The sequence below is a fragment of the Pleurodeles waltl genome, chromosome 1_2, assembly GCF_031143425.1.
Source record: "Pleurodeles waltl isolate 20211129_DDA chromosome 1_2, aPleWal1.hap1.20221129, whole genome shotgun sequence".
In the NCBI taxonomy this organism is placed as follows: domain Eukaryota; kingdom Metazoa; phylum Chordata; class Amphibia; order Caudata; family Salamandridae; genus Pleurodeles; species Pleurodeles waltl.
In genome coordinates, this window is record NC_090437.1 from 883,999,924 (window position 1) to 884,102,584 (window position 102,661).

The following is a 102,661-nucleotide window of genomic DNA, read 5'->3' on the forward strand; positions in this document are numbered from 1 at the left end:
GAATGGCGTTAGCCGGCGCAAATTTTTTGGGCGCAAAACTGCGTTAGCGCAGTTTTGCGTCAAAAAGTATAAATATGGCCCAATTGTATTTTGCAAGTTTGCGCCGCTTTTGCGTCACAAAGTGACGCAAATGCGGCGCTAAAAAAGTATAAATACGGGCCGTAGTACTTCGCTGTCTTCATAGTTGGGTTGGATAAGGGCTGCTAGGGAGGTGCCTGGGTGCTCGTCCTCGCCATAAGTTCTAGCTGTCATGTATCTGCCCAGATGTTTGACTTTGCTCTGAGCCAGCTGGTTGTATTCATCTAGTTTGGCTCTAGTATCACCAAGTAGTTTCTGCTCTGCCGATTCCCTATGTGAGTGCTCTAGCTCAGCCCAATCCACCCCACCCACGCCATGCCCCCCAACAGCCAGCATGGCAATACAACTCACACCCCAGACCCACCTGATCCCACAAACAAAGAGCCCCAAAAGAAGCAGTGTGGTATGCACATGGAGACAGAGATTGCCCGCCGAGCACCCCTGCAAATTAATGTTGCAGGAGGGCCACATCAGGGATATAAATCACACCAATCATGCCACAATCAAGCACATATGCAAGACTTTACACCTCTGCCATTTGCAGGTATCCCTGTGTGTGCGCTGTGTATCAATGCGGGCCAAGTCATTTCCACTAAGCCCCTTCCCGGCCCTAAGGAAAGCAATCTTGGCAAGACATGGGGGAGTCTTGCAACCAAAAACCGCATCTGCCATGCATCAAGCTCACACACCAGAACAAGTATGTCAACTTTTGTTTACAACCACCATACCAACAATGAAGAAGTAGCAGCAATTTCACATATAACATTGTATAAAGTGAGCTTAGCAATATGAGATGTGAGTGAGACAGCGGGTATTTCAGCATCAATCTAGTCCCTCTAAGTCCTGAGAAGCCCCTGGTTCACCGTCATCTGATCTCGGTGACCTTGGCCTTCCATTCTCCCACTCCAGTTGTTTCAGAAACTGCAGCACGGTTTTAGGGTCACTGAAAATCTTGGTTTTTCCATTGATAGTTACTCCTGGCATAGTCAAGATTAAATTCCTGCAATTTGCATTTGGCAGGTCAGAACTGTCTCTGTTCTTCCTGTACATATGGTGTAAAGTCTGGGAAAATGGAGAGTTCTGTACCATCATAACAAAGAGTCTGTAGTTCCTGGGAGCATCAGAGCGCCTCATCTCGACAGTTGAGCAGTCTTGCAATAATTGGGTGAGTCCTAGCCCCTGGTACATGTCAGAGAAAGTATCTCACCCTCGCAAGTCCATAAGGAGCTGTTACACTAAAGTCTCCATATTTCTGACATTTGTTGACTTTGCCTTTCTGACTATGCATTGATTATTCTGCCTGGCTCATGCTTACAGGTTCTTGGCTTTGGCTTGCAGCTTCGATAGGGTCTTCTCCAGCTGTTTTTGCACCCCCGCTGTCAACACCTGCTCATCCTTAGCTTCTGACATTCGTCGTTCTACCATAGAAGAGCTCTGCATGCTTGTCAAGGTGCTCCAACATTCTATCCATCCGATATGAGAGTGCATTAATCTTACTGTCAATTTTGGTGAGGCTAAGCTGCATGAAGGTCAACATTTGGCATAGTTCACCTCCTAGCCCAGCCCAGAAGTTTCATGCCCCTCCTCAGGTGCCCCAGTTCCCTCTTCACGCAGCAGCAGAGTTTTCCACTGTTAGACTTGCATCTTAGGCTGTGTTTTGTCAGGTTTGCCTATTGCGTTTAATATTGTCCCAACCACAACAGTCGCACAGTCTGAGTGTATCACACTTGGAGTTGCAGATTGGTGCTAAGGGGCAACTGATGTCACTGCAAGATGCCCCGTTTGGAGATCCTTGTTGGGGGGTGTAGCTCACCAGTGCAGTAGTAGTGGGAAGCAGTCACTATGCCAAGGGTCACCGCTGTCATCGTGGTCCCTCAGACTGCGGCACAAGTAACAGTTCCAGTAGGGATCAACACCTACATTATCAGGTGCAGCCAGCAGTGCAACCAGTCAATGGCACATAGACATTAAGTTCCAGGTGAGGAGAGCATGCAGTGGAATGGCAGATGGGTGTTTAATCATTTTAGTTTATCCTAGCAGTCTTCGTGTGCCAGAGCAACAGTGTCCGGCCCAGAGTACCATATGTCCCAAAGTCCAGTCCAGGTCCACCTCAAGCGCGCGGCCGCTCCTGGCCACCAGCACATGATTCCTGGGGCCCTCATGTGTCCACGTGCCTCTTACTGCAGATTAGCCTTGTGGTTCGACCACTCCCCACAGTTTTTGAATGGCAGGAGCACCAGCTAGGTCGACCGGGTGCCCTAAGTCACGAGGGGCCCAACCCAGGGCAAGGCTTGCTGTTCATGAGGGTACCCTCTTTGGTACCCTCTGGGGCACTGAGGGGCACAATGATGCAGTGGACCCTCCTCCAGGCACTGGGGGCTTCAGTGGCTTGCTGTTTGGGATCTCTGGTGTGTTGGGGCCAGCGACACATCCCCGGCTCCATGAGCAGAATATCCACAGCCCGCGCTTCAGCATGTGGTGGCATTGTCTCTGCAGTAGATATCTCTGGGGCCTCTCAGTGCTTTTCGTCAGTGGTTCATCGCAACAGGGGAGGCTAAGGGATAGGGTGCATTCTCCTTATCGGCACAGGACAGAGAGCAGGCTCCCTCTGCCACAAAGAGCCGGGCCTGTGACCGAGTACACCAGTGCACCTGGCAGTTGAGGAGCACCGGCAAGCTGACCTCCCATCTGGGTCACATAGCACTGTTGCAGAGCCACTGCAGGCACTAGGGCCTCCATTTGTGTGCAGAAAGAAGCAACAGCCAGTCAGTACTCTGCTCTGGCCACACAGAATGAGGCCCGGCCCCCTGGCAGGCCACAGTAGGTCCCGGTACAGCCCTGGGCACTGCTGTCCACAAGACATGCCCAGAGCGGTGTGGGTGCCGATTTGAAGAAGGCAGCGGGTAGGATGCTATCTGTGGTGCGATGGCGCAGAATAGTGTAGGATTTTAGATGCGGCTGGAGAAGCTCACCTAGTTGGCAGCCATCTTCAGACCAGACAAGCTCCACCTCCATGTGTGAGTGGAGGAGAAAACTTGCTTCAGTTTGACAAGAGCTTGCTCTGCTTCCCTGGTCCAATATAAGGACTCTAGTGTGTCTTTCTTTATGAAATCTTGGAGAGGTTTATGCATAAAATCAAAGCCAGTGATGCATTGCCTACAACAGCCCACTATTCCCAATAAAGTGCATATTTGAAAGATGGTGACTGGTCAGGTTAACTTACATATGGCTTCAATTCGGTCTACAGATAAGTGCTTGTCCCCTGCCAAGATATTGTGACCTACACAGTGAACACAGGGCAACCTTAAGCCCCTGTAAGAAAAAGGAGGAGGAAGATTCAGGGTATCTACCTAGTCGCCCCATCAGCTCTGCCTGCCTAGATTGCACTTGATCCACCTGAAAACAAAAAAAAGATAAAACATTAGAAAGAGGTGAAGGGAAACAGAGAACAAATCCAGAAACAAAAAGAGAATTTCTTATTTTTCTACAGGAGACAGAACAAGAAGTAGAAGATAAAGGAGGAAGTCAGGCAACGAGACGAGGAGATAGAAGGGTGAGATAAGAAGAGAGAAGTGGCAAGAAAAACGACAAGACAAGGAGTGTAAATTCCCTGCAGAAAGCCCCAAGGACAAGTTTGCCGCAACAGAAGAGAGAACAACCCTCGCCGGGAGGCGACATCTTCAGCCGCAGTGCCTTCCAGAGAGATGAAGGACCGTAGAAGCACCCAGCTCCAGCCACGCTCACCAGGGAGAACGGCTCAGGGTTCGCGTACAGGAGTGGAGAAAAAAACAGAGCATAGTGGGGAGGGGCATCAAAGGGGCTTAGAGTATTTTTTTTTTTATGGGTTGGGAAATTAGGCTTTGAACAATCTTGAAATTGACTGGAAAAAGGCCAGTGGCTGAGTGAACAAACTGGTATCGATTTTGTTACGTATTAACGTATGTTATGGATGACAGATTCACAGGGGATACCAAGGGCAGAGAGAGTATGCAAGGATCTTGTAGAGAGGACTTGTTTTTCTTTTGTGTAGTTTGCTCTCAGTTTGTTTTCTCTGCTGAAAAGTATGAGAAAGGCCATAGTTGTAAGTTGAAATAAAATAGATAGGAATAAGAGAAGCTGATAGATAAACCAAAGCGAGAAAAAAAGAAAAAGAAGAAAGAAAAGAGATAATAGGAATAGCAATATCAGAATATCAGGAATAGCAAAGAAGTTTATTTTCTCGTTGTACCCCTGGTCTTCACAGAAGTGAACTCCAGCGACAAGGAAAGGATAAGAGGTTAACTGAGGTATAGAACATGAACATAAAAAAACGATATCTGTAACAACACATGCTGATTTTCTATTACAAAAAGCTCAAGAAAGTAGCAGAAAGAGACGAACACGTGAAGTAGGAGGCCTCTATGATAACAGAAAGAGCGACTTGTTACAGCCCTTTTTAGCCAACTCATGGAGGAGCTACAGTGAATGGTCTAGAGAATCAGTTGCAATCAACAGATCAGCTACATAGTGAACGAAAGTAGATCTACCAGGGAATTCAAGAATGTCCAAATCCTTCTTCAAAGTTTGAAGGATGGATGGTGATTTAGTAAACCCCTCTAGGAGTTAACACCATGCTAATTTTCGCCCCAAAAATGAGAAGGTAAATGACTAATGACCGTCTTCATGTACAGGGGTAGAGAAGAAGACAGAGCACAACAGTAAACCATTTGGCAGCGGCTGAAATAAATTACAGTTTGGTTGCAGAGTTAGGCACAGCAGGAAAAGTGGACATTACAAAAGCATTAAGAGCACTGAGATCTTGCTTAAAATCTGTACCCGTCCTTAATAGGCTTTCTTATTGGCAAATGAGAGTATTAAACCCAAACAAAGGATCAAAATCACTAGGACCCTTTGCAAGGATACCACATCAAAGTCCTGCTTTCTTCTCCGGGCGCAAAGGGTATCGGAGAAAGTAGGGCAGTTTCTTGATTGGATCTGGTTTAATCTTTACCAGCTCTGCTGAAAGGAACATCACTACCACATTCACATCATAAAGTTGAACACACTTGGTCAAGTATGTCAGAAACAGATTGAGGTACATCCGCCTTACATTTTAAATCATCCTTATGATCAGTATTTTTTTTAAAACAGGTAAAACTTAATTGTCATTGACTTTTGCTAGGTTCTAATAAACACCACTATTGCAGTAGTACTTAGTACAATTCAACTTACATAGAAGGTCTCTTCCCAAGAGATTCACAGGGAAGGTAGGGCTCACAAGAATGCATGCTGATCGGAAATGGGAACTGAGGTAATGGAGACGGATCAGTCATATCAGGTGGGACTCCTGTATTTGAAATGCCAACTGCATTAGCGGACAAGCCTAAGATACGTAGTAAAGGGAATTCAGGGCTGATTGACTAGCGCCAGGGTTGGCGTGAGGTAGGTTTTGTGTTCATCCTACATTTCAAATAGGGGTCTGTTTGGTCTACAGGGATCAGTGTATTTACAGAGCAGTCAGCATCCCTCAGGCTGTTCTTATAGATAGGCTAATGGCTCTGAGGAAGATGAGGAATCTCTGGTTGATCAGTTTGCACAAGAATTTAGTTTGGAACAATTCCATTTCTAGTGGCCCAACTATCCAATTCTAAAATATGAACCTTCGAAAGGGATAAATGTCCCAGAAGCAATCCCAAGTTTCACCCTACTCTTCCTCATCCTTGAGTAATCCTCTTGTTCGATCTACTCATTCCTTCCTTACCCCCTCTCTTTTACAGTTTGTTAGAAAAAATGCACTTTTAAGGATGTTAATCTACATTTGTTTGGCCTCTTTTTCCATGTCTGCACTACAAAGCAGTGGCTAGCAACAGAGACCGATTTAGCTAATTCCTCACTGACACTCGATACAAATGGTTCAAAGATGTTCCTAGACTTTGGGCAAATGAACCTGCATAAAGGCAGGGAGTACAGCTTCCTGAGCATTCTCAGGGAGATGGTAAATTCCAGAATATATTTCAAACATATTGTTTAATTGACCTAAATAATCAGTAGGAGATTCTTCTTGGTTTCATTTACAATTTGAAAATGGAATCCAACCTGTCTTGACTGGACATACCTCCAGGACAGTATTTAACAAAACATTGGTTGCAGCTGTAACAGCAACAGTCTCATCCTGATCATGGTGAGGTCAACTATTCGTTTTCATCAGTCAGTCTCTAACTTCACTCAGTACATGCCACAAGTTGCAACAGTTGTTTCACATCAACCCAAGTAGGTTTATAGCATTCGAACACGATTTAAAACTCTTTCCAGGAACATCATGGGATTTTCACAGATAACAGGAAATTGCTTCTAAATGATGAGGTATGCAGGGGAACGGGGAACTTTGTCTAACTGCACCTTAGCAGGAATCTAAGTCTGTTGTAATGATGTCATGTCTCTTATAATATTGCCCGCTGAGACTTAGGGATTTATATTCCTTGTAAAAATGGCCCTGGGCATGCCTATGGCAATGATAGCTTCAGAGACTTACTGGTCTCAGGTCAGTCATGCACAAGTAATTCCTTTTAGGATTATACCTCTGAGACTAGAATGTGGCGGGCTCTCACCATCACAATGTTTCTGTGTGAGTGGATGCAGTACTGTGAGACCTTCACAGCTCGCAAGAACAGTGGTCATCTTGAGCACGGCCCAGTATTTAAGCCATCTCCACCTCCGAACTCCAATTTTGTTGTTTATTAGGGAAACCCGCCGGGAAGGACCTCCGCTCTGGCTCCAGCGCCAACTGCTCTTCGCCTGGATTCCGTGAAAGTCTTCCGTTCTGTAGCCTTGTAGGACTTCATGAAGTCTGAAAAAGTATAGCATTTTAGAAGCAGAGAAATACTACACCTTGATGATACAATAATGTGCAGATGTGCATAACATTTAGAGTTTACCTGAGGTAATGCATGATACTTCAGTGAATCCCTGCCTTCATTTATTGAAATTAGCTGTAACCAAGATATTGCGCATTAGACTTTGTTTTAAAATCCCTTTGAGGAGCATGACTCAAAAGAGCCAATATCAGACAAACGGGCATAAATGAGCATGAACTCACAGTAAAAGTTTGAAAGTGCAGACTAACAAGGTGCTCAGTGACTGTTTTGATCCTACTGGTTGTTATTGTTTTGAAGTTACTTTTTTACATCAAAGTTGCCTGGAACGTGTCATTTATTTGTTTTCTTTTAGATGAGGGAGTTCATAGAAAGGTATGCTAACATCTTCTAACAGATGCATAATGAATAATGGTAGTTGTTGATATCTACACCATTTTACAGGTGTGCAGATATTGAATAAACCAACGCAGACCAAAACCTTAGCCTGAAGTGGAAAGAGAGAATTCAAGGTGATAATAAGAAAATAAGGCCCTAAGTGTTTGATGAACATAATTATATTAAGAAGGTCTAAATCCAGCAAATTATCTAGAAATGTATCCTGCTCATCTGAATTATTACTATTGTCGCTATGATTCTCTTCTCTTTCTCAAGTTTAATCTTGTCATTTCCATATTTGGTTTATTTTATCTGCTCCATTGACAATTGCAGGAAACATACCCAATCCCAACACTCCATGCCTCTGTCGGCATTCTCCATTTTGAATCTAACCAATGCTTATGGCATTCCTTGTCAGACTCCTCATTTTCTTTTGCTGTTTTTAATTGCTGCATGATCCCATTAATTTAGGTCTAGTCTGTGGTTTTCTTTCAAGCATCACTTACCTCAAATTCTCAAGATATTTCACATTAAAAATACCCTCCAACATAAATGTCATGTTCTTGTCACCAGATGTGATCTAATTTCATTCTTTTAATTACAAACATATATGTGGTCCTATAAATTAATCACACGTAAACGCACTACACATAAAACAAACAGACAAACAAATAAACCTATACTAACAAAATTCCTTGTCTGCTTTACTTAAGAATGAAGGAAAAAAAGAGGTCAGTCTCAGTTCTCACTAAGGCACCATCAAATGCACAGGTTCTCTATCAGTGGTAACCCAACCCTATTGGCACATTTATTAATGTGAACCAAAGAACAAACAATCACAAATTCGGATAAGAAGGAATCGACAACTAGGCCTTTAATAACTCATGAAAATACTCGATTCTGGTGTGAATGTGGCACCTTACAATGCAAACCTCCACTTAGCAGACAATTTCAAAAATATGAATATACCTCGAGATCTTGGACGAATCCGATTACCAAACAGAAATTCCAACAATAATAACAATAATCACATTAATTAAATATGTTGGATGCATTTGATGCCTAAATTCCATGACATTTTCCCTGCAATATCCAAATAGATACAATAGTGAACACCACCAATCTAACTCAATAATATGATAAAAGTATCAAAACCACAATTACTAAAAGTCCTAATAATCAACAAATCAAAACTGCATAAGCAAAAGCTTGCATACACCATAATTCATGGCACTACAATAATCTGCATGCTTAAACTACAAGTACAGCAATGCACTCTGTCAATGCCAAAATCTATTGCAATTCCTTTGCCCTAATAATACGAATACTCCCTTGTTCGAGGACTGCTTTAGGAACACAGGAACTCTGCCATAATGAAAATGTTCCTAGCTTTATTAATGGAAAGTTTCAGTTTTATTAAGGATGCAGAGGTAATAATTATACTCTTCTTTCTCAACTTTATTAGGTCAGCAGCCATAACATTGCTTAACAGAGAAAACAATACCTTTCCCAAAAACCAAAGGAAAGGACTACAAAACAATAACTAATCAGATTACGAGTCCAGTGTACAAAGTCCTTCTACTCTGTTCACTGCTCACGCCCCCTCTTTCTTCGCGCAAATCCATCCTTGAACTGGACCTTTTCCATGTTCAGTCTTGTTTGGAAACATCATTCCCTACAGGAAACAGGAGTAATAGTAAATCCACCATTCAGAGCCCTCAAAGAAATACCAGTAGTAATAAACCTAACCAAAAAGCAATGAAACAAGACAGAAATAAACTTCCACCAGTATCAGCAATCTTTTGAAATACAAAATAACTGTACAAGTATAAATACGCCATACAAAATCGTTATCAACACTCTTATCTTAGAATCCTTAGGGGGGAGGTTGAAGCCCAGCTGTGGGTGGGAATAATCCTCACCTCCATGTCCTTAATAGAATTTAAACTTTCCGTTTCTAAAGCTAGAACATTTTTAATTCTATGCCAGGACCAAAGGCAAGAATTATGCTTTTTCAAAGCTTATTGAGAACATATGTGGCCATATGAGTCCACGTTTTAAAATAAAAGTATTTAAACATTGACTGTGAATACCAATCGTCCGCCTTTAAAACGCCTTCAAGTGAAGCACCTGAAGAGTAAGAATTTGAATCCATGGTCCCCCCTTGCTGAATGGGCCCCAAATATGGATTTATCATTACCAGGTTCTTACATAATAAATTGCGCCCATCTACAAATGGTGGGGGAAGAAACTGCCTTATATGGCCTACATAGAGAAATGAGGAGTTGTCTTTCTCCAGCTGGCCGCATTTCTTCTGTGATGGCCTCATAGGCCTTAATAAATTCTACCACACACAGTTTTAGCTCGTTTTGAAAAGCAGGATATTAAATCACCATCACATTAGATTTAGTACTTCTTGAGACATGGAAAGTAATCCCTTCTGGGGTAAATACTCTACCTGTAATGTCTAATGCTCGTACAGCCAAAGCTCGTTTACAGGATATAAGGCATAACAACATGGCCAATTTCTCCATCAACTGCTTCCTGGAGAGGTACATATATTGTGGCCATGAAAGAAACAAGTTGAGCACCTTATTTAAATCCCCGGGGAGGAATATCAGGGAGTCGGAGAACGGAAAGTCTGATACCCGTTAAGGAGGTTCTCCTACTGGGGAACCATCCACCAGGTAATGTCTGGCTAAAATGGCATAATGAAAGGTGTTAACTGAACAATAGGCCAACTCTTTGGACACCAGAGCCGGCAGGAAGTTCAGAATGTGAACAATATCAGATTCCACTGGATCCTCTTCCCTCTGAAGACACCAACTAAGCCATCATCCCCAAGTGGATCATTACCTCTTATTTATGCTGTCAACCCTAGCTCTTGACAGGAGTTGCTCAGCTTCTTCCAAAAGGCATCTGACAGCCCATCCACTCCGGTAATCCTCTAGGCCATGAAACAGAGTGATTTGTCCAGAATCATCTGGTGAGGATTCCTCTGATTGTCACAGAGAAGATCGTTCCTGTGATTGGAGAATCCAAGGAAAGCTCCATCATCACTGGAAACCATACTTGAGACTTACAAAAAGGCATTATCACTACAATTTCTGCCTTCTGCCTCCTGACCTGAATTGACAGACGCATGAACATGAGGAACAGGGCAAATGCATACTGTCTCCAGGCTCCAGTCCTGCAGGAACTCATCCATTGCCACCGCCAGAGGGTCCTGCCTCCAACTGGAGATTCTGTCCACCTGATGGTTCAAGCGGGATGCAAACACGTCCACCGAGGATGGTCCCTAGACCTTCTCCAGCTTCCAAAAAATCTTGGAGTGCAATTGCCAAGCGATGAGATCCCTCAGGTGTCTATAATGGCTATCCACCACTCCGTTGGATGTTCCCGGAAGATATTCCACCGTCACTGAAATCTGAAGATCCAGACAATACTGCCAAAATTCCTTTGCTAAGTCTGCCTGCGTCTTGGAACGTGGGCCTCCCAGTCGATTAATGCAGCGGACTGCTGAGATGTTTTCCATCTTCAGAAGTACGCAGCAGCTCACCCTGTCCTTGGTCCAACACCAGACTGTGAACAAGCCCGCTGACAGCCCCAGGCAGTTGATGTGCATAGCACTTTCCTCTGAAGACCACTTTCTGCCTGTGGAAATATTGCCACATCTGGTGCCTAAGCCTGATTTGCTGGCGTTGGACTCCTTGACAATGTCCAGAACTACCTTCAGACATTGTAGTGCCCTGTTTTGGAGAGGGCATGGGAAAATCGCCTGGATGGAGGCTGCCAGCAAGCCCACCAGTCTGGCCAGTTGTATGAGTGATGTACACTGTCTTGCCAACATTTTCCGAAGTTTGTGCCGAATTTCAGCCATCTTCTTGGCTGGCAGGTTCAGGATAGAATCTTCAGACTTTGTGACAAATCCCAGAAAGGTTGTACATTGTGTGGGAACAGGAGTGACTTCTTCTTGTAGATGACGAAGCCCAACTGCTCCAACGGATCCATCCACATTTGTATCTGAGATGACAGCGCTCGTGGGCGTTGATTTATTGGGGGTATTTCATCCAGATAGACGATCAAGCATGCTCCTTGTCCCCAAAGATGTTCTATCACAGGTTTGAGCATCTTCTTAAAACACCAGGTAGCCGACGACAGAAACTCAAACACCTGGTGGATCCATTCAAACTGCAGGAATCTGCGGTGTGGAGGGAAAATGAGGATGGTCAAATAGGTGTCCTTGAGATCCAGTCTTGCTAGCTAATCCACTGGCCTAAGCAGGTCACGTAACAAATTAATTCCCTCCATCTTGAAGTGGCGATACACTAGCCACTAGTTGAATTCTCAGAGGTTTATGATCGGGCGAAGTCTGCCATCTCATTTGAGAACAGATTGCTCAGGAAACCCCTGGGATGAAGAGTCGCCGGCAAGATAGCCCTTTTGGACAACAGTTCCCTGATCTTCCACTTTATGACAGCCACCTCTTCTCAGGAAAACCAAAGGGGGTGTGGTCTTGAATCTTGCACTGGGCTGCCCAAGACCTCTATGTGGAAAACTTGTACTATTTTTTGTACAAAAGCGTCAGATGTGAGAGCCCTCCAGCTCTCCAGAATCTGTGCCAACCTCCCTCCTACTTTTATTTGGGAAGAAAGGAGTGTCCTTACCATGGAAAGATCCTGCAGAGCCCCTGCCACAATCTCTGGCACCTCTGCTGTGTTGAAAATGCCTAGAAGGGTAGAAGTTGCCATACTTACTGTGATCCTGCCACTGGCCTACCGAGGAGACTTGGTCGCTCTGAGGGGCATTGGTAGTAAAGAAGCTAGACAATCGCCCCTGCCATGTCTGGCCCCTCCAAAAACCTTTGCCAAAAAGTTATTTTTATTAGAGGACTGGGCCTTGTCTAAGGAATTGAATGTGGCAACAAACTTTCAGAGCTCTTTAATAAAAAGCATGCCAAATAAACCTCCCTGAGCAGAGGGACCTGCCTCAGAGGAGGCTAAGGCTCCTAAATTGGGGTCTACTTTAATCAATAAAGAACAGCGACGTTCTGCTGAAAGGGCACAATTCATGATTCTGAGGAAGATGATCGCTCGTTGCACCTAGCCAGACAGAACCTCTGAGGAGGTAAAAGGCAAAATGTCTGGCGTAAAACCACCCGAAGGATGCCAGGTCTAACAGATAGAAACAATGGTGTTTTTATAAAAGATGAAAATCATAGAAGGCAAATCATTCTAAGTCCTAATCATGAGATAGACTAGCATGGGCCTGCTCTCTGAAAATCAACAATGTACTTATGATTCACAACCAAAACAAGCCCTCTTTAGAGGCCATTTCACTACAAACATCATGCAGTTAGCATGCGGTGAGCTACCTGACACATAGGCTCAGCAACTCACAACATAGAATAAAAGGCAACAGTATCTAATATCATCCCCTAAATGAATGACAATTAGTCTCCAGTTACCCTAATGTCATTGGGTGTGACAATGCAAATCTTGGTACACGTAAAACTATGACATACTTATGAAGTAAATAGGCCCACTGAGTTTCAGGCAAGAAGAACTGGAAGAGCCTTGAACAGTTAAATTTTAGAGGTAAGCTTCCTCTAGAGCTCACAAAGGACAAAGTCTTATTATGACAGAATCACAGTACATGATATTTCAGTGCACATTTCTCGGTCTGGAGATAATAAGAATGAAAACATGGTCATGGTTTAAAAATTCAAGAAGGAGTCGAGGCCTAGTGTAGTCAATCTAAAGGACATACAGTTCTGAAGAAGTGCAATAAATCTGCTCTTTCGTCTGTCTTCTTACTAAATTAATACTTAGAGGCTTAGAGACTTTTCTGGGACTTTTTGAGTATGACTCCATGAAGCATCGCTTTTTGACACTATACGTATAGATTTTACAGGACTTGTCCTTGCTTTAAACTGTGTAGACTTCATATCTGTCTTCCAGCCGTATGCTAATTCTCACTAATGTGCATTTTGAAATTACTGATTTGACCTAACTATTTTTGCCTTCTGTAATCATTTGATTCTTAAATACACCTTCATGGTTTGTACTTGAATAGTATGTCGTGTGGGTTTTCCTGTGTGGATTTATTGAAGTCTAAGTCGAAGATAAGGTGCACCCTTGTGGTAGTTAGGGAACTAGCATCAAACTTTTTGATGCTAGTTTGGAGCTTTGCAGGGTTAACGTCAAAAATGTTGACGCTAATCCTACAAAGCCCATTGAGGCCCATTGCGAATAATGGTGTGCCTCCTTTTAACGCCTGCTCTGAGCAGACATTAAAAGTGCCGAAACAAATGACAGAAAGAAATCTCTTAGATTTCTCTGTGCCATTTTTCCAGCCTAACAAGGTAACGTCCTCTTTGCATATATTATGCATGGTGCATGCATGATGTAACGCAAAGGGTTACAAAGTGGCACAATGCATGCATTGCACCACTTTGTAATTCTGGCGTGGTGTTTTTGGCCATCTAACACCACATAAGCGTAAAAAAATGACACTAATGTGCTGTTAGATGGTGCAAAGGACTCTTAAATCTTCCCCTTAGTGCCTTGGAGCACTCATCCGGCACAGCCTGATCCATCTTATCAGCGTTGACATCTCATCTACTTAAAATCATAAACTCAATTGTCATTCTCTGAGCGTAACTTTCAAACGGAAACAATATTAACAGTAAACTAATTCACTGGAGCTGTTCACCGTCCCCCACATTAGTCATGTGGCACCCAGCGTTCCCCCAAGTCTCCCGATAAAAATGGCACCTAGGAAAACCTAGCAAACCTGCGCATTTTTTAAAACTAGAAACGTAGGGTAATACAAGATGGGGTGACTTGTGAGGCTGTCACCAGGTTCTGTTACCCAGAATCCTTTGCAAACCTCAAAATTTGGCTAAAAGAAAACTTTTTCCTCACATTTCGGTGACAGAAAGTTCTGGAATCTGAGAGGAGGCACACATTTCCTTACACCCAGCGTTCCCCTAAGTCTCCCGATAAAAATGGTACCTCACTTGTGTGGGTAGGCCTAGGTCCCGCAACAGAAATGCCCCAAAACACAATGTGGACACATCACATTTTCCCAAAGAAAATAGACCTGTTTTTTGCAAAGTGCCTAGCTGTGGATTTTGGCTTCTAGCTCAGACGGCACCTAGGGAAACCGACCAAACCTGTGCATTTTTTTAAACTAGACACCTAGGGGAATCCAAGATGGGGTGACTTGTGGGGCTCTCACCAGGTTCTATTACCCAGAATCCTTTGCAAACCTCAAAATTTGGTCAAAAAACACATTTTCCTCACAGTTTGATGACAGAAAGTTCTGGAATCTGAGAGAAGCCACAAATTTCCTTCCACCCAGCATTCCCCCAAGTCTCCCGATAAAAATGGTACCTCACTTGTGTGGGTAGGCCTAGTGCCCACGCCAGGAAACGTCCCAAAACACTATGAGGACACATCAAAATTATCAAATACAAAACTAACTGTTTTTGCTGGGCCACCTGCGTTTTTGTCCTGGGCTCAGCAGCCATATAGGGAAATCTACCAAACCCAGACATTTCTGAAAACTAGACACCCAGTGGAGTCCAGGGAGGTGTGACGTGCGTGGATCCTCCAATGTTTTCTGATCCAGAATCCTCAGAAAAGCTCAAATTTAGCTAATCCACTGGCCTAAGCAGGTCACGTAACAAATTAATTCCCTCCATCTTGAAGTGGCGATACACTAGCCACTAGTTGAATTCTCAGAGGTTTATGATCGGGCGAAGTCTGCCATCTCATTTGAGAACAGATTGCTCAGGAAACCCCTGGGATGAAGAGTCGCCGGCAAGATAGCCCTTTTGGACAACAGTTCCCTGATCTTCCACTTTATGACAGCCACCTCTTCTCAGGAAAACCAAAGGGGGTGTGGTCTTGAATCTTGCACTGGGCTGCCCAAGACCTCTATGTGGAAAACTTGTACTATTTTTTGTACAAAAGCGTCAGATGTGAGAGCCCTCCAGCTCTCCAGAATCTGTGCCAACCTCCCTCCTACTTTTATTTGGGAAGAAAGGAGTGTCCTTACCATGGAAAGATCCTGCAGAGCCCCTGCCACAATCTCTGGCACCTCTGCTGTGTTGAAAATGCCTAGAAGGGTAGAAGTTGCCATACTTACTGTGATCCTGCCACTGGCCTACCGAGGAGACTTGGTCGCTCTGAGGGGCATTGGTAGTAAAGAAGCTAGACAATCGCCCCTGCCATGTCTGGCCCCTCCAAAAACCTTTGCCAAAAAGTTATTTTTATTAGAGGACTGGGCCTTGTCTAAGGAATTGAATGTGGCAACAAACTTTCAGAGCTCTTTAATAAAAAGCATGCCAAATAAACCTCCCTGAGCAGAGGGACCTGCCTCAGAGGAGGCTAAGGCTCCTAAATTGGGGTCTACTTTAATCAATAAAGAACAGCGACGTTCTGCTGAAAGGGCACAATTCATGATTCTGAGGAAGATGATCGCTCGTTGCACCTAGCCAGACAGAACCTCTGAGGAGGTAAAAGGCAAAATGTCTGGCGTAAAACCACCCGAAGGATGCCAGGTCTAACAGATAGAAACAATGGTGTTTTTATAAAAGATGAAAATCATAGAAGGCAAATCATTCTAAGTCCTAATCATGAGATAGACTAGCATGGGCCTGCTCTCTGAAAATCAACAATGTACTTATGATTCACAACCAAAACAAGCCCTCTTTAGAGGCCATTTCACTACAAACATCATGCAGTTAGCATGCGGTGAGCTACCTGACACATAGGCTCAGCAACTCACAACATAGAATAAAAGGCAACAGTATCTAATATCATCCCCTAAATGAATGACAATTAGTCTCCAGTTACCCTAATGTCATTGGGTGTGACAATGCAAATCTTGGTACACGTAAAACTATGACATACTTATGAAGTAAATAGGCCCACTGAGTTTCAGGCAAGAAGAACTGGAAGAGCCTTGAACAGTTAAATTTTAGAGGTAAGCTTCCTCTAGAGCTCACAAAGGACAAAGTCTTATTATGACAGAATCACAGTACATGATATTTCAGTGCACATTTCTCGGTCTGGAGATAATAAGAATGAAAACATGGTCATGGTTTAAAAATTCAAGAAGGAGTCGAGGCCTAGTGTAGTCAATCTAAAGGACATACAGTTCTGAAGAAGTGCAATAAATCTGCTCTTTCGTCTGTCTTCTTACTAAATTAATACTTAGAGGCTTAGAGACTTTTCTGGGACTTTTTGAGTATGACTCCATGAAGCATCGCTTTTTGACACTATACGTATAGATTTTACAGGACTTGTCCTTGCTTTAAACTGTGTAGACTTCATATCTGTCTTCCAGCCGTATGCTAATTCTCACTAATGTGCATTTTGAAATTACTGATTTGACCTAACTATTTTTGCCTTCTGTAATCATTTGATTCTTAAATACACCTTCATGGTTTGTACTTGAATAGTATGTCGTGTGGGTTTTCCTGTGTGGATTTATTGAAGTCTAAGTCGAAGATAAGGTGCACCCTTGTGGTAGTTAGGGAACTAGCATCAAACTTTTTGATGCTAGTTTGGAGCTTTGCAGGGTTAACGTCAAAAATGTTGACGCTAATCCTACAAAGCCCATTGAGGCCCATTGCGAATAATGGTGTGCCTCCTTTTAACGCCTGCTCTGAGCAGACATTAAAAGTGCCGAAACAAATGACAGAAAGAAATCTCTTAGATTTCTCTGTGCCATTTTTCCAGCCTAACAAGGTAACGTCCTCTTTGCATATATTATGCATGGTGCATGCATGATGTAACGCAAAGGGTTACAAAGTGGCACAATGCATGCATTGCACCACTTTGTAATTCTGGCGTGGTGTTTTTGGCCATCTAACACCACATAAGCGTAAAAAAATGACACTAATGTGCTGTTAGATGGTGCAAAGGACTCTTAAATCTTCCCCTTAGTGCCTTGGAGCACTCATCCGGCACAGCCTGATCCATCTTATCAGCGTTGACATCTCATCTACTTAAAATCATAAACTCAATTGTCATTCTCTGAGCGTAACTTTCAAACGGAAACAATATTAACAGTAAACTAATTCACTGGAGCTGTTCACCGTCCCCCACATTAGTCATGTGGCACCCAGCGTTCCCCCAAGTCTCCCGATAAAAATGGCACCTAGGAAAACCTAGCAAACCTGCGCATTTTTTAAAACTAGAAACGTAGGGTAATACAAGATGGGGTGACTTGTGAGGCTGTCACCAGGTTCTGTTACCCAGAATCCTTTGCAAACCTCAAAATTTGGCTAAAAGAAAACTTTTTCCTCACATTTCGGTGACAGAAAGTTCTGGAATCTGAGAGGAGGCACACATTTCCTTACACCCAGCGTTCCCCTAAGTCTCCCGATAAAAATGGTACCTCACTTGTGTGGGTAGGCCTAGCTCCCGCAACAGAAATGCCCCAAAACACAATGTGGACACATCACATTTTCCCAAAGAAAATAGACCTGTTTTTTGCAAAGTGCCTAGCTGTGGATTTTGGCTTCTAGCTCAGACGGCACCTAGGGAAACCGACCAAACCTGTGCATTTTTTAAAACTAGACACCTAGGGGAATCCAAGATGGGGTGACTTGTGGGGCTCTCACCAGGTTCTATTACCCAGAATCCTTTGCAAACCTCAAAATTTGGTCAAAAAACACATTTTCCTCACAGTTTGATGACAGAAAGTTCTGGAATCTGAGAGAAGCCACAAATTTCCTTCCACCCAGCATTCCCCCAAGTCTCCCGATAAAAATGGTACCTCACTTGTGTGGGTAGGCCTAGTGCCCACGCCAGGAAACGTCCCAAAAAACTATGAGGACACATCAAAATTATCAAATACAAAACTAACTGTTTTTGCGGGGCCACCTGCGTTTTTGTCCTGGGCTCAGCAGCCATATAGGGAAATCTACCAAACCCAGACATTTCTGAAAACTAGACACCCAGTGGAGTCCAGGGAGGTGTGACGTGCGTGGATCCTCCAATGTTTTCTGATCCAGAATCCTCAGCAAACCTCAAATTTAGCTAACAAATCACACTTTTCCTACATTTCTGTGTGGGATCACCCCACCAGGACATATTTTCCTACCACCCATCAGTCTTCCGGTAAAAATGATATCTCACTTGTGATAGGGAAGAGCCAAAAACATGTCGAAATTGAAGGGGAACTAAAGCGGGTCCAAAAGGGCAGTTTGAAAAAAAATATTTCTAGGCTGACAAGTGGGGCAGAATTTTTATCGGTATAGATGCGACAATGCTGGGTGGTAGGAATTTTGTGAATTCCTGCAGATTCCGGAAGTTTCCATCACACAAATGCGGGTAAAATGTGTGATTTCCAGCAAAGTTGGAGGTTTGCAGGGCATAGTGGATAAGAAAATGGTGCGGGGTGCATGTGAAGCACACCACCCTGGAATCACCCAGATGTTTAGTTTTCAGATGTGTCTAGGTCTTGTGGATTTTTCTACATGGTAGCGTCCCAAAGTCCATAAAGTGCAGCCCTCACCATTCCAAGTGGGACGATTTTGAGAGTTAGCCAAGCTCTCATGGCCCAAATGTAAAACCAAAACCCACAATAATCAAATGTCCTCTTGCTTGCCGTGGGATAAGATGCTTTAGTGTGTCGGGGAAGAGTTGAAAGACTGTTACCCCCTTCAGTTGGGGTGGGGGCATAACCAGGCCCATCCTGATTGGTAGCCATCACCCCACTATTTTTTTTTTTAATTCCCTGGCATCTAGTAGACTTTCTGCTCCCCCGGGTGTTGATCGGGGGTAATTGCCCCATCTGCCCACTGGTGGGCAGAACATCTTTGCCCCATTTATTTAGGGTGGGGGTATGGCCATACCCCCACCCACCTATTTTGAAAAAAAATCTTCCCTGGTCTGTGGTGGGCTTTCTGCCCCCATGCGGGCAGATGGGCCTTCCAAAAATAGGCCAATCTATTTGGCCAACAGTAATGTGCCCCCATGGGGAGCGACCCTTGACCAAGGGGCTGCTCCCGCCAACAAAACACACACAAACACACACACCAATCCCTGGTGGCTAAGTGGTTTCTACTCCCCCCCGGGGGCAGATCAGTCTAATAGAAATAGGCAGAAATGGCCTAAAATAAATTTGCCCACCCAGGGGAGCGATCCTTGCCTAAGGGGTCACTCCCCTTGCGTAAAATTGACGCAAAAAAATTAAGCCTTTATTTATACTTTTTTAGCGCCGCATTTGAGTCATTTTCTGAAGCAAAAGCGGCACAAACTTGCAAAATACAATTGTATTTTGTAAGTTTGTGCAGTTTTTGCGTCAAAAAGCGGTGCAAATGCAGTGTTAAAAAACTATAAATATGGACCTAAAGATCCCTGATGTCTAGTGGTTTCTGCCCCCCTTGGGAGCAGATCTGCCTAATAATAATAGGCCAATATGCCCACGGGGGGGCAGAAATGGCCTAAAATAAATGTGCCTCCCTGCCTAAGGGGTCACTCCCCTTGCGTGAAATTTGCCTTAAAAAAAGAAACTCCCTGTGTCTAGTGGTGTCTGGCCCCCCTTGGGGGCAGATTGGCCCCATAATAATAGGCCGATCTACCACCAAGGGGGGCAGAAATGGCCTAACTATAATTTGACCCCTAGGGAGCGGCCCACCTCTAAAAAACAAAAAAACAAAACAAAAATGATCCCTGGTGCCAAGAGGTTTCTGCCCCCACTGGGGGAAGATCAGCCTAATAACAATAGGCCGATCTGCCCCCAGGAGAGGCAGACATGGCCTAAAATATATTTGCCACCCAGGGAGTAACCCTTGCCTAAGGGGTTGCTCCCCTTGCATGAAATTCACCTTAAAAAAAGACCTCCCTGGTGTCTAATGGTCTCTGCCCCCCTTTGGGGCAGATTGGCCTCATAAAAATAGACCTATCTGCCCCCAAGGGGGCAGAAATGGCCTAAATATAATTTGCCCCCTAGGGCGCGACCATTATGAACTCGATCAGCCGTATTAGATCGCTGGTCACACTTGACATTGGTGAATGCTTTACGAAAACAGAACTCCTCAAAGCGACATCATCTTTGGGTCCCCACACTAGGTTAGTGGGTACCCCAAAATAATAACCCCTCCCACCGTTTAGTGCCTGTTTAGTCTTTCTTGTGGCTGGAACTTTTGTTTTACAGCTGACAGGTTGTGTTTTAAGAGTTTTGTTTGTAATATCATTGCTATAGGCCTGTTAGCCCTGAATATGTGTAATGTACTATGTCCTATAGGGGCTAAATATATGGTTGCATTGCATTACTTTCTGCCATTTCTTTTGTGTCGTTATGTCCTCTATGGGCTAACTATACAGTTACATGACCATGTTTCTTACAAATGCTATTTTCATTGTGGAGTCCTCTGGAGGCTGTTCTAAGCATTATAGTCATATCAACATAGTAAAATATTCATGGCACGAAAACATGTCCCATAGTGCTTTGCAGAGCATTATTTTTTCAAAACATTTTTGCTCATAACTCAGCCTGTGGTGGTCTTGGGACAATGGGACCACCTTCAAAACATTCACCAGAATGTGCTCTTTCTGTCTACATCATCACTGGGATCCCACACTATCCTAATAGGGACTACAAAATAATAACCCCACCACCATTCGTTTTCTTTTAAAGCTTTTTAATGGCTGAAACTTTTGTTTTAGGCCTGAGAGGAATTATGTTTAATAGGCCTAGTTTATAACATCATTGTAATAGTTCTGTTAGTCTTGAAAATGTGTAATGCACTATGTTTTCTTGAGGCTAAATATATAGTTATACTGCATTACTTTCTCCAATTTCTTTCATGTGGTTATGCTCTCTAAAGGCTGATAGCATGGTTGTGTGACCCTGCTGCTTCCGAATGCTATTTTTATTGCGGTGTTCTCTAGAGGCTGTTCTGAGCATTGCAGTCAACATACTATAATATTTGCAGCCCAAAAACCTGTCCCATAATGCATTGCAGGGCATTACTTTTACAAAACATTTTTGCTTATAACTCAGGCTGTGGTGGCCCTAGGACAATGGGACCACCTTCAAAACGCTCTTTCTCTCTACATTATCTCTGTGTCCCCACACTAGGTTAGTGGGGACCCCAAAATAATAATCCCTCCCACCATTCACTGTCTTTTAAGCTTTCTCTTGGCTACAATTTTTGTTTTTCGGCTGAGAAACATTTTGTTTAAAGGCCTTGTTTGTAATATCATTGCAGTAGGCCTATTATGGGCTAAGTATATGGTTACACTGCATTACTTTCTCCTGTATTTTTTCATGGGGTTATTTCCTCTTGAAGTTAACAATGTGGTTACAACCAATGTTTCTTACAAGTTATATTTTTCTTATGGTGCCCTCCATGGGCTGTTTTGAGCATTACAGTCTAATGCCAAAAGTTTATTTCTGGTAAAGGTTTATATGATAATTGTATATGTTTAATAATCTCTCTTTATTACAATTATGACCATAATTCAGGCCAATTTAACACCTTTCTTACACTATGACTCTTTGAACACTCTTGATATTTTTGGATGACCCTTCTAGTTTATTTCTCCCATTGCTCCTCTGTGGCTATCTTGTGTCTGTTTTTTGGGGAATTGTGTTAGCCAGCCAGCAGTGCTGATGGTAGGGTGGTGAAAGTGATATTCTATTGGAATTAGCATGGCAGACTTAAGTTAGGATGCTAAATGGCAACATTTTCATTTTTTGCTGCAGATAGAGGAAGTAGGTAAATGGAAGTGCTTGAGTTATATGCAGGCCCACTGGAATTATATAGCAGGAAAAGACTAAATTATGAAGCATGGTTGACCAGTTTATGTGGCAAGAAAAGTCCAGTTGGGAATTTACAATGCCAATAGCTCTAACTCAAGCAAATTTGAGACCTATTGTATTGCAAATGCTTGGTCTATACTGGTTGTGCATCGTATGGACGGGAGCTAATTTTGCTGAGAGTTGCTCTTGTTTTTACTTCTTTATCCCCTCCCACTCACCATTTCTTCATTTACAAACAGGAAACCATCAAGGTATTGTCCAGCCTTATGCTGCAGCTCATCTCATGTGGGTGGTGGGTAGAAGGAAAAAAAGGGGTGGGTGGGACTAACAGTTCTTTTCTATTCTCATGGAGGAAGGTAGGAGAGTTACTTTTACCGTTGTCTGCTGACTACTTTGATTTAAAATGTTCTGATCATTTCCCATGGAGCCTTGCTGAGATCCAGACCGGCTAACTCTCTGCTCGTCACTTAGTCACACATTCATCCACTAGGGTGTGTGCTAGGGTCCTGGCACTCCTGCTTGTCTTCCTAATCCTTCCATTCTAGAGCTCTCAGCTCTGCACCATGGATTGCATTTGTACCTCCGGCTCCTCATATCCTGGGGCTCCCCCCTTCCCTACCCAAACCGGTTTAACATGTCATCGCCTACCCAGATAACAATCTGGAACTTCTTCAAAAACACAACAAATAAACATTACTGTACATGAATAAGCAGACTTCACACAGTTCGTAAGGATTTAAACAGATTAACGCTGCGGGACCAGAAGGACGGGTGGAGCGCTTGGCCACTCTCCACCCAAGAATCTCTTGGAGACTCTCGCCTTACCTTCAGTGCCTGGGGTCATTGTGTGGAGTCCAGTCTAGGTCCAGTTTCTGACTTCTGCTGAGCACAGGCGCTCCCAGTCAAAGCACCAATCTGTGGAAGGGAAATAGGTTATTGTGCCTTCCTGAAGCCTGAACACATTTATTGAAGACAAAAATCAATAGTCTGCAAATCAAAGTTACTATGGTTAATGTAGACTTAACATTGCTATTAATCACAGTAGTGCTGTGTCAAATCTAAAAACCTTCAGAGCACCTATTGGCATATTCATTCATTCATTCATTCATTCATGCAAGCATGCATTCACCCTGATTCCATTTCCCTCCATCCCTCACCCGTTTTTCTCTGAGTCCAAGAACCAGCCTACTCTTGCATCGAGTCACCTGCTCCTACCCTCCTGTCCAACTTACTATTATTCTACAATTTGCTGTAAGGCCAAGTATCACAATGCTACAAACATCACCCAAATTAAAAAGCGTCACACAACCACTCAATCAGTAATATGTAGAAAGGAAAGTCACAAGCACCCAACACACCTCTAAAATGCTATGATTTTCAACTATCAGCCACCCAGAAGTACATCTCATCCACAAATCCTCACTTAGCAAGACCATTCGAACCCCAGCAAAGTTACCCTACTCTTTCTTCTTTCTGAAGCTGGTAAACTGAGTAAAATTAAATTGGGTTATAGTAATACCTGTTAATTACAATGTTTAGATCCCACAGAAGTGAAGTATGAGATGCTAAATAAGAACAATTTTGCTTTGTTTAGCTTTTTTTACCTACCATACACAATACAATTGTTTGTGAAGGTTTTCTAAGAAATTGTGCTAGATTTCACCAATTACATAACAACTGTACTGGACTTATCTATTATTAGCAGAGCAGGTGAAGTGGCAGCAGAGCTCATGGCCACAAGCATCCCACTGGGTCCTAGTTTAGGTTGTCTTGTACTGCAAAACCAGAGGAAGAGGGACACATTCCTTGCTTTTTGCTGGGGTCCTTGGCACCAGTTGCATGCCAGAATATTGCATACCAAACGTTTAGTTGACAAAAATATCCTGCCCTAAATATTGTTCACAAAATTATCATCCCATTGGGCGTGGATTTTCTATTATTAACACTGATGGGAAGGAAAAGTCCTTGCGTGGTGGTGGACCTGTTGCTCTGCCCCAGCTGCAAAGATATCTGGATCCTTTGTCGCTGTGGGTGAATACGGATCATGCCTGTACACCATGATATAAGCCTGACTCATGGATTACGTCTTGTTGGACTGGGGGTGCCCAAAGTGCTACCCTCATAATGGTGAAGGGCTACTGCATTTACCAGGAGTTAGTAGCACGAGCGCAGTGTGACACTCTGTAGTGATCAGTAGGAGTGAACAGATATTTTTACCAGTGTCACTGGAGTGAGGCCTACAGGCCCACTCATGTAAAGTACTGCTGCTGTGTGCTTAACCTACCCTTAGCCGACATTAAGGTAGTATGTAGCACTATGCAGCACATGTGGGTTTGCATGCATGTGCTGGGAGTACGTGTGCCTGTGAGTGGTATAATACATGAAAGATTCTAGGTTCCATTTTGGGAGACCCTAGGCTTGATGGAGAAGCATGAGGAGGTATAGGATCCCCCCAGACAGATTTGTGGGTTGCTGCATTACTGTGAGCTGGGTGGGACACACACTAGAGGAAGGAAAAGGCATGGTCTTCAGTACTCTTCAAAGGTTGCTCTTTGTTTCAGAGAGAGGTCACTGGGAAGAGGCCTGGTCACATCTTAGAGAAGAGATGGGGCTGATGAGCGAATCATAAAGAGTAGGGATAACCCTTTAATGCACATACCACTGTGGCAGACAGGTGTGAACCTCTGGTCACTCCCATGGCTTATGTGTGTGGCTATCAGATTTGGGACATTCCTGCTGTGATAGACTGCTTTCTGGAGGAAGGCGAGGGGAGAGAAGTGGGCACTGCAAAAGTAAGCAGATCCTCAACACAAACTTCAAAGACTCAGACACTAAATCATATTTTGTGTCTGGAAATGGACTATAGGAAGGAGAGCCCGAGGCCCCCAAAATTGGCAACTGCCAGGTAGCCAGTCAGGCAGTGTGAGGAGCAGAAGCTCTGCAAGACAAGACTTCTGCCTGTGACCAGGAGTGGATGCTAAAGTTTAAGGGGGCATCACTGTAGGAGGGTGGACTGGCTTGTAGTGAGTACCAAGGGGTACTTGCACCTTGCACCAGGCCCAGTTATCCCTTATTAGTGTATAGGGTGTCTAGCAGCTTAGGCTGATAGATAATGGTAGCTTAGCAGAGCAGCTTAGGCTGAACTAGGAGACGTGTGAAGCTACTACAGTACCACTTAGTGTCATATGCACAATATCATAAGAAAACACAATACACAGTTATACTAAAAATAAAGGTACTTTATTTTTATGACAATATGCCAAAGTATCTTAGAGTGTACCCTCAGTGAGAGGATAGGAAATATACACAAGATATATATACACAATAGCAAAAATATGCAGTATAGTCTTAGAAAGCAGTGCAAACAATGTATAGTTACAATAGGATGCAATGGGGAAACATAGGGATAGGGGCAACACAAACCATATACTCCAAAAGTGGAATGCGAACCACGAATGGACCCCAAACCTATGTGACCTTGTAGAGGGTCGCTGGGACTATTAGAAAATAGTGAGAGTTAGAAAAATAACCCTCCCCAAGACCCTGAAAAGTGAGTGCAAAGTGCACTAAAGTTCCCCTAAGGACAAAGAAGTCGTGTTAGAGGAATAATGCAGGAAAGACACAAACCAACAATGCAACAACTGTGGATTTCCAATCTAGGGTACCTGTGGAACAAGGGGACCAAGTCCAAAAGTCACAAGCAAGTCGGAGATGGGCAGATGCCCAGGAAATGCCAGCTGCGGGTGCAAAGAAGCTTCTACTGGACAGAAGAAGCTGAGGTTTCTGCAGGAACGAAAAGGGCTAGAGACTTCCCCTTTGGTGGACGGATCCCTCTCGCCGTGGAAAGTCGTGCAGAAGTATTTTCCCGCCGAAAGAACGCCAACAAGCCTTGCTAGCTGCAAATCGTGTGGTTAGCGTTTTTGGACGCTGCTTTGGCCCTGGAGGGGCCAGGAGGTGGCAAATTGGACCAGGAGAGAGAGGGGACGTCGAGCAAGACAAGGAGCCCTCTCAGCAGCAGGTAGCACCCAGAGAAGTGCCAGAAACAGGCACTACGAGGATGCGTGAAACGGTGCTCACCCAAAGTCGCACAAAGAAGTCCCACGTCGCCGGAGAACAACTTAGGAGGTCGTGCAATGCAGGTTAGGATGCCGTGGACCCAGGCTGGACTGTGCACAAAGGATTTCTGCCGGAAGTGCACGGAGGCCGGAGTAGCTGCACGGTTCCCAGCAATGCAGTCTAGCGAGGTGAGGCAAGGACTTACCTCCACCAAACTTGGACTGAAGAGTCACTGGACTGTGGGGGCCACTTGGACTGAGCTGCTGGATTCGAGGGACCTCGCTCGTCATGCTGAGAGGAGACCCAAGGGACCGGTAATGCAGCTTTTTGGTGCCTGCGGTTGCAGGGGGAAGATTCCGTCGACCCACGGGAGATTTCTTCGGAGCTTCTGGTGCAGAGAGGAGGCAGACTACCCCCACAGCATGCACAAACAGGAAAACAGTCGAGAAGGCGGCAGGATCAGCGTTACAGAGTTGCAGTAGTCGTCTTTGCTACTTTGTTGCAGTGTTGCAGGCTTCCAGCGCGGTCAGCAGTCGATTCCTTGGCAGAAGGTGAAGAGAGAGATGCAGAGGAAATCGGCTGAGCTCTTGCATTCGTTATCTGAAGTTTCCCCAGAGACAGAGACCCTAAATAGCCAGAAAATAGGGTTTGGCTACCTAGGAGAGAGGATAGGCTAGCAACACCTGAAGGAGCCTATCACAAGGAGTCTCTGACGTCACCTGGTGGCACTGGCCACTCAGAGCAGTCCAGTGTGCCAGCAGCACCTCTGTTTCCAAGATGGCAGAGGTCTGGAGCACACTGGAGGAGCTCTGGACACCTCCCAGGGGAGGTGCAGGTCAGGGGTGTGGTCACTCCCCTTTCCTTTGTCCAGTTTCGCGCCAGAGCAGGGCTAAGGGGTCCCCTGAACCGGTGTAGACTGGCTTATGCAGAATTGGGCACATCTGTGCCCAACAAAGCATTTCCAGAGGCTGGGGGAGGCTACTCCTCCCCTGCCTTCACACCATTTTCCAAAGGGAGAGGGTGTAACACCCTCTCTCAGAGGAAGTTCTTTGTTCTGCCATCCTGGGCCAGGCCTGGCTGGACCCCAGGAGGGCAGATGCCTGTCTGAGGGGTTGGCAGCAGCAGCAGCTGCAGTGGAACCCCAGGAAGGGCAGTTTGGCAGTACCAGGGTCTGTGCTACAGACCACTGGGATCATGGGATTGTGCCAACTATGCCAGGATGGCATAGAGGGGGCAATTCCATGATCATAGACATGTTACATGGCCATATTCGGAGTTACCATTGTTAAGCTACATATAGGTAGTGACCTATATGTAGTGCACGCGTGTAATGGTGTCCCCGCACTCACAAAGTTCAGGGAATTGGCTCTGAACAATGTGGGGGCACCTTGGCTAGTGCCAGGGTGCCCTCACACTAAGAAACTTTGCACCTAACCTTTACCAGGTAAAGGTTAGACATATAGGTGACTTATAAGTTACTTAAGTGCAGTGTAAAATGGCTGTGAAATAACGTGGACGTTATTTCACTCAGGCTGCAGTGGCAGGCCTGTGTAAGAATTGTCAGAGCTCCCTATGGGTGGCAAAAGAAATGCTGCAGCCCATAGGGATCTCCTGGAACCCCAATACCCTGGGTACCTCAGTACCATATACTAGGGAATTATAAGGGTGTTCCAGTAAGCCAATGTAAATTGGTAAAATGGTCACTAGCCTGTTAGTGACAATTTAGAAAGAAATGAGAGAGCATAACCACTGAGGTTCTGATTAGCAGAGCCTCAGTGAGACAGTTAGTCACTACACAGGTAACACATTCAGGCACACTTATGAGCACTGGGGCCCTGGGTTACCAGGGTCCCAGTGACACATACAACTAAAACAACATATATACAGTGAAAAATGGGGGTAACATGCCAGGCAAGATGGTACTTTCCTACAATCACCCAGGGAAATCCAAGACCACCTGCCCCGGAGCCTGGAGCAACAGCACCTGCTTGCTTGTCAAGAACAGTGTGCCCTTTGAGGAAGAGGAGAGTGCCTGGAGCGAGCAAGGTCCAGTGGCAGATCCTGGCAAGTGTGATGAAGTGGCTGCTGCACTGATCAGGACGTCGCCACGTGTAGACTAAAGTCCGTGGCGCATATGCCAAAGGGGGCCATCGTGAAACTAGCCGCTGCTGCATCGATCATGCTGTCACCTGTATGCAACATAAGGTGACTACCCCGTATGATAGAGGAGGACACCAAGAAGGTTGCATTACTGCTGTGCCGATCAGGCCATCTCCTGTGTGCAGAGTAAAGTCGGCAACCCCATGTGCCAGAGGGGGCCGCCATGAAGCTTGCATTACAGCTGTGCCAACTGGCTATCACACGTGCGGTGAAAAGTCTGTGACCCCATATGCCAGAGGGGCTGCTTTGAAGGTTGCATTACTGCCATGCTGGTTGGGCCATCGTCTGTGTATGGAGTAAAGTCAGCGACCCCATTTTCAGAGGGGACTGCCATTAAGACTGCAACACTGACATGCCAATCGGGCCATCACCCGAGTGCGGAGCAAAGTCGGAGAGCCTATATGCCAGTTGGGGCCACCCTGAAGAGCAAAAATTGTTTTCTTTTTTTTTTATGCCAAGGAGGGACAATGTGGTAACCTGTGAGTGCCTGAGCCCTGATTGAAGCATTGTAGGTAAAAGACTTTAGGCATGATTCATGAAAAACGGTGGTAAATCCGCACCCACTTAGTCATTCCCTCCTTTTGTTGCAGATTCACAATCTTTGAAAATGTACAAACTTTCCAGAAGTATGCTTGATAAGTTGTATCAGTAGAAGTTCATCTTGCACTTTTGGAAAACAATTGTGAAATCCTTTTTTTCACCGATGCGGAGGCCTGTACTCGGGTACAACAGCACACTATCGTGAGCCAACACTGCCCGAGTAAAATGAAACAAGGGTGAAGGTTACCGTTTGTGAATTTCTTGCAATCAAACCAATCCATTAGTATGAGTAAGTCACACTTACATGCACAAATGGCTCCGGTACGCAGCTGCTTTGTGTATTTTTGTGTATAACCCACACTAATGAAACCCACTAAGAAGGAAACACGCCCATCTTGAAACTGACCTTGACTGATGGTTTGGCTATTGACAGCATTCTGAACCCGTGAAACCGACATAACAGGTATTGGCTAAAAGTGCAAACACAGCACGGTTTGTGTTCAGCATTAGGGAACACGGCTAAGGAAATATTACGGCAACTGCATCCACCTTCGCTTTTTTTCTTTGTCCAAAAAGGCAGTACATTTTGCCGCACTAAAGCTCGTACTATTTTTTCCATGCCTATGCAGCCAGTCTGTCTGCTGTACAATACTTACAGCCCCCTCTTCTGCCGTGCAGGGTTCCTAAGTGTTTAATATGTAAATAAAGGTCAAAGGATCATGATGAAGAGAAAAAAGGGGGACTAGTACGTAAAGACGTGACAAAGTGCATACCTGTGGTTCAAAGCAGGAAATAATGCACAGCGTGTAACAATTACAAAGGGAAGCTTATGAAAAGTTTAAAATATCACGGGCACCTTTAAGTCAAACGTAAACTACAAGTTTCCTCATTCACTCTGCCCTCTTTGAGAACATTTCAAACAATGTCTGGCATTTGCTGATGTAGAACATCCATGACTGAAGTGGTTTTTGTGTATAATGAATTGTGTAATAGTTAAATAGTTCAGATGCAGGATGTCTGTAATTGCCGCACCAGCAGCCAGAGAATCACGTTTCCGCATTTACTTAGGCCTAGACCAGAAGGTCAAATTGAGTCAGGGATATTTAAATATTTTGAACCTCACCTGCTAAGAAAACAGAGCAAGTATTAACAATGCAGATGGGTCTATGCTAACCGGTTTATGCTGAGAATGACAAGGATCTTCATACACGGTGGCAGGCAGGCAGACTCCCTAGGGCAGTGCTGTGTGCGTTTGGTGCTGGGGGGAGTGATGGGCAGGGCAGGACTCTGGTTGTGCGGTCGTGATAATGTGTCATTTGTGGTCAATACTGCAGTGGTGTGAGGACTGAAGTGGAATGGTGGCGTGGCAGTATCGTTGTGTGGAGTGGAAGTGCGGTGGTGGAGGGGCCGTGTGGTGCCACGGTTTGTAAGGCAGTGATGGGCCCTGCAGGTGCAGAACTAAAGGGTGGTTGTGTGGAGCTGTTGTTGGTGTGGTGTGTGGGTGTTGCTGTAGCTATGGGACTAGTCCCTGTTCATCCTGTGCCTAGCCCCAGTATGACCGGTGTACTGGACACAGGCTTGATCTATAAATTGGATACACACGTGGGGCAAGATCCATCCAAACAATGAGAAATTTGTGATGCTGGCCGCCCATATCACTCAACTAAAGGCAACCGAAGGGGTTAAAGAGTGACTTTCATAGGGGCCAAACACATTTAGCAGCAGAAATGGTGCATGTTGGGCCACATTTCCACAGATATATAGCAAAATGTGGTGTGCTGTGGTGATGTCATACTGAGCTAGCACTTGCTCCATCAAAATGCCCTCTTGGTGACACAAAATCTCTAGAAGCAGCCATTGTCCTTGTAATTCAGCTGCGACTGAGAAAGTGTGAGGGCTTACTCGATTTCAGAACTTATGATAATGTGTGTTTTGAAGACAAACCTAGGGAGCCGTGATTCTAAACATGTATGGTCATTGTGTTAAGCCAGAGGTTCTGAACCTTTTGACTTTTGTGGTCCCCCACTGAACCACTGCTGGAATCGGGGACCCCTACTAAGTCATTATTAAAAGTTTGGGACCATCAGCGAAAGTAATTTCTATGGGGAACTACAAAACAGTACACTAAAAAAACAAAAACAAGCAGCCTCTAAATAAATGCTCAAATATTGAAATATTGTGTTTAATTCACAATCAAGTATATGAAAGGTTTTCACATTTTCGGTTTTGCTTCGTTATTTGTATAGACTTTATGCATGACAAAATTACAGGTTTACAAATGTTAGAACTCTGAATGCATAGCACATCGCAAAAATAATTCAACACATTCCAGAATGAATGTAACATATTTCAAAACCATTACAATACATGGTAGAATGAATATTGCATGTAGCAAAACAAACAATACACACAGCAGAATGAATACATTACTTAGTGAATGATACGAATAACACATATAATAAATTGAATAAAACATATACTAAGATAGCCGTCAACCATACGGAATTGAATTTGGCCCTCACTGAAAGGAACATAGCAAGCACTGAAAGAATATGACTTCCATTAAAAACGATGACACTCTCTGAAGTGACTGACGTGTTAAGAAGAACATGACACACGCTGAACTGAATATGATGCAATTTGAACAATGCAACAAGGCAGTTTTTAGATGTTCAGCTAAGTTACGCTCTAAACCCGTGTCCGCAATGATTAACATTTATAAAGCTGGATGTATTTCCACCCTCACATGCGGTGCAGGTGTTTGGGGAATGTGTGACCCATTGCCTGTTTAGAAATCAGAGAACATTTAATTAAAACGTTTCTTAGCAGTGCCTGTTAGTACCTCTGCAGTCTTTTGCCGTGCTGGATTGGGAGTGTCTTATCTACAAGACTGCATTAGCCTCTTCCCCTCTTAATATAAATGACAATATGGAACAAAAAAGAGACTCCCTTTGTCCGCAGTGTTACCTTAGACTGTCGGAGACATGACCTTGCACTTAGAATTCCCTGGCTGTCTTACCTTAAGAACACTTTTTCCATGTTAGTCAAGCCGAAGCTTTTCAACAACCCCGAATATATTAGGCCCACCACCAAAGATGTTGTTTAAAAAATATTCCTTAGTAAATGTGTCCTGGGCAGACAGTGAATGGAAGTTACAAAAAATAGGGTTAGGGAGACACTCTCTACCACTGAGTCTATGGAGCCATCACTACAGCTTGTTCCTTCCATCCATCACAGGTTCCTGTTGGCACTTTAGAATAAATAGCGCACATTTGTAGTCAGCTTCCCAAAGGATGCATTCATAAATGCTCATCTCGCTCTGTGCCTATGTGATTCAGCAGCAACTCAATCCACTTTACATCTCTTCCCCTTTTATAAATTATACGAAAAAGCGAGGAAGTAGTTTTTAGTACCTGTTCTAGAGATGGTAGATATTGGGCAATGTGGAGTGGCACTTTTTTACCTTCAATGCTTCCCATATAAACTTGTTGATCTTGGTGTCTGTAAATGTATGCATGCTGCTTCTAGCCTAAGGAGGCAGGCAGGGCCCTAGTCATTGTTTTACAATGCTTGGTCTTCTCCTTTATTGCATTTTTGTAATGTATTTTTGTATTGTTTTTGTATATGTATTTTTATGTTGGCATTTTCCCAATTTCCGCATCAAACAGCAGCAATATCTATTAAATCTAGAGGAGGCATTCAGCAATATCTGCAACACTATTCATATTATGGTGGCATACTCTAATATGGGTTGTCGGTACAAGGAGCTCAGCTTGCTTTTTGCGATGATTTTTTAAAATTAATATGCATTTTGTTTTCTTTTGTATGCTTTGTAAATGTAGATGTTACATTTTTTAAAACATTTGATTTAAAATTGTATGTATTGTAGACCGGTATTGTAATTGTGGTATAACATGGTTTATATGTTGTAAGCATCATCTTTTATGTTTTTTTATATAAACCGAATAAAGATGTATTGTCTGACTGAATATAACCTTTGAAATGAATATGGCACATGTTAAAATAAATATATTTTATTTTGAAATGAATGTATTGAAATTATATGAAACACTTAAAAAATAAATATTATAATTGCCAAATTCAATATGATCTATGCTTAAATCAGTACGACATACTTTGAAATGAATAGTATTCTTAAAAACTATGAAATAAAAAATATTCTGATACCAGAATATCGTATCAAAAATATAATCACCTCAAAATATTGTGGGGCTGAATATGGAAGATTCTTAGTTATATAATATTGTTTTTCAAATATCATAGTATATAATGTTGTTCATTGTAATATACTTGTAATAAATATTGTTTTTTAATTAATTTAGTCTCTATTAGCTACAATATTATTATTAGGTATTTATATTATCATAAGAATATTTTTAGCATAGTTTGTAAGATGTTTAATGTGTAATTAAATTTTGTAAAATGTAATTCAGATTTTTTTAATTTAGTAGTGGGTTGTTGGGTTTGTAGGGGGTTAGGGTTGGAAGCAATGTTCCCTCTAATTTGTTTCCTTTCTACGGGGCAGTGTAACATCTCTGTGTACTGCAGCCAAGTCTATGTGCACCAAAGAAAAATGTATCATGCACGTAATTTCAGTGCTCCGCTACATAAATCTGTGGCAAATGCCACTCCAAACCATTTTTGACAACAACAGGGAAAACAGGTGTGTTTCACACATACAGCTCCATCTAATAGGGGCTTGTGACAATTTTGCAATGCAGATACACACGATCATGACATCATGTGTTTACTCTAGTGGCACCTACACTCCAGGTTTAGCAGAAACAGGACTCAGATGTTTGTATGACTAAAAGATTTTACTAAAAGTAAAGTGTTGTCATGGTGACAATGACCTGAAAGGGGTAGAGCTGATTAATGCAGCCTTTATGGCCCCGGAATAGGGGGCTTTAGGTGGTAATATTAGCTCCAGGACCATGCAAATATAAAACAACCTCTAAAGTGAGCCTAATGGCGAATAAGTCATAAGAGACTAAGGAAGGGTGGGGGTCGGTCATCTTACCTGGAAGAGTATGAGCCTCTTCTTCTTGAAGTTCTGGATCATCAAGGTAGTCGTAGCCTGGGAGGAATATGGGCTCTTCGCATGGTGTTTTTCTTCCACTTCTTTCTGGCCTTGCTCCCTCCGAGCCTGGTCCTCTTAAACCTCCACATCCTTCTTCCCAGTCTCTCCTTAACAGAATCCAGGACCTCCATGGGTGATAGGTCTGATGATCTTGAACTCCACATTATCCACTTTCTATTAAATCTCTCTAATAACACTATCAGTGTCCCCTCCCTCCGGGACAGACCTGCTGTCGGCTGATTCCCCGAGAAGCTAAGACCGCAGGTAAAAGTATTTGTCTCATCATACTGGTGAGTCACAGATAGGGAACAGCATAACTGTAATTGTTGAACAATTTTGGGAACTGCTTGGCATGGGCCGTCGGAGTCGAGGTTAAAAGCGTACTGGCCTCAGGCTGTGAGATTTTGCTTGGAATCCTTGAACCTAAATATTGTGTGTTTTTTATTTTTAAATCTGCCTAAGTTGCCTCTTGTGACTTGACTGTGTGGTAAAAATTCACAAGGAGGCGGCTGGGTAAAAGGGGATATGCAGTAATTTTAAATTGAACATTACAGTGGATGAACTCATTGTGTTCCACTACTCACCATCTCTTTGGGGTTGATAACATGAATACAAAGAAACTGGGATGCTGGCTCCCAACTTCCATAACTACAATGTTAAGTGTGTCACATTTCACTCGGTTTGCCCTATCACATAGACAATATTACTTGTTACATACACTTACATATGTTTTGTTCTGTGTGCAGGCCTAACAGTTAAAAACATACATTAATACAGACCGGTCTAGTTGTTGTATGTGGGTTCTGTCACCTCCAGCCAGCACTTTATATGCTGGGTGTTGGACCTGGCTTTTTGACAGGGTCATCCCCAAACTTTTTGCCTCCTTCCTCCTATTTTTTCTGACCTGTTGTTGTTGGCTTTTGACCTCTGGGCACTTTACCACTGCTAACCAGTGCTAAAGTGCATATGCTCTCTGTGTAAATGGTACTATTGATTGGTTTATCCATGATTGGCTATTTAATTTACTTATAAGTCCCTAGTAGAGTGCACTATATGTGCCTAGGGCCTGTAGATTAAATGCTGCTAGTGGGCCTGCAGCACTGGTTGTGCCACCCACTTCAGTAGCCCCTTAACCCTGTCTCAGGCCTGCCATTGCAAGGCCTGTGTGTGCAGTTTCACTGCCACTTCGACTTGGCATTTAAAAGTACTTGCCAAACCTAGAACTCCCCTTTTTCTACATACTGTATAAGTCATCCCTAAATGTGTGCCCTAGGTAACCCCTAGAGCAGGGTGCTGTGTAGGTAAAAGGCAGGACATGTACCTGTGTAGTTATATGTCCTGGTAGTGTAAAACTCCTAAATTCGTTTTTACACTACTGTGAGGCCTGCTCCCTTCATAGGCTAACATTGGGGCTGCCCTCATACACTGTTGAAGTGGCAGCTGCTGATCTGAAAGGAGCAGGAAGGTCATATTTAGTATGGCCAGAATGGTAATATAAAGTCCTGCTGACTGGTGAAGTCGGATTTAATATTACTATTCTAGAAATGCCACTTTTAGAAAGTGAGCATTTCTTTGCACTAAAATCTTGTTGTGCCCTTCAATCCACGTCTGGCTAGGTTTAGTTGACAGCTCCTTGTGCATTCACTCAGACACCCCCCAAACACAGGGTACTCAGCCTCACTTGCATACATCTGCATTTTGAATGGGTCTTCCTGGGCTGGGAGGGTGGAGGGCCTGCCCTCACACAAAGGACTGCCACACCCCCTACTGGGACTCCGGCAGACAGGATTGAACTGAAAGGGGGCTTGCTGCATTTCTTAGACACTCTTTGAAGTCACCCCCACTTCAAAGGCACAACTTAGTATAAAACAGGGCCTCTGGCCTACCTCATCAGACACTTGCTGGAGAAGAAACCTGAACCAGAAACTACATCCTGCCAAGAAGAACTGCCTGGCTGCTCAAAGGACTCACCTGCCTGCTTTCTACAAAGGACTGCTGCCTTGCTGTTGCCCTGCTGCCTTGCTGAACTCTTGTCTGGCTGTAAAAGTGCTCTCCAAGGGCTTGGATAGAGCTTGCCTCCTGTTCCCTGAAGTCTCAGGACCAAAAAGACTTCTCTCTTCCACTTGGACGCTCCGTGCGGCAAAATTTTCGACGCACAGCTTGTTCCGCGGCAAGAAAAACGCCGCACACCGACGCTGATCGACGCGACACCCTCGGGAGGACCGAAACTTTGACGCACGGCCTCCCAAGGACAACGCCGCCCGAGTTCCCAGGAGAAATCGACACGACGCCTGCCATGAGATCGAAACTTTGACGCACGGCCTCGCAAGGACAACGCCGCCCGACTTCCCAGGAGAAATCGACGCGACGCCTGCCGTGAGATCAAAACTTTGACGCACGGCCTCGCAAGGACAACGGCGCCCGACTCCCCAGGAGAAATCGGCGCGACGCCTGCCGTGAGATCGAAACTTCGACACGCAGCCCCGCAGAACGACGCGCAGCCGGAAAACAAGCAGGAAAATCCACGCACAAACCCGGGACATCTGGTACACCCAGCGAACCACAGAAAGAGACTGTCCACGCGACGGAAAATGACGCACGACTCCCCGCGTGGAAAATAACGACGCAAGTCCGTGTGTGTTGAGGAGAAATCGACGCACACACCAGTTTTCCACGTATCTCTTCTCCTGTGGCCCTCTGAGGAGATTTTCCACCAGAAACCAGGTACTTTGTGTTTGAAAGAGACTTTGTTTGCTTTCTAAAGACTTAAGACACTTTATATCACTTTTCAGTGATATCTTTACAAATTCATATTGCAACTTTGATCGTTTTGACCTCAAAATACCCAGATAAATATTATATATTTTTCTAAACACTGTGTGGTGTATTTTTGTGGTGTTATGATATGGTGTTGTATGATTTATTGCACAAATGCTTTACACATTGCCTTCTAAGTTAAGCCTGACTGCTCGTGCCAAGCTACCAGAGGGTGGGCACAGGCTGATTTTGGATTGTGTGTGACTTACCCTGACTAGAGTGAGGGTTCTTGCTTGGACAGAGGGCAACCTGACTGCCAACCAAAAACCCAATTTCTAACACTGGGATTTTTTTATAATGCATGGATTTTTGCATCCATACATGCACAGGTCGCAGGGGGTGTTTGTAATGGGCCACCATGGAGAGCTCTGGAGTTGAGGCTGATGGAAGTGTGAGGTTTGCAGAATGCCTTTCAGTGGCTCAGACTGGTAATTTTTGGCCCTCCTGCAGAGCACACAGAGAGCATGGGTGCCATCCTAACTGTGATTACATGTTAAAGCATGAGAAGGAGTACAAAACACCTTAAACAGCGATAGGTTGACAGCAACGGAAAATGCAGTTCTTACAGGCGAGTGGGTGATTGTGACACTCTGAACACCACTACACCTTCAACAAAACACAGTAACTGTTACAATACTTTTTGCCATGCACGTTTTAGAGATTCCCACTTTTTTCATCCCACTCAAAACGTTGGTGGCAAGTATTATTTCTCCTTTCGCTGGCAGCACACTTGAGACATTATAAAGTAGACTCAGGAGCAGACATTCTGTGGCATGGAAGGCAAGAGAGCAGACATGAACACCCGTCTGCAGCTTACAGCAGAGCAGGCTGTGATTAGAGGTGAGCGGGACAACAAATTAACAGGGAGGACTGAGCCATGGGTAGACTGACTTTAACAGCCTATGCACGAGGAGAGCTCTCAAAATATTTGCCTTGTAAATTGTGCAACAAACATCATGTTAGAATATGATAAATTGTCTTCAAGAGTCAAGAAAGTGTATTTGAAAAGTATTTATTAAAAAGTGGCAGATTATTGGAAAAGTGTTTATTAAAAGTGGGAGTTTTTAAATGTGAACAGAGAAATATTACTTCCCGGCTCTGATAAACCTATACTGAGCAAAGAGGCGAGTCAGTTGTCATGCATACAATATAGATTCTTATTAAAGATGGAACAAATTTACAGGCTATTAAATAAAACATGTGTTTTTTGTAGATTGTTTATCCCAAACTCAAGTAGTTGAGTTACTCTCATATGTGACAACGAACCAAAAGGATGATGAGTGAGATATTGTACTTACCTAGGATCACACAATTTGGTCAAGCAGAGAACGATCCCAGATTTTCCAGTTTCAAGCTGTGCAATTCAGCCACTAGACAGATATCTCTTTCTGGCATCAAAGATAATGTTTGTGCTTAAATGCTTTGTGCTAATTCCTAGATTTTGGTGACAGGTAAAATCCAGTTTATTTTGTGCAGTTTTACACAGTGCAAACCTTGGGCACTTTTACCCAGCGCTTTACAACACCTACTGTGTATTAGTTTTTATCAGTGCCGCTGTCAACAATAGGTACGTTCCTGGATTAGGCTCTAGTGAAGTGCACAGATTGGGAGAGTGTGGGTGCAGGTATTGCGTGCGCCTGAAGGAGCACACATGCTACAGGGAACAAAGGGTGGTGCTAATTTTAATTATAAGTTATTGATTTTTCATTAATTTGCTATATTATTCGAACTATTTATAGATAATTGTTTACATTATTTAATTGATTAATTGTTATGTTAATTATGTGTTGTTTTTAAATTAATTGACAATTGGACAATCACATTAATGCTAAATGTTTTAAAAAGTGGTTTATATATTTATTTGTATTCATTTTAATTGTTTTTATTTAATTTAATATCATTAATGTTTTATTTATTAACAATTCCTTAATTTGTTTGATGGTGGGTTTTTGGTTATGGAAGTGTATTTATTATGAATATCTTTATTTTATTTTCTATTTTTTAATTTATTATTGTGATATGAAATTTGTTCATTTTCCATTTTGCCATTATGTTTCATTTCACTGAAAAAAACAAAGGTTACAGGGACATTATAGTTAGGAAATAGAATTAAAAAAGCACAGTTAAAGTAGTTATAATCACTTGAGATACCTATAACCATAACTGGTGAATTTCTAAGGTTGTGTATGTTTAAAATGTAAGTCTACCTATAAAGCGCCTGTAACCTTTGTTTTTTTCAGTGAATTTCTATGTTTTTTTTCAATTCAATTTCCTAACTATAATGTTCCTGTAAACTGTGTTTGTTTCAGTGAATTTCTATTGTTTTTTTAACATGTAGTAATTTTCATTGCTATATGTTATGTGGCCAGGCCCTGTGGACAAACCCCTATAAGCACCCAACCTTACACCATGCACAGCCTTCACCGATGTGCAGCAGAGGGTGCTGCAAGACCTGACCTGCCATCAGACCCTGTGGCCAACCTCCCTAACAACCCAACCCCATGCTGCCCATTGCCCTTTGGCAGTGTGCGGCGAGAGTTGTACGCGGACTATCTGGGTGTGAGAGTAGGTGTGAGAGGGTGTATCTGGGGGTACTGGAGAGTTGCTGTCAGATTGTCTGTCTGGGTGTGAGAGTGCGTACATAAGTATTTTAGTGGGTGTGTCAGTGTGTGCGCAGGTCTGTCAGTGGGTGCATGAGGGTGTCAGTGGGTCTGTGAGTGGGTGTGGGAGAGTCTGAGCAGATGTGACAGCAGCTCCGTGCTTGCTGAACCATTTCATCTTTGCCCCCTGCATGCGTGCAGGAAACAGAGATGAAAGCTTTGGATTTTGACAGAGCAGTGGGACCTGCTTTACAGGTCCCCCTGTCAAAAACTGAATTGTTTGCTGTGGCTTGGTTGCAGCTGAGAGCCACAGCCAAACCACACCAAACAGCTACGACCCGTGGGTGGGCATCCCGGAACATAGCAGGAGCTGGCCCTAGAGGATGGCGGTCCCCAGGGCCATCTCTGGATCCACAAGAGGGGGGCGCATGTCCCCCCTCCAATGTGCACACAGCCCTAGGGAGGTGGTGGTCCCCAGGGAAGCGGAGGGGCCGCACACCCCCTCCCGCAAATCATTGACATTTCGCCCTGGGGAGGTGGTGGTCCCTGGGGCATCGTTGCCCCTGCTCGTTATATCTGCTGCGCCCCAGGAAGGGGGTGGTCCTCATGGCAGCTGGGGGCATGCCGCCCCGCATATAAATTATAAGCCCTGGGGAGGTGGTGGTCCCTGGGGCAGCCGAAGAGGGCCAGAAGATTCCCCCCACATTTGTAAACAAATGCCCTTGGGATTTGGCCCACCCAGGGCTTGATAGTAACAAAGCGCAAGAGACTGCGCTTCGTTTAAAAATTATTATTTTACAGTGGATCCATGGATCCACCGCGACTCAGTTCATAAAATAATAAAAATGCTTTTTAGCCCTGATAACCCCTCGACCAGAGCTAAGGGGTCAGGGTGTTGGTTGCCCCTTTTCTTTATTTTTTACTTTATTGCTAGGGACTTGGCTTCAGCCGAGTCCCAAGATGGCTGTCAACACTTCCTTGTTGAAAATTTTGGCAGCCAATCAGATATCAGCATGGGGACAATTCGATCAATGGAGGATCTGCGTCCCTAGATATCTATATATATTTTTGGCCTTGAATTATTCCAAACCTACTTAACAGATTCACACTTTCCCTACTGTTGAAAAGACAGGAATGGGAATAGTACATCTAACCACTCCAAAGTCTAACTCTTCTATACTGTTGCTTAAACTGAAGTGGGAATGGTATATCTAAACCCTCTAAAGTCCAACACTTCCCCTGTTTTTGCTTATGTTAAAGTGAGAATATTAAATCTAACTCCTACAAAGTCCAACTATTTTTCTACTGTTGCTCAGATTGGAGTAGAAGTACTATATTCAACCCCTCCAAAGATCAATACTTTCCCTGCTTTTGTTAAATCCAACACTTTCCCTGATTTTGTTATGTTGGAGTGGAAATTGTTAATATAATTCTTCCAAAGTCCAACACTTTCCCTACTGTTGTTCAGATTGGAGTGAGAATATTAACTCTAAGTCCATCATTTTACCTACTTTTGCTTATGTTATAGTGGTAATTGTAATTCTAATCCCACCAAAAACCAACACTTTGGTTAGTGTTGTTTATTTTGGAATATTATTATTTATTTAATATATATTTATTTCGAAAGAATTTATAAAAAATGAAAAATCATTTTTTAATTACGTTTTATTTTTCTGCTTTTGTATTCATTTTTAATAAAGCGTAATATAGGTTTTATTACAGCTGCGGCCGGCCCTTTGGGGCTGAGCGGCCACGCCCCACACCTTTTGCCCTTCAACAAGAGTTTCTGTCAAGCTGAGAAAAGGTCAGCCTGACAGACACACTTCACTTTCTGGTGAGGCAGCCAAGAGCTAGATGTGTGCTATTTTCGCAGGCTCCTGGCTGCCTGAGCTGAACTTTGCCGTACTGAAGGGGTCACAGCCCTGTGGGCGTCACTTCTTCAGCCTAACAAAGGTGCCTCAAGGCCCTACCTCTCAGTGATGAGAGGAAGCGTCACTCATGGACTCCGACCTGGGCGCTTTAGGTTTAAGCCCTGAAGCACCCAGGGTGAGTGTAAATCAGTGACGTCTCGTCACAGTGTAGGGTGGGGTCAGAAGTCTCACTGACCCCATCCCACTCTGTGACGAAGTTGGGACTGATGTCTTCCCTCATTGGCTTACCATAGGCCTCTACAGAGCTGAAAGTAAGTGTGTGTGTGTTTTTTTTTTTTATGAATGTTTGGTGCATGCGTGCATACATGCGTGTTTGAATATATGATGATGAGTGTTCTGAATGTGTGCGCGTGTGTTAATGAATGAACGCCCGCTCCCCTCCCAAAATTACCGGCCGCCACTCTTTTATTATATATATGTGTTTGGTAACAGTATTGTGTAAATTATTATTATTAATTCGAATGTATTTTATAAATTGTTTAATTCCTGTTTTTTGTTTTTTAGTATATATATATATATATATATATATATATATATATATATATATATATATATAGTCTCTTCTGAAACCAGTGACGTGGTGGCACATTTGTGAAACAATCCATGGTTTCCGCATAGTATACAAATTGATCTAAAAGCCATAGAGGTGAAAAATACCATTCTTTTATCCTTAAGGTGCTCACAGACAGAAAACAATTCCGCCCAATGCGTTTCGGCACTACGCCTACAACTGGGTTTTAAAAAGAAAAACTGAACCGTATTTAAACAATTTATGAAATACATCAGAATTATATACATAATTCCATATATATATATTATATGTATTATATATTATATATATATAAACATATATATATATATATATATATATATATATATATATATATATATATATACACATAGAGAGAGAGAGAGAGAGAGATAGAGATAAGAGATTAGGGGCCTGATTATGAGTTGGGCGGATGAACTTTCGACAAGGAGGTTGCCGCCATACTGGCTACCTCCGGGCCCATTACGACTTTTCTGCTGGGCTGATGGTTTCCGCCCGTCAGCCCAGCGGGAAAGTGGTGGCAGCATTGTCGCCGGCTCGTAATCGAGCCGGCGGCAATGCTGCCACCCCAGGGGGCACCTGCACCCTCGCAATGCTCACTGTCTGCACAGCAAGGGTGCTGGCAGAGAGAACCTGCGGACACTCCCCTGTGGCCCCCTGCACCTCTTCTCTGCCAGACTTTTCATGGTGATGAAACCGCCATGAAAAAGCTTGCAGAGAACCAGGCCGTAATCAGCAGGGCGGCCTGGCTGATTGTTACCTGCACACGTTGGGATCACTGATCCCGGCGAAGACAGCGGTGCCCTGGCAGTCTGTCCTTCAAAGTCGTAATGTGGTGATCAGACTGCCACAGCAGCAGTAGTCCTGACCGCCACCGCAAGTCCGGCAGACGAGTGACCCCCAGACTCGTAATCAGGCCCTATATTTGGTTAGAGTACATATAAAGTATGTAAACTTGATATTTTTGTTGACTATATCATAGACACAATATACTTGTGGCACAATATTTTGTAGACAATATATGTCATGCAGCTGAAATGAATATGAACTATTGTAATTGTTTTTATATAGCGCTGACGAGATGTTGAAGCAACTTTTGGCATGTGACACCCCACACCGGATTAGGAGAGGGAAATATAAATTGTTATTGGGAGTGGTGGGAATGGTAGACATGTGAGTCTGTTGAATGAATTGGATAAAGGATGGACAGAGGAAGCAAGAGTTTAGAACGGATTATTAGGGGGATCATAGTAGTAAAAGAGGTTTGGGATGAGTCAGAGAGCCTGTTAGTTGGATAAATAGGATAAAGGATGGATAGAGAAGAGAAGAGAAGAGTTTGTAAATGGTTATTTGGGAGTTCAACTACTTTAATGTTATTTATGTAATGTCCTATATAGATTTTAAACGTAAATATGAGGAGTTTGTATATGTTAAACATAAGTCATATGTATATCTGCACATTCGTTAATTATAAATATCAGAAAGTATATATATTTTATTCATAAGTAATATATGCATTTGTGCAAAGAAATGTACATATCTGAGTATGTACATATAAACAAAGCATACACGTTTACAAACATACATATGCACCATTGGTGTCTTGTGTATACTATTGCTGTACATTTGTATTTTGAACATGCTGGTCATATAGGGAAGAGCTAGCTCTTGAGTAATCGTCTGAAGATAAGATGGTTATCTGTGGATCTTATGTTTGGGGAAAATAAATCTGAGATACTTTGAATTATTAAGGATATGTATTGAAATTAATATATCCCTCTTCAAAGGAATGTGACATGCATTAAAATAAATATGGCTTATGCTGACATGAATAGGTCATGCAGTGAAATTAATATGGCAGGCATAAAGAAGGTAACGGACCTCCTTTAGATAGAATTTGACATGCTTCAAAGTGATTATAACTTACTCATAACATTTGTTGAAACTAATGTGCCACGCATTGAAATTAATGACACATTTTGAAATGAATATAAAATCCTTTGAAATGAAAATGACAGGGGAGGCGTGGCTTGGAGGTCTAAGATGACTGACACTTAATACGAGTGCTCTCTCCCCACCAAGGAAATCCTGAGGAATCCTCTGTCACCAGGTTAGCTGTGTGATCAGATTTGCTGCGCAGCTCACAGCTGTCCTTGCAGTGATTGCTGTCCAAGCAGAGTGGAATTTGGTCTTCTCATGCTGGCAGGAAAGCCTGGGGCCTGGGCCAGAGTGAGTGCAGCACCCGCTGCAACAGCCCATGTGATGGCTGGAGGTGAGCAATTGTGGGTGAATTAACAGACGGGAGTCTGCCACCTTCGGGCCGTCGCCACAAGGCAGCCACAGGAGGACTGTGGGGCCCCTGGTTGGGAGCAGTGGGACCCATGAGAACTGAGGAGTGGCCTACATGGACAGAGTCCCCGTGGGCTAGGTCCTGGACTTATAGTTTCCGCTGTTCGATCTGGGCCTGGGCCTGTGGCTGCAGGCATTTACGGAGGTGACAGACTGTGCTTTTGAGAGTGGTCCTTTTACGCCTGGAGACTTGACGGACATTCTGGGCCCAGCACAACCCGTTCGCTGCAGGTACAAAGACCATTACAACAGTTGTGGTGGGGACCCACTCTGGAAGAGTTCTTGGATGCTCCGGGGGGGCCCTCTTATTACTCTCATGTGATTTGCTTTGTTTTCTGCAGATGGCAGGGGCACCCAGGTGGTTGGCCAAGATGATGGAGCTGGCCGCTCTGCCCTAGTAGAGCTCTTCTGTATCTGCCCTAAACCCTTGTAGACTCCTGATGGTTGGAGCTCCTCGCCAGTTCCCTCAGCATTTCTCCTGCACTATGAAGCTGAACACCATTACAGAGTACCTTTGTCCTGAGGGGTACTGCAGCCATGGGCAAGCCAACTACTAAGGGGGTTCACGGTGGGGGGACTGCAGGAAGACCTCCAAGTTCTGTGTGTCCATGCAAGTGGAGGCACCGATGGATGCCACCAATGAGGATAACATAGGGGATAACCTAAAGGTGATCAAGGTATCTTACATGGCTTTGGAACAAAAGATAGACACCATCGCGATAGACATGGGCCTCCTAAGGGCGGATCATCAGACATTGGCTGAGAGAGTGGAGGATACGAGTCTTCTAACACCATGAAAAGGCCCCTCTGAAGCATCAGATGTATGCTATGCACAGAGACTTGCGCTTAATGCAGAACTGGGCAGAAGATGCAGAGAGCCCCTCCCGCCTCAACAATATTAGGATCGTGTGACTGCCAGAACACATACAGGGCCTGTTGGTGGAATTAGAGGACTGGTTGCTGAAGGTAGGGCTCCCCAACATGCATTAAGAACAAATTGTCACGGCACTCGTGTATCAGTACTCAGTATTTAGGTAAATGTTTCCTGGTCCATATTACATATCTGGTGCCAAAATATTCTGATAAATTTCGCTGACGCACAGGAACTCATGAGTGAGTATAACTCAATTTATTCTTTCAGAAGAGCAGATCATTTCGGAAAACGAAAACGTTCATTGATTCAATATTCATGAATCACCAACAGCCAAACGCCAACACGTGTTTCGTCCAATAAGATAATAATCTTAAAGACTTCATCAGGGCTGAAATAAATAAAACAGTAACTATAGCTATAGTATACGCAATCCAATTTACGTTTGGTTAACAGATAAAAGAATATTACTTAACAAAGACGATCTAAGCCCTTCAGCCCGTGCAAGTTGTGTAAACAAACTAATACAAAGTTGATTACTCGAAAGTGGGAAAAATGAATGATTACAACTAAAACAAAAATAAACACAAAAATAGGAGGTTTCCAAAAACATCCACATGAAAGGTTCGACAATAGTTAGTCTCCTAATCAGAGTGTTGTGAAGACACAAGTGCGCAAGTCCAAAAAAGGCTATTTGGCCCAAATAACCTATCACGTGACAACACCACTGTGAATCAGAAAACGAAAGTGCAAAACACCCAGTAGTAACACTCCAAAACCCACTAGTGATGTGAGAAAAAACCAAGAGTTTATAACCCTAGACTTATATAAAGTTCAACAAATCAACACGCCTACCTTATTCAAAATATCTATATAGCCGGAAAGTCCAATCCTTATATTATAGTGAATATCTATAAATAATGAGAGATACCCATAAAGTATCAGCTACTTTTACATATAATAAAATAAACCTAACCCAATTAAGTGGTCCAATAACATTAAATTCTCAAACTAACCTCGTTAAATCCATATTATATATCATAATGTGTGATGAAGTAATGTACAAGTAATCCTAAATAGAAAACAAACAAAAATGTTGTCAAGGATAAAGTAAGAGCAACACCATGTATCAAAAGCGAAATTAAGCCCCTAGAGTGGTAATCTCTATTTAAAAATTATCAATACGTTCATACAGTAAACTCAGTAACTCACCTATCAAATAGAAATATTCATTAAACGCAAACCGCGTTCATATCTTAGCGCGGAGTTGCGGAGTATCAGCAGGTGAAATTGAACGCCGAAAAACTTACGGCCGCCATATTTAAAGCGTCGTCCCGACGCACTAAATAAGAAAATAGAAAATGGACCAAGTCCGCTCTCGCGGGCGCCATCTTTAAATGGTAGGAAGGTACTCGTAACAAAAGAAAGTGCCAAAACGGGTGATTTTTAGATCCCGGAAGCACAGATTAAAGGTAGCTCTCTTAACTAATTCAGGTCCCCAGCTAAGATAGGACAGGCATATCTATGCCCAGCATAAACAATGCACTATAGTAGAAAAATGTAAATATCAAAAGAATAGATAATTATGTTAAACGGTGAAAAGGTAGTCATACCGAAAAAAGGGCCAAAAACAGTTCTTTGTAAGAAACAACAACATATAAAGGGGAGTAACCGTAACCAATTGAAGCCAATAGCTAAATTAGAACAAGGCACAGTTATGCACAGCACAACAATCTGAATAGTATGGAGATGACATAAAGTAACACAAGGAAAAATAAATTTTTTAACAATGATTTCAAATGTTAAAATAACCTATGAAAATTGAAATAAGATCAGACATACATAATATAATAAAAACAGAGTATCATGTAGACAAATATATTTTTAGAATACCTGTTCATTACATATGTTAGAATTAACACTACTATCACAGCATAGAGATGTATAAGAACTATAAACATGACGTGAACATCAATGATTTCTTATGATCAACATAGACATGTATATCCATAGGTTAACAATCTTGTAAAGTTGATAATATACATAAATCCAGCATCTATATAGGCCTTCTATTTGTCACCCAAAAAATATTCCATCTCCAAATTGGTATTAAGGCCCTCCTCTACCGCTCTAAGTTTCAGAATCCAATAACATTCCTTTTTCCTGAGGGCCAACTCTCTGTTGCCCCCTCTGGGGTCCCTACCTACATGGTCAAATCCAAAAAATTTGAAAACACAAGTGCGATCTTGTTTCGAACATTGCCTCATGTGACTCACTATGGGGTATCTAATATCATGAGGCAATGTTCGAAACAAGATCGCACTTGTGTTTTCGAATTTTTTGGATTCTGAAACTTAGAGCGGTAGACGAGGGCCTTAATACCAATTTTGAGATGGAATATTTTTTGGGTGACAAATAGAAGACCTATATAGATGCTGGATTTATGTATATTATCAACTTTACAAGATTGTTAACCTATGGATATACATGTCTATGAAAACAGACCACTGCCGAAGACTAAGAAAAACTGAAATCCATAGAGTTGCCTTCTTCAAAAACAGGAATCAATAGATCCAAACCATCACAGTGTCTTCTGATCCGATCCTAAAGATAACAAAAAATTTAAAGTAGTACTTTCACCAAAATAACAGATTCCCAAAATGAAACATCTGCATAGAATCCATAATTCAGGCCTGGCAAAACCCAAAACATTCAACAAAATTAATCACAGAATCTTCATCAATAAGAACCAAATGTGATTCATACAGTATTAAGGGAGGGATAATCCTCGCCTCCGTGTCCTAATAGAATTTAAACTTCTTGACGCGTAAACTTGAATTTTTTTTATTCTGTGTCAGGACTGGAGGTTCAGATTATGCTTGTTTAAAGCTGCCCAACAACCACAGTTGCTAAATCAACTAGCGGTTTGTGATAGAATTTCCTAAAAGTAGATTCTGAGGACCAGTCCGCTGCTCTCATAATGTCTTCCAGACGGGAGCCTAATGCATAGATCTTGGAAACCATTGCTCCCCTAGCTGAATGAGCCCCAAATTTAGTAGTGTTTATTCCTGCTTCATTCATCAACCATCTCATCCATCTGGATAAAGCAGCAGATTACACTGTTTTAAAAGGTTTCTGCAATGATATTAATAATTGACCCCTAGAATCTTGTCTGGTATCAACTGTAGCAGTTTCATGAGCCTTCAAACATTGAACTACACACAACTGTGGACTTTCAGGAAACATAGGATATGTTACCAACCTGCAATTGGTTTTCGTTCTTCTAGTGATGTTAAACGTAACTCCCTCCGGAGAGAAGACTCTCCCTGCCAAATCTAAAGCCCTAACATCCAACACACGTTTATAAGAAATGAGACAAAGTAACATAGTTAACTTCGCTGAGATTTGCTTTCTGGAAAGATAACTATTAAATGGCCATTTGTCTAAGATCCTCTAAACTATGTCTACGTCCCAAAGGGACCTGGGTTGAGGAGGAGATGACATGTGAATCCCTTTCATTACTTTGCAAACTAGTGGATGTTCCCCAACCAGCTTACCTTCAATCTGTGCATGACCAGCTGAAATGGCTGAACTGAAATTATTGACCGTATGATAGGTTAGGACAGAATCTGAAATTCACAATCATATCAACATTCAACCCCACTGAATCGACACTCCGTCCGCCACATCAGCTAGGCCATCTCCGCCAAGCTGAGGCATACCGCTTATAAGTGCCTGCTGCCCAGGCCTGTTTGATGAAACCTGCAGCCTGTTGCGAAATGCCTGGGGAATTCCATCTTGACCTGAAGCCGTCCAAACCATCAACCACAGTTTTCTCGACAGGACCAAAGGATGTTGAAGGCCCTCCGGACTCATCAGAAGATTCTGACAAGGTGGAATGAGAAGAGGAGGAGAGCAGGCTAACAACAGAGCTACCAGGAACCAGGGATGAGCCCTCCATAGAGGGGTTAGAAGCGCAGTCTCCGCCTTTTGTCTTCGAACCTGTGACAGAACCCTGGGAATCATCATGAACAGCAGAAATGCATATCCCTGAAACTGACTTCAATCCTGAAGGAAGGCATCTGTTGCCAGAGCCAAGGGATCCAGACATCAACTGAAAAAGGTTGAAATCTGCAAATTGAGACAGGAGGCAAAGAAATCTATGTAGCAAGGACCCATTTCCAAAAGGATTTGGTGAAAAAGATCCTGATCCAACCTCCGAATTGCTGGCATCCCTCAAATACCTGGAGTTCCCGTCCGCATATGGCATTCTGAGACCCCAGGAGATAAACCGCTGTGACACTCAGATGGTGGTTGAGACAATAATGCCAAAATTCCTTGGCTATTTCCGCTAAGATTCTGGATATGTTCCCCCCAAGTTTGTTGACATATCTCATTGCTGAGATATTGTCCATCCTCAATAAAATACAACAATCCGACTTCTGAGTGGAAAGACTCTTTATGGCAAATTAGCCCGCTAGAAGCTCCAAAGAATTTATGTGAAGATGCATCTCCGACTAGGACCAATGGCCCCCCGTCGCAATCGATCTGCAACATGCTCTCCAGCCCCACTGACTGGCATCCGATTTGATTACTATGTCTGGGTGAGATCTGAAAACCGCTCTGCCATTCCAGGCTTCCATATGATCCAACCACCAGTGAATTTCCGTCTTCACTTCCTTGGATAATGGAATCTGTTCGGAATAAGCCAGACCCTTCTGAAGGTGCTGAATGTTTAATCTCTGGAGGGCACAATAGTGAAGAGGGGCCAGAAAGATGGCCTGAATGGAAGAGGACAGAAGTCCCACTATCCTGGCAATCGCTCTCAATGACATGGTCTGCTTGGTTAAAGCAGACCTCAGCTCCCTCTTGATGTTGCTAATCGTCTGAGAAGGGAGAATCAGATGGGTTCGGACAGAATCTATCTGGAAACCCAAAAAATCTATCACCTGGGAAGGATTCAACAATGGCTTCTGTACATTGATAATGAATCCCAGATCCTGTAAAAGTTGAACAGTCCACGATAAATGACTCTAGAGAGTGTGAGCATCCTGTGCCATCAGCAAGATGTCCAGATAAATTATCAGACGAACCCCTTTCGCTCAAAGAGACTCCACCATTGGTCTCATCAGTTTGGTGAAGCACCAAGAAGCTGATGGCAGGCTGAAAAGGAGAGCCTTGAACTCTAGACATTGGCCTCTCCACATAAATTGGAAGTATCTCTTGTGAGGAGGAAATATGGTAACTGAGAGGTAGGTGTCTTTTAGATCCAGACGGACCATTCAATCGCCCGCTAACAAAATGTTCCTCAGCATGTGAATTCCTTTACATTTTGAAGTGACTGTATAATATCCAGTAATTGAACTCTTCACGGTTTAACACTAGAGGATGACCTCCACCCTTTTTGTCTCCCAAGAAAATTGGACCAATGAAACCGAGAAGGTACCGAACCTCTAGATCTATAATAGGCAGATCTGCCAGGGAAAAATACATTGAGGTAGGAGCCTGAGTTTGTTTTTGGGGGTACTGAAAAACTCCAGCTTGAAGCCTGTCACCGTCTGAAGAACCCAAGGATTCCCTGAAATCAGTTTCCAGTTCTGTAGGAATTAACCCACTCTGACCCCCAACGTCACTTGGAAAGAAGGTATGACTCTTACCGGAATATCCAGCACCTTGGATCGCTCCTTGTTGTCACTGCCTGGAACCTCTGCGGAATCTGGCGCGTCCTCCACGGAAGCGGGTGGGGTAGAAGGTGGTATCCACAGATTCTCCGTACCAACCTCCTCTACCTCTGGGGTAGTGGGCTTGAGGGCTCGCAAATGATCCTCAGCCAGGCATACGACCTCCATAACAACTGGCCCTGAGAAAAAGGCCACGTTTGAAAACCTTTTTAAGGGACATCTGTTCCGTGTAAAGGGAGGAGTAGATAGAGCAGAATTTAGATAATTATTTCACGAACAGTGCTCCAAAGAGCATCCCATCCGCCGCAGGATCCGCTTCCGAAGTTGTTAAATCATTTAGTTTGGGATTAATACACATCAGGAAGGTCCCTCTGCCTTCGGAAGAAATAGCACAGTTAGTATTGCCTAGTTGGCAGATGGCTCTCTGTGCCCAGCCAATCAATATATCAGTGTCCACTGCTGCTCCAGACTCCTTGGAGTGGAAAGCTAATTCTAGAATCTTGGCTAGGGGGCCTGCCATGTCCAAAAGATTATCCTGGCAGCTACGCCATGCCCTGTCTAAACCCTTCTTTGAGTCTTTAGAGAATGTCTTCATGAACATCACCACAGTAGGATCCGCTTCTGGGGTATCAGCAACTTTACCCAGGCATTATGCCCAAAGGCGGGCTCGAACCTCCTTATCAAAAACCTTGCGTAAGTGAGATTGTACATACTTAGCTACTTCCGGAGAGGGGACCCAGTTGGATGCCCTGGGATGAATAATCTCAGTGGGGTCAAAATGAAGAACTTTTGGAGGTGAGGCATGTTTCTTGAGCCTTTTGCTGGGACCAGGAATATCGGGATCATCTGAATCAGAGGAGGAGTCATTCTCAAAAGAGGATAGTGAAAAACAAGCATCTTTTTTAATACTATAATTATGTTCGCTGGCCCTTTTGAGGCATAGTCTTTCAAAGGCGTCAGCCTGGGCATCTGGGGACGTAGACTTGGTATTTTTCCCTTTGTCCTTAGACTTAGAACTTTCACCAGGAGCTGGGTTCTCTGGCATCCAACCTTGATTACGAGCGTAATCAATCAACTGACCGGAAAAAGAACCCAATGCCCTCACAAGGGCCTCGTTGACGGATTGTTGAACCCTAGAATCAAGGGCCTCGACCAGATTCATTTCAAGCTGGTCAGAATTATCTTCAGGATAGTATCCTGACTCATCCCCATGCCATTGAGCCATTCTCCTGTTCTAAAATTTCTTTTTTAGGTATTCAGAGATGAGTGTTCAAGAGAGATCAAAGGGGGAGTGCAAGAACTCCTGCCAGGCTATTTTTTGCAATGCCTAGAAAATATGGAGGGAGCAGCCTGGAATATGTACTCTAGGCAGTGCCTATTCAATTTATACAACCCCATGCTCTAGCAGTAGGGCGTCAAAGGGAGCACAGTGGGCCAAAATATGAGGGCACTAATCCTCTGTTGTGTCGCTGTGAAACAAGCCAGCTTCTCTGCGAAAATTAGATTAAAAAACGCTGGCACGTACACGCGACACAACGTGAGAAATTGAAATAGGACTACGCGGAAGCCGCGTAGTCTGCTCCCACTCCACCAGGCAATAATACGGCCAAAGTTGAAATTCAGCAATTAACGAGCGCTGTACAGGAAAAAAACAAACCAATCTAGCAAAAACCTATACTAGTGCAGGATATATACAATTAATATGGAGTAAAAGTGCAGAGTTGCAATGCTGTACTTATCTGGCTGTGGAGCAGCAAAGAAAGAGGAAGTGACTTTTGGGGTCATGGCTTTTATGGGTTAAGGTCCTGTGTCATGATTGGGCCATGTGACAATATTATTGAGCATCATGGGTATTGATGTTTTTGTTTTACTGTTGTTTTATTGGCTGCTGTGTGCAACAGTAAAAAAAAGAGAAAGCATAATCTGAGCCTCCGGTACTGACATAGAATTTAGCCTTATCAGTAAGGCTCTCAGACTGCAGGAGCATATGAACTGATTTACCAGTTGTCCAGGGGCCACCACTTAGTGAAATTTGCACGAGTCTAATTCTGTCTAAAGTAGACACACAGAAGGGAATGCCCTAGACATGGGCGGACATTATAGGATATCGAGCAGGTCACCAGAGTGAGGGCAGCATTTCAGTGTAATCTGGGAGACGGGATCCTTTAACCTTAAATTTGACAAATATTGAATCGTGCAGTACTGTTGTACCACTGTGATATTAAAAGCACTAGCACTTAAAAAGACAAGCATTGGATTGGATAGTGATGTATTGAGTTTATTGGTTGATCATTAAGTTCTGAGTCTTTGGCCCCCACGCTACCCTTCTGGGAAGCCTTTGACTCCGCTCCCTCGGTACTCTGAGCCCAGCACCCATCAAAACAGGACACAACTGTCTGCCCTGTGGCCTCCCAAAACTGGGTCTGACAGTGGATGTTGTAGAAACTGCTGACATTTGACTATCAAATTTTGGCCCATATTTATACTTTTTTAGCGCCGCATTTGCGCCGCTTTTTGATGCAAAAGCGGCGCAAACTTACAAAATACAATTGTATTTTGTAAGTTTGCGCTGCTTTTGCATCAAAAAATGACGCAAATGTGGCCCTAAAAAAGTATAAATATGGGCCTTTGTATAATAGTACTTGTTTGCCTACTAAAATGATCTACAGAAAAGGAACGTAGAGTTTCAAATGCACTTCACTGGCGGCAGCAACGGAGGCAGAGTCCCAGCTATCATTAGCACAGTAGTGGGCTTGCACCAGGGCCAGTATGTTCGACAAGTCCGCTGCTCCCATCCATGGCTTCCCCTCACCACCCAATGCGAAGTGAGGCACCCCCAATCCTTTGAATGCAAGTTTCTTACAAACACAGGACAGACAGAATAGATGTAACCTTAATGCAAGATTTCCTTACAACACAAAATAGGTACCATTGGTGCAGCAGGTGCAGTGGCCAATTGAACCCTGACAATTGCTGTATTTTACTACCCCAGCAGCAGTCAAAGGAAACATTTTCCTTGCTTGCACTAGGGCAGGTGTTATCCTTGCTACGCTACAGGCATCAATTGAAGCTTTCATTATATGGAGACCACTTACAGCACAGCCAAGCTTGAAAGCAAATGCTACAAACAGGTAAGTGGGTGGGGGAGCAACTACCAGGCCCCTCTGTCCACGACTATGCGCAGGTGAGAGGATGGGAGCAGGAACCTATTCCAAATGTCCCCCACAAATGTACGACCACCCCAGAAACGTTTTATTTGTGCGCAGTTCCTCACATTCCATAACTATTTATCGTGTGAAACAGTACGCACTGGTGAATGCACACTTTTGTCTACATTTCTTAAATAAATTATGGCAAACCACACCACATTATTTATTTAATCTTGCTCACAATATTTAACACTATACACACTGTGAACATTTTTTATATTTTATTTAAATTTGGAGGATCATTCCAATTGTAGGATTTAACTGCAGGGAAGTGCTAGCTTCAAGTAAATCATAATTCTGAAGAGTCTCCAGTGTGGAAGACGTTTGTGATATTCCGTATATCGCTTGGCACACGCTTGAGTACATCCTCGGCAATCTGAGATATAAGTGCCATCTGTTTTTAACCCCTTCGCTGCCAGGCCTTTTCCCCCTCAGGTGCCAGGCCTTTTTTTGGCTATGTGGGGCAGGGCACGCTTAGACCCTCATAACTTTTTGTCCACATAAGCTACCCACGCCAAATTTATGTCCTTTTTTTCCAACATCCTAGGGATTCTAGAGGTACCCAGACTTTGTGAGTTTCCCTGAAGGAGACGAAGAAATTAGCCACAATACAGTGAACATTTCGTTTTAAAAAAGGGCTGCAGAAGAAGGCTTGTTGTTTTTTCCCTGAAAATGCCATCAACAAAGGGTTTGCAGTGCTAAAATCATCAGCTTCCCAGCTTTCAGGAACAGGCAGAGTTGAATCAGAAAACACAATTTTTCAACACAATTTTGGCATTCTACTGGGACATACCCCTTTTTTACGATTTTTTGTGCTTTCAGCCTACTTCCAGTCAGTGACAGAAATGGGTGTGAAACCAATGCTGGATTCCAGAAACCTAAACATTTCTGAAAAGTAGACAGAAATTCTGAATTCAGCAATGTGTAATTTGTGTAGATCCTACAAGGGTTTCCTACAGAAAATAACAACTGAAATAAAACAATATTGAAATTGAGGTGAAAAAAATAGCCATTTTTCTCTACGTTTTACTCTGTAACTTTTTCCTGTGATGTCAGATTTTTTAAAGCAATATACCGTTACGTCTGCTGGACTCTTCTGGTTGCGGGGATATATAGGGCTTGTAGGTTCATCAAGAACCCTAGGTACCCAGAGCCAATAAATGAGCTGCACCTTGTAGTGGGTTTTCATTCTATACCGGGTATACAGCAATTCATTTGCTGAAATATAAAGAGTGAAAAATAGGTATCAAGAAAACCTTTATATTTCCAAAATGGGCACAAGATAAGGTATTGAGAAGCAGTGGTTATTTGCACATCTCTGAATTCCGGGGTGCCCATACTAGCATGTGAATTACAGGGCATTTCTCAAATAGACATCTTTTTTACACACTGTCTTATATTTGGAAGGACAAAATGTAGAGAAAGACAAGGGGCAATAACACTTGTTTTACTATTCTATGTTCCCCCAAGTCTCCCGATAAAAATGGTACCCCACTTGTGTGGGTAGGCCTAGTGCCTGTGACAGGAAATGCCCCAAAACACAACGTGGACACATCACATTTTCCCAAAGAAAACAGAGGTGTTTTTTACAAAGTGCCTACATGTGGATTTTGGCCTCTAGCTCAGCCGGCACCTAGGGAAGCCTACCAAACCTGTGCATTTTTGAAAACTAGAGACCTAGGGGAACAATGGATTTAGGCCCAGATCACTGTACTGGGGGTGAATGTTTGACAATGTTCAGCATTCCGTCCATCACTTGTTGTTTTTGCTTTGTCGCCCTAAGTGGGAAGGGTTTGCCCAGACGTGGGTCCCTTGCTTCCCATGCCACTGGATTCAAGCTAGCCTGGCTGATGAGGGGTGAAACCCCGAAACCGGTCCCAGGATGCTTGTTTCCAGTCCAGGGAAGACCTGGCCTAGCAGTTCGGGCTGGACTGTTCCCATGGGGAACAGGGTCAAGACTGATTTGCATATGGCTGGGTCCAAACTGGAATGGCATGGGCAGCAAAAAAATGATGGATTTAGGCCCAGATCACTGTACTGGGGGTGAATGTTTGACAATGTTCAGCATTCCGTCCATCACTTGTTGTTTTTGCTTTGTCGCCCTAAGTTGGAAGGTATGCCCAGACGTGGGTCCCTTGCTTCCCATGCCACTGGATTCAAGCTAGCCTGGCTGATGAGGGGTGAAACCCCGAAACCGGTCCCAGGATGCTTGTTTCCAGTCCAGGGAAGACCTGGCCTAGCAGTTTGGGCGGGACTGTTCCCATGGGAAACAGGGTCAAGACTGATTTGCATATGGCTGGGTCCAAACTGGAATGGCATGGGCAGCAAAAAAACGATGGATTTAGACCCAGATCACTGTACTGGGGTGAATGTTTGACAATGTTCAGCATTCCGTCCATCACTTGTTGTTTTTGCTTTATCGCCCTAAGTGGGAAGGGTATGCCCAGATGTGGGTCCCTTGCTTCCCATGCCACTGGATTCAAGCTAGCCTGGCTGATGAGGGGTGAAACCCCAAAACCGGTCCCAGGGTGCTTGTTTCCAGTCCAGGGAAGACCCCTAGCAGTTCGGGCTGGACTGTTCCCATGGGGAACAGGGTCAAGACTGATTTGCATATGGCTGGGTCCAAACAGGAATGGCATGGGCAGCAAAAAAACGATGGATTTAGGCCCAGATCACTGTACTGGGGGTGAATGTTTGACAATGTTCAGCATTCCGTCCATCACTTGTTGTTGTTTTTAGTTTTAAAAAATGTCTGGGTTTGGTAGGTTTCCCCAGATGAAGGCCGCACCCAGGACCAAAAACATAGGTGCCCCTTCCCCCCCAAACACAGGTAGTTTTGTAATATATCATTTTGATGTGTCCACGTACATCTGTGATGTGCCAATCACTAATACTGTGAAAAGAAACACACTTTATGTGAAAAAGACTCCTCACCCACCAACCAAGTTGGTGGCATGCTTCATCATCGGGATCCCACCTGAGACAACTAGCGTGTCACAAGTGTGCTGCAACGCCTGATTACAGCAGAGTAGGTTTTGTCATTTTTGCCACACATACTGGTTGGATTTTGCACGAGGGTGAGTGATGGTTCAGTAGATCAAACTTTATTAACAAGAGATTTCACAAAAGTGAAATGTACTGTTAATAACTGAAAGGCCCAAAAACGGAACCATTGACTCACATCTCATGAGCTGTAAAGCCGCGTCAAGGCACCAACTGTTTTTAGTCCATTCACGCACCTTTCATGCATGACATACACAAGACCATTCACGCCGCCAGCCACGAGCCCAGCACATTACAACACTCGCATCGACAGACAGCGCCACTCAAGGGCCTACCACTTACATATGCCCACATGCCTGATACAGCAATCACACTCGCTGATGGGAGTGTGTGGACTGACGTTTGGCTGGCACCGCCAGCCTAGCGCCACCCCACGCACACCGCCAGCCAAGCACCACCCCAAGCACACCGCCAGCCAAGTGCCACCCCACGCACACCGCCAGCCAAGCGCCACCCCACGCACACCGCCAGCCAAGCGCCACCCCCGCACACCGCCATCACTTTTGTTTTGTTTATAAACAACAAAGAAACCACTAACTAATTATAAAATAAGTACAAAAGTACAAACACAAAAGCTCTAACTAAATACATGACAGTAATGCCAACCGTGAAACTGAACATATGAAAATATAAAATAAGCAGTTTACCCTCACGGTATTTCGAAAAACATTTTTTTTTGTGTGGTAACTTCTGAAACACCAGGCCACACACAGCTAAGGCTTTGAAGGGCAATCGGGACAGTATATCCGGCTCTCCCTCCGGATACCTCTTCAGGCACATACTCTACATTTCTTAGTGGGCAAGTCTTTTTTGGGAGTGGGAGGAATGTGATCTGGAAAGTGGCGATCTTTCAATATAGCCACATCATCCACCACAGCGAATCTAGGAACTCTTGCCTGTTCCACCACAATAAGGCTCTCTATCACTGACTCCTGAAATTTAACAAGTTTCATCCTTGACTCAGTTGAACAATCCTTGAACACAATAAAAGCATTAAAAGTTGCCAAGTGAAATAAATGTAGGGCCAACTTTGTATACCACAAGTAAGACTTACGAAGAGCAGTATAAGGTTCCAACCTCTGATCTACTCTATCAACACCACCCATGTGCCTATTGTAGTCCAAAATGCACGCAGGTTTGCGTACTTCGGCAACCTGACCCCAAACAGTCACAGGGGAAGTACTCTCATCATGGATGGTAGATAGCATGTACACATCCCTCCCGTCTGAAAATTTCAGAGCTAGCAGCTCATTATTCCACAAGGCACTGCACTGTCCCCGCTCAAGTTTTTTACAGACAAGCTCCCTTGGATAGCCTTTCCGGTTAGAACAGATTGTGCCACAAGCAACAGTGTCCACTCTAAACAACTCCTTGAACAACTGCACTCCAGTGTAGAATTTATCTATGTACAAATGGTGACCTTTGTGAAACAGTTGTCTACCAAGTTCCCACACAATTTTCTAACTCCAAAAGTGGGCGGACAACCAGGAGGGTCAATACTGGAATCCCTACCAGTGTAGACCCGGAAATTATACACGTATCCTGTACTACTTTCTGACAGCATATACAATTTAATTCCATACCGTGCCCTATTACTAGGAATGTACTGCTTAAAAACTAAACGCCCCTTGAAAAGGACCAAAGACCCGTCCACAATTATCTCTTTGCCTGGAACATAGACCTCTGAAAACCGATCTACAAAATGATCAAGGACAGGCCTAATCTTAAAAAGACGGTCACAATCAGGGTGATCTTGTGGCAAGGCTAAAGCATTGTCTACAAAATGCAACATACGAAGAAGAAGCAAATAGCGATTACGAGTCATAGTTGCAGGAAATATAGCCATTGCCATCAAGGTACTAGTAGACCAATAAGAAGCCAGTGACGGCTTCCTTATCAACCCCATCAAAAAAGTCAAACCTACAAACTTTTTCATCTCTTCCAGATATGTGGGAACCCACTGAGTAGCTCTACACTGAGGCCTAAGTCTGGCAGCGTTGTCCCTCAAATATTGCTCCGCATACAAATTAGTCTGCTCCACAATCTCTTACAAAAATACATCGGCCATAAACAAGTGAAAGAAATTGACAGGCAAAAAGTTTTCCGTATTGACTCTACACCCTGGGAGACCAGTAAATGCAGGTAACTGTGGCTGCTCCATGTTTGGGGCAATCCAGGTGTCAGGTCTTCTAATAGGAAACTCTTCAGCCCTAGGCTGCTGCACTCTTGGCATATCAATGTCCTCCTCTAAAACAGGCCCTTCATCTGCACTGAGAGTGGCTTCCTCATCAGAAGAATCCTCTCGGACAGAAAACTCACTCCCAGAATCTCTCACTTCCTCCTCTGCCTCAGATGCAGAGTCAGTCTCATAACCATGGTCAGAAGACCATGCAAAAAGCATGCCAACAACCTGCTGAGCGGTCACTCTGCGGCTAGCCTTGATCCTTTCTAGCAACAAATGGAGTGCCAACAACAACCAGCACTAAAATAAGCAATAAACAAAGTGTAGCTTTATCACAAAGAGTTATGTACTAAAAAACTATACCACTCACTTGCCTGAAAAAGCTACTCACCGGCAACTACTCTGCACAGACACAGCAATCACCAATGATATCCCACTAAAAAGAAAAAAGCAAATTAGACATATGACAACACAAATATCATTGTGCTCAAATCTAAGGACAATTTTGCACACAATCCTGCATTTAGTACACCACCTACAAACATGTCATTCATGCATGTCAACAATACTCCTTTGGAGTAAATTGATTTTACTTACCTAAAACACGCAACTATGCAAACCACAGGACAACTACTGCCAAAACCGCAAGGATCCACAGCAAAGGAAGCAAAAGCTTTGAACTAGAACAAAAAGAAGAAATAAACTGTTATAATCACAAATACTTCGCCAGTTGACAAACACCCCGCCACCAAGAACTTAGAAATTGTCCCTGGTGCCTAAGTGGCTTCTGCCCCCGTTGGGGGCAGATGGGCCTAAAATAAATAGGTTGATGTGCCCCCAAGGGGGCAGAAATGGCCAACACCTCTGTACCCTGTTTGGAGAGGGCGAAAGGGGGTGCCCCAACACAAAAAAACTAAGGGGAACAACAACAAAAAAAATCCCTCGCGTCTTGGTGGCTTCTGCCTCCTTGAGGGCAGATGGGCCTAAAAAAAAAAAATAGCCCGATCTGCCCCCAAGGGGAGCAGAAATGGCCATCAGTAATGTGCCCCCTTTTGGGGAGCAACGTTTGCCAAAGGGGCCACCCCCCCCACACAAAACACACACACACACACAAGATCCCTAGTGCCTAAGTGGATTCTGCCCCCCTTGGGGGCAGATGGGCCAAAAGAAAATAGGCCAATCTGCCCCCAATGGGGGCAGAAATGGCCAACAGCTCTGTACCCCCTTTGGGGGGCGACCCTTGTCAAAGGGGGCGCTCCCAGAACACAAAAAACAAAGGGAACCAAAAAAAAAATCCCTGACATCTCGGTGCCTTCTGCCCCACCCAGAAGGGCCTACAAAAAATAGTCCGATCTGCCCTGAAGGGGGGCAGAAATGGACATCAGTAACGTGCCTCCTTTGGGGGGCGACCCTTGCCAAAGGTGCCACACCCCACACAAAACACACACACACAGGATCCCTAGTGCCTAAGTGGATTCTTCTCCCCCCCCCCTTGGGGGCAGAGGGGCGTAAAAAAAATTGTCTGATCTGCCCCTTTAGGGGGTGAACCTTGCCAAAGGGGGTGAAAGGGGGCACCCCAGCACAAAACAAAAAAAGGGGAACAAAAAAAATCCTTGGTGTATTGGTGGTTTCCCCTTGGGGGCAGATGGGCCTAAAAGAAATAGGCCCATCTGCCCTCAAGGGGGGCAGAAATGGCCAATACTAATATTCCCCCCCTTTGGGAGGCGACCCTAGCCCAAGGGGTGCCCCCAAACACACAAAACACACACACCACACAATCCCTGGGGCCTAGTGGGTTTCAACCCCCCCCCGGGGGCGAGATCGGCCAAAAACATGGCTGATCTAGCTCTGGGGGGGGGGGGGGCGAAACATATAAAAAAAATATTGCCCCGGGGGAGTGACCCTTGCCTAAGTGGTCTTCAATAAAATAAATCCCTGGTTGTCTAGTGGGTTTGGACCCCCCCTGGGGGCAGAAACAGGATTTATGATTGCCCCCCAGGGGAGCGACCCTTGCCCAAGGGGTCGCTCCCCTAAATAGCATTGAAAAGAAATCCCTGGTGCCTAGTGAGGATTCCTGCTTCACGATCACCAGCCCCACTTGCGATCGTGGAGCAGGAATCCACTGAAAACAGGCACAGGGGGATAGGAAAAACTCTTTCCTTTCCCCCTGTGTCTGTTTTCCCCCCCAAAACCCCCAAAAAGAGAGGGACTTACCAAGTGAAGTCCTCTCTTGTCGACGCGCTGGAAGGAAATGGCTTCCAGCGCGTCCTCAGCAGCTTCTGATGACGTTGGCGCGCTGTTAGCACGCTGATGTCATCAGATTGCCGGGAGGGGGTCGGGGTGGAAAGGGAAGCGATTCCCCTTCCATCCCCGATTGGGGGGTGTGGGAGGGAGGCCCACGGGTGGGCCGGGTGCAGGACGAGCTGGTCCTGTCCCAGGCACATGAGAACCGTGTGCCTGGACGAGACCAGCTCACCCCAGGCACCCTAGGGGTTAAGTCATTAATTATCCTGTAGATCAAAGATAATAACAAGAAAGCGGTGTGACGAATACACAAAAGGAATCCCTAATAAGTGGCAGCTAGGGCAAATAATAACGGTGGCAAATTGAACAACATTTGCTGGAGCCTGTAGAGTCCGGGTGGACTCGTTCTAGTGTTTCACCAGCCACTCGGCTGAGGGCTGGCTTTACACACACACCCCACACTCATCCAACACAGGCGTCACCGGTCAGGTGACCCTGCCAATAAAAAGGGCCAGGTGCACGTGCTTGGGGCCAGTTACCAGAACCCTAACCATGCATCTGCGTCACCTCATTTTAGTAGCATGAGGGCCTAGGGCCCCCAACACTACAATGGCGACGAGTGGGTATGACGACCCCACGAGCGTACCAGCAGCAGTTTTGCTGTTGGTCGTGAGAGGAGAGTAGCCTGTGGCTACTGCACCTCCCTGCACCTACGGCAAGCACGAAGATCACCGGTGTACCAGCACGATCATACGGTGCAGGGATCAGCGACCCCTGAAACGACGGAGGGGAACGTGAGCAGTGGCTAACAGCCTGCCGGTCATGAGGTGATCCCGGGGGTGCAAGGAAGGAAACCCTCTCAACATGGTGTGCCCATCCCCGACAGACTGCCGCCACCGAGCGGGGAAAGAAAATGGCAGCCCACAATGCTAGGAAAGGACTGCTGCGGCTGCGAGGGAGAAAAGTCTGATGGTGCAGCTATGCAACAATGAATGTGTTGCCTTCTCCCCAGCAAGGTAAGACGGCCTGCAGCCGCGAGGGAGAAAACCCGATGGTGCCGATATGCACCAACGAATGTGTCGCCTTCCGCCGGCCAGGTAATGCGGACTGCAGAGTGAGGGAAGGCTGCTGCGGCCGCGCGACAAGAGGTGCGATAGTGCTGACGTGGATCAAAGCAAAGGAAAGTGTCCGGGGCCGCCCCCCCTTCCAAAAAAATAAATGCCAAGGGACAGGCCCGCAGCGTAAAGGATGGCTGCTGCAACCACATGAAAAAGAAGTTGCGATGGTGCTGTTCACGGAAGTGCCCAGGGCCACCACCCTCCCTCCCAAAAATGCCAAGAGACCGGCCCGCAGCGTGGAGAAAGGCTGCTGCGGCCGCATGCAAGGAAGGTAAAGGTGCTGCCACGCACTGAGAGAAAGAAAAAAAAAACATGTACTGCCCAGAGCTCTCCCAACCAGCAACTTGCATGCCTCCACACAGCAAGGCTGTTAAAAAGTAAAAGAAAACACAATAACTAAACACCACCATCAGTCTCTCGGCCTCAAAAAGGCAGGCCGCAGTATTGCAGTGGACAGGTGCAGTGGTGAGCACCCGGACACCTCTGCACGAGTCCATGAGGAGGAAGCTGCGACTCTGCTGGCACCCACCAACCGAGTGAAGTGCCCAAGGCCACGAGGACACTGGCGCAATGGTGCTATCACGCACCAATGTAAAGAAGCAATGCCCAGGGCCGGGGTTGGGCCGTCCCCCCCACCAGCAACACGGCCAGTGCCGTCACAGAAGGCTGCAGCGGCCCCAAAAAGAAGGAAAATGCGATGGTGCTGTCTCGCACCAAAGAATCAGAAGCAAAGTGCCCCCGGACCGCCCCCCACCTAAGCCCATGTGGGATGCCAGGGGGACTCGCAGCACAGGCTCGCAACGACCTGCATCAACACGGCTGACCCCCTCCCACAGCAGTTTTCCTGCCTCACAATGCGAGGCTCCAAAAAAAGAATGTGTGAACTGCCCATAGGTTCTCCACAGCAAGTGCCTGCCTCTTCCCACAAGGCTGTGTGTTTTTGTTTTGAAAAAAAGAGAAAATTAAGGAAAAAATAAAATGGCGCTTACCTGCAGCTCCGGACACCAGCAAAGGCCCCCACCAGCCTGACGACCTGCTTCCAGCCAGCATGGCTCCACACAGGCATCTCTTTGGAGCAACGAGGCCCGGTAGGAGGAAAGACTGCTTCTGGACTGAGAAACAGTGCCACAGTGACATCTAGTGGCCAAGGAAAGGTACTACACCATAGTTTCTGTCTTAAAAGGGAAAACAAGCATTGGCGAAGGCAAGCTGACAGCAGCACCCCCAGAAAGTGACTACTCAAGAACAGCAGCGCACCCATGGACTGCAATGGCGCAGAAGGGAAAGTGACGTGTGTAACCACTGCACAGCGGAGGAGAAGACTGCAGCTGCTCCAGCCAAACTGCAAAGGTAGGAAAAGGACACAAGTGCCACGTGAGGCACTAGGAGAGCGCGCATGGACTGTGCAGCCCCTAGCAGCCGTCTTCCGCCGCCAACACGGAAAGAGAGCCACATGCCCCAGCAGTGATGGACATCACTGCAAGATAGGACACCAACATACCAGGTGTCAACAAAGGATGCCCAGAAGGAAAAGAGGCAATGTCAGAGGTGCACAGAGGACTGCGCCACCGCACCTGACAACACAGGCAGGAGCGTGAGAAGATGGACAGAGCCCCCGTGAGCGTGACAGAATGCCCGGGAGATGAGGCCATGCCAGCCGGCCTTTCCACGACACAAGATGCCCACTGTTGGCCCATCATACAGCAGGTCGAGAGAAGCGACCAACCCTGCAAAGCATGCCCAGGCTGAAGCAGGACCTAGCGCTGAGACGGCGCTGCTTTGAGGCGCAAGCACTGCGCCCTCAAGTGAAGAGGAGGCGGGAAAGGAAGTGACCTGTCGTTACTGCCCTGCAACGGGCCAGAGACTGATCAAGGAGTGTCTTCCCCCGCACTGCTTCAAGACAGAGTCGGCAGTGACTCACAACAGGCAAGAGGAGAGTCGCACACCCCGAGTGGCACGATGCCACCACCACAACACTGAGAAGACCCCTAGTCCTTGGAAAGGACAGAACCTTCAAAAGGTCCTCACAAAAGGAAGATAGGTGGCCAGATGCCACAGGAAAGGAGAAGAGAGCGTGGTGCAACTCCATGCCATAAGGAAGGAAAGAGAAGAGAGGAGATTGTGTGACAACACCTGTCACACTGCAACACCTGACGACCACAGAAGTACAAGAGCGAAAGATCAACAGGGTGGAGAGATGGAGGACTCATGCCACAAGGGAAGAGTGCATCCACAGACAAGACAGCCACCAGGGTGCAGGGACGCCACTGGAGACAGCTCAGTGGGAGTACCAAATGTAAGCCACCTGCACGCGCAAACAGCGTACTTGCCCCATGCTTTGCAGTGTGACCGTCCAAGCCACCTGTCACTGGCTGCTTGAAGCAGATGGCATCACTGCTAGCATCTGCACATGAGGAAAAGAAAGGCTGTACTTGCTATGGCGAAGTCCATCCAGTGACCCTCACTCTAGCATCAATCACATGTCGTCCAGGTCTCCGAACGGCAAGCACCATCATTGCCATGTGCATCACGGTATCCATCAAAGGAGCAGTTAAACAACCAGGCTGGAATCCTACACCGTTGCTATGATGCTCTGAGAAACCAGTCAACCAATGACTACCTGTTCACCCGGCCTGTAACCTGCTCTCAGTGGCAAGAGCGAGTTGTGACCTGGACCCATCTACCCCATGTGATTGCACGAGCAACTAGGCAGTGGCTCCTCAGAGGTCTTGCAGCTGCCCTGATGTGGCACACAAGCAGCCTCAGCGCAGACCGCAATCAGACCCGTGGCAACCTAAACAAGGGGCCTCCTCAGGCGCGAGAGAGGGTTTTGACATTGCCCCACTGATGAAGTCGAGGACATAGCAAGGCTGTGCAATGGAGTCTCCAAAAGGTCACAGCACACCAAGACTGTCTTCAGTGAATTAATACAACACCAACTAGACACCCTCCTGGCAACGTGAGAGACAATTGCTCTGAGACTGTCTGAGAGCCCACCTACACCTGGTCCATGTTGCAAGTGCACTGACTACGAAACATCCACCCTTGGGGTTGCACGAGACGTGGACGTGGCCCTGTTGGGTAGTTCAGTGCGACTCCTTTGGTGTGGCCTACATTGGCCCACACAGCCCATGCTGTCCCGTTGCAATCCAGGGGCAAGGTCCTCTAGGAAGTTCCAGAGTGAAGAATCCACAAACGAGAGGTGGTCTGGAAGCTGCTCCACCAACAAAGCATCAGGATGTGCCAAGGCTTCAGAGGAGGACTTCACACCATCACAGATGTCATCAGTCTTAGAGGGATTGGCCCTCATGAAGCCAGGATGTCTCAAGAAGCACATTTGCAGCACACTCCACCAAAGCTCCTGATGCACCCCATTGAACAAAGTGAACTGTATAAACCTATAGCCTCGCCACGAGTGCCACGGGACTGACCCACAGTGCATGAGTGGACACTGAACCAACCATCTGACTGTCACCGAGTCCGGACTTCATCCACACAATGTTCGTGCCCAACTGTACCTGGTTAAAGCATGGGCTCGTGTGGAGGTGTCCGGGTGCTCACATCTGCGCCTGTCCACTGCAATACCATACTGCGGCCTGCCTTTTGAGGCCAAGAGACTGATGGTGGTGTTTAGTTATTGTGTTTTCTTTTACAGTTTGGACTTTGTTTTGTTCCTCAATAAAGTTTGGGAGGAATGTAGAATCTGTATGGACTTGTTCTAGTGTTTCACCAGCTACTCGGCTGAGAGCTGGCTTTACACACACACACCCCACACCCATCCAACACAGCCGTCACCAATCAGATGACCCTGCCAATAAAAAGAGCCGGGCCCACGTGCCCGGGGCCAGTTACCAGAACCCTAACCATGTGTCTGTGTCACCTCATTTTAGTAGCATGAGGGCCTAGGGCCCCCAACACTACAGCGCCCCCAAAGGCACTTTTGGCCTTGTAAGGACTAAAGCGCTATACAAAAGCCCGTACAATTCAATGCAAAACATTAAACCACCTAGCTTTAGGAAACTAAATGGCCTGATTTAAAACTGGGCGGACAACGGTGACGGATGTCCCGTTCACCGAAATCAAAATCCCATTATATTGAATGAGATTTAGATTTCGGCGGACGGGATATCAGTCACCGTAACCCGTTCCCTAAGTTCTTTATCAGGCTCTAAATTATTTTACACAAGGGATGGGACACGGACGGAAAAGTTTGAATGCCACTTAAACAACGTCGTTGGCTGTAGTTGTCCACCAGGTGTCAGTGTTGATTCACGTTTCATATGAGACAACTGTCGCAGGAATGATTACAGTAGTAATTTACATATCCAAGTACTGAAAGTCAGACGTCGTTATTATGGTTGGGGAGGAGGGCGGTATCTTGCAAAAGGCTGACAGCTGGGTTTCAGGCACTGTTTCGAGAAAAGTGATCATAGATAAAGTTTTGAAGGTTGGTTTATTTCTGAATGAATGCATAATTTACCAAATTGGTACCCTTCTTCTCAAAGAGGGCATATGTTTTGTCATTCTAATTAAAACATCTTTCAAAAAGTATGTGGTCCGATTTTTTTTCAATCTAAGTGGGGAACTACCTCTGAAACCTTTAAAGTCATAGCAGAAGTTCTGTACTGAAAGTATTAGAGATCTTCTTTGAACTGAGTTGTTCATGCATGGACAGGTGGTGCTTCATAAGGGGATTTCCAGCCCTTACAGAGTATTCTGAAAACGAACAGCATTTCACAGAAAAAAAACAGGAGGGATTCAGAAACAAAGAAGTGCCCTTTCTCCACCCCGCCTCCCCCAGATCTCAGAGTGCCCCCTCCACCCTTCCCTCATACACCCAGATGTAAACGTTTCGACAACATATGTGGCACTTGAGAATTTCCCACACAATTAGGTGCGGAATGGCCCCATATCACGTTCAAGCAAGCCTGGCTGCTTAACTAAAGGAACTTGGCGTGCCTGAACTGGAAGTTTCATACTTCTGCAGTGAATAGCAAATTAATAAGTCGCAGAGGTGCATATTTATCAAAGGTTTTGCGTCGCCCTTGCGACACGCAAAACCACCTTGCGTGACTTGTTAAATTTGCAGTAATGCAAGGCAGCTCAAGTCGCTGCCTTGTGTTACTCTGCCCCAGGGAGACGTTACATGAATAGAGCATGGATGTTCCCACGCAACCCATGGATTTTGGCACATTCCCATATTTACTATGAGTTGTACACTTGGGAATGCGTCAAAATACTACATCTTTCCAGGGGAGGCATTACGAGGTGAAATATCTTTATTTCTCCTTGTTTTTTCTTCTTTCTACATGTGCTGCAGTGTTTTCATGCACAAAGGTGTCCCTTCCTGTACAAAATATCCTGCTGGCAACGCAGGCATCCTTACACCAAAGTGCAAGGGTACTTGTGTTGGCACTAGGCAGGACTTAGTGCGCCAGCACAAGGACAGGACAGGAATGTGCAATATAATGTTAAATATGGTGCATCCCTGCCCTTTCCCTATCACGCAACGCAGTGCAACAAGGTGTCTTGCTGCGCTGGGTGCCATTTGATAAATCTGCACCAGAATGTCTAACGCTGTTGGCTACAAAAACTGTTGGAAGGTGTCAGACATGATTCAGTGCATCTTGACACAATTATTCGCTAAGTAAATCAATGTTTAGAATTGATTTAGTAGATTCAGAAGAGCACACAAAAATTATAGTCTGACCTTTATATAGTGCTTGCTGGCATAGTCTTGTGATGTTGTAGCACTTTTAAAGTAGGTAGTACTAATTGCCAACTCAATGGTAGTCATGTAATCTACATTAGAAAATAAAGAACTAGGTTGGTCCAAATGGGATACAAATCAGGGTCCTGGTGGCTATGCACAACTCTCTGCAGCAGACGCATTGACCTAATGAGTTGCTTGACGCAGAAGTGTTTGTACTGCAGGCAAAATTATCATTGATGTGTGGGAATAACACTCCACAAAACATTCCGGTGGTGATCAGGAGTATGCACAAGGACTCTGCAATGATGTTTGGCACCCAGCCACAGTTTCTTCTCGAGGGTGGGGGAGCATTCCCCCCCCCAACCCGCCCGCTGCAAGCCACGCTGGCAAAAATAAAATTGCAATGAAAAGATTTTTTACCAGCGCAGCACGCACCAGCTCAGAGACATGCTGGACATGTCCTCTGCGCGCTGATTGGACGCAGGCGACTGGAGCAGTGGCTTGACTGGATGCTCCAAAGTGTGCATGTTACTTTGGCCGGCTGTTTTGCGCCGACCAAAGTGACATGCACACTTTGAAGCTCTCGACTCAGCTGTCTTGAGACAGCTGGATGAAGACCAAGCAGAGGTCTCTAGGGCCTGAAGGAACTTCCAGTCTGAAGATAAATGTTGGAAATTAAACATTATCTTAAAACGTTCTCTACAAAAAACAAATGGCATTCTTAAGGAGGTTAATCCATATTGGTGAATGTAATTTGTGTTGAAAAATCCCAAAGTTCTGTTTTTTCCAGTATCACATAAACCTCTTCTTTCATTTTCTTTTGCAGGGGAGCCTCCGCCCATTAAAAAGAGTCCTCCTTCCAGTTACCATCTCTTTGTCTTGTTTGGGCTTGAATTCCCCACCCTTGCATCTCTTCGCGCCCATTTCTTCATCCCCCTTCCAATGTCAAAATCAGTCTCTCCTCACTCGTTCACCTAAGTTTTTTTCGGAGGCCCTTAATTCTCCCATGCCTTTAACCTGGTTCCTTTATGACTTTTTACAACCTATTTCTATGGTCACATATACCCTAGTAACACTACTCTGTCTATACCATAATACCTCTTCCTATGTCCTTCCCCATTACTTTTGTCCCCTTTTCTTCTTACATATTTCAAGGACAAGCCGTTTACCCATTTTGGAAACTCACCTAAATGTATTCCATCAGCCTGGGGCATCAATCTGATCTTTTCCAATTTCTAGTTTTTACCTTAAATGACATCAAATGTGTAGCCTTCTAACAACATCTTCTTGGCCTGATCTGTCAAGTTTTCTCATCTCAAACATGGAATACCTTGCCAATCAAAGTCAGACAGTCCCACTGTTTGGGATGCTTAAAAAACAGAAGTTAAGACCCTCTTACTTGAAGATGAATGGTCTCTTATCCTGCTGCTTGGAACATTTGGATACTAAAAATGGCTAGATGCCCTAAAAACTCAACATACAAGGATATGATATAAAGGGCAGAAGCATCGAAGTCAGATTTTTAGTAGAACAATTCTCCATTATCATGCAGTGGGTCAGTGTTATGTTCCTTATCTCAGCAATTTTTGAAACAGAAAGTCCTTCCCATCCTATAATTTATAATCAGAATGCATTAATGTGCACTGCAAACCCTCATGCAAGGAATGTCCTCATAGGATCTTGAAAACAAATGTAGGTAGTAGGTGAGTATACCTACTATTTTAGCTGTCAGCAGGTTTCGCATCAGGAGGATGCCTTTTAGACAAAAGCACCAACCATACTGTGACTTTACCCATTATAAGTATGGGCCTATCAGTTTAGGCATTCTTAGTGCTGTTCACGGAAAACAGATTTGGTTTAAGGTCCCCTTCATAAAATCAGGTCAATTGACATAAACAACGTTATGGTTTTGCATTAGCTTCGTGGTAGGTGGAAGTCCCTTAGAGATCTTGTCCTCTCAGATTTCCCCCATTTACATTTCAGGTAATTGTTAGACCTTAACATCTGCACCATGGCCTTCTGCTATGAGTGTATGTAGGGTTTAGCAAAAGAGTGTACTAGATTACGCTTGGACTAGACAAGTCTATTTGGTCAAGAATATGCTTCTGACTGAAACATTTTAGTGGAAATATAAAAATAAATGTTGAGAAGTGTATAAAAGACATGGCAAATTGCCTATTTTGGAATTAGTGCCCACTAGAATGTATGACCTAAAGGAGTCCCAACAAAGAATACTGAAAGATAATTTTGAACTTTATGATTGGTGATAGGGATATGGTCTAATTGGCCATGATGGCGCCCACGCTTCCTTAGACATCTAGTACTAAACTTGCTTTACCCTTCACAATCAACCAACAAGCAGGCCTTGTAAACTTAGGAAAGGTACCCAGTGAGAGTGGACACTGTGGAGTAACAGAAGGTTCATATTCCTGGCACTCCAATCCACGACTGCTGCTGCATAGCGACGGGGGGGCCTGAGCCACATGAGATGTGAGCATGCTGTCCCCTCCCCTGCTTGCGAGACCTTTACAGTGGACCTAGCATAGTGCATGAACAGAGCCTATTGACCCTACAAACGAGGTTCGAGGGGAGCTAGAGGAGGAGCAGTGTCCAACAGTTGTCGCAATGAGGTGAGCCGGGAATGAGTCATGGGAAGTAGTGGAGAGGGGTATAAAAGCATTTTGTTGGGATAGAGCTCTGGGGTGCACTTTCAGAGGGGGCATTTGGGGTGTGACACCCCCCAAATAAATGCGTTCTTGGCCTAGTGGTTGATTCAGGGGGCCCGGAGACAGATCTGCTGTGTCTGTTTTTCTTCGTGGGCCAAGAATAAAAGACCAACCAGTTACCTTTTCTGTAAAACAGTAAAGTGAGACAGAGAGATATATCTGATGGCTCAGTATCAAAATGTGAGACCAGACAACCAGGAATCAATACCGACTTACCTGCTTGATCAAATTGTGTGATCCTATGCAAACATTTTGTTTCAGAGCTTTCTTTTACTTTACATATGAGGGCACTTTTAAGTACTTGAGTTCAGGATGTGCTCTGTACAAGCACCTATGATGATTGATTTAATAGACGTTAAGTCTGTCCATTACAATAAGAATTTAGGCCACGTTTTCATGACTACTTTAGGGTTTACTTGAAGAGTCTGGGGGCTATTCATTACTGTTTCTTTTTAAGTAGTACTTTAGAATTGCGCTTTGTGAATAGCATTTTGCAGTAGGTTTGTATTACTCTTGTAGTACTACAAAACGTACTACAAATTGCAGTTTGTGGATAGCCTCCAGGCCCTTCAATTTGGTGGAGACGTATAAATTACACTTTTAGAGTAAATTTATACTCTGATTTTGTGAATAGACAAAAAACAGTAAACTTACTCAAAAGTGTAAATTAGTGTAAAAGTGCAAATTACCTTAGTGAATCAGGCCAATACTGGCCGGTTTACCAAAAAATAATAAGGGGCAGATTTAAGAGCCCCTTGCACCACTTTAGCTCTTTTTGACACTAAGGCGGTGCTAAGGTGGCCTTTTCCCCATGCCATATTTACAAAGTAGCGCAATGCATGCATTGCGCCACGTTATGCATGCACCATGCATAATATATGCAAAGAGGCGTTACAGCGCAATGAGGCCCGCAAAAGTGGCGCAATGAAATCTACAAGATTTAATTGTGCCATTTTTGTCATCATTTTTAATGCCTGCTGGAAGCAGGCATTTAAAGGACGCACTCATTGGGCCTCCTTGCACTTTGTTCCACTAGAGTTAACATTTTTGACGCTAGTGGAGCAAAGCACCCACAATAGGGTCAAAACATTTGATGCTATTGTTCCTAATACCGCCATGGTGCACTGTATCATAAATACGACGCACACATGGTGGTGTTAGGGGGATGCAGGGGTGCAGAAAAAGTGGTGCTGCATTGGATGCAGCGCCACTTTTCTTAATTTCGGCCCTAAATCTACATCCCTAGAAGTACTCCTTAAATGGATGCAACTGTACTACTTTTTTGGAAATTAACAAATATTGGCAGTAGTAGGCTTGGAAAGCTGTGCCAGTCTGAAGTTTTCAGGCATACTATTGGCACTCAAACACCCAAAAGGTAATGGGATAAAGGCTTTCAAATAGTCTAACCAGTGTCAATCACTTGGGATAGCATTCCAACCCACCTTTGTTCACCCACTGTGCCACTCCAGACAGAGGCCCACCTAATGCAAATCAGTACTGACCAAGTTACTCTTGGAAACAGTCCATCATGAAACTTTGTCATCTCACCCACTCAACCTGCAGCCCTCTGCTTTTTTAGTGGGGAAATTTGAGATTCACACCCCCAGAATCGTTCTGATTAAGCGACTCCCCTGCTGGACCTGTGCCTTCGCCTACACAAGCTGGTGCAGGAACACTTCCTGATAATATGTTTCCCAGGCTTGCAAGACTGAGCTGGGGGCCCTGTGACACGTGAAGAGGAGTTTCCTGGCCTGAAAGGGGCATGGCAGGCAAGGAAGTAGTCGGCAGCTAGCTGGGCCCTCTGGCAGGGAGTCCATGTGGCTGGGCTTCTCCGCCCACTCTCTGCCCAACTTTTAAAAACAATTGGGCAGAGAGGAGAAATGGTGTCAGTGTGTTGCACAAGACATTCAAGGTGCAATTAAGTTACTAGTTAGAGTAACTCTGCTCACAAACATTGCAATCCTCTGCCAGTTATGTTTCGTACACCGACACAACGTTTTCAGACCACAGCCCCTTAAAAATGAATATTCGTTGAGGTTGAGTTTTGACACCCAATCCCACTGGGAGAGTGCAGGTTACAATGTTGAACGATCTAGCCTTCAACAAACATTGCGTGATGGCATAAAGAGTTCCTTTATGGAAAACAAAGCATATACTTCCTTGTCACTCATTTATAGAATTGAAAAAAAAGAAAACCACTTACCTCAACTATGGAGATGGGTTTGTCTCCTCCATCCTCTTCCGGGAAGCACACAGGCTTCCAGACTCCCCTCCTATCACGACACTGCTGTCATGGGCATGACAGCAGTGCCATGATTGGTGTGAGCGCCCTGCTTCCGCGCTCACACAAGGAGTAGGGCCCTTTGCACTTTCTCCTCTCGGTTGTTCAATACAACCGGGTGGAGAAATACAAAGTGCGCATGACTGTTTGGCTGGCCGAACACGGCCGGCCAAAGCATCATGCTTACTTCTGTGCACCAACCATTCCTCCCTCCAGCCCCGCCCGCCCTGACCTAGCTCACAAAAAAAATAAAATGATAATAACAGTCTGTTATTATCATTTTATTTTTCCTTCCCCTTCTGCTGAAAGCAGGGGGGCGACGCTCCTCCGCCTTGGCGGAGGAGCCACCCCTGCGGAGTACAAACAATAGCAGGGGCAAGGAAAATGTTAGTGCACGAATTACAAACATTGGAAACTACCATGCTTAATACAGGACACAAAGCCATGGATTGTGAGGGAGTTAGGCAAGAACTATGTCATTCCAAAATAAAACATATAGACCCAACTGCAAAGTTACCATCTTTTGACTATTCAATGCACCTTGCAAAAACGCATACCGAAGAGGATAGAGTCAGTAGATTGCTAGTACAATTGACTAAACTTCAACAAAGAGCATCCACCTTTGCAGCAATCAAAAACTAACACAGGAGAATGCAGTAAACACAAGATGAGATTAATAAGGCCCTTTATGAGTATTACAAAGCTTTTTTAGGTCAATCATAAAAAAACCGAAGATGCCCTTGTGTATATCCTTTGGAAGGTGTGACACTCCCCAGACTGCCTCTGGAGCAATGTGAAGAGGTGGGAGCTTCTATTACGGAACAAGAAATTAGAAGTGCACCATTAGGCATAGCAACCCATTAACCACAATTTCTCATGAGATTCCCATAGAATTCTACTTGATATTGGCAATTCAACTGATCCAAAAATCGCTTCAGCTATACACTGCTGCGTCTGAAGCAATGCATCTCTCCCCCAGTTGTAATGAGGCCATCATAATGTCTTCACCTAAAGACGGAAGTGGTCCTGTGCACATGGTCTCTTAGGGGCCTTTATTCATCTTAAACTCCGATTACAAAATTCTGAGTAATATATTGGCACCTGACTGCTTCTCGAGCTTCCAGAGCTCATAACACGCTGAGCGAAATGGGTTTGTCCCTGGTCACAGCACTTTGTTAAATGTCATATTATTTGGTGTACTACAAACTGCCTCCTAGTGGTGGCCACACTCAGCCTGTCTCGTGTTAGACCCAGAAAAGCACCCTGATACCCTTAATTGGCAACACATATAAAATTGCTTGAGAATTTATTGGCAGATATATGAGGAAATGGGTTAAACTGTTATACGCTAGCCCAATGGCTAGAGTTAAACTGGAACAAACAATATCACCATCATTTAGGATTAGCACAGGGACACAACAGGGTTGTCCTTCGCCCACACTGCTTTTTTCACTCGCTATGAAACCACTGTTAGCCAGGGAAAGAGTGGTAGGAACAGCATGGAGGATTCTGTTAAGTGGCGATAATGAAGTGATCTCCCTATAGGGGGATGAGATATTAATAGATCTTAAATATATGCATGCTGATCTGTCCATGCTGGTGCGTATTTTAGAAGAATTTGGGGGAAATAATGGTCTTATAATCAACTAGGACAAATAGCGTAAATGCTTTCAAGAACAAATACACCCCAAATCTTTCCAAACACGCAATGAAAAACTTGAAACACAGGACCTTGAGAAACTTCTCGGAAACCCTCTTCGCAGACCAATACCACTGCCAACGCAAAGGTTCCCTTAAAACCGACCTTCTCCTCTCAACACTGGTCTATGGATCAGATCCTTATGCAGTTTTCTCCCATCCTCTTCTCTCTCTAACATACCCTTTGGACACAAACTCAAATGCTGCTCCCCCTTTGGTCTCTTGGGCAACCTTTCTATATCTATTTACAACAATGGGAAAATCATGTTTCAAGCCAAGGCCACAATGCTGGACACAATCTACTTAATCCATCTCACCCTCAGAGCCTTCTATGATCCTCCACGTTTCCTCTCTCCGTCGACCCATAATACCCTCCACCCACTCCCCCCCTTCCAGTCCACCAGGACAACTTCTCCCACCCCGGGCTCTCCTACACTCCGTTAAGCCCCCCACAACCCATTGCTCACTGCCTTTTCCACACTGTGAACATCCCTCTCACAAACTATCTCCACACCCTTCTTCTTCAACCTTCAACAAACCATTGTCTCCCACTCTGGTTGCTGTCGCCACCACTCTTTCCTCCCCAGAGTTGTCCCACAAGTCCCCCCCTCCTTTCTTTTTCGCCTCCTGCCCCAACATCTCCGAACACAGGACATCAGCAACCAGCACCTTCCCCCTCTTGCACCTCAACCCTGCAGAGTCCACCCCTGACAGCTCACCCCAATATTCCCACAATTCCTGAACACAACTAGCCTCATTTTAACAAGCTCCTTTCCTCGTTCTCACACTTCTCTCGAACAATGGTCATCCTCACTTTGGCTTTATTCCATGTTAGTGATTCTCTGACTTCCCGCCACTCCTATCTTCATCATCCACCGTGGACCCTCCCTCCACACCTTTCGAGCATACCAAGAGACTGCCGCCTACCCAGACCCAAAAGAACTGAACCTCCCCTTGACAACTCAGACCTACTAAATCTCCTAAAGAGTTATGCAGCTTCAAATTTTGCTACCCCTTCCTCCTATCTTCCCTTAAGGGGCTGCCAGATTTCCACTATCATCTCTGACCACATTAAAACTCACACACACCACCCCAGCGCACGCTCATCCCCTCGTAACTTGATACCAACCCCAACTACCCTCCCGGATCAGCCAAGTCAGAAAGGCAACAGCTTCTCCTTGAACTGCATGCTACACAATTGTCGATCTGCAGTCAATCATTGCCTTGAGCTATCAAACTCGATCCTGACCCATAATCTTGGCATTCTGAGGCTCACAAAAAGTGGCTCAACGCCTCATCTAACCACACTCTTCACCTTCTTCTTCCTCATAACTACTCCATTTTGTGGCACAACCAGGAAGATAGACACAGTGACAGTCTTGCATTCATTCACAGAAACTCTCTGTGATGCCGAACCCTCCAAATGACTCACTTTCAGTCTTTCAAAAGCTTGTCGGTGGAACGGTCCACATCCACTACCTCCAACCTCATATTGAATGTGATTTACCATACACCGGGTCAAAACAACACCTTCATCAAGGAATGCGTAGATTTCTTCACAGTATCAGCTCTGATAACAATATCTTTCTTGGTGACTTCAACATCCACTGGGGATACGTGAGCAAAGGTTTTGTGGACACTTTTACCTCCATTCTTAGTGCCAAAGATCTCCAACAACACTGCCATAAACCTACACACCACAAAGGCACCATTCTGAATTTGATAATCTCCAATTCCCCCTACCTAAAGACATGGAACCACATTTGAGTCAACTGGCCTGATCACATGCAGATCCCTTTCTCTCTAACTGGCTTTATTGGCAACCCAAGGAGAAAATATGGTTTAGAGATACATCTAACCTTGACACAGAAGCCATGGCCATCATCATCATCCCACCCTAATTGCCAACCCACCTTTTCTTGATATCAACGAGGCCACCAACAAGTTCAACTCCTGCAATGAATCCCTTATTGACAAATGTGCACCACTGAAGTGCAAATTATCCAGACCAAACCATCTATGTCCTGATTCTCTAAAGAGCTTTAGGAAGAATGAAAGCTTTAAAAAAAAAATAAGAGAAAGGATAGAGAAAAGCACTATCATTCCGAGTATGACTAAGCTTCGCAAAGCGTGAAAACAATACAAAGACCACATCCTCATAGCTGAATCCTCCCATATTAGAGCTCTCATAAATTCCGCAAAGTATAGACCGAAGCGCCTGTTCAAGGTTATTGCACAGTCTACTGACCCTGCTATCACTTCAGCTCCTAAGCCACCTGTGGCCCGTTGCAATGACTTTGTGGATTTATTTGATAAAAAAAGTTAGAGACATCCATATTTAGCTTCCCACCAACAACTCCCTTGAAACGGTTGAGTCTCTACTGTGCAAAGAAAAACAATCATGGTCATCTTTCTCTGCAATCTCGTAGCAGGACCTACTACAAACTATCTCCAAAAAAATCCCTCAAACTATCATCAGGACGCTATTCCAGGATCTATCTGCAAATCTCTTTCCACACACCTATCGCCATATGGGCCACCTTAGTCAAATCCTCTCTCAATCAGGGCTTCTTCCCCGAATGACTAAAAATGGGTCAAATCACTTCACTCTTAAAGAAATAACCTCTCAATCCAGAGAACCTGAACAACTACCGCCCAGTCTCCCAACTCCCATTTTTAGGCAAAGTCATTGAAAGCTGCATAGCGTCACAACTAGCCTCACACATCCAATCAAACAACCTCCTAGATATTCTCCAATCAGGATTCCGCCAGGGTCACAGTACAGAAACTGCAATCCTCCAAATAGTCAACGACTCCCTTAGAATCCCCAACTCCTGCAACTCTGGTCCTCCTGGATTTATCTGCCACATTCAACACTGTCAACCATCAAGACCTCCTTCATATTCTTGAACTACGCATGGGATGCAGAGGAATGGTACTCAGTTGGTTTTCCTCTTACCTATCCAACAGTTCCTAAGTTGTGAAAATGGGCAATTTATTCTCGAGACCAGTCAGTTCACCAAGGTGTCCACCAAGGTTTGATCCTCTCCCCAACCCTCCTCAGCCTCTACCTAGAACCATGTTATTCTCAGAAACTCTGGGATTCTTTTCTATCTCTATGTTGGCAATACAGATATTTACTTGAAAATCTCATCCCTGGAGCACGCTGCCCTGCTTTCAAATATACTCTTAAAGATTCAAAACTGGATGTCCAATAATCATCTAAACTCAGCCAAACTGAAACAGAATTTCTTTTGATCTCATCTCCGAAAGCAAAACCACATGTTCAAGAATGGATGGCCAACTTTACCACCTTCGAAGGTTGCCCCGCCGTTGTCATGAGTGCCAGATCACTCGGCATCACCTTGGACAATCATCTTTACCTTCACAGCCACATAGCAGCCATGGCCAACAGCACACAACAGCAACTTAGGCAGCTCTGGGACATCAGACAAATGATTCCAGAACAAGACCTCAAAACAGTGGTGCAGTCTCTCGTTCTTTCTAGACTAGACTATGGAATTGCCCTTCTCTCAGGCATTACCAAAGTTCATCTAGGCCCACTGAGAGCAACACTACATGCTGCAGCATGCTTCGTCCTAGGTCTCAAGATATTAGACCACATTTGCTCTGCCCTGCTAACCCTCCAATGGCTCCCCATTGAATAACAGACCCAATTCAAAATTGCTTGTATCCCCCACAGAGCAATGTACTCCTCCTCACCCTCCTATCTAAATAAATGAGAAAATTAAAATCTCCACAGCAAATAGGGGTTCCAGAAATGCCCGTTCCCTGTTCCTGGAATCAGGCAAGAACATTACATGAACCAGTCCTTCTCAGGTAGAGCCACTAGAATCTGAAACTCTCTGCCTCCCTCACTCCAACTAACCACCTGCCTAGCAACCTTCAAAAAGGACCTCAAGCTCCTCCTATTTGACAGATATCTTGGTTAATTTACCCTCGCTCAGACTTATTTACTTTCTCAAATGCGCCCTGATCTGCCTTTGTTTAACTGTTCATGCCCTCTTCCCAATTGTTGTAACTGTCACTTGGGGTAACTCCTGTATACATACACTGACGTATCCATCCAAGTTCAACTACTATTAATGTATTCCGCTGTAACAGTGTATTCTGTGTGCTGTAAAACGTTTTGAAGCCTTTGGGCCATGTCCCTGCTATATAAAATTGCAAAAATAAATAAATAATAACAAATGTAATAAACTCCTGCATAGCTGCTAAGTTTTCGTATTGCTTGTGTGTGACATTTCAAGGGTTCAGTGTGCGTTTGTGTGGCACTCCAAGGTACTATGTGTGACTCTTCAAGTGATATTGTCTTGAGTAAAAATAAGCTTTGAAATCCACACATTTGTGCTCCTAGAAGCTCTGGAGAAATGGCCTAGAAGCTACTGTAACAACCCCAAAGAGCTTACAAGCAGTCACTGAACGACCTGGCATAACATGATTGTATGGGAAACAATTGTGGAACTATGACATTAAAAAGGTGTTTTAAACCAAACTGAGGGACTGCGGCTGTCTTCTCAAGGCTGACAGTATTTGCTGACAATACACTCATTAGATTTTTTCATGCAGGTTTGTAAAGCAGAAGAACAGTCCAGTCTCTTGACACAATGTGCAGTGTAAACATGACAACAATTGCTCCTCGACCACTGATATCTCAACAAAGCATCATGCACAGCTGTGTGCCTTCTTGGAAGAAAATAATGTTCTGATGCATATTCAGGCATACTGAAGAATTGCTTTTGAGCCCAAAGGAGCACCCAGAAGGTTGTGTCAAAACGCTCCTCTGCAAGAATGTGGCTATGCTTAACAATTTGCATTAATGCGTGGTACTTGGCGTGGCTGATCCTGTTTATTTCCCCTCACTCTGCCTAGTTCTTTCATTAAACGAGATAGAGATCTGGGAGGATTTCACAAAATAGGAACACTATATTTTTAGGTACCTGAGGATGAAATTATATCACAAACAACCTGACCTACTTGAATGCAAATAGGTATGGTAATTAGATCCCTGAAGCCACAAGTCATTTTCTGGCCATCCTTGCCTCAATCAGTGATAGGTCGTGTAGCTCTGTTAAAAATAATTGTTTTTCCAGGAGTTCTTTATTATTTTGTGAATTTGCCACTGGTTTTGCCAAAGACATAATTTAAGGACTTGGGACAACTTCTGAGTGACTTGACCTGGTAGGTGGTGACTGGAGATGTCAAAACTGAAACTGCTGATAAACAAAGGGGGGCGTTAAGTGCCCTGATTTTGAGTTATATCACTAATCAGCACAGCTACAGTGGATTGTGTGTTGGCTGGCTGGCTATAGACCCTGTAAAATGGACTAACACAATCCCAAATATCAGAGGAGTCCCTAATACACTTTGGGGCATATTTACAAACTACTTACACCACCTTGCGTCGCCCTACCATAATTTTATTTTACACTAAGGTGGCCTTTTTCGTGCACCAGATTTACAAAGTGGCGCAAGCCTTGCATTGCGTCACTTTGCGACCCCTTGCGCAACATTATGCCTGTGTCAAGCATAATGTATGCAAGGGGGGCGTTCCGAAACAGGGAGGCACGGAAGAATGGCACAGTCAAATTTACAAGATTTTACTGTGCCATTTGTTCCATCAAATTTAACACCTGCCCAAGACAAACGTTAAAATGACGCACCCATTGTAACCTGTGGGCCTCCCTGTGCTTTGCTACACATTTTTGATGTTAGTGTAGCAAAGCTCCACAATAGTGTCAAAAATGTTTATGCTATTGTGCCAACGACTGCCATTGTGCATCGTAATGTAAATAGGGAGCCACCATGGTGTCATTAGGTGACTGTTGGGAGACTAAAAGTGACGCATAGGGACCGCTGCACCATTTTCTTGTAAATCTGCGCTTTTGTTTTCCTAAATTAGAGACACCAACTAGACTTCCTGGGGTATGTTTTTTTACTGCATTGACATGTTTAACCCCTTCGCTGCCAGGCCTTTTCCCCCTCAGGTGTCAGGCCTTTTTTGGCTATTTGGGGCAGGGCGCGCTTAGGCCCTCATAACTTTTTGTCCACATAAGCTACCCACACCAAATGTGCGCCCTTTTTTCCAACATCCTAGGGATTCTAGAGGTACCTAGACTTTCTGGGTTCCCCTGAAGGAGACCAAGAAATTAGGCAAAATACAGTAAAAATTTAGTTTTTCTTAAAACAAAATTGGAAAAAAGGGCTGCAGAAGAAGGCTTGTGGTTTTTTCCCTGAAATTGGCATCATCAAAGGGTTTGCAGTGATAAAATCACCACCTTACCAGCTTTCAGGAACAGGCAGACTTGAATCAGAAAACCCAATTTATCAACACAATTTTGGCATTTTACTGGGACATATCCCATCTTTACGTTTCTTTTGCTTTCAGCCTCCTTCCAGTCAGTGACAGAAATGGGTGTGAAACCAATGCTAAGTCCCAGAAACCTAAACATTTCTGAAAAGTAGACAAAATTCTGAATTCAGCAATGGGTAATGTGTGTAGATCCTACAAGGGTTTTCTACAGAAAATAACAACTGAAATAAAAAACTATTGAAATTGAGGTGAAAAAAACAGCCATTTTTCTCTACGTTTTACTCTGTAACTTTTTCTTGCAATGTCAGATTTTTGAAAGCAATATACCGCTACGTCTGCTGGACTCTTCTGCTTGCAGGGATATACAGGGCTTGTAGGTTCATCAAGAACCCTAGGTACCTAGAGCAAATAAATGAGTTGCACCTTGCAGTGGGTTTTCATTCTATACCGGGTATACAGCAATTCATTTGCTGAAATATAAAGAGTGAAAAATAGGTATCAAGAAAACCTTTGTATTTCCAAAATGGGCACAAGATAAGGTGTTGAGGAGCAGTGGTTATTTTCACATCTATGAATTCTGGGGTGCCCATACTAGCATGTGAATTACAGGGCATTTCTCAAATAGACGTCTTTTTTACACCCTGTCTTATATTTGGAAGGAAAAAATGTAGAGAAAGACAAGGGACAATAACACTTGTTTTGCTATTCTATGTTCCCCCAAGTCTCCCGATTAAAATGGCACCTCACTTGTGTGGGTAGGCCTAGCGCGCGCGACAGGAAGTGCCCCAAAACACAACGTGGACACATCACATTTTCCCAAAGAAAACAGAGGTGTTTTTTGCAAAGTGCCTACCTGTGGATTTTGGCCTCTAGCTCAGCCGGCACCTAGGGAAACCTACCAAACCTGTGCATTTTTGCAAACTAGAGACCTAGGGGAATCCATGACGGGGTGATTTGTGGTGCTCTCACCAGGTTCTGTTACCCAGAATCCTTTGCAAACCTCAAAATGTGGCTAAAAAAACACTTTTTCCTCACATTTCGGTGACAGAACGTTCTGGAATCCCTTCCACCCAGTGTTCCCCCAAGTCTCCCGATATAAATGGTATCTCACTTGTGTGGGTAGGCCTTCTGCTCGCAACAGGAAATGCCCCAAAACACTATCTGGACACATCAAAATTATCAAATAGAAAACTACCTGTTTTTGCGGGGGCACCTGCGTTTTTGGTCCTGGGATCAGCAGCCATCTAGGAAAACCGACCAAACCCAGACATTTCTGAAAACTAGACACCCGAGAGATTCAAGGGAGGTGTGACTTGCGTGGATCCCCCAATGTTTTCTTACCCAGAATCCTCAGCAAACCTCAAATTTAGCTAAAAAATCAAATTTGCCCACATTTCTGTGTGGGATCACTGCACCGGGACAAATTTCCTACCACCCAACGTTCCCCTTAGTCTCCCGGTAAAAATGATACCTCACTTGTGTAGGTGGGCCAAGTGTTTGTGACAGGGAAGAGCCAAAAACACGTCGAAATTGAGGAGGAACCAAAGTGGGTCCAAAAGGGCAGTTTGAAACAAAACATTTTTAGGCTGACAAGTGCAGCAGAACTTTTATCGGTATAGATGAGACAATACTGGGTGGTAGGAATTTTGTGGATTTCTGCCGATTCCGGAAGGTTCCATCACAAAAATGTGGGAAAAATGTGTGCTTTCCAGCAAAGTTGCAGGTTTGCAGGGCATTGTGGGTAAGGAAATGGTGCGGGTGCATGTGAAGCACACCACCCTGGAATCAACTAGATGTTTAGTTTTCAGATGTATCTAGGTCTTGTGGATTTTTCTACATGGCAGCGTACCAAAGTAAAAAAAAGTGCAGCCCTCACCATTCCAAGTGGGACGATTTTGAGAGTTACCAAGCTCTCATGGCCCAAATGTAAAACAAAAACCAAAAAAATCAAATGTCCTCTTGCTTGCCATGGGATAAGATGTTTTAGTGTGCGGGGAGAGCTGAATGACTGTTAGCTCCTTCAGTTCGGGCGAGGGCATAACCCGGCCCATACTGGTTGGTAGTCACCACCCCACTATTTTTTATTTTTTATTTCATGGCATCTAGTAGACTTTCTGCCCCTCGGGGTAATTGCCCCATCTGCCCACTGGTGGGCAGAACAACTTTGGCCCCATTTATTTGGGGTGGGGGTATGGCCATAACCCCACCCTCTTATTTTGAAACAAAAATCTTCCCTGGTCTCTGGTGAGCTTTCTGCCCCCCTTGGGGGCAGATGGGCCTTCCAAAAATAAGCCAATGCCAACAGTAATGTGTCCCCATGGGGAGATACCCTTGCCCAAGAGGGCTGCCCCCCAAACAAAACACACACATACACACACACCAATCCCTGGTGTCTAGTGGTTTCTGCCCCCCTTGGGGGCAGATTGGCCTAACAAAAATATGCCGATCTGCCCCCAAGGAGGGCAGAAAGGGCCTAAATACAATTTGCCCCGCAGGGGAGGGACCCTTGCCTAAGAGGTCGCTCCCCATACATATATACATAAAGTAAATAAATATATATATGTCCCTGATGTCTAGAGGATTCTGCCCCCCCCGGAGACATATTGGCCTAATTATATTAGGCCGATCTGCCCCTGGGGGGGCAGAAATGGCCTAAACACAATCTGGCCCCCCAGGGAGCGACCCTTGCCTAAGAGGTCGCTCCCTGCACATAAAAGAAAAAATAATAATTCCCTGGTGTCTAGTGGGCATTTCTGCCCCCGGGGGTGCATAAAGGCCCTAAAAATAATATGGCCCCCTAGGGAGCGACCCTTGCCCAAGGGGCCATTCCCTTTATTAGAAAACACACAAAAAATCCCTGGTGTCTAGTGGGCAGAGCGGCCTAATTATATTAGGCCAATCTGCCCCCGGGGGGCATAAATGTTCTAAACACAATTTGGCCCCACAGGGAGCGACCCTTGCCTAAGGGGTCGCCCCCTGCACATAAAAGAAAAAAAAACAATACAGAAAAATTTCCTGGTGTCTAGTGGGCATTTCTGCTGCAGGAAAGCCTTTCCTTTCTTCTGCGGTCTCTCCCGCCCCCCTCCTCCCGAGCGGAAGAGAAATGCTTTTCATCCCTGATGGGGGGGTGTGGGGGGGGGGGGAGGGCCCATGGAGGGAGCGCTAGCGCTTCCCCCCGTGGGCCCGATGCAGGACGAGATGGTGTCCTCCCAGGCACACGGGAACCGTGTGCTGGGACGAGACGACCTCGTCCAAGGCACCGAGGGGGTTAAGGGGAAGTATGATCTTAACTATAAGAGTGCCTCTTGTAAGCCTCCCTGCACTTCAGTGGCACTTCCTCCATGGGAGCGGAGGACCATCTCCCCACTGCACTGCTGTGAAGAAAACTTCAAAAACAAAATGGTAATAAAATGATTTTATTACCATTTTATTTTTGATGCTTTCTTCCAACAAACAAAGTGCAAGGGCAGGGCCAGTGCGTCACTGCTGCCAATGATTGGCAGCAGTGAGTTTGAAGTGCGCATGATGGTTTGGTTGGCTACCTGGCTTCGGCCAAACCGACATACGCATTCCACACCTCTCTATCCCACTTGTCTTGGACAGCTGGGTTGGAGAGAAGGCAGAGGCATACAGTGCCTTTTGGAGTGTGGGCATCACTCTGACGTCTTTAAGAACGAGGACGAGGCTGCAGGACATCGAGTAGGTGATTTTTTAATAGTTATATTGGTGTGCATGTTATGTATGTATGTTATGTTATGTGTGTATTTTATAATATGTTTGTATGTTGTAGTTTTTTGCACCCCTCCAAATTACTTTGCTGCCAGCTGCCACTGCTGCACATCCCCACTCCTTAACTACAAACACCCCAGCCAGCTGGACTGATGTGGGCAGCATAATAATGGGGATCTTTTCAAAGCTCCCTTGTCAATTGTCAAACATACGGGAGAAACAATTAAGCTCTCCACACACATTGGTGGATAGTTCAGCAGGAACGTCTAACTCGGGGGCTCAGATGTACTAAATAGTCTCGCTATGCAGTGCAGCAGTGAAAAAATGCTTGAGAAGCAGAAAGCAGGAGAGCGCCATATTTAAGCAAATATGCCTCTCTCTCCTCCCATCTCCCTAGCGCCGGCCCTGGTTTTAGCTGCCATGTGCCACAAACACCTTTGCGCCATAGTGTTAGGGTGTGTGCGTGAGAGTCTAGCATAGGTTTTGTGCAGGAAAGGTACCCTTCCAGTACAAAATACTATGCGTAGACACACTTAAAAACTTTTCCTACATTGTATGTGTGCTGCATAGTGCAGCACGCACGCAAAGTTGGAAACGAAAGGAGAAAGGAAAAAATTTCTCCTTTTATCACCTGCTTTCACATGGCATTAACTTTTGGCGCAAAAAAAGGCATGGGTGTTTGCATAGGAGCGCCCATGTACCACCCACGTAATGCCCTCTTGGTGCTAAGTAATGCAAAGCAGTGCTTTGCACTGTTTTTCTTTACTTTTATGGTACTTTCCAGCACAAAACAAGTTTTGCACTGGAAAGTAAATTGGTAAAAAAAGATTTTGCGACGATTTGTGTCACTTTAGTGATGCAAACGCGGTGTAAAATCTCAGTAAATATACCCAGAGATCGTTTACAGAACCTTCACACGCTTGGGGATGGGAGAAAATTGGTAGCAGGCTTTATATGGCCCTCCCGAAGCACACTGGACTTCCGTCACACTCCCTAGAAGGCAAGTGAGAGGAGATGTTCAGAGAGTATTTAACAATAAAGAGAGGGGGACAGAATATTGCAATATTCACATAAGGTTTCTCGAAATACAAGATTGCAATAGATACAATTCAATATCTTGCATAGAACATACCTAACCTCTCTCAAGTTAAGATATATGCATGGACCCCTTCTCACTGGCCTAGATAGCATGAACCCCTATCAGATTTTATTCATATGATGTGGAGTTGCCCATATCTGGGGACGTACTGGTCTGATATTAAGAAAGCATTAACAAAAGTTACGAGTCACAATGATTCGCTCAGCTTCAAAGTATGTATAGTGGGAGTGTTCAAAAATCCGAAAACCAACAAAGCTATCGCAAAATAATTGGACACGGCCATGATCCTAGGTAAGAGAATTATTGTCCGAGGCTGGAAGGATTTTACAACGTCCCCTGCCGCTAGTTGGATAAAAGCTGCCAGCTACCGCCAGAATCTGAAAGTAGCGCACAGCAGAGAGAAAAGAGGTGAGGGATATGGAAGCTCCCCGTTGCACAGTAATGGGATCCCTTACAGGATACTTAAAAAATGATGAACCACAATGGCCTTTGTACTGATGACACAATGATAAACTGGTACTATTTAGGAGTTACAAATATTACAAGAGAATAAATTATCCGAGTACATCCACAATTACGGTAATCATCCTAGGAACAGAAAGACATACCCACATAGATTAACGTGGGCAGCTCAGGTTACCGAGGACTCTCCCTAATGCAGCACCGGTCAAAATCAGTATACACAGAGGGATATTCCATTCATTCCCCTCCCACCTGGATAACTACTGTGGCTGTCCTTGTTAAACTCTTCAGTGACTTACAACCAAAAAGCTAACGGAGTTAAGTTCAGTAAGCATTCCCCTTATGTACATTTCAATTCTGTACAGCTGAAAGGTTTGTGTAACCAATCCATTTGTGATCGAATTGCCAATAAAAAAAGATTCAAAAACATGATTGGTAGATATGTAATGAATAGGTTGCCTTTGGTAGAGGTGCGAACATACAGAAGTACTGATGGGTAACACTGAATAACGGTGATTTTTTTTACCAAGGTGTCCTGAGTGGCATCACTTAGACAACAAAAGCGAAGCTCAAGTTGTCTGTAATGTCACTCAGAATCAAATGTTACTCTAGGGATTTAAGACCAATCTCTCAGAATCCACTAATCTCTGTTATTCAGCTACAATTCTTTGCTTTGTATGGCCCAACAAAGCATCAGCCCCCACGTTCAGCAGCAATGCAGGGGTAAAGGATTCCTGGGAGAGCCATAAACAACACGGCCTCACCTGTCTCAGTCCCTGTGCTACAGCCAGGACTTGGCCATCACTCCCCTATGGTGTTACTTTCCCTCCAAAAATAGAATACACAGCATCCTGTCATCCTCCCCACCACCCCCAGCAGTACCTACTGCTCCACTCCCAATTATTGCAACAAAAATGTACCTGGTGTCCACCCACCCACCCTCAACATCTTCTGCATTTACGATTCCCTCCCCACTCAAGTTATAAACAACTGGTCTCAAGTCACCCACCCACACTACCGTCTCTTAAATCCACAGAATTCAAATATCTGAAAATAGTACCTGGTCCCCTGCACACACCTCCACCACCAACAGTGCCTCTCTTTACCTCAAACTCTCTCTGTTCTTCATCAAAGCAAACAAGTGCTGCTGTCTGAGAGCTCTCCCAGCAAGGCCTTGAATTCCTCAATGATACAGCAACAGAGGGAAACAACTCCTTCCCCACTGTTGCTATATCATCATGGTGGTTACCCAGACTCAGAGTCTGGTGATCACACTGGTGGCTCTCAGTGAGGGCTACACATATACATCCATATAAATGGGTAACAGTTTATAACTGGGAGATTTTTCCCTGAGGTGATTCGATTTCATTGTCTATTTGATCTCCCTCCTTGGAGAAAAACATGGAAGGCCTCCCAAATTATCTGCCCAATAGCTCCACACGGGCAGAGTAATAATGGGGGAGCCATATATAACATGGCTTCCTCCTCTCCTCCTACTGATAACAAATACCTGGTTCCTGCCACCGGACCACATCCACCCACACTGGTAAAAAATATACATGGCCTCCTGCCACACACCCCATCACACTCCACATTCACCCTTCCCACACCCATCCACCCAAACTGGCAAAAAATATACATGGTCTCCTGCCACACCCCCAACACTCTCCACATTCACCCTTCCCACACCCATATATAAAAAAATATCTGGCGATCGTTGTTTTTTTCCTGTTGTTGTTTCTCAAAAAGTAGCAGTTGCTGTATCTAACATTTACAATGCACCTTAATTACACTGTATGACAATTACATGATACAATGTAATTAATCCTATAAAGCCTTAGTATTGTTTCCTGCTATGTAATGCGAGAAAACTCAATACAAATGTTTTTTGTTTTTTTAAGTGTCTGACCCCTGGGCACACACCACCCTCCCTCTTTGCCTTTTCTACTTCCGCTCAAAAAGCTGGGCTCCCAACTCACATGTGAGTGCTTAATTTGTAAATAAAAACGTGCGGTGTTCAAAGCCCTCCTCTTAAACACGCGACTGCTGCAATTAAGTGTGGGAACCCGGAATTCTGAGACGGTGTAAACCTGAAGGCCTCTCGGGCCTCTTCAATCCATATAAAGCCACTCCCCCACCTTTGTGACGCTTTTTCGTTTTTCCCTTCCTCCGTCTTTCCCATGTTTGTCTTTTGCTCGCAGTAGGTGCTTGAGGCAGAAGAGTAAGCCCCGGCCCTCAAAATTAAGTGCCAGTGCTCAGCACCGGAAACAACAAGCACAAATTAAGCACTGCTTGTGCAGCGAGCTGGCATGTGCTGCGCTCCTTGTTTCCCTTGTTGCCTGTGTGGGTCTTATAGTCCTGCGCTGAGAAGGTGGCAATATGCGCAAGTGATAAGGCTAATTATGCAATTAGAAATGTATATGACATAATTGTGTAGTTGTTAACAGTACAACGTAACAGATGCATGTTTCTTTCTCTGTAAAATATAAAAATGCAGTGAATTAGTTGAAACTACCGGGCTTGCTGGTCTCTTGTATCTTTCCATGGCTAACAGATGTCACATTACAAGGAGGAAGTCTGCTGTTGTGGCAGAATTGCAAATGTTCTCATATTGTTAGATTTTATGGCGCTTCCCTCCTGCCTGAACTGAAGCACGTGCATGAAAATGTCGTGCAAAGAAATTAATTCATTAAATATCTTTCAAAGTTGCTATTTTCCTTCTGGTAAAAGGTTATACAAATGTAATGGATTAACTGACAGAACATCACAGTATAGTATTTGTATGTTAAAGATATGTGTCCTGACGGAAGGCAAGATATATTTTTTTTATTGTCACTTAACTTGTAACATTTTGGTTGCTGAAAGAATGTTATGTTTTAAATGTGTCACAGTTATTTTTAGTTCTGTATTCATGAATCGTTCGTATTGTTTAAAACCTTTCAAGAAGACGCGAATTTATTAGCAAATAGCTCGTTTTACAAACTCATTATTACAAGCACACTTTGAGGGCACATTTTTAGAAAGCACACTTGAGCTCACTTTAGTTTTGTCGTGCAGAGCACTCTGTTCATCAGTCGTGATTTGGCGATTCGATTATTCTCTAATCATTTGGCTTGCATATTCTTGCTTTAGGCAATTTACGTGCTGTAAGCATACTGCTTTGACTGACTAATATTATTTTTGCTAGTTACAATTCTACTGAAACGATAAATATATTCACTGAATAAATCGGATATTCTGAAAAGACCACATAAGAGCCTTTGGTGGAATACCTCGCAGCGGAATTTCTAGGCCCAGTTGCCTTCCACTGATCCCGGTTATCAAGACTTCTTGGTAGAACAGAAGGGTCCACACAGACACAGCGCTGCCCCTATTTTCTGGTCTCCCTTGGGCCTTTGGAGACTCAAGAGAAGTGGTAGAAGACAGGTGAGCCAAATATCACCCTGCTGCCCCACACACTTCTCCAAAGACCGAGGCGAGGGAGGAAAACACAAGGGAGCAAGCTCTTCCCCTGGTGACATAACCGTGGGAAACAACTTTTGTTTCCCGCTTTTGTCATGTCATAGAAGAGAACAACCAGATTTCGATATCATTCTTCACCCAAGTGGGTCCAATGGAAGATATATACAACATTTATTTAGAATTATAGATGAATATTGGGCAGCTTTGCACAGGCAGCTTTTATGTTACATCTTAAGCAGTGATTGAGAAGTATGAGTTGTTTGTGATGTCACATGGAACTCTGAGGTGGAAACTGCAACTCTAGTCCTGCCTCAGTATTTTGGATCCCCGTGAGCACACCAAACTGTGACTGATTCCATTTATAAGTTGTGAAGAGGGAGTCGTGGGGCACAATAAATGTAAAGGTCTTTCTTACCGTCCCGCCTCCCCTCAGCTCCATCTGCCTTCCTGATAGTAATACAAACATACTATCCACCTCTCTCTGGACTTTCCTCCTTTAAAAATATTTTTTTAAAGGAATGCTTGGTACGCAGCCATTCCTTCCCCACCTCCTTGAGTAGTTTCATCTCCTCATCCCAAACAAACAAGTTACTTACCTTTGGTAATGCTTTTTCTGGTGGATATTGTGTCTAACTGCCATTTCTCACCCTCCTAATATTTCCTTGGTGCCAGACTGCATCCAGAAGTTTTCATAGAAATCTCCTGTGTACTGGTAAAGTCCTGTGGTGCCCCGTTTGCCTAGTTCCACCCCAAAAGTGATGGAGCAGGGCTGCGTACAAGCACCAAACCTGCGCGCTGATGTCAGGTTCTTGCTGGACTCTTCCCATGCCCTTGGATGCAGAGCACAAATCTGCGTCTAAGCGCCAAACCTGCGCGCTGATGTCAGGTTCTTGCTGGACTCTTCCCATGCCCTTGGATGCAGAGCACAAATCCAACTGGAGGTACTATTGTGCAGATCTCTAACTTGGGGCTTTTTTGAATGACAAAATAGAGACCCACTCCACAGATTGGGGAGATCAGAGGACACTAAAGAATTTGCGGTTAGTATTCACCAGAAGAGCATTGCAGAAGTACCTTACTCTTCTGATCAATACTTCTAAGAACAGATTTCTCAACTTTAGAATAGATACCAAAGCAATACCTCCCAAAAGTGGAGGTTCTGTGGAATAGGCTCAGACCAAAAAGTGCTAAAGGACCAAATGGATGAAATTCCCTTCCCATCGGATGTGGCTGTCAAAGCAGCGCTGCTTTCTGAACGTGTGCACCAAGGCATTGGTAGCTGCCCGGCAGATGTGAAGACCAGGCACTGTGCATGCCAATGCAGTGGTGAAGCCTTGGCCATGGTGCAATGAGTCCTCAGAGCTCGCGGAGACAGCTTCTTAGCCAATGCATAGCAGATCTTAATGCAGAAAGTCACCCACCCTGAAGGAGCCCTTTTCTGCACACCTTGCACTTTCATACCATTGTTCAAAATATTTATGAAACACGGAAATAAGCACCTTAATACTCAAATGGCTTGATTATAAAAATGTTATAATAAGAAGGTTATAAGTCAGATGCTGCTGGTAGAGCGTACATTAGTAGTCAGATGCATATTCCTATCTAAATTAGCACATTGCATTAACCGCACTGAAGCACAACATGCTTTGCTGTACCACAATGTACTTCCGTGTCTGAAAAAACATGAACTTTAATGATGAAGCGAAGGGTTTCTTGTCTTCTGAAGTGACGCGATTAGCAGACTTACTTCCCTTCCAGCTGTCCGCGCTGTGATGAGTGCTCTTGAGAGATATATTTCAGTCGGGGTGTTTGCCACGGAGGGCGTGCCCTGCCCAGCCCCGGAGGGCGGCTCGAGTTTCACTCCCCGGCTTACACACACTGCAGAGCACGGCCTGCAGGAACGCTGCCCGCCGGCTCCAGCCTGTGTAGGGCAAGCAGTACAGAAGGGTAGTGTTTCCGAACACACGAGCTGCCTTTAAAATCCTCTTTCACACAAATCCTAAGAAATTCGACTTTTTCTCGGAACAGGTTCTGCAGGCCCTTGCACCATAAACAAGGGAGCTTACCGCGTTAAACTCCCGCCATTCTTTGTGAGCAAAAAAACTGAAGACGGCCATAGTCCAGTTACACTGTGTGATCACCGGGAAATCACAAAAAAATAGCTTTAACAAGCACTATCTAGAGAGGGGCTTGGGTCTGCCCACATGTTGGTTACTCTGAGCACAACATTTGATTAGGCAGAGTTTGCATAGTAGTGTTTGCTGCACTCCAATTGGCCCGTGAGGTGTGTTCCCTCTAGTGTCGCAGTAATATCTGGGACCTCCTCCCTGCCTCCCACTCAACAGCACAGTGCACTCCCAAATCATGTGATAGAACCAGGCTTTGGGGGTCTTACATCTGGGGCATTCAGAGAGAGAGGCAGGGAACATTCGTTTGATACAAAGTGGGGACAGGTAGGCCTGACTAAAATAACTGAATTGGGTGAACCTGGATTGTGGGTTGCAAGACACTTCTTTTACCAGCTACAGGGCTCTGGGCCTGCATTTGTCCAGCAGTGGTTGTGAGAGAACTCTGTCCACGCTCTGCCAGCAATCCCCAAGTGGGCAGAGTTCAGCGTTGTGTACAATATAGATATAGCATGCCGCATGCCTCCACATGATTAAAGTGTATGTAGTATTGGTGCTTGTGGTGTTTCTGCTTCACCAGATCCCCCATGTGCTATGGATCGCATGTTGTACTTATGTGTCAGAAACTGGTAGCCCGGATACCATAAGTGTCCATGATGGCTTGGAAGGTCAAGAGGGTGGTGTCTTGAAATAGGTCCCCTAAATTATCAATCCCTGTCTTCCTCCATGCTGTTGCGTCAAATCTCTGTGCCACCCCCCGAAGCCCTGGCAGTTGCCACATCGCAATTATCGGGGAGAATGAGATGTGGTGACCCCCCCACCATGCACATATTGTTGCCACCACATCTGAGCCACCGACATATAGCATGCTTTCCCTCGCAGTCGAGCACCAGGATCGGACAACCATGTATGCTGGTCCCCTCGAGCATCTCGTGGATGCAAGCCATCTCAGGGCAAGAGGTAGCATGCAGCCGCTGCTGCGTAGAATAGTCCTCTTTCCGGCTGTGTGGCAGGCGGCATTTCCTTGTGTATGTCAACATCATAAACAAGGGTGAGTTATCAGTGCCCATGTATGCCCAGAAGCCCTGCGTCATGTGAGACACCTTAAACCAGGCCTGAATTTTTAGCCATCTGCACTTTCCATCATGTGTATTTTTTTGATGCAATGCTTACAACATTGAGCGCCGAAAAAGTCCTCGAATGCGAAACAAGTTCCAGAATATAGTGAGTCGTTGGTTAAAAGCAGGACCTGGTTGTCACCCGTGAGAGGGGGGCGCGTAGTGGCCAGGGCATCTCTCTCCAAGTCCCTCCCACCAACTAGTGTCGTACGTCAAGTGACTGCCAACATCTGAAAGGCCCAAGAGCGAAGGGCTGGGAGAATGGGCGACAGCATGTCCCCTGAGCTAAGGATGCTTAGTTGCTAAAGTGCGCAACACTGCTTTCTCCTGCAAATGGAGGCGTGGCAAAGCAGGAGAAACTCTAGGGCGGAGAGGGCACTGTGAACAGGACGCAACCCTCTCAAGTGGAGGTAATATTTTTGGTAGGATAGGGGAAAGTTACCGCAGATCTAGCTAGCAAGTGCTCGAATTTAGAGCTCTGTTACATGTGCACAATAAGCCAGCTTTGTCCCAAAGACCTTGAAACAATACCAACCCCCTGCAGAACACAACACAAATGTCTTGTGCTGAAACACACTACTGCAGCTTCAAATGTCTCAGAACGTCCAAAGTCTACGCATATGCCTTAGTTAAACAATTACACACAAAAGTCCCCGGAGTGTATATGCTGCAATCGAAATCCCAGTAAAATGTTAAAAAAAAAACCACACACACCACCCCAAATGAGATTTAAATGCCTTCTGGATGAAATACAGTAAATCTGGGCTAGAATGGCCACCACCGTACAAGTTTCCATTTTCCCTGTGTTGCGCAGTTTACCTTTACTGAGGAAGGGCACTCATAATTCACTTCTGTCTCTCCAGGCTAGAGTACCAGAAAGCCCCCTCACCGTCCAGCACGAAGGGGATAATCCATCCAAACACTGGACAATCCCACAAGCACGCGTATCCCAGAAGTGGCGTCAAAGCGCTCTGCAACAGAAACAAGCAGAGGACAGTTCACGGGCTCCAGATTGTAGACAGCACAGCATGTGAAAGTAGGCACCAAGTACTGGCCACACTGCAAATTATTTTTATGCCCTATCGGATAAAATGCAGATCAGAAACTAAATGAACAAGAGACAGCTGGAGGCAGGAATTGTGTGACAGGACAAGAAATAAGATAAGAACATGATTTTCAGCCCTGGGTGCGTCGCAACAGGTAGGAGGAGTCCTGCACCCGAACCTGCGCAACCCACACCGCTATGCTTGGAGTTTGAAGAGCGACAAGCTAGTGACTTTCGATTTGCACTCCACCATGTTTGTTGCAGTACCACATGACAGTTGTGTTGTCCGAGGTAACCTGTACCCGATGCCCCTTGATAGTCAGGAGGACGCCTTCAGTGCTAAGTGAATCACTTGCATCTCCAGCCGGTTTATGTGACAAAAGCTTCTGCTGGAAACCAGAGTACTCTGATCTTCACCTGTCCCAGATGACCACCCCAATGAAGCAACAAAGCATCCAGTGTGACAATTAGCTCTGGGTGGGGTAGGGAGAGAAGTCTGATGCTGGTCCAACTGCAGTCGGAAAGTTACATGGCTGGTATTTCACAGTTTCTTCCCACACCTGGATGGACTCCGACAAGTTCCCTTGTTACTGAGCCTACTGAGACTTGATTCCCCTGCAGAGGCTGCATGTGCCACCTGGTGTGGTCTCCATGCAGGATACAGGAGGCCAAGAAGACCAGAAGCCTCAGAGCCGCTCTCAGTGAGACCCATGTAACGGGTTTAATCACTGGGGTCGTAGCTTGGATATCCTAGACTTATTGTGGTAGAGGAAAGGCTTGGAAAAGCACTGTGTCCAGGATGGCTTCAATGATGGGGAGACACTGTGAAGGAGTCGGGTGTGACTTGTTAGTATAACAAACTTGGGGTGGTGACATGGAGAAATGGCGCTCACCTACTGAGTGTATAGTGTGAATATACAAATTAGATCCCAATATTAACAGATGGTGCACATACAAAGTACCTCCCCTAATGGACCTTGTAAGTAAAACAATCACATGATTGTTAACTACATATGTAATGAACTATGCACACATCTTCTGGTATTTCAAATAATTCACATAAAATTCAGTCCCAATACAGGCCTCAGAATCTTCTTTATTCCTTCATGAATAAATCACTCCAGCCAAAGCCAACACGTGTTTCATCTGGGGAGTGTCGCCCCACGACTTCCTCAGGGCTTATATAGGCTGTAAATAACATATAATCTTTAAGTGTAATGTCCAAAATTATAATAAAATTTAAAATTTCAAAGCCACTGTGTAGTTTTGTGCCGTAACTATAGTGATTTAGATATACATTAGGTGGAGACCAGTCATTTACATTAGTTTTATAGTGTTAACATACAATTTCTGAACTATATGAGATAAACCATATTTATTGTGTTTTTGTATCATCACACCTCAGTGTCATATATATATATATATATATATATATATATATATATATATATATGGAAAATGTCACTTACCCAGTGTACATCTGTTCGTGGCATTAGTCGCTGTAGATTCACATGCTGTGCACATCCTGCCATCTGGTGTTGGGCTCGGAGTGTTACAAGTTGTTTTTCTTCGAAGAAGTCTTTTTTCGAGTCACGAGACCGAGGGACTCCTCCTATTTCGACTCCATTGCGCATGGGCGTCGACTCCATCTTAGATTGTTTTCCCCGCAGAGGGTGAGGTAGGAGTTGTGTATGCTAGTAATAGTGCCCATGCAATGGAGTGAATACGTATGTACATAATGAAGTTTAAAGTAATATATTTACAAATTTACAAATGTTCAAGATCAACTTCTAAACGGCTACAGGCTCCCGGGGAGGCGGGTGGGCGCATGTGAATCTGCAGCGACTAATGCCACGAACAGATGTACACTGGGTAAGTGACATTTTCCGTTCGATGGCATGTGTAGCTGCAGATACACATGCTGTGCATAGACTAGTAAGCAGTTATCTCCCCAAAAGCGGTGGTTCAGCCTGTAGGAGTTGAAGTTGTTTGAAATAGTGTTCGTAGTACAGCTTGACCTACTGTGGCTTGTTGTGCCGTTAACACATCTACACAGTAGTGTTTGGTAAATGTATGAGGCGTAGACCATGTTGCTGCCTTACATATTTCGTTCATTGGAATATTTCCTAGAAAGGCCATGGTAGCACCTTTTTTTCTGCTTGAGTGTGCCTTTGGTGTAATAGGCAGCTCTCTCTTTGCTTTAAGATAGCAGGTTTGAATACACTTAACTATCCATCTAGCAATGCCTTGTTTAGAAATTGGATTCCTTGTATGAGGTTTTTGGAAAGCAATAAATAGTTGTTTTGTTTTTCGAATTAGTTTTGTTCTGTCAATGTAATACATTAGTGCTCTTTTGATGTCTAATGTATGCAGTGCTCTTTCAGCTACAGAATCTGTCTGTGGGAAGAACACTGGTAATTCTACCATTTGATTCAAGTGGAACGGTGAGATCACTTTTGGTAAAATTTTTGGATTTGTCCGTAGAACTACTTTATGCTTGTGTATTTGAAAAAATGGTTCTTGTATGGTAAATGCTTGAATTTCACTCACTCTTCTTAGAGATGTGATGGCAATCAAAAATGCAACTTTCCAGGTTAAATATTGCATTTCACAAGAGTGCATGGGCTCAAAAGGTGGACCCATGAGTCGTGTTAAGACAATGTTGAGGTTCCATGAAGGAACTGGTGGTGTTCGTGGTGGTATAATTCTCTTTAGGCCTTCCATAAATGCTTTTATGACTGATATCCTAAATAATGAAGTTGAGTGCGTAATTTGCAGGTAGGCTGAATTGCGGTCAGATGTATCTTTATTGAAGAGAAATCTAGCTTTGACTTTTGCAATTGTAGTAAGTATCCTACTATATCTTTGGCAGATGCGTGTAAGGTTTGAATTTGATTATTATGGCAGTAATAAACAAATCTTTTCCACTTATTTGCATAGCAGTGTCTAGTGGTAGGTTTCCTAGCTTGTCTTATGACCTCCATACATTCTTGTGTGAGGTCTAAGTGTCCGAATTCTAGGATTTCAGGAGCCAAATTGCTAGATTCAGCGATGCTGGATTTGGATGTCTGATCTGTTTGTGTTGTGTTAACAGATCTGGTCTGTTTGGTAGTTTGACATGAGGTACTACTGAGAGGTCTAGTAGTGTTGTGTACCAAGGTTGTCTTGCCCATGTCGGTGCTATTAGTATGAGTTTGAGTTTGTTTCGACTCAATTTGTTTACTAGATATGGAAGGAGTGGGAGAGGGGGAAAAGCATAAGCAAATATCCCTGACCAGCTCATCCATAACGCATTGCCCTGAGACAGATCTTGTGGGTACCTGGATGCAAAGTTTTGGCATTTTGAGTTTTCTTTTGTTGCAAATAGATCTATTTGTGGTGTTCCCCACATTTGGAAGTAGGTGTTTACTATTTGGGGGTGAATCTCCCATTCGTGGATCTGTTGGTGATCCCGAGAAAGATTGTCTGCTAACTGGTTCTGAATTCCTGGAATAAATTGTGCTATTAGGCGAATGTGGTTGTGAATCGCCCAATGCCATATTTTCTGTGTTAGGAGACACAACTTTGTCGAGTGTGTGCCTCCTTGTTTGTTTAGGTAATACATTGTTGTCATGTTGTCTGTTTTGACAAGAATTTGTTTGTGTCTTATTATGGGTTGAAATGCTTTGAGTGCTAGAAATACCGCTAACAGTTCTAAGTGATTTATGTGAAACTGTTTTTGCTGTATGTCCCATTGTCCTTGGATGCTGTGTTGATTGAGGTGTGCTCCCCACCCTATCATGGAAGCATCTGTTATTACGTATTGTGGCACTGGGTCTTGGAAAGGCCGCCCTTGGTTTAAATTTATACTGTTCCACCATTGAAGCGAGATGTATGTTTGGCGGTCTATCAACACCAGATCTAGAAGCTGACCCTGTGCTTGTGACCATTGTGATGCTAGGCACTGTTGTAAGGGCCGCATGTGCAACCTTGCGTTTGGGACAATGGCTATGCATGAAGACATCATGCCTAGTAGTTTCATCACCAGTTTGACTTGTATCTTGATTTGGATACATGGCCTGTATCACATTGTGAAATGTGTGAACTCTTTGTGGACTTGGAGTGGCAATCCCTTTTGCTGTGTTGATTGTTGCTCCTAAGTATTGCTGTGTTTGACACGGCAGAAGGTGTGACTTTGTGTAGTTGATTGAGAAACCTAGTTTGTGGAGGATTTCTATGACATATTTTGTGTGTTGTGAACACCGTCTTAGCGTGTTGGTTTTGATTAACCAGTCGTCTAGGTACGGGAACACATGTATTTGCTGCCTTCTGATATGTGCAGCTACTACTGCTAGGCATTTTGTAAAAACTCTTGGTGCAGTTGTTATTCCGAATGGCAACACTTTGAATTGGTAATGTATCCCTTGGAATACAAACCTTAGGTACTTTCTGTGTGAAGGATGTATTGGTATATGGAAATATGCATCCTTTAGGTCTAGTGTTGTCATGTATTCTTGTTGTTTGAGCAGTGGGATTACGTCTTGTAATGTAACCATGTGAAAGTGATCTGATTTGATGTAGGTATTTAATGTTCTGAGATCTAGTATAGGTCTCAGACTCTGGTCTTTTTTGGGTATCAGAAAGTACAGGGAGTAAACTCCTGTGTTTATGTGTTGTTTTGGTACTAACTCTATTGCTTCTTTTTGTAGCAATGCCTGAACTTCTAGTCCTAGAAGATCTATATGTTGTTTTGACATATTGTGTGTTTTCGGTGGGATGTTTGGAGGGAATTTGAGAAATTCTATGCAATAACCATGCTGGATAATTGCTAAGACCCAAGTGTCTGTTGTTATTTCTTCCCAATATTTGTAAAACTTGGTTAGTCTCCCCCCCACAGGTGTTGTGTTGTGGATTTGTGACCTTGAAGTCACTGCTTGTTTGGAGGAGTTTTGGGACTTTGGAACTTTCCTCTATTCCTTTGAAATTGTCCCCCTCTATATTGTCCCCGAAAAACTCCCCGCTGATACTGGCTCTGGTAAGTGGGCTTTGTTTGTGAGGTTGTGGCTTCTGTGGTTTGCCCTCAAAACCCCCCTCGAAATTGTGTCTTTCGAAATGTGCCTCTGCTCTGTGGGGAGTAGAGTGCGCCCATGGCTTTGGCCATGTCAGTGTCTTTCTTAAGTTTTTCTATTGCAGTGTCCACCTCCGGCCCAAACAACTGCTGTCCGTTGAATGGCATATTCAGCACAGCTTGCTGTATCTCTGGTTTAAATCCTGATGTACGCAGCCATGCATGTCTCCTTATTGTTACTGCTGTGTTGACAGTTCTAGCAGCTGGGTCTGCAGCATCCATTGCTGACCGTATCTGATTATTGGAGATACCCTGTCCTTCTTCTACTACTTGCTGCTCTCTTTTTTGGAACTCCTTGGGTAAATGTTCAATAAGGTGTTGCATCTCATCCCAATTGGCCCTATCATATCTGGCTAGCAAAGCTTGCGAATTTGCAATACGCCACAGGTTTGCTGCCTGTGCCGCCACCCTTTTGCCTGCAGCATCGAATTTTCGACTTTCTTTATCTGGAGGTGGTGCATCTCCTGAAGTATGAGAGTTGGCTCTTTTGCGCGCTGCTCCCACTACAACAGAGTCTGGTGTTAGCTGTTATGTAATGTACACTGGGTCTGTTGGTGGCGGTTTATATTTTTTATCTACTCTTGGAGTAATGGCTCTCCCTTTAACAGGCTCCTCAAACACTTGTTTGGAGTGTTTTAGCATTCCGGGTAACATAGGAAGACTCTGATATTGGCTGTGTGTGGACGACAGTGTATTAAAAAGAAAGTCGTCTTCAATGGGCTCAGAATGAAGGCTGACATTATGAAATGTCGCTGCTCTTGACACCACCTGTGCGTAGCCTGTACTATCCTCTGGTGGCGATGGTTTAGCTGGATAGCATTCTGGACTATTATCTGACACTGGTGCGTCATAAAGGTCCCATGCGTCAGGGTCATCTTGACTCATTCCTGTATGAGTTGGGGATTGCATCATTGGTGGAGTGGCTACCGGTGATGGTTCCGGAGAGTGATGTGGGGATGGTGGCGGTGTTACTTGTTTAGCCACCTTTGTGTGTGGCTGTTTGTCCTTGTCTTGGAAGGCAAGCTTGCGTTTCATTTTGACTGGAGGAAGAGTGCTGATCTTTCCTGTATCTTTTTGAATAAAGAGCCGTCTTTGTGTGTGATCTGGCTCTATTGCCTGTAATTCCTGTCTAAATCTATGTGTCTTCATTTGTGTGGACAGTCCTTGTTCCTCAGTGTAGGAACTTGTTTTCGGTTCCGAGGCCGGATATTTCGGTACCGAAACCTTTTCGGCTGCTTTTTTCGGCTCCGACGAAACCTTTTTTACTTTCGGCGTCGTGCTCTCTCGGTGCCGACCCGTTTCGGTGCCGCTGTCTCGGTGCCGAATCTTCTCTGAGCCACTATCTCGGGCCCGAGATTGCTGTGTGCCGGTATCTCGACCGGAGTCGGATGACTTCGACACCAGCTCGCCCTTTTTCAGTGCCGATGAACGGTCACCTACTTTTCGGGTTAAGCCATGGCCTGTTGGCGGTGGCGTCCCCTGGGCTTTAGCGCTTTTCTCGTGAGTTCTTTGTTTCGACGTCTTACTCACGGTTTTCGGCGTTTCCTCGGGATCGATCTCCTCAGAGTCCGACTCCTGGGTGGAGAATGTTTCTTCCTCCTCCTCGAAACGCTCTTGTCCTGTCGGCGCCGACGCCATTTGCAGTCTTCTTGCTCTTCGGTCTCTGAGTGTTTTCCTGGACCGAAACGCTCGACAGGCCTCACAAGTATCCTCCTTGCGTTCTGGTGACAAACACAAGTTACAGACCAGATGTTGATCTGTATATGGATACTTGTTATGGCATTTTGGACAGAAGCGGAATGGGGTCCGTTCCATCAGCCTTGAAGAGACACATGGCCGGGCCGACCAGGCCCCGACGGGGATGGAAGAAAACCCCGAAGGGCCACCGGAGCTCTTCTTAATTCGGTGTCGATCTGTTGTAACTAACCCGATACCGAACGCAAACAATACCGACGATTTTTCCGAGATTCTAACTGACTTTCCGACCCGAAACACGGAGCGAAAAGGAACACGTCCGTACCCGATGGCGGGAAAAAAACAATCTAAGATGGAGTCGACGCCCATGCGCAATGGAGTCGAAATAGGAGGAGTCCCTCGGTCTCGTGACTCGAAAAAAGACTTCTTCGAAGAAAAACAACTTGTAACACTCCGAGCCCAACACCAGATTGCGGGATGTGCACAGCATGTGTATCTGCAGCTACACATGCCATCGAACATATATATATATATATATATATATATATATATATATATATATATATATACACACACACACACACACACACACACACACACTCAAGTAAGCCCGTGAACCCATATATGGGGATTTAATGGATATATTTACAAGCAGAATCCATGCAATGCACCTTACCCCTTAATTAACTTATTTCATTGTTACCTCTCTCATATGCCTCTTTATATATTGGTTATTCATACAGTCTTTGTTCCAATTAGCGTCCTGTTATATTTTGTGGTTCTTAGAAAAAGTTGTTTTTATTGTAATGAGTAACCGTCCAACAAATTACAAAGTGTCCTAAACCAGATTAAATAATAATATAAATATTCATAAGTGATTCTTTAAAGTAATGATATTATTAATAGCACTCTCCAACTCCCTCACTCACATCTCTGTTCCTCCCGATATCCGTATATGAAACGGGATTCCCCTTTGAATTCTGAAGTTAGCCTGAATACATAGATAAGATCAGTTACTAAAAGCGTATTCCCTGCGGAAAACTGCTTTATATAAGGAATTTGCATTTTCGATTAGAATTCAACTCTTCCCTATACTGTAGTTGAAAAACGTGTTACCGTCCGAGGCCGCGAGTACGCAAACAGAAGCCATTTCTGATCTCACCGTTTAAGTACGTAATTTTGTAAACAACAAAAATAGAAAGGGGACTGCACCTGTCTGACATAGTCACCATATTGGAACCCTGCGTAATCATTATTATGCATCTTAAACTTAATAGTACTGATTTGAACCTGAAATATAGTTTATAATGAGCCACTTACGTAATCTACCGTATGTGAGTATTAAACTAGCCTAATAACTAATCTCATTGTATTCATAATGCATTATAACTGCTATTTTATCGCAAGAACCCTTAATGCCTGATATCATATAAATTCAATCATAATCAAATGTTAATAATATATTGTCAAAGATTAGTAATTTAATCCGTTACTGGT

General features: G+C 44.5%; 1 long non-coding RNA gene across 1 annotated transcript; it reads right to left on the bottom strand.

The window, feature by feature from the left end:
* Positions 1 to 6,668: 6,668 nt before the first annotated feature.
* Positions 6,669 to 59,887, bottom strand: LOC138295884 (uncharacterized). Its single transcript, XR_011203707.1, has 4 exons — positions 59,805 to 59,887; positions 59,599 to 59,643; positions 22,923 to 23,012; positions 6,669 to 6,904 (listed from the first exon to the last, which is right to left on the bottom strand). It is a non-coding gene; the product is annotated as an uncharacterized lncRNA (long non-coding RNA).
* Positions 59,888 to 102,661: the final 42,774 nt, after the last annotated feature.